General features: G+C 43.6%; 3 protein-coding genes and 1 pseudogene across 5 annotated transcripts; 2 read left to right on the top strand and 2 right to left on the bottom strand.

The window, feature by feature from the left end:
• Positions 1–19,408: 19,408 nt before the first annotated feature.
• On the top strand, positions 19,409–71,893 carry SMAD9 (SMAD family member 9). 3 transcript variants are annotated; one of them, XM_084843033.1, is made up of 8 exons: positions 19,409–19,727; positions 37,323–37,387; positions 40,878–41,476; positions 52,884–53,138; positions 56,294–56,431; positions 60,442–60,663; positions 62,454–62,710; positions 69,624–71,893. In XM_084843033.1, exons 3-8 carry the CDS (start codon positions 41,065–41,067, stop codon positions 69,765–69,767), a joined length of 1,428 nt encoding a protein of 475 aa, XP_084699159.1. In that variant the 5' UTR covers positions 19,409–19,727; positions 37,323–37,387; positions 40,878–41,064; the 3' UTR covers positions 69,768–71,893. The 3 variants fall into 3 exon arrangements, with proteins under 3 accessions (XP_084699159.1, XP_084699161.1, XP_084699160.1); XM_084843035.1 differs by having other exon boundaries at positions 19,483–19,727; positions 56,294–56,404; positions 69,624–70,808; XM_084843034.1 differs by lacking the exon at positions 37,323–37,387 and having other exon boundaries at positions 19,500–19,727.
• Positions 71,894–88,384: 16,491 nt separating this feature from the next.
• RFXAP (regulatory factor X associated protein) lies at positions 88,385–98,955 on the bottom strand. Its single transcript, XM_084843032.1, has 3 exons — positions 98,268–98,955; positions 91,165–91,272; positions 88,385–89,982 (listed from the first exon to the last, which is right to left on the bottom strand). The coding sequence occupies exons 1-3, from the start codon at positions 98,760–98,762 to the stop codon at positions 89,872–89,874; spliced, it is 714 nt and encodes a 237-aa protein (XP_084699158.1). The 5' UTR covers positions 98,763–98,955; the 3' UTR covers positions 88,385–89,871.
• An 8,133-nt stretch (positions 98,956–107,088) lies between these two features.
• On the top strand, positions 107,089–107,823 carry LOC146349599 (uncharacterized; annotated as a pseudogene).
• Positions 107,824–130,242: 22,419 nt separating this feature from the next.
• Positions 130,243–131,346, bottom strand: SERTM1 (serine rich and transmembrane domain containing 1). Its single transcript, XM_084841665.1, has one exon. The coding sequence runs from the start codon at positions 131,344–131,346 to the stop codon at positions 131,023–131,025; it is 324 nt and encodes a 107-aa protein (XP_084697791.1). The 3' UTR covers positions 130,243–131,022.
• Positions 131,347–140,880: the final 9,534 nt, after the last annotated feature.

Raw genomic sequence — 140,880 nt, 5'->3', positions numbered from 1 at the left:
TTGAAGCTCGATCTAGATAAAATAGAATTAATGATAATGGGAGTGGGACACTTGTGTATCATAAAAAAACAGGAAATGTACCACCAAAATAGGGCAAAAGAGGATATGGATTTGCATTAAAATGTACAGTTTCAAATTTAGCTATAATTCTAAATTCTAGAAAAAAAATTTAGACATGATCACCACAATTTAAAGAGAAACACAATACATCTCACCATAGGGGGGAACAGTGTGACCAGGTGACCTTCTGCTCAGTCTGCTGTCCAGGTGCTAACTGCTGATGTGCAGCATCAAACCCCCTGCTCTCACTTCTTATGGTTATCTTTAAACCAGACTTGGTCAAGATAGTATTTCAAATAGGGGACTGTCCTCTGTAAAGTAAGACACATGGCCACCCTAGTAGTGGGCCCATTTATTAGGGAAATGCATGTTTTAGGTAAGAGCTTTCCTAATGAGCAAATTTATAGTTCAGGGGGTAATCCTGGCTGTAACCTTTCTAGGGATTTTCCAGGTGGTAGATAGATAGCTGTGGCCCACGGTGCTCTATTTTCAGCTTTGCTCAACTGTGGACAATTCTGAAAGCTGCTAGAGACCAATTTGGCCACTGTCATTCAGGCCTTGCTGACCTCCACGAAGGGCTGATTTGATTTAAATCAAATTGATTTAAATCATGATTTAAATCACTTATCCGAATGACTCAATTTTAATTATTTAAATCACAGTTTAATCACCAGTGAGAAAAGTCTCTATTTAATCATCATTTTTAAGTACAAGTACATTATAGTTTAATATAACCTTAATGCATATTTGGAGATGTAGTTTTCATTAGAAGGTAGGTACACAGTGGAGGATACATGCAGCAGAAGTTTCTTCCAGAATCAGGACTGCATGAATATGTTCTGTTCACGTTTGGTTTCACTTTCTATTCCCTCTCCCATCCCTTGTATTTATATCCAGACTCCTCCTCCTCCTTGTTTAGATCGACTCCATCTCCCCAAATTCTCTAGTCATGGACCTTCTCTGTCTTTGCACTTAAAGAGAGGCAAGGCCGAGAGAGAGCGAGAGAGCGCGAGAGAGCGCGTGCACTTCTGTACACCACCTGCAGTGCGGAATAGGACTGATCAGGTTATCTCCCATCTCCATAAACTGCTGTTAACATATTAATAGAATATAATTAGAAGTTGTATAATTAGTATTAATGACGATATCTTTGACCTATGCACCTTTTTTTACTAATTTTTTAAAGAAAATTTCAAAATCTGATTAAAATTTTAAAATTCAATTAAAATTTTAAAATCTGATTTTTAAAATTAATTTTGTAAAAAAAATCATTTATTTTTTATCAATCCTGCCTCCACTTTCTATGGGGCTTCCTTTGAAAATGGTTTGTATGTCTGTAGTGTTTTTAACCCACCTTTTAGCTGAGAAGGCTCTCAGAGAAGCTTTCAGATCAATAAAAAAACAAGATAGTTGCTGCCCTGAGGCTTACAATGTAAAAGACCAAACACAAAAGGAAAGAGGGATGGGAAGGCAAGAGACAAACAAGAAAACTCAGGTACCAGTTCTTAAAAGAATGCTCTGGCCCATCCATTGGTCAAAGGAAAAGGAGCCACCAATTACTACTCAAGTAAGAACACCAGCAAGGGAAGATCAGCCTGACCTGAAGAGCATTTAAATACAGCTCAACCATCTTCTTCTCACTTTGAAAAATTAATCTTCTGCCTCTTCGTTTTCCTTCCCCTCCTTTCCTCGTGTGCCTTGTCATTTTAGTTTGTGAGCCTGATGGCAGGGCCTCTCTGTCTTGATGTGAGCTGCTTTGGGAGAGAATAATTGTCTGAAAAGTAGGATAAAAATGCAGTAAATAAATAAATACAATTTACAAAGTTCTTATAATAACAAGCTGGGGTGGAAACAGTTCAGGGACAGGAGGAACAAAAAGGAGCTGGTTTCTCAACAGGATCGATCCAGGGGTGGAGGGATGATTTTTAGTCAATTAAGATGAACTGATTAAACGCTGCAGCCCGTTTTACTGTTGTATTTTGAAAATGTTTTATTGCTTGTGAACCACCTTGACACATTTTTGTTGCTTTTAAAAGTGGCATAACATAAATAAAATCCAGTGGGGAATCATCCCTTTTCTGAAACAACAGAGTTCAGGCACTTTTACCATTTTGCACACTGCACCACTGACTCCTGCCAATAAACAATTCTTGTCTGTGAAAAGATCTCACTGATCTCAGTCTCCCCCAGGCTTTCAGCAAGGGTTATCTGTACAATTTGATTTTTTTTAACCTTTTGGAAGTTTTTCCCAGTTAGAGAGAATTGCTGCAACTGGTAGGGTGAAGAGTTCACAGCGTCCTTACAAACATATATGTAGGGGCTGATGGTTCATCTTGATTTTTTCTAACATCATGAATGTAATTCAGAAAGAAGTGCAGAATGTTTGAACCAATGCCAGATGACAGTGTGAAACACACAGACATATTAGGCTAGTTTTTGTTAGTTTTTAACAGACCTTTAAAATGCATTTGTTTCAAACTCCATTCTACTAAAAGTGTTGGGAGCTGGATTTTAAACTGCTGCTGTTTTTTTGTGGGGGGGGGGGGTTGGTAAATGGAGTATTTTATTTGTATTTTTAAAGAGTTTGATGGTTCTAATTATCTTTTCTAAGCTGCCTTGAGATACCTTTGTCCTGAAAGGTGGAATATAAGTATTTTAAGCAACCAAATCTTTATCCATAAATGAGCATACCCGTGTCTCAACTTCTACATATACCAAACCTGCAATTCGATGTAAAACCTGCATTGGCTACCACATGCATTCAAATGAAAAATGGTTCTCTTCTGATTTCTTTCCTGCATTAACAAGATTCACACAGGCACTCAAACAGGGTAAGTGAGGTTCAAATGGCTTCTGGTGTCATGTATGAAAATGCCCTAAGGGCACAATCCAGTGCATGTTTTGCCAGAAAAAAAGCTCCCAGCATTCCCCAGCAAACTATGCTGGCTGGGGAATGCTTGGAATTGTATGACTTCTTTCTTTCTAAACATGCATAGGAATGTGTGCTAAAAGTAATATATGAAGACACCTTAGGTTATAAGTATATAACATGTTGTTGTTGTTGTTCGGTCGTTAAGTCGTGTCCGACTCTTTGTGACCCCACGGACCATAGCACGCCAGGCCTTCCTGTCCTCCGCTCTTTCCCGGAGTGTGCTCAAATTCATATTCATTGCATCGGTGATGCTATCTAGCCATCTCATCCTCTGCCGTCCCCTTCTCCTTTTGCCTTCAGTCTTTCCCAGCATCAGGGTCTTTTCCAGGGAGTTTTCTCTTCGCATTAGGTGACCAAAATATTTGAGCTTCAGTCTCTGTCCTTCCAATGAGCACTCAGGGTTGATTTCCTTTAGGATTGACTGATTTGACGTCCTTGCAGTCCAGGGCACTCGTAAGAGTCTTCTCCAGCACCACAGTTAGAAGGCATCAATTCTTCAGCGCTCGGCCTTCCTTATAGTCCAGTTCTCACAGCCATACGTCGCTACTGGGAAAACCCCAGCTTTCATGATACGAACCTTTGTCGGCACGGTGATGTCTCTGCTTCTTACTATGCTGTCTAGGTTTGCCATAGCTTTCCCCCCAAGGAGCAAGCGTCTTTTAATTTTATGGCTACAGTCACTGTCTGCAGTGATCTTGGAGCCCAAGAAAATAAAATCTGTCACTGCTTCCATTTCTTCCCCTTCTATATGCCAGGAAGTGATGGGGCCAGATGCCATGATCTTAGTTTTTTTAATGTTGAGTTTCAAACCAGCTTTTGCACTCTCCACTTTCATCCTAAACAAGAGGCTCTTTAGATCCTCTTCACTTTCTGCCATTAGGGTGGTATCGCCTGCGTATCTGAGGTTGTTGATAATTCTCCCGGCAATCTTAATTCCGACCTGTGATTCATCCAACCCGGCGTTTCTCATGATGTACTCTGCATATAAATTAAATAAGCAGGGTGACAATATACAGCCTTGTCGTACTCCTTTCCCAGTTTTGAACCAATCGGTTGTTCCATGTCCGGTTCTTACTGTTGCTTCTTGCCCCTCGTACAGGTTTCTCAGGAGACAGGTAAGGTGGTCTGGTACTCCCATCTCTTTCAGAATTTGCCACAGGTTGTTGTGATCCACACAATCAAAGGCTTTAGCGTAGTCAATGAAGTGGAAATAGACGTTTTTCTGGAATTCTCTTGCTTTTTCCATGATCCAGCGAATGTTGGCGATTTGATCTCTAGTTCCTCTGCCTCTTCGAAACTTTGCCTCTTCGAAATGAATAGATTTAAGGGATTAGACCTGATAGACAGAGTGCCTGAGGAACTATGGACGGAGGTCTGTAACATTGTTCAGGAGGCAGCAACTCAATCCATCCCAAAGAAAAAGAAATGCAAGAAAGCAAAGTGGCTGTCTGATGAGGCTTTAGAAGTAGCTGAGGAAAGAAGGGAAGCAAAAAGCAAGGGAGAAAGGGAAAGATATATCCAGCTGAATGCAGATTTCCAGAGAATAGCAAGGAGGGACAAGAAGGCCTTCTTAAATGGACAATGCAAAGAAATCGAGGAAAACAATAGAATGGGAAAGACTAGAGATCTCTTCAAGAAAATCGGAGATCTCAAGGGAACGTTTTGTGCAAAGACGGGCATGATAAAGGACAAAGAAGGCAGGGACCTAACAGAAGCAGATGACATTAAGAAGAGGTGGAAAGAATACATAGAAGAACTATACAGGAAACATCTTAATGTCCTTGATAGCCATGATAGTGTGGTCACTGAACTTGAGCCGGACATCCTAGAGAGTGAAGTCAAGTGGGCCTTAGGAAGCATTAGTAACAACAAAGCTGGCGGAGATGACAGTATTCCAGCTGAGCTATTTAAAATCCTAAAAGATGATGCTGTGAAAGTGCTGCACTCAATATGCCAACAAATTTGGAACACTCAACAGTGGCCACAAGACTGGAAAAAGTCAGTTTACATTCCAATTCCAAAGAAGGGCAATGCCAAAGAGTGTTCAAACTACCGTACAATTGCACTCATTTCACATACCAGCAAGGTTATGCTCCAAATCCTACATGCTAGGCTTCAGCAGCATGTGAACCAAGAACTACTGGAAGTACACGCTGGGTTTTGAAGAGGCAGAGGAACTAGAGATCAAATCACCAACATTCGTTGGATCATGGAGAAAGCAAGAGAATTCCAGAAAAACGTCTATTTCTGCTTCATTGACTACACTAAAGCCTTTGACTGTGTGGATCACAACAAACTCAGGCAAATTCTTAAAGAGATGGGAGTACCAGACCACCTTACCTGTCTCCTGAGAAACCTCTATTTCTAATAGACTTGAATTACTGTGATGTTGAATGGTTTGCCTTGGATTTGTACTGAGATCATTCCGTCGTTTTTGAGATTGTATCCCATTACTGCTTTTCCCACCCTTTTGTTGACTGTGAGTGCTACTCTATTTTTTCTAAGGGATTCTTGCCCACAGTAGTAGATATGATGGTCACCTGAAGTAAATTTGCCCATGCTTGTCCATTTTAGTTCGCTGATTCCCAAGATGTCGATGTTCAGTCTTGCCATCTCATGTTTGACCACCTCCAGCTTACCTTGATTCATTGATCTGACATTCCAGGTTCCTAAACAATATTGTTCTTTACAGCATCAGACTTTCTTTTCACCACCAGACACATCCACAGCTGAGTGTCCTTTCGGCTTTGGCCCAGCTGCTTCACTCTTTCTGGCGCTACTTGGAAATTCTCTCTGCTCTTCCCCAGTAGTATATTGGACACCTTCCGACCTGAGGGGCTCATCTTCTGGCGACATATCTTTTAGCCTTGTGATACGTTCCGTGGGGTTTTCTTGGCAAGAATACTGGAGTGGGTTGCCATTTCTTCTCCAGTGGACCACATTTCGTCAGAACTCTCCGCCATGACCTGTCCATCTTGGGTGGCCCTGCATGGCATAGCTTATGGCTTCACTGAGTTATGCAAGCCCCTTCGCCACAACAAGGCAGTGATCCATGAAGGGGATATAACATATATAACTCTGCAAATTAAAAAAAAAACCCTACTGTAACTAGAAATAGTAAAGGTGTCATTTTTCAAACTGCACATTAAGAAAGAAAAGAAAACCACACTGAATCAAAATAAAGAAAGGAATTGTTCAGAATGAACGAGGAACTGCAAACAATAACAAACCACACATGGATTGGTTTGAATCAAAAGGGATGAAAGAAATTCTAGTGTCATTAGACTCTGTTCTATAATTCAGATTAAAATATGCCAAAATCATAAACATGAGCACCCACAGGAAAAGCAAAGAGTTTAATTTTTTAAAGGATGAAATAAACCCAAAGATCAGATACTCTAAGTCCATAATCTAGATCATTTCACCCTCTGGTCAAGATAACATGCAACACCACTGCCACTACTGTGATGCAATTTCCCCCTATATAGAAAAAAAGTACTAGATTGTGCAATGTTTCTCTTCCAGTGACTTGAATCTGGTACTAAAAGGGGTCAGGTCAGGGACGGGAAAAAGGAAGTATGGGGTGACTAGAGGTGCAACTTTATACTCTTGTCACCCTCCTGGCACCTCATGAGGACAGAGGATACGATCCTAATAATGGACCAGGCAATGAGATTCATCCTATCTCAACAACACCACACCATGCAGCAAGTCAATACTAGCTGAAATAGAGGTGAGTTCACTTGCTTTACAGAATGGCCTGTAATACCCCAGTACCACATGGGCTCTGAGGTTGCTGGCAATTGTAGCTGCACTGTGGACTTTTCAGCCTTACCTGTATAGGCCTCCATGAGTATAAAGAGCTTTTCCCCAACTTTTAATCACCAACAGATCCTGAAATAGCTTCTCCCATTTTGCATGAAATAACTGAAGTATGGATGAAGTTGGCAAGAGGCTAGAAATTCATTTTTTTGTTTTTGTTGTTTATTCGTTCAGTCGCTTCCAACTCTTCGTGACTTCATGGACCAGCCCACGCCAGAGCTTCCTGTCAGCTGTCGCCACCCCCAGCTCCCCCAAGGTCGAGTCTGTCACCTCCAGAATATCATCCATCCATCTTGCCTTTGGTCGGCCCCTCTTCCTTTTGCCTTCCACTTTCCCTAGTATCAGCATCTTCTCCAGGGTGTCCTGTCTTCCCATTATGTGGCCAAAGTACTTCAGTTTTGCCTTTAAGATCATTCCCTCAAGTGAACAGTCTGGCGTTATTTCCTGGAGTATGGACTGGTTTGATCTTCTTGCAGTCCAAGACACTCTCAGAATTTTCCTCCAATACCACAGTTCAAAAGCATCTATCTTCCTTCGCTCAGCCTTCCTTATGGTCCAGCTCTCGCAGCCATAGGTTACTACGGGGAATACCATTGCTTAACTATGCAGACCTTTGTTGTCAGTGTGATGTCTCTGCTCTTAACTATTTTATCAAGATTTGTCATTGCTGTCCTCCCAAGAAGTAAATGTCTTCTGATTTCCTGGCTGCAGTCAGCGTCTGCAGTAATCTTTGCGCCTAGAAATACAAAGTGTGTCACTGCCTCCACGTTTTCTCCTTCTATTTGCCAGTTATCAATCAAGCTGGTTGCTATAATCTTGGTTTTTTTGAGGTTTAACTGCAACCCAGCTTTTGCACTTTCTTCTTTCACCTTCGTCAGAAGGTTCCTCAGCTTCTCCTCACTTTCAGCCATCAAAGTGGTATCATCTGCATATCTGAGATTGTTGTTTCTTCCAGCGATTTTAACTCCAGCCTTGGATTCATCAAGCCCAGCATGTTGCATGATGTGTTCTGCATACAGGTTGAATAGGTAGGGTGAAAGTATACAACCCTGCTGTACTCCTTTCCCAATCTTAAACCAGTCCGTTGTTCCATGGTCTGTTCTTACCGTTGCTACTTGGTCGTTATACAGATTCCTCAGGAGGCAGAAAAGATGACTTGGTATCCCCATACCACCAAGAACTTGACGCAATTTGTTATGATCCACACAGTCAAAGGCTTTAGAATAGTCAATAAAACAGAAATAGATGTTTTTCTGAAACTCCCTGGCTTTCTCCATTATGCAGCGGATATTGGCAATTTGGTCTCTAGTTCCTCTGCCTTTTCTAAACCCAGCTTGTACATCTGGCAATTCTCGTTCCATGAATTGCTGGAGTCTACCTTACAAGATCTTGAGCATTACCTTACTGGCATGTGAAATAAGTGTCACTGTTCGATAGTCTGAACATTCTTTAGTGCTTCCCTTTTTTGGTATGGGGATATAAGTTGATTTTTTCCAGTCTGGTGGCCATTCTTGTGTTTTCCAAATTTGCTGGCATATGGCATGCATCACCTTGACAGCATCATCTTGCCAGATTTTAAACAATTCAACTGGGATACCGTCATCTCCTGCTGCCTTGAAATTAGCAATGCTTAAGGCCCATTCAACCTCACTCTTCAGGATGTCTGGCTCTAACTCACTGACCACACCGTCAAATCTATCCCTGATATTATTATCCTTCCTATACAGATCTGTATATTCTTGCCACCTTTTCTTGATCTCTTCTGCTTCTGTTAGGTCCTTGCCATCTTTGTTTTTGATCATACCCATTTTTGCCTGGAATTTAATTTACCTCCGATGTTTCTAATTTTCTGGAAGAGGTCTCTTGCCTTCCTATTCTATTATCTTCTTCCACTTCCGCACATTGCTTGTTTAAAAATAATTCCTTATTTCTTCTGGCTAACCTCTGGAATTTTGCTTTTAATTGGGCATATCTCCCCCTATCACTGTTGCCTTTTGCTTTCCTTCTTTCTTGGGCTATTTCCAGTGTCTCAGCAGAAAGCCATCTTGCCTTCTTGGTTTTCTTTTTCTTTGGGATGTTTTTTGTTGCCGCCTCCTGAACAATGTTGCGAACTTCTGTCCATAGTTCTTCCGGGACCCTATCTACTAAATCTAGTCCCTTAAATCTAAATCTTCACCTCCACTGCATATTCATGAGGAATATTCGTGAGCTCATATCTAACTGATCTGTGGGTCTTCCCTATTCTCTTTAGTCTGATTCTAAATTGTGCAATAAGGAGTTCGTGATCTGAACTACAGTCAGCTCCAGGTCTTGTTTTTACTGCCACCTTTGGCTACAAAGGATGCAGTCAATCTGATTTCGGTGTCGACCGTCTGGTGAAGTCCATGTATAAAGTCATCTCTTAGGTTGTTGGAAGAGAGTGTTTGTTATGCACAGTGAGTTGTCTTGGCAAAATTCTATCAGCTTATGTCCCGCTTCATTTTGTTCTCCCAGACCATGCTTGCCTGTAATTCCAGGTGTCATTTGACTACCCACTTTAGCATTCCAGTCTTCTGTAATGAAAATAACATCTCTTTTTGGCATATTGTCCAGTACGTGCCACAGATCCTCATAGAACTGATCTACTGCCTCTTCAGCATCTGTGGTTGGGGTGTATATTTGGATCACTATGATGTTAAATGGCTTACCCTGAATTCAAATTGAGATCATTCTATCGTTTTTTGGATTGTATTCAAGCACTGCTTTAGCCACCTTATTATTAATTATGAAGGCTACTCCATTTCTTCTGTGGTCCTCTTGTTCACAGTAGTAGATCTGGTGGTCGTCTGATGTGAAGTGGCCCATTCCAAATTCATTACAAAGCCATTTTTATATAAAAAGCCTTTTTATGCTTTACTTCAGACATTACAAAATCTGCTTAAATTAGATCAATTTGGCTAAACACAGAGCTGCCCGAGGCTAATTTTGATCAATATGAACTGGTTACTCAAATGCCAATCCAGATTATGCTTATTAAAGGCTAAATTATTTCAAACAACACAACGTGACTATAGACATGCGTTGTGTTTAGCAAGTGGGATATGCAAATTTCTATCTAAATGTTCTAAGTCAATGATGTACTCTGGATCAGCAGCAATCTGCCTGCCACCCAGTCAACACACACTGCCATGGGTTTGCTGTGTAATTACTGACTGAATGGAATCACTCTTTGCCAGCCTTTCGTTGAGCTGATATCAGGCCAAATTTGACTGTTGGGGCTTTTTTGGAGTTATCTGAAAGTGGCTTTGTAGATTCTTCTTTGTTTCATAAACTACCACAGTTAGAGACGATATCCCTTTTGCTTTTTAATCTTATCTAACAATTGGTAGTTTGCTTTGGTTTTGTTCAGCTTCACATCAAGGAACAAGAATAGGAAAAAGCTAAGCAATGTTATTGGCAAATAAGATAAGGGAAGCCTACAAGAGCTGAGTTGCTGGATAAAACCAACTAAGGTGACATTTACCAGATCTGTGCAAGAACTTTCTGTTAGGATACACAAGATGCGTTTTCAAGACCTCAACAGCAAGTCACATTAGAATTTACCAACACACCAGAGCACAATTGACTTAAATCTACTACTGTTCATTCTCAGAAGACAGTGCCCTGTTTTGGGGTGCTTCCAGACAGAGGGCTTCTAGTGCTAACAATCAAGAAGGCATTGTGCAGCAATTGGTGTTTTTTTTCTTTCTTAACATACTTTTTTAGGTAAGGAAAGAGATAGAAGATGTGGTAGGAAAACACAGGACGGTTATGACTGGAAGGGCATCTCTACACCAGCCTAAAATCCTGCATTTAAAACGGGGCTTTCTGCTTCCGTTTTAAATGCAGGATCACAACTGACTGCCTTTACATGCGCTTCCTTTCCCCCCTCCCCTTCCCCCCTCCTTCTCCCCTTATCTGAGTTGTCCATTATCTTTCATTGATCTCGCTCCTCTTCTTGCAGCTTTAACTCTTTTCAGGGAGGAAACTGACGGGGTAATTTGATAGCTCATATATGCGATCTATTTAAAAATGGAACAAAGGGTTCCTTAGTTTAGTGCAGGAGCACTTATTTAGTCCAGGAGGCTCACGGCAGGCTCACGGCGTCATGTAAAGAGCCCACAAACTTCTGTGACGGAGCAATCTCAATCGCAGGATAAAAGCTCCATGTGAAGGAGCCTGAGGACAGTATCATCTTTGTTGTTGTTCAGTCGTTCAGTCGTGTCCGACTCTTCGTGACCCCATGGACCATAGCACGCCAGGCCTTCCTGTCCTGCGCTCTCTCCCGGAGCGTGCTCACGTTCATATTCATTGCATCCGTGATGCTATCTAGCCATCTCATCCTCTGCCGTCCCCTTCTCCTTTTGCCCCTGTAAAATTCCATGAATTAGGCACGATGATGGTGTGATAAAAGCCTTGTCTGGAAGCAGCCTTACTATTTTGGCTAGCATTTATTCAGCAATGTAGTATGAAGGAAACCAGTGTTTGAATATCTTACGCAGTTTCATTGGACACAACCCCACCAAAAAGTTATCCTGTGCAAGACCCATTAAAATGAATGGGAGCTGCACAAAGGCACTGCTGTGGTCTTGTACAGTTTCCATTTATTTTGATGGTGCTTGAACCAATGGATTGTGCCCATTTGTTTAATATTCCTAAATCAGGGATAATTTTTGAGTCACAAAGTGTTGGGTGTGATAGAAGATTTCTAAGTCTGGAGAGGGGTCTAAATTGATCTCTTATGACTCCTGACAAAAATAAACAAATGCACCAATAGTCATGCATAATTTTGCCTTCAATACCCTGCTATACCTTCACAGCCACTGCTGCTAAGGGTTGTCAGTGAGATGGTTTAGGATATGGATTAGTCTTCTAGGGAAAATTGCACTGCTTGCAACATACAAAAGCAGAGATCATGAATACATCTGATGAACACTATGGTATTTGTCAGGACCTAGACCTGGTGATCTAGTTAGAATCTATTGTATCTTGTTTCCTACAAAGATATGCCCAAAATCCAGACTGTGATTTGAATCATACTACAAAAGAGACATTTTTTAGCAAACTGTCCAGCCACCCACATCTACTTCCTTGTGGCATTAATACCAGAAAAAGGACCTGCATGATTAGTTGACCATAGTGCAAAAACTAAATAACTTGGATACTGTTACAGAGGAGCTGCAGACGTGCTGGCTCTCTGTTCATGTGTATTTTGTGCCCTTGGATTTATTGGACATTGCTCTGACACCTTGGCTCTGGAATCCATTTCGTTTCGGAAGACAAGGTTAGGGTCAAACTACACATTACATTAATTGTGTAGGGTGTAGCTGAGAATAAGCTTTCATTTTACTCTGTGCACAGTCCTGATTTGAATTGGGACCACCATGTGCAAGGAGGGTAAGACTAAACCTCCCCCTCCCCCGCAACACGAGCTTGAAAAGAGGGGAGGAAAGTATCTATTAGCATCAACAGAGGCATTTTCTTCTTTTTAACACCCACCCCCCACGGGGGTTGGATAAGATTTGAGGGAAAAGGGGGGGGGTAATCCTCCCCTCCAGGTGCACAGTGGTTCCAGTCCAAAACAGGGCCATGCACACTTACTCTAAAAAAGCTTTTTAAAATCTGCAGCTACATGCTATGCATTTAATGTAACATGTAGTTTGGCCCTTAGTATAGCACGATTGATAAATGACCTCTGGAATGCTGGCACAGTGAAACGCCACCTTGAATACATGTCTGTGCTTTGATTAAATTAAAGGAACAGTCTCTGACTGGGGAACTCCTGTGAATGCCTGCCCAGTTATCTTGCCATCACCCACCTTATGATTACCCATGAGGGTACCTTTGAATTGGCCAATTAAATGCCTTGGTGGGAAAAATAACCCAATCCTGAAGCACAGGTGTCTCTCTACCATGTCAGCGAGGTCAAAACTCAGGCAACCCTACTTTAACTGTCTTTAACTACTCCTTTTGTTCTAAGTACTGGGGTAGGCAACCTTGAATAACTAGTCAGAAGTAAATCACAAGGCAGGGACCATCCCTGTACCTTCCATTCAGGGGTCCGAACCAAGCCTTTGTCCCCTTTATTTAGACCAGCCCCTGAGCAATCAAGCCTTTGTATTTTTTGTGCAAAACACTGTAATTGCACTGAAAGTTGTGCAGCCTTTTTTCACTCCCACCCTCTGCCTGCCTTGCTTGGACATTTACCAACGTCTCAGCTCTGAGGGTGAATGCGGGGTCCAATTAGGCTTACCATATCATTTCTCATTACTCCATTTTTCAAGCGTGCTTTCCTACCCAGGGACCAAGGCCACATTTACCAGGGGAGGAGTCCTTTACTCTTTCATTCCAAACCATCTCATTGTCCAAGAGAGATCCATTTGCCCTGCACTCCCAGAAAAAGAAGGCTTACCCTCCTGGTAAAGTGCCCATTGAACTGAAGGTCAGCTTCCTTACATGGCACAAAGCTGCCCGCTCCTTGAGGCTTCACTCAGTGCCTGGTGGAGGCTTATGTCCCACTGTATGAGATGCTTTTCTTGAGCTCCACGGTATCATTGTGGTGGTTAAGAAATTAGCTCAAAGTTTTGGGCAAGGGTGGGCAATTTTGGGAGTTCTGGAGGCCATTTTCACTCGCCAGACCCCTCTTCCCTACAGCCCCCACCCCCCAAAATGGAAAAACACACACAAACAAAATGGCATCCAGAGCTGCTAGAGAGCACCAAAAGGAGCAAAATTAGCTTGTTTGCCGGCTAATTTTGACCCATTTGGTGCTCTGTAGCCGTTCCAGATACCATTTTGGTTGCAAAAAAATTATTTTGGGGTTCCCCTGAATTTCAAGGTGGTGGCAGGGGCCACATCGGGGGCTCTGTGGGCTGCATGTGGGCTGTGGACCTCTTGTTGTTCGCCTCTGGTTTAGGGAAATGGTTACCCAACAGTCTCAAGAAACACTAAAATCTTTAGTCTATTTGGGAACATGCAGAAGCACCACTGGCAAGCCTCTCCATCTATATCTATGTTTAACCAAATTGCTGTGGCTTCAGGTTCCCTAATAATGGTTTAGGGCATAATTCTATGCATGTTTAGACAGAAAAAGGTCCTACAACTCCCAGCATTCCTCAGCCAGCATGGGAGTTGTAGGACCTTTTTCTGTCTAAGTATGCATAGGATTGCACTCTTATTCTCTGTTTGATCTCCCCATCCTCATCCTGATAGCTAATTATCCTTGGACTGCCATCAGGTGCTACCTTCTGACTTGGATAACATAGTTCTCAAGGGTGATCAGGTGGCCAGGGGCAAATGTCCCATATTTTTTGTACTCTGGAACTAAGACACAGACAACTAAGGGTGCTCTGTGTCCACAGCATTTTTACAACTTTTGGCAACCCAGTCCGGAAATGAGGTTTCTAGGTAATAATAGCTATTTCATGCTTTATTCCTTTTTCCTTCTCTTCCAAATCTATCAATTTTCCCCCATTGCTCCCTCATTTCACCAGCATCTTCGCTTCCTCTTGGCATACAGGCCTCCAATCCTTTCTGCCATTTCCCTACTGCCACCTCCTCTCCATTTTCGGCAAACGTTAATTTTCCCAATGTGTGTCTTTTCTACGTATTAGTGTTATGCCAAACCTTTTTTCAGCAAACTAATTTTTTTGTTTGTTGGGAGAGGGGACGTTTTACTGTTGCCATTGGTAGACAATTGGGGGTCAGAAACACTTGCTGATCTACAGCGAATCAACCAGAGATAGCCCACCCCTCCTCTATGCAGATCATGTGGAGAAAATAAGAAGCCATCTTGCCTGTATGGACCAGCAGTCACAGCGAAATAAGCACAGTTATGTCAAGTGCTTTAGCCCTACTCCTGTCAATGGGACAGCACTTTTTCTAGGTTCCCATTATCTAAGCTTCAAGAAATTAGAAGTAAGGAATGTGGGAACGGACAAGTACTTCATATGGAGTTCTACAGCACTTTTTAAAAACTTCTTTCTTTAAAACAACTAAAACGTAACTAAACAAGACTGTTTGGGCAACCACTTTCAACTGTGAAAAAGTAAATAATTAAAGAATCAGGAATAAATTAAGAAAAGGGCCAAAAAGGAAAGAGTTAGCAAAAAAGTTTGGACTGCTAGATTAAAAATGGACATGCACAAGTCTCCACTTGTATTGTTTGTTACAGACAGCTGTTTAAGCATTTACAGAAATAGTGTGTGACTTGATACTCAAAGATGCTTTTAGCATCATGTGTGAAATCACCTTTATTAAATCTTCTTGCAGAATGTAAATCACAGTGTACCACTTTTATCTGCCAAATATTGAAAGGAATGCAGATATTTAAAAGGAACAACGAAAAGAAAATCTCGCAAAAGGCTTTAGGCTTGTTCCATCTGTAACTGTGAAATCCTATACACGTTTAACTCTGAAGCAAGCTCCACTGAGTTCAATGGGAATTATTCCCAAGTAAATGTGTATAGCAGGGGTAGACAACATGCAGCCAATGGGCTGCATGTGCCCCTCTGCCCATTGTTGCTAAATTTGCCATAGCAGCAGTACCAATTTTGCAACAAGGCCCTTGGAAGAGAGGGAAACTCCATACAGCATGTCAAGGAGAACAGTTCAGCCTTGCCTTTTCATGGCATACTGTTTTTCTATGTGCAAGGCATTTCTCCCCCATGGACAAGCATTAAAATTGGTGTCTAAGTTTCTTTTTCTTCTTCTACCCCCCTCATCCCTTTTTCCTTTTGTATCACATCTTTTAGATCTGGTTTGCACATAATGCTAAGATATGGTTTATTGAATTCTGGGTTGTTGTGATGTGTGAATCCAGCTGCACTAACAAACCATGGGTTGTGAACCATGAACAATCAAAAAGGAGAACCAATGGATTGTTGTTGAGTTGTGAACTCTTGGTTGTTTAAACCATGGTCGTCATTACATGCAAACTCAGGCTGTGAGTTGTTCATGGGTTGTTTTGCCAGGCTATAGAGGCGGCAGGCAACAGCGGTTAAAAAAACCCCAGTCTGTCTACATGCCAGTACTACAGCACCCCAAAGGCATTTGGGATACAGGGAGGGAGCAGGTGAAAGTGGAGGGAAACAACCTTGGGACTTAGAAAACAAACCACAGTTTCTTCAGTAATTTGCTAGGAAAAACCCTAGTTAACCATGGGTTAAATAAACCATGGGTTAGCATTATATGTGAACAAGATCATAGACTATATGCCTGTGGGCAGGGACTGTCTTGTTTGTACTGAACTTACGTAAGCCTCTCTGGGAGACCTTGGCTGAAGAGCAGGGTAAAAATCCTTTAAAAAAATTATCTGTTTGTGGGCTTCCTGGAAGTATCCAGTTGGTCACTGCAGGAAATAAGATGCTGGATTAGATGTATCTTTGGTGTTTTTCAGTGGAGGCTGGTGGGTCCTATTTCGGCGGGGCTGTGCATCCATTACAGGTTTTAGTCAGAACCAGGCAGAATTCTAAAGGAGCTATCCAAGGAACTGAACCTATTTTGGGGATAGGGTTCAACACCTTGAATAGCTCCTTTAGAGTTCTGTCAGGTTCTGACTAAAACCAAGAAAGGATTCACAGCCCCAGTGAAATCAGAGCAATCAGCTTCCACTGATGTTTTTATTAATTTATTCACATTGCTTAGGTAAAAGAAGAAAAACTATAGCATCATAAAGACTAACGAATTGTAGCATAAACGTTGACAAGCCAGAGCCCAAGTTGGCAAATTATCTTATTATTTATTTATTTGTTCATCTAAATAGTGCCATCAATGTCTATGGTGCTTTGCAGAGTACAAGAGGACTGGTTTGTGCCCCAAAGGCCTTACAATCTATAATTCGAGACAGGAGAGATAACAGAGGAAGGGGGGGGGGTGCAACAGGGGGAAGGAGGCCAAGAAAGAATGTTTTATTTCAGTAACACATACTTAGGTTTATACCTTATCAAGATGTTTAATTCTATCACCTGTGGCCTGAATCTAGATAAGAGTCTTTAGTCCACTTAGGGCACAATCCTATGGGTTGCGTTCTTGATGCACAACAGAGGCGATCTTAGCCTCCCCGTCCTCCCACCTTGTGTTTTCACTAGATGGGCTTTTTTACCTGTCTAGCTAAAGCATTTTGGAGGGGGTGGGGCAGAGGCTGGAGAAGCCACAGGATAACTCATATCCTGACCTCTTCAGTCTCCTCCCCACCCGCCCAACAAAACACCCTCTTTTCCCTCTCTCCAGCCCAGTTCTTCCACGCTGGCTATGCAGGGGGGAAGGGGGTGGTCAGAGCTCCGATTCCCAGCTTCGAGGTCAGGGCACCGTCTCCGACCTCAGAGCTGGGAATCTGAAATATCCTATGTCTACAGGCCATAGGATTCCTCCCTAAATGTGTTATCATTAGATTATCAGGATGTGTGTGTTGTCATCAACACAGCTTTATGAATGGCCACTGCAACAGTTTTTTGAAAACATAATTTAGACTTTAACTTGATGGTCACAGTCGGTCTTTTTTGCATGTCATTTCCCTCTAACTCATTGTTTACAATTCCCACTCCCCACAACCATGTCTAAATAGCCAGTCAACACTTCATGCATCTGATGAAGTGGATACTAGTCCATGAAGGTTTATTATAAATGTATTAGTCTTTTAAAGTACCACAAGACTATTGTTTTTGCTTAAAGAGATTAACAATGCTATCCCTCTGGAAATACTTAGGTTTAGTTCCAATAGGAGGTGGGCAGAACGTAGGTTGGGATCTACTCAATGATTTGACTTAGATCAGAAGTGGTTTCTAAGCCTCAGTTGTCTAAGAATGGGAATAAGTAAAAAGCTTCCCCCTCTTAAATAAACAAGGTTGCTAAAAAGAACGCTGGGGGTGTGGGGGGATACCAGGAATGGATATTTGTGTGAAAGGACTTGCGAGCTTGGCTTTAGTACTGATCACAAATTCCTAGGCTGAGCATATGCTCAAAGTCACCCTGTATCTGTAGCAGGTACTGCTCCAAACCTTTTGCTCCCTGAGGCCGAACAGCAAATGCTACCCACCCATCTCCCAATGTCAAAGTGCATAGTACCAAAAGCTGCCCAAGTTATTCTGGCACCTGAGAGAAAAAAATCCCACAAATCTCTCTCTGGAAGTAAAGATAAAATAAAAATAAATTAAATAATGAAATCTGCTGCCCTTTCATGACACCAAAAATCAGCTCCTTGAAATGGTGGCCTTACTCTGCTTAATGGTAGGTCCGGCCCTAACCATTAGGGTATGTCTCCTTGCCTGAACTACTATTTGCTCCTGGCCCCCGTTGGTAGAACTCCGGGTTCTAGTAAAAAACAAAATGGATCCTACAAGCCTGATACGTCCCCAGATGTAAAGACTAAGATGGTCTGCTGCTTATCTACCTTTTTATTTTCCCAGGCCTTTTAGTCCTTTAGTTTTGTTTTTTAAGGGCGCAATCCTGTGGGGATAGGCAGCCGCCTCCGAACTCCGAACACCTATCCAATGCAGGGCAGAAGCACCAAGGGTATCGTTCCCTCCGCACTTCTCCTGCCCTGCATTTGTGGCTAGACAGCTAATTTCAGCTGTCTAGCCGCAGGAAGGCGGAGCGGGGGAGGAGGCTGCTGGACGACACCATGCCAGCATTCCTGCCTTCCCCACCCGTAACGCCCTATTTTGGCTGCTCCGTGCTCCTCTTCCAAGCGCAGAGGACGGGGCTGTTCCGCACTGCCTGCAAGGCAGCGCAGAAGCGAGGGAAGGTCAGTTCTCTGGGAACCTATCTCAGCGCACAGGCCCCGAGGTCGGTTCCCAGAAAACCAGGTATCGTACGGCTGTCTAGCGGCTGACTAGCGGCCATGGCATTCCTCTCCCTGTGTGTTAACTGTATTTTTAGATCTTGACATGGCTGCTGGCTTTATTTCTGGCTTTTACTTTGGTTTTATTCTGTTTGTCATGTTATATACGAAGGTTTTCATTTTTGCAAACAAAAAAACCCAGAAGGGGAAGCACCAAAATAGGGCAGAACTTGAAAAGCGAACATATTCGCAACGGTGCCAATGAAAAGCTTTTATTGAACCATGGATGGTGGAGTAAGAAAGACAGCCACCATTTTTAAAAAGCTGTTTCCAGAATCTGGGTTTTGTAAGATTGCCCCTGGCGAAGGGACTCCTATTTCTGAAATGCGTTGGATTCAATAAAAGTCTTTCATTGGCACCTTCACGGATATGTTCTCTTGGCACTCCGTTTTAATTTTGGAGACCTGCTATTAGGGCAGTATAGAAATAATAGTAAGGGTAGCATCCTACGTATGCATAGACGGGAAGAAAAGTCCTACAACATGGTGGCTGGGGAACGCTGGGAGTTGCAGGCCTTTGTTGCAGGACTGTCTAAACACGCACAGGATTGCGTCCTAAAGAAATGAAATAAAATCTATCCATCTACGTGGTATGGACGATCTAAACAAATTAAAAATAAAACAGCTCTCTTCCTTCCTCAGGGTCGGGCAGGAGCGACCTCCTCACCTCCGCCTCGCCTCTCAGGCGCGAAGGGGTTCGAGGCACGCGCGGGGAGGCGCGCGCTCCCGGGCAAGCGAGACTCGGTCCGCCCGCCAGCCAGCCGAAAGGGATTCCTGGCCACGTTCCAGGTCGGCGCACTAATACAAGCTCTGAGGCTCCCGCCTGACTGACGCCGGCTGGGGCTGCTTGCTCGCTTGCTGCTGCTCCAGCTCTGGCCCCTGCCGCCGCCGGGTTATTGCAGCCGCGTCCTTTTGCATGATAAAAAAAAAAAGAAAAAAAAGTGTGCAACTCGCTCCAGAGAAGTTGGCGCAGTAGCGGCGGCGGCAGGAGCAGCGGGGAGACGGCGGGGCACCCGGCGGGCAGGGCGGGAAGGAGAGACATTCACCCCACGGGCAGGTAAGAGGTTTTTATTGTATTGTGCCTGTTGTTGGCTTTTGCTCTCCCACGTCAGAAATTTGGTTTGGCTTTTGGAGTTCGCCCTTCCAGCCTGAAACGTTCGGGTTGGGTCTGAGCTCCGCGCTTTCTGCAGCAGCCCTCAGTAGACCTGCTTGCAAACTTTTTGTTGTTGTTTGCATCGCAGGCGTCAGTTTTCTCAGCCGGCAGCTGCATCATGCCAAACCTTCCGCGGAAGGTGCTAAGCCTTGAACCAGCCTCTCGGGGGGACTTTGGCAGCCGTCAGTTTCCTTTTGGCAATTAGCATGGCCGGGCTTTTACATTCCCCCAAACTACATACTCTGCAATATATATATAGACACACATTTATCACACACACACACACACACACACACAGTTTATACTGGGCGATGCTTAGCCTGCTGTTCTTCTGCATCTATCTTGTGACAATGAAGCTGCCATTCTCCTGGCACTTACTTGAGAGTAAACTCCATTGAACTGAATGGGGCTTACTTCGGAGCAAACCTGCATCGGATCTGGCTGTCAGGCAATCCCCGAGGTGTAATCAAAAACAACAACAAGCAAAAGGGTGCCCAAAGCTATCCCCGTGGCTTACTAACCCATGATTTTGAATCATTGACAAATAATATAGTAACATTGACCGTGTGATGACATCGCCCTTGTCTGTTATTCACTTCCTTACTACTGTTGGCTATTGGCATTTGCTTTAAAAGTTTGAAATATTTATACCAACAAACGGGAAATTGCTGAGGACAATTCTCCTGACGCTGAAACAGTTCTGCCCCCCTCTTCTCCCTTCGATGTTCTTAGCTTACAACGCCAGATCCTTGCAGAAGGGAGGGAAGGAGGGTGGTGGTGGGGAGAATAGATACAGGAGACAAACTGACGCCAGTATTGTGATCGGAAGGAGGGGCGCAAGGCAAAACGTTTTTATGGCTAGTTAAACGCTGTGAAGCGCTCCTCAGCCTCTATTTTGATTTCTTTTCTTGCTTTCTAACTTAGAGAGACAGACTGAAGGGAAGAGTCTAGCTCATTCTGAAAAAGCTTTCATTTCTTAGATTGCCTTATTGAACGTCTGGACCTGTCTATGAAATAAGGTCATTTTGCTTAGGGGGAAAAAAAAAACTACACAGGCATAATATTTGTGACTGTATAATCACAACAATCTATATTACCTAAAGAAACAAGAGTGTTGTGATGCTTTAAAGACAAACAGACTTATTGTGACATAAGCTAATAATCATTAGGGTCCCACCAGACTCTCTTGAGTTTGTTTTAATGGACTGGTGGTATAATCCTGTACGTGTCTACTCAAAACGTACACCCGGCTAAATTCATTGGGATTTACTCACAGGTAAGTGTGTGTATAGGATTGCAGCCTCTGGAATTTATCACCATCTAAACAGAACCATTTTGGACATCAAAACAACAGTTATTGTCATTAAACAATGATTTCCATCATAGAATAAGCCACTGGCAGTCACAGATAGCTGAAATTCACAATTTGTTTAATTCCAGAAGTAAGTTGTAGTTGGGTAGTAAGAGAATTTTAGGTAGTTATCCAACTTTATGTCTGAAACATTCAGTTTCACAGTAAATTAGTTTTCCTTATAGGTGTCAAAGAACCTCTGTGGATAGAGAAACGACACATATGTAATTAAAGTCAAACATTTACATTCTAAGGGATAATTATACTCTGAGATGGGGGGACGAATTACAAGCCAGTAAAGATCTCTCAATGAATGAATTTTCCCAATAGCGCAGAGACATAGGAAATGATACACAGGTTCTTGGAATGTAGTCAAGTTCGTGGCTGACCAGGAAGGACATTGCTGATAAGAGAAAGATGTAATATTTTGTAACTGAGAAGCACGTAAATACATGCTTTAAAAAGGTGGTCTTTAGGGATAATACCTTATTGTCTTCCACAATGCGATCTAAAGGTAGCGTAGTAAAATTCTTTTAAAGAGCAATAAATCCCAGAATAATGAACAACAGTCATCATTCAAATAAACTTCATCATTCTAATTCACCCATGCAGTACTTAGAAAGATTTAATAATTAGCCATTGCCAGTCGGTGCCATTGTTGGATTGGGTTGCATTTGTCTTTTTTTAAATGACGATGCTTCCATCCAAATTTCTCTGCACTTTGTGTATTGTATCAACTAAAAGAGGTAGCTGTGAGAAAATGTTCCTTTCATCAGCTGTTGAAAAATGTACATAAAGGCAATTTCAAATACTAAAGATAAGTTTTAGAGTTTCATTTTGGGCTTGTCATTGTTGGGTGCTGATCTGTGTACCTGCAAAGCTGACATTGGGTTGGATCCAGACTTAATCATACTTACTGTAGACCCACTGAAATCAATGGGGCTTTAGTTAGTTTTGACTAACTTAAACCCCATTATTTCAGTGGGTCTATTCCAAGTATGACTAAATCTGGATCCAACCCATTAACTTAAAATGGTCTTGTGCAGGAAACTTTCCAATGGATTCCCAAGAAGAGCCCTGCTGGATCAGACCAAGAACCTATCTAGTCCAGCATTCTGTTAGCTCAGTGTCCAACCAGATGCCCATGGGAAGCCCACAGACAGGATGTGTGTGCAATGCACTCTCCCATCCATGTTCCTGAACAACTGTTATACAGAGGCATACTGCCCCTGATAGTGGAGAGTCATCATAATTAATAGTCATTGATAGCCTTATCCTCTTTCCTTGTACCATCACTACATTCGTTTCAAAGCAGCCAGCAAATGGGTTTTTCAGAATTATTGAATAACAGTGGAATCTAATTATAATTCATCCGTTCTATGAGGGCCAGCCAGATTGTATGTTGCTAAAACAAGAAATGGGTTTTTAATTTTCTTTTGCCAAAGTGGGAAAGAGAGGTTAAACTATACAATATTATAGATTTTAGCCACAAATAGGGACAGCTTGTTCAGTACTAAGAAATGCTATGGAAACATATTGCAAACTTGAGGTTCATGACTACATTGTGTGGTGAGCACCACACTGTGGTTAGTTGGATTATTATGTGATGTTTCAGCTGCAGGCCAGACAAGAAAATGGGTCTGCTGAGCATTTATCCTGCTGATGACTTAACTGGATGGAACTTTTCCAAGCCCTGCGTTACTGGCATGATGACTTCTTTTATGGTACTGGTTTGGTTCTAGTCACTGCTCCTTGACGAAACTGGGATGAAGGAACTTGCTCTTGATCTCACCTGGCTGTTAGGTGTCAGCCAATCCTGAATTGTAAGCAAGCTTCTTTCAGAACTGTTTGAGACATGATGATAAATGAAGGGAGCAAAGGGAGTGGGAGGTACAATTGACTTGTACTCCCTGTTCTTGCTCAGGGCAACATGTATCCCACATCATTTTGTCCTCACAACAACCCTGTGAAGTAAGTTAGGCTGAGAGGGAGAGTGACTGACCCAAGGTCACCCAGTGAGCTTTATGGCTGAGTGGGGATTTGAACCTGGGGCTCCACAGTCTTAGTCCAGCACACTAATTGCTACACTACACTGGCTCTCAGACTTGGCTCTGCTCCCTGCAGAAGTCTAACACTTTCCGTCAGGAAGCCAGAGTCCATCAAAACATGTAAGAACAATGATAAAAATGTCACGGCTCCCCAAAACTCAGTGCCTCACCTACAAACCACACAACATTTAATCCCACTTCAGGCATTCCAGTTTTGTAAGTGTGGAGGGTGAAGTGTATGCTTCCTCTACCTGCAACTTCCCCGAGTCAGCGGGAAAGGTCTGTAATGGCACCGTAATTGTGTTCAATTTACAGAGCTTAAGCTAATCATGTGGCTGAAACTGATCGGAATCCAACAACATCTGGAGGTTCTCCACCCCTACGGGTTCTTCACCCCTACTGTAGACCTATACTATGGTTCAAAGAAAGGAATTAGCGTCTTAGGGAGCAATCCTGTGGCTGTTAGACAGCAGCTAGATGGCCATAGGATATGCTGCTTTCCGGGAACTGACCTCGGAGCCCATGCTCCAGGGTCGGTTCCCAGAAAACCGACCCGCCCACACACATCAGCACTGCCTCGGAGGCAGCGCGGAGAAGCCCCATCCTCCGCGCTCACAAGAGGAGCACGGAGCGGCTTAAATGGGATGGGGCTAGTAGTGTTTTGGGGCGGGGAGAGTGGATCTGCCCATATGACACATAGGATGCAGCCTCCTCTCCTGCTGCCCCCTGCCCCTGCGGCTAGGCAGCCGAAGACAGCTGTCTAGCAGAAAAAGCAGGGCAGGAGAGGCGCAGAGGGAACGATCCCCCCGGTGCTTCTCCTGCCTTGCTTTGGATAGGTGGTCACCTCCGAGTTCGGAGGTGGCTGCCTATCCAGATAGGATTGTGCCCTTAGAAGCCTTTTTGGCTGCCTTTACACTAAAGAAAAACCACACAGTCTTCCCATTGTGGAGCCTTTCTGCATTTACAGGGGGCTCCCAGATGGCGACCACATGACTGCTGAGAGGGGAGGTTTTTAATTTTCAAGGTTCCATAGAAATCTATATAACAGTGCCTAGTGGAAACTAGTGGCTGTTTTTAATAGTGTAACAATCCGACTTAAATAGATAGTTCATTATTTACGGATCTTTTTGAGATGGAATAACCAGGAAATAACTTCTGGATGTGCCCTGGAGGTTGGCGATGTCATGAAAAGGACCCGCAAACTTCCATGAATGAGCAATCCCAATAGCAGGATAAAAGCTCTGTGTGAAGAAGCCCTTTCTATCTCTGTTCTATCCAGTCTTTGTCTTGCTGTACCTTGTTGATTATGGGTGGGATATACATGGTTTTCTCACTCCAAAAACCAGTTGTCCTCCCCGTTTTATATTAAAGCCATTGTTAATATTCATATTTCGATGCTCCAGAAAATGCAGGTAACGATTAGATTTGGTATCATATTTCATGTCCAGCTACCAGGACTATTACTTGCATTCTTGTTATCTTTAGGTCTCACTCTGTTAACATGCCTTTCTCTCCAGCTTAGTCCATGTGTGTATTCACCTACTGTCTTCTCAATCCTTTTTGTTTTTTGATGAACAAGGCCCACACAAGGTATTATGAAAGTCCGGACTTCGTTAGGTGATGGTAACAGCAAGCTTCCCAGGGGATCTCAATTCACTTACAGAACGATTCAGGGAGAGGTGCTTACGCCATTCTAGTAAATTAGTCTTTAAAGTGCCACATGAGCCTCTGGGCCCAGTCCACACACACGTTCTCTTGCATAAGCCCCCATAGTAATGAACAGGAGTTGCATAAGATCACATTTACTTGTGTTTTTGCTATTAGTTTCAATTGAGAGAACTCCCCTATGGATTGTGTCTGATGTCTTTGTGCTGTAAGTCTTGAAAAAGAAACCTTATTATCAATCCTTCTCTCATAATAGCCTCTCATGTCGTTTTTTTTTTAATGGCGCTTCCCATATTTATGCCTTTCTTTTAATTACTTGGTTGTCAAGACACCACCATTATTCTATTTTGTGCTACTTTGTACAGAAACATAATTTTTCTCCACTCAGCAATCAAAAGTCTGCTTCCGAAGTTTGCCGCTGCTTCAGTCATCAGCAATTACTGCAAAGTACATTAGCAACTAATGTCCCAGAACTGAACATCTGAGCAGGCATAACTGCTTGCATTGTTATGGTTTGTGACATTGTGGTATCAGAGCATTATATACTTCCTAAGCACATTTTCCAGTGAGCAGTTACTGGGCTGTAGTACCATATTTGCAGTTTCAATAAATAGCCAGATTTCAACACAAATGATCCCCTGTATTTTCGGTTGAAGACAGAGGGCCTCTGGCTTATTATGTCCATTTCTTCATTTTTTCCTGTTAGGGAAACAGCCCAAAGACACAATCGGACACCATTTGCTAAAATACAAAATATGTTGTGGTACCTAGGAGAAGGTTGCATACAGACAATTGTTCAAACTTGAAGATGATATTGTAGAGCTGTTGTTGCATGGGTTGGGTCCAAATCTAGGTGTGTACAACTGGGCTGGGGAAAGTGGACTTCCCTGCTCCTTCCTCCCCACAGCAGCCCTTCCAAACCCCTGAAAACGCTACACAGAGGGTCAGGGGACCCTGCTGAATGGGGTGAGCTGTACTGCAGGGGTGAAGGGGATCTCCAAAGATCTGGTGGAGGCACCTTCCATGATCAGAGCCTTCCACCAAATGGAAAGCAGATTCTGGATCCAACCACACATGTTTAGGATTCCAATTCAAATAGGGTTTGCAGGGTTTTTTGCACTTCAAGCATGACCTGGGAAATGACAAAACTGGCTTCCAGCAGGACAATATTAGAGCAGCACAGCATCACTGAAAGAATTGTGTACATATTTGAGGGTAACTATCATGAGAAATGAGAACTGATCTTTTAGAACAGGGTTAGTATTTAAAAATTACATTAAGTGCATGAAAGGATCAATTCTTACTTGCATTACACACGTGTCTCTGAAAAGCAGCCTTCCTCAACTTGGTGCCCTCCAGATGTTTTGGATTGCAACTCCCATCATTCCCAGGCAGCACTGCAGTCCAGCTGGAGAGCACCAGGTTGGGGAAGGCTGCTGTAAGGGTTACTCTCCAGCAATGTCCTGTCACAATTATTTCTTTTTCTTGAGTATGAAATTGTTTTTATAATCTGTTCTAATCAATTTCATAATATCATGCAGTTGTATGAAACTAGGGGATGTTGCTGCAATTGGGAATTAGGGTAGAAATGTGAATGGGCTTTTTTCTTCATAGCAAGCCCCCTTTCTCAATACGATTTTATAGTTATCAAGCTACCACTGTTGAGCTGGTGCTTATGCCACTGCAGTGTTAAAGAGTAAGTGGCTCTTGCCATCCATATTGAGCCTGATTTATTTTGGTATGAAATTCATTAGGCAGCAGTTTACTTTCTCAGATGCTGTTTCATGAGGTAACCGTGTTGTTAGGGATGCACAAGCTGAACATTCAACCACCCCTCCCATTTTTGTGCATTTGCTATGAATGTCCAAATTCCAAATTGATTTTCTGTTGATATTCCCCTTCTCTGTCAGTTTTCTTCCTTCCCTGAGACCCAGACAATTTATCTTGGGAAGTGGGAAGGGAATTCAACTTCCTTTCAGACAGGAGAAGACCTGTAAGGCCTCTCTTTATCTATAAATTATGTGTGGACACGTTTCTTGCTGGGGTTCAAAGGACTTTTTGTTTCGTAACTACAAATTCCATGATCCCTGTCAGGAATTGACATGCCACATGTCATTTCCTAGCTAAGGAGTGGTCTTGCGGGGCGTAACTGCATTTATGTGAGCCTTCTGTTTCCTGTTACCTCTTCCAAACAATGAAGGGATCTGGAAATCAAGTTCTAGGATGAACACATTTAGCACAGAGAAGAGAAGATTAAGGGAAGACAATGAGGGTTGTCTGGCAGTGGAATAAACTGCCTTGGATATTTAAGCAGAGGCTGGGTGGCCAACCTTGCAGAGCCTTCAGTATATTGAGTAGGGGGTTAGACTAGATGATCTCCAAGGCACCTGCTAACTCTGTGATTCCCCCAAATAAAGCTTTTTTTGGCATGGGGGAAGTGGGATGACTAACAGAGAGAGGGAGTTAGTGTGATAGTGGGGGCATGAACACCATCAAGTAAGATCCAGCTGGAAGGGTACTGGAATGGACTCGGAACGAAGCCAGACATCTCAAGTGGAGGGAGTTCTCATTCTGAGACACACACCTTGTTGAAGACTCATACCATCTCTTGTTATTGTTTTCCTTATGACAAAAATTGAGAACACTTTAAATATGGAACCAACATAGCTTTTAAGAACACTTTCAGACTGTCTTGTTTTATCTGACATTTTCTCCATTGACTCTCATTCTAATGGTAATGTTAGAATTTACAACCAATGCAATTTTTTGTCTAGCTGAAGGTTAAAGTGCTGTAATGCAGAAGAACACTTTGTGTTCCTAGCAAGCTTCAATCATTGCTACTCCTGTTCTGTCATCACTTTTAGGCCTTGCCTGAAACATGCATGGCCTCTGTCCCAAAAGTGCTGCCATTTCAAAGGCACAGTGACCCCATTGCTGCCCAACTGCTTACAGAGATGGGTGGAACTATGCGTTTTTTGCTGTGATATCGCCCATCTGGCATGATGTTAAGATGCCACATGACACCATGGGTGGGCGTTACAGCTGGTCTGATACAATGCAGTACTGGCTGGGGGAGGGGAAATCTTATTTCCTAATGGCTTCTGCTATATATTGCAGGCCGAAGGCAGCATTTTTTAATAGTTCCATTTGTGCTGGAATATTTGGCTTTAGTTCTCCAGCATGTGGTGTGGAAGCCCTACTAGCTGCCAAGATCCAGAAAAGCACGAAACAGTTACATTCCACTGTGGATTCACATGGCATATATATGCCATTATTACTGAATTATTGAACTCTTTTTTCATAGAAAAATCACCCTACAGTCTTATCCACACTTACTCCTAACCTCCATTGTAGTCAGTGATACTAATTCATATAAAAGACTGCAGGATTGCAGCCAAAGCTTTGATCAAGGGAACCAATGGACCAATTCCCATGTATTCAGCAGGGGAAGTTTTGAGTTTTCCCCTCAAATGGCTCAACAACCACATCCCCCCCCCCTTTCCCCAAACCTGCATTACAGACCTAATGAAACTCAGGGGAGTTTTGAAAGCAGTTTGTAATACAATATGGGAGACTGCTGTTCAGATTTTTAAAAAGTCCACTGGGGAAGCACAGTCCCTTGGGTTTCCCTTTAAAATAGCTTTTTAGGTATGTTGCCTAAAATGTGATGTACTTTGTTCCCCAGGGATGGCAATAAGGCAAATAGAGGTTATGCTGTGGAGTTCTACTGAACCTTTAGAATCTGTAGAGGTGTGATGTTCTGCAGCATTTAGGAATATGCTTTTTAACTTGTGGAGAGTTAGGAATTGTCCAGTTGTGATTTTCACCATGCTTCCATCTACTCTTGACAGCAGGCTGAGTGCGTGTTATACAAAACACCAGCACCATATGGCTTTGTGGATGGGGATTTAGCCCCCAGTACACATGGTGTGTCCTGTCCTCAGATATAGAGTCACTGTGATACAGCATAGTATTTTACAGCAGCATGTAGAAGGGCATCCATCTTTGTCTTTATGGGGAAAATGCAGTAAAATAGCAACTCAGGATGGGAGACACTTAAGGTGGAAATTCACAAGCCTAACAAGAGTGCATATGGTTGTGATCAAATAATAAAAAATACTGTCATTAGCATGGGATCATGTGCTTTTACAGGCAGACAGAAATTCAACAAGTACAGCTTTTCTTGGTATACATACTTACTGTAAAAGCTGTACCTGTTTCATTCTTGCTATTAATACAGCTATTTAAAAGCAGAGAGGCACCTTCTAGTAAAACAGTGGCAATCTTAGTAGTGCTCATGGATTTTTCTAGTGTAAATTGTTGTTGCCACCCTGTAGAACAGAATGGTTTATTCCCCAAATGAAAACTACAGTAATACTAGATAGCGTTCTGCAAAGTACTTCGTTACAGTTGTTTGCAAATGTAACTTCTAGCCACTTCGTTGTCTAAATTATTTAGGGCAAAGTCCAAGAAACACAAGTGATTTCATGGAAGGAGTAAAGGAGCAGATTAGTGTGCAAATTGAGTCTAATATTTCAGAATTAAAATTTGTTTGTAGTCCTCATTTTCCTTTTAGTAATATGCCTGGAGGAATGTAGATGTATACTTTGCTAGAGAATAGCTGGTGTTTGTTTTTGTTTCTTGAAAATAATGGGTTTGTTTTTGTCAAGCTTTTCATAGCTCAGTTATTAGGATCTAGATTCAAAGAATTCTTGTGCAAACAACAATAGAGGTTGAAGGGGCAGACACTGGAAAAAGGGTCTTGCTTCAGAGTAAGGGGGAATGGTAAGGTTGAGAACAGAAGAGGAAGGGGCATCTGGAGCTTGTCGTATAAGATTCAGTTCCTTCATTCAGGCTAGCACCTTCTGTGAACTCGTCAGATGGTAGATTATTTATGGTATTTCTATGCTGCCCTATAACCAAAGCTGTCTGGGTGGTGTACATAAAAAGTGATTAAAATACAATAGTAACAATAAAAATACAATTGAAGTATAAAACACATAGCTAAAATTAAGCAGAGAGGGCCTTCTCAGTGGTAGCCCCGCACCTCTGGAATCGACTTCCATTAGGGGTTCATCAGGCCCCTTCTTTGCAGATCTTCAGGAAGCCTCTGAAGGCCTTCCCGTAAGTCTGGGCTCTTGATTTTTATTGGTACATTTTGTTTTTATGGCTTTTAATTGGCAATCTCTGTTTTTATAGATTGTATTGAATATGTTTTTTATGGATTTTTATTGTAACCTCTTTGTGTGGTTTTTATCTTGAATGCAGCCTTAAGAGGCTTCCACTCTAAAAGGCGGCCTAGAAATAATTTTAAATAGATAAGCAATAAAATTAAATATGGACAGGTCTTAAAACATTAAAAAGTTAAAACTTCAGAATCAATTAAAACTCCCCTAAAAAGCCTGGGAGAATAAGGGTGCAATCCTAGGCTTGTTTAGACAGAAAATAAGTCCTAGCATGCCCCAGCCAGCATGATTGGCTGGGGCATGTTGGGAATTGTAGGACTTTTTCTGTCTAAATATGCATAGGATTGTGCCTTAAAAGACTTTACCTAGTGCCAAAAAGAATACAAAGTAGGCACCATGTGAACCTTGTTGGGGAGGGAATTCCACAACGGGGATGCTATCACAGAGAAGACTCTCTCTCATAGCTTCCTACTGGATTTCACTTGGTGGTGGCGCTCGGGGATTTCGTGCTAGAAACCTTTTGTGTGGATCTCCTCTGGGGATCTTTCCACCCCTCTATCACATGGCTCAGTCTAGAAATCAGGAACTTCCTTCAGGACTCTTCTAGAAGCTGGCTCCAGCCCCTTCTCTCTGCCCATACCTTCCTCTGTCAGTCAGCACCCAATCTTCTTGTCCCTTCACCTGCATTAAAGCTTAGAGGGAAGCAAAGGAAGGAACAGTTTAAGAAACATTACTGCAGCCTTCCCCAACCTGACGCCCTCCAGATGTTTTGGACTTCAACTCCCATCGGCCCCAGCCGGCATTCTGGGACTGTAGTTCAAAACACCTGGAGAGCTCCAGGTTGGGGAAGGTTGCATTAAGGGTGATAATTTTATTTTTTTTGCTGAATTAGTGAAGCCTCTTCAGGTACAGTGAGACAAAGATGGGCTAAAACAGAGGTAGAAAAAGACTTCTAAGATGCTTATTCCTCTCCTTGAATAGTACTGTAAGCCTACAACAGGGGTGGGGTTGTAGCCATGTGGGTGGGGGAGAGGAGGGCTGCATCCTGCTGGTCCTGTTTCCTGCTATCCATCTGTTGGGGCGGGAGCACCTGGACAGGGGAGCCTGGTGTATGCAATAGGCTCCCCGCATTATTTAGAACCATAGAATCATAGAATAGTAAGGTTGGAAGGGGCCTATTAGACCATCGAGCCCAACCCCCTGCTCAATGCAGGAATCCAAGTCAGAGCATCCCTGACAGATGGCTGTCCAGCCTCATCTTGAATTCCTCCAGTGTGGGAGGGCCCACCACCTCCCTAGGTAATTGGTTCCATTGTCCTATTGCTCTAACAGTCAGGAAGTTTTTCCTGATCTTCAGCCGGAATCTGGCTTCCTGTCACTTGAGCCCATTATTCCGTGTCCTGCATTTTGGGATGATCGAGAAGAGATCCTGGCCTTCCTCTCTGTGACAAGGACTTGAAGAGCGCTATCATATCTCCCCTCAGTCTTCTCTTCTTAAGGCTAAACATGCCCAGTTCTTTCAGCCTCTCCTCATAGGGCTTTGTTTCCAGTCCCCTGATCATCTTTGTTGCCCTCCTCTGAACCTCTCCAGCTTGTCTGCATCCTTCTTAAAGTGCGGTGCCCAGAACTGGACACAGTACTCCAGATGAGGCCTAACCAGTGCTGAGTAGAGGGGAACTAGTACTTCCCGGGATTTGGAAGCTATACTTCTATTAATGCAGCCCAAAATAGCATTTGCCTTTTTTTGCAGCCACATCATATTGTTGGTTCATATTCAGCTTGTGATCTACAACAATTCCAAGATCCTTTTCACTTGTACTGTTGTTGAGCCAAGTATCGCCCATCTTGTAACTGTGCATTTGGTTTATTTTTCCAGGTGTAGAGCATGACATTTATCCCTATTAAATGTCATTCTGTTATTTTCTGCCCAGCGCTCCAGTCTATCAAGATCACTTTGAATTTTGTTTCTGTCTTCCAAGGTATTAGCTATCCTGCCCAATTTTGTGTCATCTGCAAATTTGATCAGCATTCCCTGCACCTCCTCCTCCAAGTCATTAATACAAATGTTGAAGAGCACTGGGCCCAGGACTGAGCCCTGAGGTACCCCGCTCGTTACCTCTCCCCAATTTGAGAAGATCCCATTGATAAGCACTCTTTGAATCCGATTCTGTAGCTAACTGTGGATCCACTGGATCGTTGTTTCATCTAGCCCACTTTGAGCTAGTTTGCTCATCAGGATATCATGGGACACTTTGTCGAAAGCTTTTCTGAAGTCGAGGTATATGATCTTGTAGTTTTCAATATCATGGAGAGAGTCGGTGCATAGAGCAGATTTCCCACTACAGATGTCCCTCCACAACACTTGGATGGCAGGGCCCAACTCTCCCTCTCCACACAGTTACAGTCATTTAGAGAATAACAGTTGAAGGGTCCTGGACCACCTATGTAAGTCTATTCAACGCTATACTGCCTACTCCAAATAAGTATCATTCAGTTCAGTGGGACTTATTCTGTGCTAAGAATGCCAGTGTGGTGTAGCAGTTCGACTGGGACTTGGGAGATCTGGGTTCTAGTCCCCACTCAGCCATGACGCTCACTAGGTGACTTTGGACCAGTCACTGACTCTCAACCTAACCTACCTCACAGGGTTGTTGTGAGGATAAAATGGAGAGGAGGAGGACCATATAAGCTGCCTCGAGTTCCTCGCAAGAGGGAAAAGTGCAGGATATAAATGTAATAATAAAAAGTGGATAGAATTACTAGTCAACATTATCACCAGTACGGGCTAGTGGATAGAATGTGGACTAGGAGTAGGAAGACACAGGTTCAAATCTCTTCTCGGCTATGAAACTGCCTGGGTGCCCTTTGGCCAGCCGCCATCTCTTAGCCTAACCTAACAATACCATAAGCATGGAAGAAGTTGAGAAGAGATGAAGCCATGCAGCGGTCAAATACTGTCAGAACTGCCAGCCCCTCCCACTGTGCAATCACCAGGCAGAGACCCAATTATCAAGTCAATAGTCCTTCAATATGTTAACAGCTAGTCTTTCAGACAATACAGACTCAGTACTTGCCCAGAACTGGGGTGGGTGGGGAGTGAACTAATCCTGAGATCTCTAACAGAGAAACTTCAGTGAAGTAAGAGAGAGTTGCTGCTAAACTAACATTAAGTGACCTACACAGAACTTGGAGGGCGTCCTCCATCCCCTCCCTCAGGGAGGGTCCTCCAGCTGCTGACTCCAGTGAGTGGCTAATCTGGCAGAGCATCTCAATTCCCTCATATGTTCTGACCCTCTTGAGCAACAGCGGGGGCTCTTGTGTCTGCCAAGTCTTGCCCCTCCCTTTCTGTGGGTACTTGCTTTCCCATAGAAGGGAGAAGTGGTATCTGTGCATGGCCCAAATGATTATCGTGACCTTGGGAAGATTCTTCCCTGACTCCTGGAATCTCTTGTGGAGTTTCCTCCCCAGCTGTCTGACTCAGCTCCTCTCCTCCTAACTCTGCCTCTGATTCTGATTCAGAATCTTCACAGGGAGCCTGGGCCCAATCCTGACAAATATGTAGATAGCTTTAAGATATTTTTTCTATGGTCACCTGGGATAGGACAATCTGGGGATTACCACCCCCAGTACATTACTAGTGTGCCTGGGTGATGGTGTAAAGTGTGAAGCATTTCTGGAAATTGCCTCTTCTTGTCTTGCTTGTAAGTTGCCTGTAAGGCAACTTTCTGCAGTCTTAGTGCAGAATTGGAAGTGTGGGCAACATCTCTAGGAAAGGCCAGTACTGGCTGTATTGGGACAACCTTGTACTACTATTAGAAAGCAGGCCATACAGATTGAAAAGGCTGTGTTGGATTCCAGTGTGGTGCATGCATACATCTCTTAATTCATGTAAGTACTGTACAAACAAGGCTTGTAATAAAAGTATAGAATAGGTGCCACTAATAGGCTGGGACTAGTATCTTCACAGGCATTAGTTCTTGTGGTGGTCTAAATTGCCATACTTTAGATTCTAGTAATAGGACTGTCACCATGTTTTCCCCCTTGCTTAACAGTATATAAGGGGTTAGTGTGACATCTGTCTAGACAGCTGTCTCTTGAGCCTCTGGATTGATTTGGCACTTTCGGTGATACTGAGACCAATGACATCATCCAGCAGCCTTTTTCTATCCTGATACTGAGGTCACTTGTTGCACAGCCATACAGACTGAATAAAAAAACCTTACTAGTCCTGTAAAATACCCATTAGCTCACATTTAATTAAAGAAAAGAACACCCTGTGCCTTAAAAACTAAAGCTTCCCATTACCTTTTATACAACACACCAACTACTTATCCTCATACACAAATAAATTCACCACTTGCACACTCATTGGCAGTGCAGTCATCATCCTTGCACATTTTTTGTTGTAAATCAGCCTTGTATTCGTAAGAACATAAGAGCCATGCTGGATCAGACCAAGGGTCCATCTAGTCCAGCATTCTGTTCACACAGTGGCCAACCAGCTGGGGGAACCCAGAAGCAGGACACCGGCATCAGCACTCTCCCACCCATGTTCCCCAGCAACTGGTGTGCAGAGGCGTACCGATTCTAGTACTGGAGGTAGCACATAAGCATCAGGACTAGAAGCCATTGGTAGCTTTCTCCTCCAAGAATTTGTCTAATCCCACTTTAAAGCCATCCAAATTGGTGGCCATTACTACTTCCTGTGGTAGCTAATTCCATAGTTTAACTATGTGCTGTATGAAGAAGGACTTCCTTTTATCTGTCCTGAATCTCCCATCAGTCAGCTTCATGGGATGATCCTGGGTTCTAGTATTATGAGAGAGGGAGAAAAATGTCTCTGTATCCACATTCTTCCCTGCAAATGTCCACCCAACTGCCTCAAATAATACATCTCCCAGCTGTTATTCAAAACCAGAAATAAACCTGGCTGAATGAAAAACAGGTGGGGTTGGGTGATGAGAAGGGGAGGCAAATTTGCAGAGGAGAATCAGCAGGCATGGGAATATTTAAGCCCCTTTTCCTCCTGCCCTGCCTGCCAGTGCTTCCCTACAGATGCTTCCTCCACCCCTGAATTTGTGCTACTTTGCCAAAGGTAGGTTTGGGAGTCTGCGTTTGCAGGGGTACCATACCTTGTTGTTCTCAGGAGGCTCAAAGACAGTTTTACAGGTCAGTTTCCTCTAAAGGAAAGAGCACACAAGATTTGTGCTTTTGTTTCTTGAAAGGTTTTATTTTTGTGGAATGTGTGTGTTGTTATAAATCTGAGCAGGCAAACTGGCAAGCAGTGCCTGTATCCCTAAGCAGCTTCTGGTCCCAAACAGCAAAGCACCCTTGAAACCCCGACTGCTTCTACCAGATAGCACCAAAAACATGTAACTGCTTTTTTCTCTCTCTTTCTAAATGCTAACTGCTTTTTTAGACCTCTTGGTACACAAACATTCATAGGCAGGGGACTGGTCTCACACCTCCACCTTGGCATGTTGGTGTACCTTGCATTTCTCCTACTTGGGGAAGCTGATAATAAGTGAACTTACCAATGGCCAATGTGAAAGATCCAGTCATAACAAGGTGCCTCTCACAAAACAGCATGCCTATAACACTTGGATTTATTTTTAATTTACAGGGACATTTTCAACGTAAAATATTGGTGCCTACAAATATTTTTGTAATAGTTTAAATATTTTCTTGTTAGTATCCCTCTCACAGTCTGTGATTGTAGTGCAACATATTTCCTGAATATTTCTGTCTGGCTGCAGAAGTAAACAAGTTGACTTGACACAGTCCAGAGGATGTTGAGACTCTCATTTGGGCCAAGCAGAGCTGGCAGGGTGTGTGTGTGTGTGTGTGTGTGTGAGAGAGAGAGAGAGAGAGAGAGAGAGACTTCTGCCTTAACTACCTTTCTCCTTCAAGCTACTTGTCCCTTCCTTGTATTATGCAATCTGAAAGAACTGTAGTGTACCCTAACCTTAGTCCTTTTGCAAGTATAATCAAAGCCTTTGGGACCTTCAAGATTAACAGATTTATTGTATCAATAGATTTCATGGATGGGAGCACACTTTATCTAATGCAGAAGTTTCATCAGTTGGGAGATTATATGTACACGCAGAGAAAATTATAAGCAGTGGGGTCAGAAGGCCATGAAAAGATAATGGACTGTGACATTTCTGTGTTTGCTATAACAAACTGTGGAGCACCTGGCTTGGGATGTTTGTGAAAATAGGGTGAATGAGGGTGAAAACAGTTCTGATCATCCACATGGAGATGGGATAGGACTAAGCAATGAGTGTACTTAGGACATGACAGCCAGAATTGAATCTGGGACATTTACATTGCCTGTGCTGTACCACTGACCAGTGGCCCTTCCTCAAATATAATGCCATGCCTGTGCAGTCTCTTCTCCTAGCTCCCATATGAGGCAATAACAGATACTGCGATGATTACACAAAATCTGTCAGCCAGGAATTGATCCATACAGTAGGCCATCTGGTAGAAACGCAGATACAGTGAGGTTCCGACCATAACATGGTCCTCAGCGGTCCTTCTCCATGAGCTCCTGCCAAAGGAAGTGAGGCGGGTGGCTGCTAGGAAGAGGACCTCTTCTGCTGTGGCACCCCAGCTGTGGAATGAGCTCCCTAGTGAGGTTCGCCTGGCACCTACATTGTGTTCCTTCCAGCGCCAGATCTTTTTATTTTCCCAGGCATTTTAGCTTTCTAGTCTTGTAGCTTTGCTGTTTTAAATCTGTATTTTAAATTTCTGCATTGCTACTAGGTTTTATTGTGGTTTTATTACGGTTGTATTGTTATATTCTGGTTTTAATGCTTTTATATTTTTATATTGTTTTACTGTATGCTTTTTGGTTTTAATTTTTGTGGACTGACCAGAGAGCTTCGGTTATTGGGTGGTATAGAAATAAATACATACATACATACATGACACAGTGTGCGTATAGGTAGTAGTTGTGAATGTAGATATCCATGCATGTCCAGTACAGATGTACATCATGCATTTGATCCTGTCCCCACCACTTAATACGCTAAAATGGCTGACTGTATCCTCATATTCATTCTCCGTAAACACAGAATAATTTCTATTTTCCTGAATGGATATGACTTGGACTATGGAGCTCAAGATTTGTTTTGCAGTTTACAGCTCATATATGCAAAGGCTGAACTCTGTGCATGCAAACTATAGTATCGTGTCATTCATTAAGTTCAAATGAGTAATGAAGCAAAACCATTTGTTCTTCTAGGGTCTTGCATCATCTGCATGAAAAAATAATCTCTGGAAGCACGTCCGTAACTCGTGTTGCTTAAGGTATCTAATATAGTTCAATTTCTTACTGCTGTCATTTCTTTCCCACAGGGACTATTATGCACATAGTGTACTTTGCTCAATTCTTGCTGACTCATTTTGGTAGCACAGTGTATCCTGAATGATAAGGGCCTTTTTACTAAAGGTGTTGATAGTGTAGAATTCTGTCACCCTGCCAGTGGCTGCCCTCGATGGCCTTCAGGATCTTTCTGGTCCTGCACTTTTACATTATGCTTGATGGATATTCCTGTCTTTACATCACCCAAGCAGAAATGAGGGCTAGGCACGTCAAAACAGAACAGCCGCTCCTTAGGGATACCTAGGCTAGACTGCTGAGTAACGTGTTGCATTATGCAATTTAGAAGCTACAATATGAGAATCTTCCAGTTATTGTGGCTTCAGCACAAAGTGTTTTCACTTTTATTTATTATTTATCACAGTTGCATCCCACCCTTCACCCAAAGAGCTCAGGGTGATCTTATATGAGCAATCCTATTTTATCCTTGTAGCAACCTGGTAAGGCAGGGGTAGGCAATGTAATGTCAGTGGACACCAGTGCACTGCTGGACACCATTCTTGGTGGCTGCTAAGGTGGCTGTGTGTGTGTGTGTGTGTGTGTGAGTGTGTGTGTGAGAGAGAGAGAGAATGTCTATGAGTGATGAGCTAGGGTGAGAAAGAGAGTGTATGGGTGGTGTTACCGAGTGAGAAAGAGAAAGAGATGGGGAAAATGTGATTGCTGCCGGACAGGTGGGGGAAGAGAAAAAGAGTTTGCCTTCTTTGAAATAGGGTTTTATCGGCACTGAAAACTGTGGGTTCAAAGGAGTTGTTTTGGGTGTTGGGGCTCAAACCCTTTTTGGGCAGGTTACTTGTCCTTTGTGACTAGCCATTTTGTGGTGGTGCCCAGGACAGTTTCTCAAATCACCAAATGTGCCCATGGGCTCAAAAGGTTGCCCACCCCTGCTGAAGGTAACGATAGCTGGGGATGGGAAGGAGAGACTGTCAATGACATTCAAATTGAGAAGGGATTTGTATCTGGGATCCTCACATCAAAACCAACAACAGCATCACACTGGCCAGTGGCAGGACTTTTGAAAAATGCAACCTGATATTACTTCTGACCTTTCTGAGAGGCTCCTAAATCTATTTATGCTTTAGATGTTACTGGGTAACCATTGTGGATTTTTGTTTTAAAACTAGAAAATATACTTCCCTTTGACTTCCATCAAACAGCATAGAATCATAGAATAGTAGGGTTGGAAGGGGTCTATAAGACCATCAAGTCCAACCCCTGCTCAATGCAGGAATCCAAGTCAAAGCATCCCTGACAGATGGCTGTCCAGCTTAACCTTGAAAGTGGAGGCCCACCCACCTCCCTAGGTAATTGGTTCCATTGTTGTATTGCTCTAACAGTCAGGAAGTTTTTCCTGATGTTCAGCTGGAATCTGGCTTCCTGTAACATGAGCCCATTATTCTGTGTCCTGCATTCTGGGATGATCGAGATCTTGGCCTTCCTCTCTGGGACAACTTTCAAGTACTTGAAAAGTGCTTCAAGAAAGCACCTGCCACCAGGGAAACAATTCTACTGAGTAGGACTGGAAACCAGCCAAGTAGCCATACCATTAATTTATTGTCAAATAAAACACAGAAATATTATGACTCAGTAGCTATGTTTATTAGCACTGAAAGGCTGCAAACTTTAATACATTTAGGGAGCAATCCTATCAACATAGGTGGCTGCCTCTGAACTCAGAGGTGACTGCCTATTCAAAGCAGGGCAGGGGACGCACGGAGGGGATTGTTCCCTCTGTGCTCCTCCTGCCCTGCTTTTTCGGCTAAACAGCTGATTGCAGCTGTCTAGCCACGGGAGCATGGAGCGGGGAAGGAGGCTGCTGTATGACACATTGAATGTGTCATACGGGCAGCTACGATCTCCCCCGCCCTGGAATGCCACCAGTGAAGCCCCTTTCCGGCTGCTCCATGCTCCTCTTGCAATTGTGGAGGACGGGGCTGTTCTGCGCTGCCTCAGAGGCAGCATGGAATTGGTGGGAGGTCAGTTCTCCGGGAACCGACCTCAGAACACAGGCTCCGAGGTCGGTTCCCGGAAAACACCGTATCCTATGGCCATCTAGCCGCTGTTCCAGCGGCCATAGGATTGCTCACTCCGGCTATAATCCTACACTCAATGGCACTTTCTTCTGAGTAAACATAGGATTGTGTTGTTCAGCTGCAATCATAAACACATAAATCTGCATGCATGCCTAGTTTTATTTATTATTGTTGCATAAATGCCTACGTCCTTGGCTTTTTGTCTCTCATTAGAAATAGCAATATAACTTTGTAAAAAGCAGAGTTATATTGTTTCCAAGGTGGTAGCCATGTTAGTCTGTGGCAACAAAAACAACGAAGAGTCTTGTAGCTCCTTGAAGGGTTAACACATTTATTCCGCCATAAACTTTTGTGGACATTGGCCACTTCATCAGATGCATGAAGTGTTAACCCCCAATTGGCAGATTTATATGCAGATCCTGGGGTGTGTGTTTATGCAGAGGTAAACTGTGTTGTCAGAGAGAATTAAAGTGCAAAGGTACAGACAGTGATGATTACCTTAACAGTTACCATTGTCTGTGTTATCACCCAACAACATCATTGCAACTGTGAGCCAATGAACATATGTAGTGTGATTAAAACACACACAACATTCTTCTTATTCAGACCACAGGAAATAAGAGCTGAATCTCTTGGTGAGCTGTAGTTCCACAATTTTGTGTTGATAACAGCTTTGGATATTCTAGAATTCATGTCATGCTGATGTCACCGCTGACATTTAATCTGGCTGAAAGAGATAAATATGTTTGTTTAAAACCTTACTGAAAATAGGAAGGGAGAGAAGCCTCAGGACTCTTAAATGTAAATGTTAATTTTAAGATCTGCTGATTGCCTGGCTATGAAGTTAGGTTATCTTATCAGGAAACCTAGTATAAGTATATTTAACCATTGTGTAGGTCCCTACAGGTCTTCCTCTTCTGCCACCTGGTCCCTTGCTCCAGGTAGCACCATACTTCCCCCGTTTTTTCCAGTTTGCTTGCAAAACAACATTTGCAAAGTGACCTCTTTTTCTAGGGTTGAGGGAAAAAAAGAAAAATCTCAGATATTTTCTCAGAAAAATACCTGCTGAATAATTTTCGTCAGTTTTACGCAGACATCCTCCCCAGGTTCTTTATTTAGATTTTGTGAGATGAGGCGTAACTATAACTAGCTTATAGTGGTTTACATAACGAGGAAAATTTGTTTTGCAGCAGCTGCTATCCTTTTCCTGTTGAATGTTGCTTGAAAGTCTGGTTGTGATATTAATTAGTCACTGATTTGAAAGATAAGGGTAAAAAATGGTGGTGGTTTTTTTTACTTAAAAGAACAAAAGGTCTCTGTTTCAAGGAGAGTTTAAGAAAAAGAGCATCTGTATTAAGTCTGATCAAATACTGTTATTTTATTGCAGAATTGCTATATATTTGGAGACACTTGAGAGGAAATATTTCCAGCAACGGCCAGGATATGTGTGGAAGAAGCTGAATCTGAAGGCAGCTGCCCTCCCGATACTGAGATTCAGGCTTAGTTTAAAAAAGGAGTGAGAGAGAGAGATCTGGTATCTCACTTTGCAGTAATACATATAATCTCCAATTCATATGCACTCCAGCACCCCTATCAGTTCTTTGTTCTCCTTCACCAGCCCAGCTGTCAAGAGACTGCTGGGCTGGAAGCAAGGAGATGAAGAGGAAAAGTGGGCAGAAAAGGCCGTTGACTCTTTGGTAAAGAAGCTGAAGAAAAAGAAAGGTGCCATGGAGGAACTGGAGAGGGCACTCAGCTGTCCTGGGCAGCCCAGTAAGTGTGTTACGATCCCACGCTCTTTGGATGGAAGATTGCAGGTGTCTCATCGCAAAGGTCTACCACATGTCATTTACTGCAGAGTCTGGCGCTGGCCTGATCTACAGTCTCACCATGAATTGAAACCACTGGAATGTTGTGAATTTCCATTTGGCTCCAAGCAAAAAGAAGTGTGCATTAATCCTTACCATTATCGGCGCGTGGAAACCCCAGGTAAGCAAATCATCTAAGTTATCTAAAGATAATTTCACACTGCATTGGGTTCATATCTTGTAATTATTCCCTTTGTAAAACCATGTGAGAGAGAGAGAGAGAGAGAGAGAGAGATCTAGGTGAAGAAATGAAACGGATTCAGCTCTGATTCTTATATTAGATTGTAACAATAGGGTTTTTTCAGCAGTCCAGTGGTCCAACTAGCTCGATCTGATTATTCCAGCAGTGGCCAGGAAATGTACAATAGTACAGAGCATTAATGAATAAATCCTGTGTTTGCTAACTCCTGGCAGCTTCAAGCTTAGGGATCCCAAAATAGACACAGCAGTACAGGCTTGATGGATGAAGAGGATAGGTTCGCCTAGTTTATCATGGCTCCATCTCCTTTGCCAGGCTTTATCTCCAGAGTGCTTTTTAACAGCCTAGGGTTGCAGCTGGCAATCCAGCCTATCTCAGGAGGACGGACCTTGCTTCAGTTACCAATGCTCTAGTGACATCCAGGCTGGATTACTGTAATGTGGTCTACATGGGGCTGCCTTTAAAGACTGTTCGGAAACTTAAACTCTCACAAAATGCAGCCACGTGAGTACTGGTAAGTGCTAGCAGTCAGACTGTTTGACACTAATAACGCATCAGCTGCGCTGGTTGGCAGTGTGGTTCTGGACCAAATTTACAGTGTTGGTATTGGCCTTTAAAGCCATGAAAGGTTTGAGCCCAGGTTACTTGAAGAACCATGTTCACACATACCAACCTATCCGCACTCTTGAGATCAACATCAGAAGCTCTGATTTTGTGCCTAAGGAATTGGGAAGGCAGGCATGATGGATAGTGCCGTTGCAGTGGAACTTAGAATTATGGAACTCGGAATTGATATCTGCTGGGCCTATCATTTAAGGGTTTCAAGAGGGCCCTAAAACAGGGATGGGAAACCTCTGGCCATGGGCCTAATCCAGCCCATACAGTCTCCTTGGATTCCAAGCAGACATGTCGGGACGAGAGCAAGCAAATCAGGGTCCAAGGAGCCGCAAGCAGGGGGGTAGTCCAGACCAGGTTGAGAATCGAGATCTAGAGAAGACAGCACAGAGATAGCAGCAACTATTGGTGCTACTCAGTATCAAGTTGCTCAGACTGATAGGACAGCCCTGATGCAGGGTTTCATAGGCCTTGGTGAGTAGGGATTGGCCTTTGGGGTCAGCTGACAATTACTGCAGCCTAGGTGACGCCCTTGCATTGCAATGTTTAGTCAGGTTTGAGGAGGAGGACAGTGATGCAGGATAAGGTGCCAGGTTCTGACTGCTGGGTGCTCTTGTTCATGAACCCTCACATTGCCTTAGAGTGGCCCTGAAACTCTTCATGGCTGGGGAACCTATTATGATGACTTGCTCTTAAAAGCTGATGGATCCAATTGGTTTATTGAAGGGTATAGGAGATTTTCCTGGTTCTGCTCACGATCTGGTTGGTCTCTGGAATCGGGAGATGAGCAGGGTGGTTTGTTTTATTTATATCCTTCCTTTCTGCCAAAGAATGGTGCTCAAGGTGGCTAACAGTAAAAGCCAGATTAAAAATACAATTTTAATGGTTGACACAATTGATCATAGATACCCTTGCTTCCTTGATAGGAGGGGGAGCTGGAGCAATGAAACAGCTGGGGTGATGACCGAAGTAAGAGTGGAGGAAAACTTGTGATGTCGAATCCAACTAAACATGGCTTAGAACTCATTTTAGAGACTACTCCAAACCCTCTCTTTTTAATAAAGCCTTCAGGTTAAATTAGCTGTGTTGCTGTAGTGTAAAGTTTGGCTGTTGAGATTTGTCCTTCCATTGGCTATTTTTATATTGCTTTTTACATTATTTTTATATTGGCTTTTCTATTTTGTTAATGTGAGCCACCTTAGCACCATTGATGGAAAGGCAGAAATTATTTATTTATTTCAGGGAATTTCTATAATGCTTTTCATTAAAAAAAAATAATCCCAAAGTGATTTACAATATACAATTATGATGAAATACAATAAAACCAATCATTAAAACAGTGAAAAAAATAAAATCTCATTAACCCCCCCCCCCAACAATAATAGTTAATAACAGAAGAACTTACCAAAATTAGGGACAACCCAGACAAGATGTTGGAGATCCATAAACAGGTCTTCCATCCATTCAAATATTTTTTAAAAGCAAAAGCTGGGGGGGAGATTGGATTGGAACTAGCACTGTGGGAGAAAGGGTTTAACTATTCTCCTCTGCTCTCTTATCCTAGTCTAAATCACACACCCCGCAGCTGATATTTCCCCCGTAAGAGTAGCTGTGATTGCTATGAGCACAACTTGCAACTCATCTCATACTCACTATGCAATTGCAAAACTACTGTAAATAGGTTCAGATGTGCCATGGCAAATTTGGATTGAGCTCTGAGTTCTGCTGTTCTTAGTGAAGCAAACAAATAATCTATTTGCTGCAAGTACAACTCAGCCCAGAGGAACGTAGCCCACATTCTTACCTTGTCATTTGGTCATGTAAAATGGTCTGTTGTCATTTCCTTTGGCTACCACCATAAGTCAGGGCTTAACAAATCAGTTGTGCACTGTGTGTGTGTATGGCGGGGAAACACTTGCTGTTGTTTGTTTGAAAGCTATTGTGATATTGGATATCTGGACTGTAGGTGTAAATAGTTGTTCTTCATTTGCTTTTTCAAAACGTGTGTTATTGTGTATGCCTGTCTTACAGCTTTCCTCATATTTGTAGTTGTCCAAGGTGCTGAAATGTTAGTGGGGTGGGTTTTTTTAGCTCTTTACTTGGGGCCAAACAAGATGTTATGCTGGAAATACATGATCAGATCTCCCGATGTATATATTTTCAATGAAAAACACCCATGGGGAACTCCAAGTCGGAGAAAGCAGCAGTTTTGAGGGAATGGGGTATTTAACCCTTTACCCTGACAACATTTGCCCAATTTATATCCTTCTTCCCCAACTTCAGTTGCTGTTCACCTTCCTGGTTGCAAGTGGGTGCCCAGGAAAGTGGGAGAAGCTCCGGAAAGCTTCTTCATTGTATTACAGTCTTGTTGCACCCCTCTCTGAAAGGATTAGAGAACCCTAGTCATGATTTAGAGAAGAGAAAGTCCCAGATGGTCCAATTTGAGCATTGCCCCTCACTCACCTTCTGTAAATGCTAGGATAACTGGGTATTTACATTGTTAGCTAGCCTCACCCTATGAAGCCTGGATACAAGATTGGTTCAGAGATGTGGCTATCCCAGAATTGCATACCTGAACAGTTCTGCCATTAGAATGGTCTGGCATTAGGACGCATCTGCCAATCAGCTCTTGCTCCTTCTTTTGTTGGTGCATCTTATTCTTTCTTCTTAGAGAGCACTGGAAGAGCATAAGAGATCAAGCATCGAGTATACCTGGTATCTGGGACTATGCACTGAGGTTATGGCCCAATCTAGAAAAGATGTGTTATGAATCAACAAATTGTGTGTATTTTAAAATGGATCTTGAGCTCCCCTCTTGAGAATTCAGCCTACTGCAGGGGCCTCTGCAATGCTAAACCTGTTTTCCTGTTTACTTGCAGCTCCTGATTAATCTCTTCCAAAGTTATTTGTCTGTCAGGTATCAGCTTGTTGAAATCTAATCTAAGTTCCTTTCTGGAAATATTTTATAATTAATATATACACAGACATTTCCCTCAGCTAATCACCGTTGATTAAGATGATAAAAGTACACCCTAAAATTGTGAAATCTCAGATGTCCTTTAGGTCAAATGCATAACATATGATGGTGGGGAGAGAAAGGGAGGTGTGTTCATAACATCACTCTGATCCTCCTAGGGGCTATACATGAGCAGGCTTCTGTGCATCCATTCCTAGCTGAATAGGGAACTTCATAGGCATGTCTTAAGCTTTTGAATAACGCAGCTCTCTAAAGGGTGCAATCCTATGGCCGCTAGACAGCAGCTAGATGGCCACAGGATAGGTCTGTTCTCTCACAACCGACCTCCACCTCCTCGTAGGCAATGCGGATCGGCTCCACGCTCATAAGAGCAGTGTGGAGCAGTGAAAACAGGGAGGACGGAAATGCCTTTCCGACGCTTCCTATGCATCGTCCAGTGTCTGCTGCTCCCCACTCCGATTTCCTGCAGCTAGACAGCTGAAATCGGCCGTCTAGCCGTAAATACAGGGTGGCTGAAGCGCAGAGGCGAAGATCCCCTCCGTGCTGCTCCTGCCCTGCATTGCATAGGTGGTCGCCTTCGAGTTTGGTGGTGGCCGCCTATCCCGATAGGATTGCGCCCAAAGTGAGCATCCCTATTCAAAGTCTGGCAAGCAGGGCCCTGCTTGTCTTGATCCTGGAAGTGCTGCTGCTTCCTCCAGCAACTTACCTGGCCTGGTAACCGGGTGGCTGAGGGTTTGAGACTGCCACTGTTTCCCCTTCCACCTTCTCCACTGCCATAAGTTGTTGGGCCCTTGGGGAGTAAGGGGAGGGGGCAGCATTCAGCAAAGGTGGACACTTTATGACCACCTGCAAACGTTTTGCAAGCATTCAAACTGAGTGCTTACAAAACCTCAGCACCCTTTGGGGCCAGCACTGGGAAGCTTTCCTGTCAGAGGAACATAGGAATCTGCCTTATACTGAGTCAGTCCATTGGTCCATCTACCCAAGTATTTTTGACACAGACTGGCAGCAGCTCTCTGGGGTTTCAAGGAAGAGTTTTTCCAACCCTATCTGGAGATATGGAGATTGAACCTGGGACGTTCTGCATGCAAAGCGTATGTTCTACCACTGAGCTACGGTATCCCTAGAACCAGATGCAGAAATGTTTGCTCAGTGTGCAGATCCTCAGTCCAATCCAGCAACCACTACTGTGCGTGACTAGCCCTTTGTTGAAAGCTAAAATCCTGCCAGTAGGTTGTTTGGAAGGGACAGTGTTCCCTGCTTACCGAACAGGTGATCCATGCATTTATTCTTAGATCCAAACCTCTTTTGTCCAAGCTTATGAAAGTATGTAATTGATACTAGGGGCAGGGGGGATCTTATTTCTCCTTCAAAGCTAAATGTAATGAGTTCAGGGATGGTTTTGCATGGCTGAATACTCTTTATGATACAGCAGGTAGTTCTATCCATTGTTCTTCTTTGAGTTGGTCCCAGGGCACATGAAATGGCTGAGCAGGATTGAGTCTGGTTGGTGCCTGCATACCTTACACATGCTTCCCTTACATGTGCCTTACATGTGAAACTCTGTGAGTTTCCTCACAGAGGAAAGGCAGTACATAAATGAATAGATGGAAACCGGATTTTTCTGTTGTTTGTATACCTGGGTGGTTGGAAGTATGTGTAGGAAATATGTATAGCCATTTCTGAGTGTTTCTTTCTTTTAGGAATGCTGATGAGTGGTAATCAGATTAGTTCAGGGCTGGGTTTGATCAAAGAGCAGCTTGTTGCCTACCACTGTGCTCTCTTGCAGCTCTAGATAAACAGAAAGACATAAAAGAGCATCATAAACTTGTACACACACACAGATTCAACTATTTAGAATCTCTTTAGTACATCACAATATTGCATCATCAACTTTTCACATCAAGTCATAATCAACTGTTATGTTCTGCTCTTTTACTTCCTCAGTTTAAACAATCCAAAATGGGGGCTGTTAATCATATATACCCCTCAGGCACTTATTTTTTATTTGGACTTGATATGGAATTAATGTTGCCATTAATTGTTTCTTTCTCTAACCATTTGTTTTTATGGTGGTATTGTGCTTGTTTTCCAGTACTTTGCACATATTTATATATTTATTACATTTTTGTAATACCTACTTAGCTATCACAAAAAGATCTCTTTTCTCACTACAACAGTCCCTCATATAATTTAACAAACAGATTCTAGATCATTTGATATAGAATATCTTAGTATGTTTCAGTGATCAATCCTGAAAACCTTTTGACTTCATTATATTCCAGCACAGATATATGAAAACTTTTTTAATTGCTTTACATTACCAATATCTTATTTCAGTTATACCATAAATCTTGTGTAATGTCTAGAGTGTAAGGTGGCATTATAAAGCAATTATCTCTCATTGTGAGACATACAGAGTATTTGGAACCTTTACCGAACAAATAGACCCAGGTATTGTCTGATAATTGCACTTGCAGATCTTCCTTCCATACATACAAAACTGAATTATACTGCAATCATCCTTAAATAGTATCTGATATAATATAGAGAAAATTCTGTTTCTTTTCAACTGTATGAGGTGCTCAAATACAGTAAGCTCTCTGAAGATGTTTGAACTCCTCGCTCACAGTGTGACCCTTCTAATTCGAAGATGTTGATAAAACATAATTGATCTACTGCTGATGTTTGCATGTTTCTCTCTGTAAGATTTTATGACTCCATTGTAATGTATATCTGTTATGTATCCTAAAGTGCTCCCATCTTGAAAAGTCACACAATTAGTTGGATGTCTTCCTCTTCCCTCCCCTTTCCTTTTTCCTTGTGTTTCTTCTTAGTCCCTGCACACAGGCTTACAATCTATCTTGTTTTTAAGATTATAAGTAAACCTCTCCAGGAGCCTTTTTGGCCAAGGAATAGATAAATAAATAAATATTGCTGAAGCTAAAGATGAAATCTCAGATCACAACTTTTCATTGTACCTACCCCACATTTATAATAGCGATTGAACAACGAAATTGTCCAGTCAAATGTACCTTTGTAAGACTTCTTCCAACATTTTGTTAACGTTGTTAACAGATGTAATGCAAATACATTTGAGAAAGTAAGATTTATTGATTAATGGGCCAAATAAACATTACACCAGGAGATCCATGATTAAGCCCCCAGTTTGTTTGTTTTTTACGAGATGCAGCTGTGGAGGAAGGATGTTAACTTGATCAGGGAAATGGTGTGAGACCTGGAGTGGTGAATTTGGAGGAGGGGGCATTCCATCTCAACCCTATTGTCATAATTATTTTAAACCTGCTTGCTAATACTTTTGCCATCACCTCATAATGTAGGAATGTCCATCATGGGCATCCGGCCCTTTGGGGGCTTGTCAGATTTCCCCCTTGTCCCTGACTCGGCTTGCATTAGTGAGCTGAACTGTGGGCTTTTCCCCAAAATCTGGAAAGTTTTCTCCCCCCACCCCAAGAGATGGCATCCGACTTAAAAATAAAATAAAAATCCAACTTCTGCAAATTGCGGCTGCAGTATGTGTAATTAGTGCAAATTTCACCTATAATTTTCTCAAATTGCACCTGTAATTTGCTCAACTCACATAAATTATGATTGCAGTTTGTGCAAATTGCAGCCACAATTTATGTAAGTTGCTATTTATGGGGGGGGGGGAAATCCATGAGCTGTCCTGACTCAATGCGATAGAGTTGGGCCAGCTTGCGGGGATGTGAGCTGAAGTCTGGGGGGCCAAGTTGCTGAAAGCTTGACGAACTCCACCCCACCCCCCTGACAGAGTCCTCCGACATCCCTATCATATTTATAATGGAAAAAAGCAGCTTGGGGGGGGGAGGTGTGATTTAGATTGGGAAATAATTCAGGGAAGGGTTGAACACTCCAGTTCCCACCCACTTCCCTGATCAAGGTAATGCCCTTTCCCCATGGCTGTATTTAGTTATTAAAAAGAATGGGGGCTTAATTATGGATCTCCCAGTATAATGTTTACTTCAGCCCACTAGTCAATAAATCTTTCCTTCTCAAATGTATTTTTATTACATCTGTTAACAGAGTTAACACAATGTTGGAAAATGCTTAATCATATTCTGTGGGTAGCTCCAGCTGGCCCTAGAGATTTATTGCCCTTTTAAGATTTAATAGTTTCTCTGACATCTGTGATAGCTGATCTATCAAATTTCTATCATATTCTGATAAATGTGATATAGATAGGTTTCTTTTGGAATCCTCCCCCCCCCCACCCCCGCTTTCTGTCTGGCTCTGTAATGTATGTAATTGTAAAATTCTGCAAATACACGCAGAGTTTCCGGACTTACTTTTTTTTAAAACCATAGTATGGTCTCTCTCTCTCTTTTTCTGACTGCATAGATGTATTAGACTTTACTCGCAATTTTTTACTAGTGCAAAAGCTAATAGTTTCCCAGCCTCATTTGCCAATTCGACATACTCCTGCTTCATACAACATATTTTTGTGCATTCTGTGTATTTGTGATTTGAAACTTGACATATTAGCAGTAATGTATTTATAATTTTACCTTAATCAATTTGTTGAAAATGGTAACAATTACAAGGAACACATTTTCTGAATGCTTTTAATAATTGGACATCTGGAATTGGTAGGTCTTTGTTGTTGGAGATTTTGTACCTAAATCTATAAGGGAGCAATCCTATGGCCCCTAGTCAGTGGCTAGACAGCCATAGGATACATTGGTTTCCGGGAACTGACCTTCCCCTCCTCCCGTGCTGCCTTGCAGGCAGCTTGGAACGGCTCCGTGCTTGGAAGAGGAATGCGAAGTGTGGCGAAAACGGGGCGTTCCTGGGGGCGTTCCGGGCTGGGGAAGGCGGAAATGCCAGTATGACACATCCAGCATGTTGTCCGGCAGCCACTTCCCCCACTTTGCCTTCCTCCGGCTAGACAGCTGAAATCCCCTCTGCTCTTCTCCTGCCCTGCATTGGATAGGTAGTAAGATTGCTCCCTAATACAGTTTTTTTTTAATTATGCAAAGGTAATGAAGATTCCATGCCAATAAAAGATGAATTCTGCAACTTGCATAAATTATGCAAATAAAATAAATTTGCAGATATCAACTTATTTTGCTTCTTTGCAGTCATAGGGCGAGGTAAATATCTGTGTAGAACATCAAAGCCTTTCCATCTGCACTACTGAAAATTCTTCTCATCTGTCTCTGGTTTCTGCGAGATCCACCACATATTTTCAGGCCATTGTGGCCTTAAGGCAGATGTGGGGAACCTTTTCCAGTTCAGGGGCTGAATTTCAGTCTGGTCCATTTGTGGGAGGGGCCAATGGCAAAGTAGGAGGGGCTAAAATATGGTTCTTATTGATTTTAAGTCTACTCAGAAGTAAGCAGGATAAGCTTTTGTCTGTTCATAAGGTTATCTGAGAGACCTCCTTCTTCCATATAGAACGCCTCAATCACTATGTTCTAAGAGGAGGCCTTGCTTATTTTACTCTGGCCTGCTGAGGCTTGTTTAGCCATGGTAGGCTTTCTCAGTTGTAGTGCCTACCACGGGGAATTCTCTTTCTGTTGAGATCAGGCGGGCTTCTAGCAAGTAGTGCTTCTGCCAACAATTTAAGACACAAAGGTTCCCCCGACCGCTGGCATTGTCAGCTATCCCTGGTTATTTTCATGTGTTTTTTTATTGTTTTATTACTATTTTATTTTAATTATTGCTTTCATTGTATTTTATCATGGTTTTACCTTGTAAACAACTTTGTGGGGTTTTTTAAATGAAAAGCAGTATAGAAATCCTCTTAAATAAATAAGCAAGATGGCATCACTCAGCAGCACTTTAAACAGCGTCCCCCATTTTAAACAGCATCCCCAAGTTCTGCATGTCTACTCAGAAGTAATGATGCACATGAGCACCATATCTACTCACAAGTAAGCAGGGCAAGCCTCTTTATGTCTACTCACTAGTAAGCAGGACTGACTCACTTAGAAACTTCCTCCCCCAGCTCCACCCCCTCTCCCCTACACGGTAAAGCTCTTATTTCTGATCAGCTGCTGATCAGATATAAGAACGTTTTGTCACTGGGTGCTGAGAAACGGAGCCTTTTCCAATGTTTAGCAGGGAAATGTTCTCTCTGATCACCTGTTTACTGGAGGTAAGAGTTTTTCTTTGCTGGGAGAAGAGGCACGACCTGGGGAAGAAGGTGGTGGGCCAGATGGGGAAGTTTCTCAGGCCAGATCCTGCCATAAAGGCTAGAAACCTATTTTTACAAAATTCGGCCGACAATAGCAACTTTTACTGCTTCTGGCTACCTCCACTGAACTAGGGGTTAGAATGTCCTGGTTGTTGTGGTGAGGTCACCATACCCCAGAGTCATCTAGGATTGAGTGGCTATGAGGCAGTGGCTGCTAGTGCAACATATCATGAGGAAGCCATCTACTCTGCTATGAAGAATGACAGACTGAATCGCTTCCTGACAAGTAGATGCATGTGTTTGCCTGCCTGCCTATCAGAGAGGGCATGGACTGGTTATGCGGAGGGGAGGTAAGGGACCTAGAACCATGAAGATGGCAAGGGATAGAGGAAGTTATAATCAGTCAAGAGAAGATATAACTGAGGGAGTGTATAGAATCTATGAGTTTTCACAGGTCTCCATTTGTGTAATTCCTAATATGTACTTGGAGGATCTTTAATTTGAGTTAACTTGTTTGTGTCCAGCATTCCAGCAATAGTGTAAGATGGAATGATATCTGGATAATGTGGCTGATGTGCTGGATCTCAGAAGAAGCACAGCATGTAATTTTGGAGAAGTCATAGCTCTAGGGATGTACGAAAGTCACTTACCTTTCCGCAGATTATGTTGATGGGGGGGAGGCGTTCCGTCCCTCCCCCCGGAATCCTCGACGGGGGGGAGGCGATCCGTTCCTCCCCCCGGAATCCTCCATGGCCGGCTTTGCTCCGCGGCAGCTCTGCGGAGCAGCCGGCCAGGCCCAGCCAGGCCAGAGCTGTCCACAGCTGGATTTCCGACAGCGGAGGGCTCTGGGGGAAAAACAACAACCGCGTACGCAAATGCTATGGCCGCCGCCATTTGCGTTCCTTACTTTTGGCCGTCTTAATCTACGTAAATATTTCCGTAGACTATGACGGTGAAAATAAAGGGGAACGCAAATAGCGTAGCGGGTGCTATTTGCGTCCCTTTTTGATTCGCCGTTTTAGCCTACGTAAATATTTACATTTGCGTACGTGGTTTTTTTGTGTTTTTTTTTAAACCCAGCCATGATAGGCTACGTAAATCTTTACGTAGCCTATCACGTCGTTTTTTGTTTTTGTTTTTTACAAGACTGCAAATGGCGGCAGCCGGTCGGAAGACCAGCTGCCGCCGCCCGGAACATCCGCCCCAGGTAAGTCTCATCCCGGGGGGGATCCGCGGGGGGGTGGTAGGCCGTTCCGCCATGGAGTTCGGGGGGCCGAATGCACTGGCATTAGGCCTCACCGAGATCCGTGGCAGAATTCTCTGACATCCCTACATAGTTCAGTGGCGGAACGCTGCTTTGCATCCAGGAGATCCCAGGTTCAATCCCTGGTATCTCTAATGAAAATGCTCAAGGTAGCAGGTGATGGGAAAGACTGCTGCCAAAGTCTCTGGAGAGTAGCCAATGTTGGTCAAGATGGACAAATAGTATGACTAGGTAAAAGGCAGCTTTCTGTGTTCCTAATGACTTTTAAAACTGCACATTTTTGTTCTCATTCTAGTGTTGCCTCCCGTACTGGTTCCAAGACATAGTGAATTCAACCCACACCTCAGCCTCCTTGCCAAGTTTCGAAACACATCCCTCCACAGTGAGCCGCTGATGCCTCACAATGCAACCTACCCTGATTCTTTCCAGCAACCTCCCTGCACTCCTTTCCAAGTATCACCCAACATGTTCTCTCAGTCACCTAACAGTATGAGCTACCCCGACTCCCCAGGAAGCTCTTCTGCACCAGGAAGTCCTTATCCACTCACAGGTAAGAAATAACATGTCCCTGAACCACCTTTACAATGCCGATGAATTGGCTTCTACACCAACTACTCTCTATGGAATGTGTGATTCTGCATCAATAAATTGCAGAAACCAACTTTTTATGCTACTCAGATTTAGTGATGTGCATTTTCCGGAAAATTTCGAATTGGAAAATTTTCCTCTGTAAATTAGGGTAATTTGCATGGGATACTTTTCTGTTTGCATCACAAAATTTTCTGGCACCCTAGCATGTGATTGAATTTAGCATGTTTATTTTATTTGTATTTAGTAAACAAAACAAAAAGTACCCCGTGTTAAATTTTTTTGTACCAATATACTACAAGTATTTGATGTGAAATATTGGGTGGGGGGTTATTTATTTATTTATTAATAGCTGAAGCTTTCTAGGCAGTTCACTTAAATTAAATTAAAGCACACTTACTGTGTTTTGAATGTTACATTATGTAGACATTTTATTAGAATACTTGTAAAAAATTAAAAATAATAATATGTACTTGGCTTACATTGTTAAATTTAAGAAAATGCAAATACACTGAAAACCGTAATAAATTTGAGCTACCCAAACAAATGTTTATAATAAAATCTGCTGACAGCCACTCATCTATTTCTACAGGGTTCAGATCTCTTCCACTGTAGTTGTTGGGACACCTTCAGCTTCACTGTTGCTGCATATTGCATTTCACACTGAAACATATGTATTTTAATGACATATATGTATTCTCTCACATACTTGCTGAAAGTATACCTGCAAATATTAATTGCAACTTTCAAACTACCAATCTTGCCTAATACTGTATTTGCAACTGGGATCCATTTGTTGTTACTAATGAACTTAGGGCACAATCCTGTGGGGATAGTCGACTGCCTCCAAACCTGGCAACCAATTATCCAGTGCAGGGCGGGCGGAGCCCGGAGGTGATCTTCTCCTCCCCGCTCCAGCTGCTTTGTACTTGTGGCTAGACAGCCAATTTTGAGGTGGGGGGGAGGCCGGATGGCTCATAGGAAGCATCGTAAAAGTGCTTCTGATGTCTCCCCCCCCCGCCCCCAGGAATGCCCCCTTCTCCCCCACTCTGTGCTGCTCTTATGAGTGCAGAGCAGGGGGTGAACCACACCACCTATGAGGTGGCGGAGCAAGGGGCAAGGAGGCGGTTTTCAGGGAACCAACCTCTGAGCGCTGGCTTCGAGCTCTGTTCCCAGAAAACAAAAAACCCTATGGCCATCTAGCCACTGTCTAGCAGCCATAGGATTGCGCCCTTATGAAATGGATTTTTTTTCTGCAGAAAAATTAAGCATTGGAAAAATTCCCACCCCATATCACTGCTTGGATTATACAAAAGTACCCAGTGCATGCAGTTTTGGCAGTGACTATTATGTTACTGTGATAATTTTAGGTGAAGAGGGCTGTCGGGGATTATGGCGATCGTAGGCAGCCTGGGGAAACATTAGTAACAAGTGTTCTTGGAGGACAAAATGAAGATCCTGGGCTATTCTGTGTTTATGCCTGTAAAATGAAGAATTCTAAGCTTCCAGTCAATGTACTGCAAGTGGCTAAGTGAGAAGCTATGGCTTGCATCTCTCAGACCTTTCCTTAATCTAGTGAAGCTATTAGAACATAAGAATTGCTTTCTTAGATTAGACCAAAGGTCCATCTAGCCCAATATTCTGTCTCCAAAAGTTGCCAGACATTCTCCTGGGAAACACTCAAGAAAGGGCATGCCAGCAGTTGTCATCCCTGTTTGTGTGTTGCTAGCATTGGGTGAACAGAGGTTTTAAACATTGGAGTTAATCGTAGTATATATCTTTAAAGGTGTTAATTGCCTGGCACTACTGGCTCAGTAGTTAATGTAGCTGTTTCTGATAGGCAAGTGGGATTCATTGTTGGGAGGAAGCTGGGCCGTTGACATAGATGCATGTGCAGGGGAGGATTCCACTGCATACTTCCCTCCATTGTGCAAATTGTCAATTCATCTCTATCTGTTTCCTGTTCTTTTACAAGTCATTGAACTAGAAGAACATCCATTTATGCATTTGATAACTGTTAAAGTTTACTTAGGGCACAATCCTATGGCCACTAGTCAGCGGCTAGATGGCCATAGGATACGTCAGTTTCCAGGAACCGACCTCGGAGTCCTCGTAGGCAGCTCAGAACGGCCCCGTGCTCTGCGCTCGGAAGAGGAGTGCGGAGTGGCAAAAAAGGGGAATTCCTGGGGGCGGAGGAAGGTGGAAATGCCGGTACGACACATCCAACGAAATCGTCTGTCTAGCTGCAAATGCAGGGCGGCTGAAGCATGGAGGGGATGATTCCCTCCTCGTTTCTCCTGCCCTGCATTGGATAGATGGTTGCCTCTGAGTTCAGAGGCGGCCGCCTATCCCGGTAAGATTGCTCCCTTAGGAGTGTTTGGTGAGGGACTTTGTCAAACATTTTTTTGGAAGTCCAAGTCTACTAGTTTGCCCTACCTGTGTAATTTGTTACACTCAAATAATTTAAAAAAAGGTTGGTGTGGCAGGACTTAGCTTTGCAAAAGCCATCCTTAACAAGGCTTGTTCTTATATGAGTTTAACAGTTCTAATTTTCATAATGCTTTCTGACAGTAGATTTACCCGGGATAGAAATTAGGCTGACAGGTCTGTAATGTTCGAGATACCTCCTGGATTCCATTTTAAAAGTTGGTGTTATGCTGGCTATCCTCCAATCCTCCATTCAGGAAGATTATTTTAATGATGAATGTATTTTTGTTAACAGTTCAACATTTTCAGATTGAAGAACACACAAGTGAATGTCCTTTAGTCCCCAGTGCCGTTTTAATTGCCAGTGTGTTAGCTCTGAAACGTCATCCAGTGTTGCCTCTAGTTATCCATGGTATGTAACCTCTCATCCATTTTTCATTCTAGGAGGCACCTCCGTTAGCAATAATGCTTCTGCCACATTTTGCAGTATCGAAGGAACTTGGAGGTGGATAGATGTTTCATCGGCCCCTTCAGCTGAAACAAACTTTAAATCCATCCTAATCCAAACAATAAAGGGATTCAGGTCAATTCAGAACCAATGTTTGGGTTGGAGTTTTTCTCCAGTGAACTTATGCCAGTCAGTGAATGAAATGCCAAGCCCAGTCACTTTCTCCTTTTTTCCTTCCCTAGTTGAAACACCACCTCCACCTTACAATGCAAGAGAAACACTGGGAAACCACAATGGACGCCCTATACATGCAGTTGCAGACAGTCAGTTAGTGCTGTCTTTGCCTAATGGAGGTAAATCTGCCGCTGAAGAACTTAAAAGTATGTAAATACTTGCATTGTTTTCTAGTGGGAAAGACATGAGCAGTGCTTCTGACAAAGAAATATTTACTCTTTATTAAAGGTGGTCATGACCTGAAGTCAAATCACAGATTCCACAGTATTCTTGGATTAGTTCTATCAACATGACTGGACATTGTTGGTATTGCTGTCTCCAAACTTATTTGGAGACCTGAGGGCCAAAATTAGGGAAAGCGGAGAATTCCACTGTGGACTCAAATGAGGCTGGATTCTTTGGAATCTGGCAGATTCTACACGGATCAGCACACCAGCTCCAGAGCACAGGCGATATGGTAATGGCATCCGCCTTTACTGTATAGCTGTGAGGAATACAGCCGCAAATGGCATAGTGGATGCCACTTGCGGCCGTAAAGCGCTTAGTTTAACCTAAATGCAGCCGTAAACGGCTGCAGTTAGGTTAAACTAAGGGCTTTATGACCGCAAGGCTAACCTACCGCAGGAAAAAACACAGATGCAAATGGCGTTGTGGACGCCACTTGTGGCTGTAAAGCCCTCAGTTTAACCTAATTGCAGCTGTTTACAGCTCTATTTAGGTAAAAAACAGGGCTTTGCGGCCCAAGTGGCGTCCACTACGCCATTTGCGGCTGTATTCCTCCCGGGGATACGGTAATGGCAGCCGCCATTACCGTATCGCCTGGGGTATGGAGACGGAGTGCAGCTCCGCGGAATCCTCCTGAAGAGGAGGCACTCCGGAGGATTCGGGGGGGGGGGGGAGGAACGGATCACCTCCCCCCTTGGCGGATTCCCCCACAGACCGGAAGGTAGGGAATCCACCCATCCCTAGCCAAAATGGACATTACTTTAAATTTCATTTATTATATTTCTATACCAGCCAATAGCCAAAGCTCTCTGGGCAATTTACAAAGATTAAAGCCCTAAAACATAACATAATGTGAACTCATTTATGTAAGAAATACAAAACAATTTAAACAGTCATCAGTAAAAATCCAGCACCCATGTAAAACCTTATCATATGCTTTCAAATGCCTGGGAGTAGAGGAAGGTCTTAACTTGGCACTTAAAAAACAATAGTGTTGGCACTGGGTGGAGATCTCACTGGATCTCACTGGGGAGAGCATTCCATTGGGGGGGGGTCACCACCAAGAAGGCCTTCTCCCTTGTTGCTATCCTCCAAACCTTCCTTGGAGAAGGCACTCTATCGAGCAGCTATGACTTCCTCACTTTTTATTCTAGAGTAGGAGCAGGGCCAATCTGGATCAGGCCCCCTGCACCTATTCTAGAGTAAAAATGGGGCAGGGGAGCTGTAGCTGCCAGAAATGGATTTAAGGTAATGTCTGTTTCAGCCCTCAATTTGCTAATTCTGAGTTTAGAAAGCAGATTAAACCTACCAGCCATTCAGCTGATAAATGAAAACCCAAGGAACCAGAAAGACTCCAGTTCAGCTTTTGGTCATGCCCTATAGAGCTGTGAGGAAAAGGCTTTCTAGCAGATTGGGCTCATCTATGTGTGCCACAGCCGCTGATCCTATTACTTAGTTACATGACTGCATGAATAAGAAATGACATGGAAAAAAATATTCACAAAAATGAAGGCAGACCAGTGTTCCATCTCTGAGTATGGAGGCTCTGCTGCCATGACTAGTAACCTCTGATAGAGCTATTGGCCAGGATCCAAAGAGCTACTGTAGGCATGCATCCATTGGGATATTTCTTTTTAAAAGAAGAAAAAGAAATAGCAGGCCCCATACTGCTTTTGAAACTGCCAGCATTTTTAGAAGCAGTTTGCCATTTAGTATCATGGAGTTGCTTGGGAAAAACAAGCCCAGAGCCCACTTAAGCTTGTAGGAAAGCCATGTAACATCCTGTGCTGGTGAATTTCTCAAATTATTCTGTGAAGAACTACTTTCTTTTATTTGACGGAGAGAGCAATGGTATGGCCCGCTAGACACCGTCTAGCGGGCCGTTGGATATGCTCATTTCCAGGAACCGACCTCGGAGCCCGCACTCCGAGGTCAGTTCCCAGAAAACTGACTGCCCCTCTCGTCCGTGCTGCCTCTGAGGCAGCGTGGAGAAGCCCTATCCTCCGTGCTCGCAAGTGGAGTGCAGAGCGATTAAAAAGGGGCGGGCGGGGCTGGGGGGCATTCTCGGGCGGGGACAGCGGAGCTGCACATACGACACATCCAATGTGTCATATGGCAGCTTCCTCTCCTGGTCGCCCCCCCCCCCCCGCCTGTGAAAATGGCTGTCTAGCAAAAAATAGCAAGGCTGGAGAGGCGCGGAGGGAACGATCCCCCCATGCCTCTCCTGCCTTGCTTTGGATAGGTGGTCACCTCCGAGGTCGGAGGTGGCCGCCTATCTAGTTAGGATTGTGCCCTTAAACATCCTGGGATGGATCCAGATTTAGTCATAGTTAGAGTAGACCCATTGAAATCAGTGGGACTTAAGTCATGACTGGTTTAATGGGATCCAGCCCATTGCTTATCAGCTTTATTGCAGTCTCTTGCATGTTGAGAGAGTGAAGAATAATTGTTCTGCTTGCTCTTTCCGTATTAACTTGTTTTCCCCTTCCCCCCCCCCCCACAAGTTAAAATGCCTCTGATTTCAGCCTTTCTTTCCATGTTCCTGATTATGGAGGTGGTTTTGAAGGATATGTTAAGGCTTCAATAAGGTGGAGCTTAAATAAGTTATTTAATTGTCCTTTTCTTTACTTACCCTTGCCATCTCTAACATTATTTTTTGAGATATAATGATCAGAGCTGCCCACAATATTTGATATATGGATCCTCTGGACATAGCGGTTTATACTTAGGATGCCTTCACATTTCAATAACACAAAGGAGGAACCAGGTACAAAAGTGCACATGCTTTTCCGTTTATTGCCACAGTCATATCTGAAAAGGGAGTTGTTTTTCTTTTTTGGACATCGCATTGACAACATGCAGCAGAAATAAATGCAAGGATGCATGCATTCACTTGGTTTTCACCTTTTCTTATAGAGTATAAAGCTCCTATGATACTTTATGTTTCAGTGTCCATCGCTTTTCCAAGAATTTTAAAAGTTGTGTTTGCCCTTTTCCTGCTGCAGCTCAGCAAGTTGATATTTTCAGCATGCTTGGTACTGTGATCTCAATATCTTTTTCCTGAGTTATAACCAAAATCAGACCAGAATTATTCCAACTGCCCTAGGGCAGGAGTTGCTGCTGTTTTTGCCATTCGGTAGCAATTATATGAAATGGTGACTGATGAATTTGAGTCATAGTTAAACGCTCTTTAATAGTGTCAGTACTTAAATATAATTAATGCCAGAGTTGTTAACAATTAATAATAAAAGTAATATATTAGCTTAATATGTACAGGGGAATCAGATCCATTTTATGACAAATGAGTTTAACACGCATCATGCAAAGTTAGGGAGCCACATGGAAGCTGAATAAAATAGGAACATAGGAAGCTGCCTTATGCTGAGTCAGACCATTGGCCCATCTAGACTAGTATTGTTGACACTGACTGACAGCGGCTCTCCAGGGTTTCAGGCAGGATTCTTTCCTCGCCCTACCTGGAGAAGCCAGGGATCGAACCTGGGACCTTCTGCATGCAAAGTATGTGCTCTATCACACAGAGCTACAGCCCCTCCCCAACTTTACCGCATGGTTCCTGGAACCACATGAGGGAGGTGATTGGAGGCCTTCTCAGATGGTAACACCCAGCACTGCTACCTCTATATAACCACACAGAAATTCAGGGAAGTTGTGGGTGGTGATGCCTGGATTAACTGCTACAGAACTCTGCTTGCCTATACAGTAATCAGCATCACATGATACATTTTTAAGCAGCTACTTTGTGGCTCCCAATTGTCAGAACGCACACTTAACAGCAGCGTTTAAGAACATGCCATGGAGGCATATTCTGAGAGCTCATGGAACTGGTCGTATTGTTGTGATGAAAAGATATCACAGTTCTTTTTTCTCCATTACCCCTGTATTTTTCTTTACCCTTGGGCTCTCCTTCCAGACTTCCGACCTGTTTGCTATGAGGAACCACAGCACTGGTGTTCGGTAGCATACTATGAACTCAATAATCGAGTAGGAGAGACTTTTCAGGCCTCTTCTCGAAGTATACTTATAGATGGCTTTACAGATCCTTCGAACAATAAGAGCAGGTTCTGTCTTGGACTGCTGTCTAATGTAAACAGGAACTCTACTATAGAAAACACCAGGAGACACATAGGAAAGGGTAAGAGCAAACGCCTCATTGTAGTGATAAAAATTGTGCTTGGAAGCAATTATGTGATGTGGAAGAGTATACAGTTCAAACCTGCTCATCCATATGGCCTTGGGGTTGTTGTAAATGTTTACATCAGAATGCAAACCATCTAGCCTGCATGCTACATGAAACTCACCAGTGCACCTCTTGGGCTTAAAGCATGGGTGCAGAAGCTCAGACCCAGGGGCCAAAGCCAGTCGTCCTGGGCTCCCAAACTGGCCCTCTGGGATTCCCCTGGCCCCCACAACCCAGATTGTATGCAGTTTTTTCCCCATTGTAAAAGGTTGAAATGGCTCCCCTAAAGTTTAGTTACTGGCAGTAAGAACTTTAAACTAAAATATGCTGGTATTTTTGGTCTTGGCTCTATTGCCTTTACCTCCCCCCCGGAATGCAGCCCCCGAGAGCTTCTCTGAAATGGAATTTGGCCCTCGGGTTGAAAGAGGTTCAACACTCCTGGCTTAGAGAGAAAGGCCTGATTTATACAGGACACAAGTGACAAGGGGCAAGACCATAACTGACTATGCCTTCCAAATGTGCTTGGTGAGGTTTCATTGCACTTAACAGATGTGTTGGCCAATTTGCTCGTTAATGTTAGTACACCTTCAATCGATGGTCCAGCCATGTATGGCATAAGTGCATTTCAAGGTGACCAGGCTTGTGTGGAAAGCTTACACAAGTGAGGGTTTTCTGTGTGGCATGTGACCTAGATAAATCAGGCATCATTTGGAAGTACTTTCTCTTTGGCCTGCAGGCATATCAGTGAAAATTCCACTCACTTTCAGCCTCACCCCTTTGTGCACTGACATCACAACTTTAGTCAAAGTGGGAGGAACTTTCTAATAGAAATGAAGACATATGCAAGGAATTGAGAGAAAATATTATAGTTAAGAACTTAAGAAAAGCCGTGCTGAATCAGAGCAGGTGTCCATCTATTCCAGCATTCTGTTCACACAGTGGCTAACCAGCTGCCCAAGTTCCCCAGCATTGCCGTACCTAGGCATACTGCCTCTGATACTGGAGGTAGCATATAACCATCACGACCAGTAACCATGGATAGCCTTCTCCTCCAGGAATTTGTCTAACCCCCTTTTAAAGCCATCCAAATTGGTGGCCATAACTACTTCTTGTGGTAGCAAATTCCAGAGTTTAATTGTGCACTGTGTGAAGAAGTACTTCCTTTTGTCTGTCCTGAATCTCCCACCATTCAGCTTCATGGGTTGACTCTGGATTCTAGAGAGAGGGAGAAAATGTCTCCCTATCCGCTTTCACCACACCATGCATAATTGTATACACCTCTGTCATGTCTCCCCTTACTTGCCTTTTCTCTAGCTAAACAATCCTAGCCATTGTGAAGGCTAGATTACAGTGTTAGATTTTGGGAAGGGGACAGGGAGTGAAAGTAGCCTGGCTAGCAGGAGCCAATCACTGATTTAGAAAATCAGAACTTCAGAGATTCTGACAAAGGCTCGTTGGTTATGGCTTCTACATAAGGAGATATAACTGGGAGCACTTCCCTACCCAGAGAGTGAGGGACCTATAGCAAACCAGCTGTTTCAAGTCTTAGATGTGGAATGTCTATCACACACCTAAACCTCACTCCCAACCACAGAATTTTTTTTTTCTAAACTATAATCCGTCTTGCAGTGCCGGTTTTTGTGTATGTTCTCTATGTCACATAATGAAATTCATGGCAAATCTGGCTTTAATCTGTGTTGAAGACTGCAGAAAATTACCGTTGGGTTTCCCTCCGTCCTTTTAAGGTGTTCACTTGTATTACGTCGGGGGAGAAGTATATGCAGAGTGTGTGAGCGACAGCAGCATTTTTGTACAGAGCCGCAACTGTAACTATCAGCATGGCTTCCACCCAGCCACTGTCTGCAAGATCCCCAGCGGCTGCAGCTTGAAGATTTTCAACAACCAACTCTTTGCCCAGTTGCTTGCCCAGTCGGTTAACCATGGCTTTGAGGTGGTGTATGAGCTAACCAAGATGTGTACTATCCGGATGAGCTTTGTTAAAGTAAGCACTTCTTTTCTCTGCTTATGATTGTGATCTGCAGAATGGCATAATTAGTCTCTTGTTGGAGCATTTTCGAAATGCAACAAATAGACACAAAGCCCGGGTTATTGGTGTAAGCAATTTAGGTGGTCCCTGTACTTACTGGCCATCACTGCCAGGAGGCAATCAAGGAGGGATGGTTTTAGTTCACCCAGGTAAAGACTGCTAGGCCAGTACAAATCTGCCACCCTTTTATCAGCTGTCAGTCAGCCAAAGAGCTCTGGATCCATGTAGCAGGGACAGGAAGCTGCTCCAGCCATTGTGGATCAAGTGGTTGGTGCTGCTACACCTGAAGTAGTTTAATTGGACTGGTCTGCACAAGGTTGGCTCAGACCATAGAGCCATCAGCCTGTGGACGGTGTCAGAAGAACAGTGCAGAAGAAACCAAGATGCCTGTTGGCAGAATTATCCAACAGACAAGGAATATGTTGTCTAGTTAATAATCCCAGCAATCAAGATTTGTTGGGTAGTACAAAAATAAGAGTATTAAGAGCTTGTTCCACCCACTCTCACCATTTTCTATTTCAGAAAGATTTTGAGGCCTGGAAGTTAACCATGTGTTTGTGATGTCATAATTGTGTTTATTTATATATTTTATTTATACCCTGCCTTTCTACCGAAAATGGCATTTGCAATTTATAAACAAGAAAGATTTTGTTGTGCAAGCTGCTTCTTTTTATGTAAGGAGAAAAGGAAGCCTATGAATTTGCACTGACTGAAACTAAGGGTTGGTTCTCCATCTTGTTATTCCCCTTGATTCTCTCAACCTGTATGACACTGTACAAAGGGGCTCCAGGCACAAGCAAGTTTGAGGGATTGGATCCCTCAAGGGTTTCTGTACATGGCCTTGATAGATAACTTTAGGCAAGCTGCTTCACCTTAGCACCTCGTTTTCCCCTCTGTAAATTCTAGGTTTAATGGCATCTGTTGACCATTGGATTCAGTAGACTATGAATGTATTCCCCCCCCCCCCATGACTATCTATGCTAGCCTACTGACCATGAGGTTCCATGTAAGCTCTTGAGACTAATGTCTTGCTGTTGGTTGTTGCCATTAGGCAATGTTTGACTCACTGGTGTGAAGAAAAAATACTTTTTGTTTGAAAACGCATTAATAGGCGTGTTAGCGCTATATAAGTGTAGTTGGCTTCACCACACCTACCTTCTCTGTCTCAGCAACGCTCTCTGATAATAAATATTACTAGAGATGAAACCAGGAGTAGTGGTTCACCTGTTAATTCACTCTGCTGTTATCTGGTACTTCAGAAATAGTTACAAACTGTGTAACTCCATGATAGACACCTTTCTCCTTTTTTGTTGTTATTCTTAAATGTCACTCTGCTTGTTGTCTCATGGCCACTTGTCTATATTTATGACAAAATATTTCTCCATATACAGGGAGATAGCTATATATCTTTCATTCTAAATAAACTTGTTTTCCGTCTTACACTGCAAGAGAAGTGGTGAATGCTTCATTCTTTCCTTTGACTAGAGTAGAATGCAGGACAGGATTTCAGCCTACTGAATCTGAGAGAACTACAGTGCTCAACAAATGCCATTAAACCTAGAATTTACAGAGGGGAAAACGAGGTGTTAAGGTGAAGCAGCTTGCCTAAAGTCATCTATCAAGGCCATGTACAGAAACCCTAGAGGGATCCAATCTCCCAAACTTGCTTGTGCCTGGAGCCCCTTTGTACAGTGTCATATAGGTTGAGAGAATCAAGGGGAATAACAAGATGGAGAACCAACCCTTAGTTTCAGTCAGTGCAATTTCTGTTTGTGTGCCGCTATACAAAAGGAGGATCTAAGTGTGCACAGCCCCCAACATTAATTTTCCCGTTCTGTCACCCTCTGTTGTTTCAGCCCTTAAGGCCCAGACAGAGATGCAAGAAGGGTGTCCCTTGATGCTCCATAATTGGGGTGGGTGGGAAATATGATCTGTGACATTGACCCTCCTGTGGCACTGCCATTGAAGACAATATGATCCTGAAACCTGTGGGATGGTCCTAGCAGCAAGGACTGGGAATAGCGTTTATGCTTTGATCTAGCATACACGTAAGGAATCCGAGCTCCATAACATCTCCTGATATATAAGAACCTGGTTGCTACAATGCGGGCCTGGTCTGTCATACACATTCTGGGGCTCAGGCAACACCCGTAAGCCAGTTTCAAGAACAACCCTCTATTTTTGAGCACATCAGTATCTTTGGATGCCTACAGATGTACCTGGAAACAAGAGCAGGTGTGAGTTTGTGTGCTGTGACGTGAGCTCTGCTTCCTCCTGCCTTCATGTCTAAACTGACACACACACACAGGGGCTGTTCACACAACACTTTAACCCACACTCAGTGGTTGAGTGTGGATTGTTTTGAGGCATGGGTTGTTCGTTGAACCGTGAGTTATCAGGTTGTCTGAACGCAACCAGGGTGGCTTGTTAACGGTGTAGTGTGGCTTATCTGTCTCAAAGAAGCCATGTTGAGAACCCATGGTTTGTTGTTGGGTTGTTCAGGGTGGTTAACAAGTCACACTGCATGGTTAACAAGCCACCTTGGCTGTGTTCAGACAACACGACAACCCATCCTGCGGAAAACGTGCTGTGTTCAGACAACACAGTAACCCATGGTTCAACAAACAACCCACAGTTCAAAACAACCCACATTCAACCACTAAGGCCGTTTCTACACAAAGCATTTATTGTGCGCTCATGATTAGCCACTCATGGAAGTTTGTGGGTCCATTACATGACATTGTCAGCATCCAGGGGCCTCCCGCACTATCCTCGGCTCAATTTAAACCTCTTTTAATTGGGTTGGAATAAGCCACGCGACGTACTACTATTTTTCATCTTGTTGGCACTGTTTTTCATTCAGTGATATGGGGGCTGCTGAGAAAGGACATTTGGTCGTGTTCACCATCTGAAGAACTAATTGTCAATGCACTGTGGAAAGGGAAGTAAAATGCTCCGCAGGGCTCCTGATTTTTTCTTTAATGTAAAGGAGCCCTAAGTGTGGGTTAGCGTGTTGTGTGAAAAGCCCCACAGCCTTTCAAGTGAATGCTGGCCTACTGTTCCTCTTTGCTCTTCCTCCCATGCTTCAGGTGGGCTGTCTGCTATTCCTTCCCATTCCCCAAGTGCCTTGCATGTCTCATTCCTCAAATATTTGTTCAACAGTGCTGTTAAAATAATTTTTGTACACTTTTCTTGTATCCTGTTCTTCCTCCAAGAAGCTCAGCGTGTTGTTCCTGGCCCTGTTTCCCTCCCTCTGCCAATTTGATCCTCGCAACAAACTTATGAGGTAGTTTAGAATGAGAGATTGTGACTGGCCCAAGGCCATCCAGTGAGCCTCATGGCTGTGTAGAAATTTGAACCTGGTCTTACCTGATCCTAGACCAAACCACTACAACAGCTTGTTGTCTCTTTGGGGCGGGGGGGGAACATTCCAAGAAGAGGGATGTTGGTGTTGTGGTTGACAAAAGAACCAGCCAAAAAGCGCTGTGCATGGCCTCTTCAGTTGCAACCTGGATGAACAAGTTTCCTCTGAGCTTGATCCAGCATGTGTGCTTTCACAGTGGGCTCACTGTTCAAATTATGTAGTATGCACTCTTTAGTCTTCAAGACACACCTTGAAAACACGAATCAGGGATTCCATTTGACCCTCTAGGAGTCTGCATGGTAAGGATTGTCACCCACAAGAGTAGCAGTTAGGTTCTCAAAAAGAGACATAAAGTCCCAGTGACTTGTGCAGAGAACAAGATTAATACAAAGTTAACCTGAAACTGTTTCCAAAATACCACCAGAGGGGGATGGAGAACCATTGAATGAACCAAGAATTTGACAGATGAGATGCTGTGCTACCCATGGTTTCATTTATACAAAGTCAGATGTACGCTATGTGCAGCACAAAGCAACTCGTGATTGACATATTACACTGTTTGTAACAAATGGAAGAATCTTAGAATGTAAATTGTGAGTGATTTGTAGAGGAGTGGTTACATGGCATCAATTGAAAATGTAAAAATTCAAAATATAAGTACGTTCGAGATTTACACTTTACAAAAACAAAACAAAACCCAGCAGTGTCTGTGAAGATATTTACTTGATTAGGACACAGCTCTTACCTTACTTCCTTTTGCAATCTACATGTTATTTAAAAAAAACCCTTTAGCATTAGATTTGTTAGCTGGACTGAAATGTTTCTAGAGTGCTTCTGGTCTTCGTGTATGTATCTTCTAAATACTGAATGCTGTCTGTCCTAAGAGTACCAGTTACCTGTTGCGTGATGCGAATAGAGAACTGGGGTGTGTGTGTGTGGGGGGGGGGAGCTTCACCAAAACAAGTAATTGATGCTGAGTGGTAACTGTTTGTTAGGATGGGTAGGCAACTGTCAAGAACAGGAGGCAGGTTACAAGTTTCCCCTCTGGTTGCCTCAGCCACTGGGCCAGGCCGAGTTGCCACGTAATGATGTAACCACCTGTGAATGTGCTGTTTCCAGGCAGCTCCCATGCTCAAGGCCACAGCTAGGCTCTGCTAACTGGGATGAATTATTGCAGCTGGGCTTTGCCAAGAAAGTGCATCTCCCTACAGGGTCAGGGGACCACGTTGGCACTGGCCCGGGATTGGCTGCCTGAGATCTGCCCTGAGTTGCCAGGGTCTGAGAGATAAAAGGCGTGATGGAGGATGGCTAAGTTGTCTCCCATCCTTGTGTGTCAAGTTGTTTTGAGCTGCTGCGTTCTTGAACCCTGGCTGGGACAGTGTCCTGGGATATCCTTACTCTGGTAATGTATAGGATAGGTCAGTTAGTGTTTTATTATTTTGCTTGGGATAGTGTAGCAAAGGTTCTGTGTAACTTTTTGTATAACTTTGATTTCCTTTCCCTTTCTCCCCTTTCCCCATCCTAATAAACTACTGACCTGCCTCTAGAGCTCAGTGTGCTTCCTTCAGGGTAAACCTCAGTGCTAGTTTAAGTGCCTCTTGGCTGAGTGACTGGCTATGTTTGGGCTTGGGGGCTAAAATAGATGGTGTCAGCATGAGCCTTCAGTGGTCCCCAAGCATATCCAAAGGTCTGAGAGTCCCCTAACTTGGGACTGGACTGGAGGAATCGGGGGTAGTGGCAACCTATTGACTTTTGAAGATTCCTGCCTACCTTGCAGGGAGTCTGGGATAAAACTCATTTTCCCTTCCCAACAACCTTTTTTGCCCAAAGGGCTGCATACAATGCTGGGTGGTGGAACAGGGCTGCACAGACACACACACATGCACACGCACGCACAGAGACATCTCGGCATGCAGGGATGAGGAGATTCTGTGATCAGGAAATGGCAATTCGCCCCAGGAACGCTGGGAAGCTGGTGAGGTTAAAGCTTCTCCCCAGCCCCCTACTCCACCCCAGTAGTCCTGATACAGATGTCTGTTTCCTTGCTGCTAATAGTAGTCAGCACCAGGATCTCTGGGAGGGGAGTGTTACCTCACTTTTATACAAAAAATATCAAAGCAGCTTACAAATAGATAAAAATACATTACAAAATAATGTCTGACTCAATATAAGGCAGTTTCCTATGTAGGGATGGATGAATTGACCCCTGTCTGGGACTGCCCCCAACTCAAGCCCCCCTGGACCTGCACTCAAGCCCCCATTTATGCCTCTAATATTGCGTAGATCAGCCTTTCCCAGGCTGAATTTCCATATATTTAAATATGCACATTTTTAATGACCTTTTTTTCAGTAAAGATAAGCTCGGCAAAATGGCAGGTGCTCACGGAAGGGTCCCAGTGAGGGCGAGGAACATCCAGGAGGGCATGAGTGGGGGCGAGTGAGGCCAGAGGCTCAGTGGGTGGGGCAAGGAGAAGGATTCCCAGACCCAGTTGGGCGTCGGAGCCATCCCTCTTCCTATGTTTCCTCTGTTTCCTAAGCTTGCCGCATACATCAGCCAGAGAAGGAACCACTGCAAGGAGCTTGTTTCACACTTCCCTGCCAGAAAGAACACCTATAAGAACTTTGAAACTAAGAACTAGTGCCTGTTTTTCCTCCTCCCTCCCAATTCCTTTTCCTTTTGTGTCATGTCTTTTAGATTTTAAGCCTGAGGGCAGGGACTGTCCTATTGTTAATCTTTGTAAGCAGCTCTGGGAGCTTTTTTGGGCTGAAGAGCAGGGTAAAAATGCTGTAAATAAATTATATATAGAGAGAAGGACACATAGACAAGTGAAGACTTGTCTTTGTGAAGCAGCCATCCACAACCAAATACCACAGAGAGAGGTGTGTTTTTTTGTATTACTTGCTATCACCTCAAAACACAACGCTTCTTGGTGAAGGCAGTTCATGGATGTACTTGCAATGTTTTTTAAGTGATGTACCTGCACGGATGAATCGCCCCTCAGTAAGTTCAAAAATCATTCTCAAACCTATAGCACAGAGGTAGGCAACTTTTGGCCCTCCAGATGTTTTGGCCTACAAATCCCATCAGGCCTAGCCAGCATAGTCAATGCTGAGGGGTCATGGGAGTTGTAGGCCAAACGTCTGCAAGGCCAGAAATTGCTCACCCCTGCATATACCACACGAACTACAAAACTATGGCATTATAGACAATGACTGATGCAAGTGTAAGTTCTGTAGAATACAGAGCCAGTGCAGTGGGCCTTAGGGCCTTTTCCTTTATTGCAAAATTGTCTCTGTCTCTAGTAAACTTCCTTGAATGAACAGTTCTGATTCATTTTATGCTTTGCTGTAGCCAATGGCCAAGCAATAAACTTTTATTACTACTGTTTTCCTGGATGCAGCAGAAGTTTTCCCAAAGGATGCTGCAGAATTAGACTTTCTTTGATAGGATGAAAAACAAGGCAATCTTTTTGACCCATTGGCATTTGTTCATTTCTTTTGTAGGGCTGGGGAGCGGAGTATCATCGTCAGGATGTTACAAGTACTCCATGCTGGATTGAGATCCATCTGCATGGACCGTTGCAATGGCTAGATAAGGTGCTGACACAAATGGGTTCCCCTCATAACCCAATTTCCTCCGTTTCTTAAGAATCATCTCCACAATCTACCTATGGGACGAACGCTCTTGCAGGCTGTGGCTTATAGAATTCTCACACGGCAGCCAACCAGAGATTCTGTATGTAGCTGTAAATATCTGAATGCATATGTACATAGTATATTATCGGGGGGGTGGGGGGGTGTCATGTTGTATTTTATGTTTTTTTGGTTAATTGTGTTCTGTCTGCTGACAAAGCTATAGAAGTTTGGGCTTTGCAAGCCTGTTTTGGGGTATGGAATAAAGCCAGTGTTGTTTGCAAATATATATATAACACACCAAGCAAAGCTAAATTCTACAACTTATATACATTTTGCAAATTGAGCAAGTTGACATGTTAAATCATAAGAATTGTCTTGCTACATCAGGCCAGGGTCCATCTAGTCCACATTCTGTTTCTCAACAGCAGCCAGAAATTGTGCTGATTCTACACACAAACACACATGCTATTTCTGAGATTTCACCATGTCTCCACAATTTGAAGCCTTAAGGTTTAGAATTGTGCTTTAGTGGAAGCTGAGGCTGGAACTATGCATTATATTAAATAATTCTCACTTACTGCTCTGTAATGTCTAGGACAACTTATCCATTTCCTGATATTACAGCATTGTTCATTTTCACAGCTCCACCCCACATCATTCAGTGTTGATGAGAGAGGGAGTGGAGGTAAGGCACGTGCAACTACTGCTAAAAATGGCAAGTGTGTTTGTATTTTCTCCCTCTGTCTTAATACCAAGGCATCGTACATCTCCTCTACATGCACTTCATTTGCTTGTGGAAGCAGGGAAACATGCAACATCTTGACAATAGGGCATGTTAACATCTTGGATGTTAAAAATTTACAGTTGATGGTTTTGGCAGCATGGTTTAATATAATATGTAGTTCCTTCTTCATATTCTCAAGATGGTTAACTTTTCACCCAAAATATCCAATCCTGCACTTGCACTGTGTAATCATGGAATACACACAGTACTGAACATGATTTCATGAAATAAACTTGTCACATCCATAAAAACTACTGAACATTTCTAGTAAAAAAAAAAAATCCTTCCAGCCAAACCCAGTGACCTACATGCATCTTAGATTAGGAAAGGGGGGGCTTGTCATCTGCAATGACCCTGATTTAACTGTTGTGTAGAAGTTAATGGATTACACTGGGTAGATGTGCTAATTCTAGCATCAACATGTAGCCTGTTGCTTGCATGAGAAGTCACTTTGTACGTGGATGTAAAATCATAGAAACTATAGTAAACATCCGAGTTACATGAGCCATTGCACACAGGCTGACCCTACCATGAGGCAGAGTGATGCAGCTGCCTCAGGCATTAGATTTGGGCTGTCATGAAAGGGCAGCAAATTATTATTTAATTTATTCTTCTACTGGGGAGGGGGAGAGGCGATTATGGAATTTCCTGCCCCAGGTGCCAAAATAACGCAGGTGCCTTAGGTACTATGACTTGGTGGGAGACGGGGTGTGTATCATTTCCTGCTTTGCTTCAGGCAGAAAAGATGACACCTTAGAAGACTTTAGGCAGAAAGCAAGAGTTTTGGAAGTGGGCTTCCACCGCAGGGCAGGCAGAGCCAGATGACTGTACTGCAACAGTAGAACACAGTGTCTGTGCCACTGTATTTCTGTACAATTGGGCTGTTGGTGAGTCACATTAGTCATCCATTTAAGCTCACCGTCCTGTCTCTGAGGATGTTCACTCCCAAGTTGAACAATAATCACCAGTTTATTCTAGCTTAGGGATCGGCGGCTGGATGCCCCTGATCAAATCCAGCCCTTTGAAGGATGCTGATGTCTCCCCATCCCAGTTGCTAGCCTACAGACAAAAGATGTGTGGGGAAAATGTGAACCAGTTGCTCAACTAAGTCCTAGTTCAACTACTTGCTGCAAGTGAAAAATGTGAGACATCAAGAGGATACACGTCCCGCATCTTGCTTGGATTTCTGCTACAGTTGCTGAACGTTGGCCTCTATTTGAGTGTTAAAGATGCAGCAGAAGTGAGCCATAGCAGACCATTTTGGGGCATCCCAGTTACTCATTCTAAACCCCTGATTTGGTACTGTAAGCCTATAGTACTGTTATCAACAATTTCATTAAAATATTTATATTTCATGTTTTAATACTGCTTTTTAGAAGGAACCAAAAATAGTTAAAAGACTACTTCCAGAGAGGTAGCCATGTTAGTCTTCTTCATAGCAAAACCAACAAGGGTTCTTGTAGCACCTTAAAGGCTAACACATGTATTACGGTATAACCTTTTGGGGACTATAGCCCACTTCATCCGATGCTTGAAGTGTTGCCCTCAGTTTGCAGATATATATACATATGGATGTGGAGTGGGGGTGGGGGAATATAAACAGAGCTGAAATGGTAATGAAATACAAAAGTACAGTTTTAAGCTCCGATGGAATTGTCACAAATTGTACTTTTGCATTTCATTGCCACTTAACTCCACCTTTTAATAAATGTATGTGCAAAAATTGATGGTACGTTTTAAAAGAGATAAACTGATTCAGAAAAGGGAAGGTGTATGTATGTATGCATTTGTCATAATGTGAAGCAGCACAGTATTTATCAAGGGATATTCCCTATAGTAAGTTCCTGGCAGAATTGGGAACAGCAAAGGGTGGTAGGAATAATGTTCCAGTTAGATGTCTCTGATACAGTGTGATGTCTTTAAGCAGTATATGAGTTAGAAATATGCACAATTTTCAAATCCTTATAGATTCTGGAACAAATAGATGATTATTATTATAGCCACATGCATGGCTCTCCACTCTCTGCTTGTTGGGGTTTTGAGTGAACAAGAGAAAATAACAAGGGTATTGAAAAAAAATTGCCATGGACAATTGTATGCATGATAGCACATAATTCACACTACATCTCCGTAAGTTATGACTAAAGTTGCCAGTCCCTGACCTCAAGTTTCATGCCTAAATGTTTGTAAAATATCAGGAGGGCTTTGGCTATTGGGCAGTATAGAAATGTAATAAATAAAGGAGCCAGTTTGCTTTAAAGAATACAAATGTAAGAGATAACTTCATAGGTTCCTGCATTTGATCCAAACACAGGGCTCCTTCACAGTGAGCTTTTATCCTGCGATTGAAATTGCTCCTTCGTGGAAGTTTGTGGGCCCTTTACATGATGCCGTGATCATTCAAGGCCTCTCCTGTACTAAATGCCCCTTGTTCTGTTTTTAAATAATGAGCTATCAAATTACCTCATTGTGTTCCACTTCAGTTTCCTCTATGAAAAGAGTTAAAAGCAGCAAGAAGAGGAGCAAGATCAATGAAAGATAATGGAAGACTCAGATACGGGGAGAAGAAAGGGAGAAGGGGAGGGGAGAAAGGAAGCGTTTGTAAAGGGAGTCAGTTGTGATCCTGCATTTAAAACGGAAGCAGAAAGCCCTGTTTCAAATGCAGGATTTTAGGCTGATGTAGAGATGCCCACAGGTGGTTCTTTCAATCCCTTTCAATCATCGCACAGTGTCTAGGTTACCTATTTCAGTTTAATTAGTAAAGGAAATATTTTCTGAAATCTTCACATACCCACTGCGTTATGCTCTTTTTGTACCTTCCAAAAGCCATGTTGACAGTGACAATAATGAGCACAGTCTCTGAAATTTCAGTGAACTGCCAACTTCCTTAGTTTCTGATGTTTCTAATACTGGATTAAAAATCCAATTTAAAATCTATTAAAAATCTGTAGCTTGTAAGTCAAGAGTTCTATTCAGCCACCAGGAGAAGAAATAACTAGACGCAGCACACAGAGATAAACAATGCTGTCAAAGTGCAGTTGAAAAATTCATGAAACAGACAATTGCCTTCAATATTCAATTCAGGGTCCTCATAAAAATGGCCCACTTCAATTGAACATTTTTGTGGCCAGACGTTTTGGTGTAGCTATCAACTGGTATTAAATTTAAAGCTTTTAAATGTGCTCGTAAATATGCCATCCTTTGAGATAGCCTGCCTGAAAGATTTAAAAGCTGTTTACTAGAAAAGCTATTTATTGATGGCCAGTTTAAGGAAAAGAAGACACAATTTCTATGTGTGTCTACAACTCAAAGCAGATTCAAGCCTTTGTGGACCATCTTTCTGTATCATTTGGGAGTTATGAGTCTGCCTGTGTCATTAAAAATTAAATAAATCATGTACCATAGTGTTTGGGACTGCTATTTTCCTATTAAGGAATATGCTTGTAGACTAATACCCACAGGAAGAAGGTGGATCAGTTGCTACCAGTATTTTATTGATGTTAATTGAATCTTCCTGGTGATTCTAAAGGATCCTTATAGGTCATTTATTCTCAGGTATATTTCCATTAGTTGCCTGTCATGACTCCGTAAACTAGCTTTGCTGAGGCAGGGAGAGAATTAAACCTGTCATTCATGAATGATCCAGATGGATGTTGTTATTGATATTTCAGAGAGCTGTCAGACAGCATGAAGTAGCTTGTTTGTGGGATCGTGCGATGGTAGAACTTAAACATTGTATTATTAGTCTTGAGAAAAATAGAGGCTTGAAAAAAGAGACAGCTGTGGCTAAGGCAGTGTTGACAGCACAGTTTGAACCCGTGCTAACACTTAGCCTTGGGACAAAAGGATTAGTGATAAAGGAGAGTGCCTTTGGGTATGTAAAAAGAGTCTTTTTCCTTCGCCTGTCAGTAACCACAACTAGCCACATACATTTGGGATTAGGGGCAAAAGGGTCGACTGGTCAGAAGGTGCGACCTTCATACAGGTTTGAGGCCACACACTTCACACATGTTGGAGACCACACATTTTAGCCTTGACTGACATTGGGCTTCGGAGAACACTGTGTTTGGCCACAACATGAAGAACTTCATCAGGAGGGCTTTAAACTGAATCCTACACGGGAGGGAGATGTAAAGCTGGGGGTAACAATGGACAAAGGCTCATGAACCACAACAGAGAGAACAGCTCTAAGAGCGCCCAGTCATAGTCTTCAGACACATGTAGGAAGAAAGCCAGACTATAAAGTACATGGTCTTCAGTGTCTATATACTAATGCCCAGACTATGGGAAACAAGCAGAACAAACTTGAACCCTTAATACAGGAGGGAAATTATGACTTGATAGGTGTAACTCAGACTTGGTGGGACAGCAATTGAATGATATAACTTGTTCAAAAAGAACAGGAGGAACAGAAAGGGAGGTGGAGTTGTACTATATGTTAAAAATGGTGGTCGGAGTCTACCACCAGCCACCCAATCAAGGAGAAGACGAGGATGAAACTTTTGAAAACCAAGTTGCCAGTGTTTCAAGGAAACATGATGTAGTAGTAATGGGGGACTTCAGTTTCCCCGATATTTTGTTGGGAGACAAATTCTGCAAAACATGGCCCCTCCAAGAAATTCCTGACTTGTGTTGCTGATAACTTCCTCCTACAGAAAGTAGAGGATGGAGCTAGAGGATCAGCTATCCTTGACTTGATCCTAACCAACAGAGATGATTCAGTGGATAAAGTAGCAGTTACAGGAACTCTGGGGGAAAGTGACCATGTTATACTTGAGTTCTTGGCTCTAAAGGAAGCAAAAGCCGAGTGTAGCCAAACGCATACCCTGGATTTTAGGAAAGCCAGTATTAATAAACTCAGAACAATGATAAGTAAGGTCCCATGGTAAGCAACTCTAATGAGGAAAGGAGTCCAAGATGGGTAGGAGTTTTTAAAAAAGGAAATTCTAAAGGCACAATTACAAACAATCCCCCAAAGAAAAACAGGCAGATGACAACAGAAAAAGCCAATGTGGCTGAAGGGGCAGGATTGCAGCTTGAGATCGATAGGCATATGGTCAAGGAACATCCAATTACTTTGAATGAGTTCAAATCTCCAGGGCCAGAGGAACTGCATCCTAGAGTAATAAAGGAACTGGCAGAAGAGCTCTCAGAACCACTGTCTATTATCTTTGAGCAATCATGGAGGATGGGGTGAAGTGCCAGACGATTGGAGGAGGGCTGATGTTGTTCCTATCTTCAAAAAGGAGGAACCTGGGAACTACAGACCAGTCAGTCTGACATCAGTCCCTGGGAGAATTCTGGAGCAAATTATAAAGCAATCCATCTGTAAGCACCTTGAAAACCATGCAGTGATTACTCGAAGCCAACATGGATTTGTCAAGAACAAATCCTGCCAGATGAATCTGATTTCATTTTTTGATGAGATCAGTCTTTGTGGACTGTGGGAATGCTGTGGACATCATATACCTCAACTTCAGCACAGCTTTTGACAAAGTGCCCCATGATATCCTGATGACCAAACTAGTTCAAAATGGGCTAGATGAACCAACGGATCAGGTGGAACCACAGCTGGCTACAGAATCGGACTCAAAGAGTGCTTATCAATGGGATCTTCTCAAACTGGGGAGAGGTAACAAGTGGGGTACTGCAGGGCTCAGTCTTGGGGCCCAGTGCTCTTCAACATTTTTATTAATGACTTGGATGAGGAGGTGCGGGGATTGCTTATCACATTTGCAGATGACACAAAATTGGGTGGGATAGCTAATACCCTGTAAGACAGACACACAATTCAAAGTGATCTTGATAGGCTGGAGCGCTGTGCGGAAAACAACAATGAAATTTGATCGGGATAAATGCCAAGTTCTGCACCTAGGAAAAAGAAACCAAATGCACAGTTACAAGATGGGCGATACTTGGCTCAACAATACTACAAGCGAGAAGGATCTTGGAATTGTAGATCACAAGCTGAATATGAGCCAGCAATGTGATGTCGCTGCAAAAAAGGCAAATGCTATTTTGGGCCACATTAATAGAAGTATAGCTTCCAAATCATGTGAAGTACTAGTTCCTCTCTACTCGGCACTGGATAGGCCTCATCTGGAGTACTGTGTCCAGTTCTGGCCGCCACACTTTAAGAAGGATGCAGACAAACTGGAGAGGGTTCACGGGGGCAGCGAAGATGATCAGGGAACTGGGAACAAAGCATTATGAGGAGAGAGTGAAAGAACTGGGCATGTTTAGTCCTGAGGAGAGAAGGCTGAGGGGAGATATGATAGCGCTCTTCAAGTACTTGAAAGGTTGTCACAGAGAGGACGGCCAGGATCTCTTCTCGATCATCCCAGAGTACAGGACACGGAATAATGGGCTCAAGTTACAGGAAGCCAGATTCCAGCTGACCATCAGGAGAAACTTTCTGACTGTTAGAGCAATAGGACAATGGAACCAATGACCTAGGGAGGTAGTGGGCTCTCCCCCACTGGAGGCATTCAAGAGGAGGCTGGACAGCCATCTGTTAGGGATGCTTTGACTTGCATTGAGCAGGGGGTTGGACTCTATGGTCTTATAGGCCCCTTCCAACCCTACTATTCTATGATTCTATGAACTGTTGTGTCTTTGGTCACCACCAGAAAGAAAGGCGTCTAAAAGAGTAGTAGACCTAGGGCAATATCCAACTATGTAATTCATCTAGCACAAATGGCGTTGTGCTAGTGAAAGCTAAGTTCCAAACTATGTGCGAGAGGAGAATCCATCTAAAATTGTGTTCACGCAAGCACGGTTGTGCAGCTGTTTGGGCAAGCGTAATGCGCAACCACTTGCGCAATGGAAAGATTTGGTGGACCTCTGCTAGTGCTACGTGGCTTTGTAGAATGATGCCATTCAATACTACCCCTGCTACATGCAACCACTGGGTTCGTTCCAGTAGTCACATGCAACTGGGTTGGTGGAAGCAGAATTCCCTACCCTCTCCAAGTGTGACTCCAGTACCTTCCATGAGCTAGTAAAAATCCACTGTTGATTTTTAATCAAGTGGTAATTAGACCTGATTAATTGTCCGGAACAGGTAACACATGCCAGCTTTCATGAACAGAACTTTAATGTGCCATCATCAAAGACACATTTTTCAACAACTTGTGTAAGAACATAAGAGCCCTGCTGGATCAGGCCAAAGATCTGTGTAGTCGAACATCCTTTTTCCACCAGCGGCCAGAAGAAGTCCATGAAGGCATCGTTTTGCCCTGTTTGATCGCTCCCCACTATCTGGTATTTGGAGACATGCTGCTTTTGAACATGGACATTCCATTTCATGGCTAAATAGTTCTTGGTAGTCCTATCTTTCATGAATTTGTCCAACCCTTTAAAAATATCCATCTGTGCTCATGGCCATACCCACATATTGTGGTAGTAAATTCCCTAAGTTCACTGAGTATGGAATAGTACTTCCTTTTATCCCATCGAGCCCATAGGTCAGGAGTGGCGCATGTGCAGCCCTCCAGATGTTGCTGGACTGCAACTCCCATCAGCTCTAGCCAGCGTAGCCAGTTGTGAGGGATGATGGGGGTTCCAGTCCAACATTTGGAGAGCCACGTTCTCCATCCTTGCCATAGGGACAGTCTATTTCAGAGTGTCTTTGAGTTTTTAAAAAAGTCACAAATAGAGACATTAACAAAGCAGTCCTATGGGGAGCAGGGGTAGGGGAGGATTGGAGACCTGAAGACAGTAAAACCGCCTTATTCAAAGCCCTGCTGGGCTCACGCCAAGAGGGAGGGAGGAGCAGTCTGCGACCCTCCCGGTTCAGTGTTTTTCTTTATTGTTACGCTTTCCTTCCCATTGGTTGCAATGAAAGGTAAATTGTGTACACCAGCCCTGGAGACATGTCTCTAGAATTTCCCTCCAATTCCAGAGACATGTCAGGGAGAATGGGAAGGCTGTGGATCCAAGTCTTCCCTCAAGTCACCTACGGAGCAGCCCCTTTTTGCCAGTCCTGACATAGGAGCTCTAATGTCAGAGACACAAGGGCCACGGATGTTTCTGCAGCAGCTGGAAGGGGGTTTGCGAGGTTGGAGCTCCCTCCTGAGCTTAGACTCCCTCTCTGCCTTGGAGAGGGAGTTCTGAAACATCTTAAGACCTCTGGAGAGCCCTACCAGGGTCATAGGATTGCAGCCTTAAAAAAAACTATATTGGACTGCCACCCACAAATTATATAGGAGATTTCCTTTGGTTTAAGTGGGTCTTACAGCCCAATCCTGTGCCTGGATGCTGAAAAGTAAGTCCCTCTGAATTCAGTGGAGTTTACTGTCAGGTAAGTATGCATCAGATTACAGTCTTAACAATGGGGTGAATCTAGACTTCAGGCACAACCATATGTTGTCGCTTGTTAGACGGAAACCTCAGATCTCAGAATGGACACTTCTCCATCCTTCATCTCAGTTTTTCCACTAGATGGGCCTTTGAGCAGAGTCATGGTGGCAGGGCTGGCTGAGGGCTGAGGTGGGGAATCCAAGAGATTACAGGCTGGTTAATCTGTTCCGGGCAAATTGGTAGAAAGCATTATTAAAGATAAATGAGTAAGTATGTAGAAGAACAAGCCGTGCTGAAAAAGAATCAACATGCCTTCTGGAAAGGTAAGTCCTTTCTCACTAATCTTTTAGAGTTCTTTGAGAATGTCAATAAACATGTAGATGGGTGATCCTGTAGACATTATTTACTTGGACTTCCAAAATGCTTTTGACAAATCCCTTAACAAAACCCCCTCAGCAAACTTAGCTGTCATGGAATAAGAAGAAAGGTCCTCATATGGATCAGTAACTAGTTAAAGAACAGAAAGCAGGGAGTAGGAATAAAATGTAAATGGTGGAGGGATGTAGACAGTGTGCTCCCACAAGGATTTGTATTGGGACCAGTGCTTTTCAACTTGTTCATAAATTATCTGGAATTAGGAGTGAGCAGTAAGGTAGCCAAGTTTGCTGATGACACCAAATTATTTAGGGTGATTAAAACAAAAAGGGATTGCTTCAAAAGCATCTCTCCAAACTGGGAGAATGGGCAACAAAATAGCAAATGTGGTTCAATGTAAGCAAGTGTATGTTTGCATGCGATGCATATTGTGGTGAAAAATCCCGATTTCATAGATATGTTGATGGGATCTGAGCTAGCGCTGACAGACAAGAGACTCTGGGGTTGTGAATAGCTCAATGAAAACATCCACCCAGTGTGCAGCAGCTGTGAAAAGAGCAAGTCCATGTTAGACAGAATTAGGAAAGGAATTGAAAATAAAACTGCCAATATCATATTAGAACCTGGGGTCATCCCATGAAGCTGATTGGTGAGCAATTCAGGACAGATAAAAGGAAGTACTTCACACTGCACATAGTTAAGCTCTGGAATTTGCTACCATAAAATGTAGTGATGCTGGCCACCAATTTGGATGGCTTTAAGGGGGATCAGACAAATTCCTGGAGGATAAGGCTATCAATGGCTACTAGTCCTCATGGCGGTATGCTACCTCCAGCAGTATGACTATACAACAGTTGCTGGAGAACATGATTGGGAGGGTGCTGTTGCCCTCATGTCCTGCTTGTGGGTTTCCCATGGACGGGGAATGTTTGTTTTAACATTTGATAAAACGTTTGGCCATTGTGTGCACAGAATGCTGGATGGGGTGGAACCTTGGTCTGATCCAGCATGGCTTTTACAGTCTTCTGGTACTATGGTTGAGCAAGGCTGGAATTAGCCTCTATTTTTCAAGCACTTTCCCTCAGTCACATTACAGTAGCCTTGACTGGAATTTTGTTAACGGAAGAGTAAAAGGAAGAGTATTTCTATGACAGAGCCCTACTCTAACAATGATGGTGCAATTGTATACATATCTACTCAAAAGTGTTGTTGTTCAGTCGTTCAGTTGTGTCCGACTCTTTGTGACCCCATGGACCATAGCACGCCAGGCCTTCCTGTCCTCCACTCTCTCCTGGAGTGTGCTCAAGTCCATATTCATTGCATCAGTGATGCTATCTAGCCACCTCATCCTCTGCTGTCCCCTTCTCCTTTTGCCTTCAATCTTTCCCAGCATCAGGGTCTTTTCCAGGGAGTTTTCTCTTCACATTAGGGGGTCAAAATATTTGAGCTTCAGTATCTGTCCTTCCAATGAGCAGTCAGGGTTGATTTTCCTTTAGGATTGACTGATTTGACCTCCTTGCAGTCCAGGGGACTCGTAAGAGTCTTCTCCAGCACCACAGTTCCAAAGCATCAATTCTTTGGTGCTCAGCCTGCCTTATAGTCCAGCTCTCACAGCCATACGTTGCTACTGGGAAAACCATAGCTTTGATTAGATGGACCTTTGTCGGCAAGGTGATGTCTCTGCTTCTTACTATGCTGTCTAGGTTGGCCATAGCTTTCCTCCCAAGGAGCAAGCATCTTTTAATTTCATGGCTACAGTCACCGTCTGCGGTGATCTTGGAGCCCAAGAAAATAAAATCTGTCACTGCTTCCATTTCTTCCCCTTCCATATGCCAGGACGTGATGGGGCCAGATGCCATGATCTTCGTTTTTTTAATGTTGAGTTTCAAACCAGCTTTTGCACTCTCCCCTTTCACCCTCAACAAGAGGCTGTTTAGATCCTCTTCGCTTTCTGCCATTAGGGTGGTATCGTCTGCGTATCTGAGGTTGTTGATAATTCTCCTGGCAATCTTAATTCCGACCTGTGATTCATCCAACCCGGCGTTTCTCATGATGTACTCTGCATATAAATTAAATAAGCAGGATGACAATATACAGCCTTGTCATACTCCTTTCCCAATTTTGAATCAATGAGTTGTTCCATGTCCGGTTCTTACTGTTGCTTGTCCCTCATACAGGTTTCTCAGGAGACAGGTAAGGTGGTCTGGTACTCCCATCTCTTTAAGAATTTGCCACAGTTTGTTGTGATCCACACAATCAAAGGCTTTAGCGTAGTCAATGAAGCAGAAATAGACATTTTTCTGGAATTCTCTTGCTTTCTCCATGATCCAGCGAATGTTGGCGATTTGATCTCTAGTCCCTTTGCCTCTTTGAAATCCAGCTTGTACTTCCGGTAGTTCTCGGTTCACATACTGCTGAAGCCTATCTTGTAGGATTTTGAGCATCACCTTGCTGGCATGTGAAATGAGTGCAATTGTATGGTAGTTTGAACACACTTTGGCATTGCCCTTCTTTGGAATTGGAATGTAAACTGACCTTTTCCAGTCTTGTGGCCACTGTTGAGTGTTCCAAATTTGTTGGCATATTGAGTGCAGCACTTTAACAGCATCATCTTTTAGGATTTTAAATAGCTCAGCTGGAAGACTGTCATTTCCGCTAGCTTTGTTGTTAATAATTCTTCCTAAGTCCCACTTGATTTCACTCTCTAGGATGTCCGGCTCAAGTTCAGTGACCGCATTGTCAAGGCTATCAGGGACATTCAGATCTTTCCTGTATAGTTCTTCTGTGTATTCTTGCCACCTCTTCTTAATCTCATCTGCTTCTGTTAGGTCCCTGCCTTCTTTGTCCTTTATCATGCCCGTCTTTGCACAAAACGTTCCCTTGAGATCTCCGATTTTCTTAAAAAGATCTCTAGTCTTTCCCATTCTATTGTTTTCCTCGATTTCTTTGCATTGTTCATTTAAGAAGGCCTTCTTGTCTCTCCTTGCTATTCTCTGGAACTCTGCATTCAGTTGGATATATCTTCCCCTTTCTCCCTTGCTTTTCACTTCCCTTCTTTCTTCAGCTACTTGTAAAGCCTCATCAGACAGCCACTTTGCTTTCTTGCATTTCTTTTTCTTTGGGATGGATTGAGTTGCTGCCTCCTGAACAATGTTACGGACCTCCGTCCATAGTTCCTCAGGCACTCTGTCTATCAGGTCTAATCCCTTAAATCTATTCCGCACCTCCACTGTATATTCATAAGGGATATGATTTAGGTCATACCTGAATGGTTTAGTGGTTTTCCCTATGTTATTCAATTTAAGCCGAAATTTTGCAATAAGAAGCTCATGATCTGAGCCACAGTCAGCTCCAGGTCTTGTTTTTACTGACTGTATGGAGCTTCTCCATCTTTGGCTGCAAAGGACATAATCAATCTGATTTCAGTATTGACCACCTGGTGATGTCCATGTGTAGAGTCGCCTCTTGTGCTGTTGGAAAAGTTTGCTATGATCAGCGTGTTCTCTTGGCAAAACTCTATTAGCCTTTGTCCTGCTTCATTTTGTACACCAAGGCCATGCCTGCCTGTTATCCCGGTGATTTCTTGAGTTCCTCCTTTAGCATTCCAATTCCCTATGATGAAGAGGACATCTTTTTTTGGTGTTACTTCTAGAAGGTGTTGTAGGTCTTCATAGAACCGATCAACCTCAGCTTCTTCGGCCTCAGTGGTTGGGGCATAGACTTGAATTACTGTGATGTTGAATGGTTTGCCTTGGATTCGTACTGAGATCATTCCGTCGTTTTTGAGATTGTACCCCACAACTGCTTTTCCCACCCTTTTGTTGACTATGAGTGCTACTCCATTTCTTCTAAGGGATTCTTGCCCACAGTAGTAGATATGATGGTCACCTGAATTAAATTCGCCCATGCTTGTCCATTTTAGTTCGCTGATTCCCAAGATGTCGATGTTCAGTCTTGCCATCTCATGTTTGACCACCCCCAGCTTACCTTGATTCACTGATCTGACATTCCAGGTTCCTAAACAATATTGTTCTTTACAGCATCGGACTTTCTTTTCACCACCAGACACATCCACAGCTGAATATCCTTTCTGCTTTGGCCCAGCAGCTTAACTCTTTCTGACACTACTTGGAAATACCCTCTGCTCTTCCCCAGTAGTATATTGGACACCTTCCGACCTGAGGGGCTCATCTTCCGGCGTCATATCTTTTAGCCTTGTGATACGTTCCATGGGGTTTTCTTAGCAAGAATCCTGGAGTGGGTTGCCATTTCCTCCTCCAGTGAACCACATTTTGTCAGAACTCTCCTCCATGACCTGTCTTTCTTGGGTGGTCCAGCACGGCATAGCTTATGGCTTCACTGAGTTATGCAAGCCCCTTTGCCTCAACAAGGCAGTGATCCATGAAGGGGCTGATCAGAAGTAAGTCCCATTAAATTAAATGGTGCTTTTTCCCAGGTAAGTGGACATAAGATTGCAGCCTGAAACAGGTTTTACACGTGATACTTTAAAGGGAAAATATATTGAAAGCCTTGACTAAATGGTCTAAAATAAGAAAAAGAACATTGTTCTTCCAAACAATGGGTTGTGCCAAAAGCATGTTGCAGGTCCTCTTTCTTCAATCATTGACCCAGTTTGCAGAATCAAACAACTCATGGTTTATTAACCATGGGTTGTTTTGGATCACATACAATGAGGCATGCTGGCTCCTGACCACTCACGCACTTCTGCTTCACTAAATAACCGAGGAACACCCCAGTCCTGGGTTCTGCTCTGTGATGTCCGAACCCGGACCTGCGTTGTCGAGGGAGAAACAACTGTAGTTGTTAACAGCCCACAGTTCCGGATTCAGACGTCACAGAGCACAACCCAGGAACGATTCTGGGTTGTTTAGCAAAGCAGAAGTGGGTGAGCAGTTGGGAGAGAGTACACTTGTTTGCTCCTAAGCAACCCGCCGCTAACAAACCATGGGTTGTTTAATTGTACGAACTGGGTCATTCTCTTGTTCCTACAGAAAAATAGACACTGCTGTAGTTCTTGTCCCTAAGCATGGGAGTCAAGGGAAAGGTCATTCTTGCATAGCCATTCCTGCAGTAGGTAGGCCTCTGGCCAGTCATGCGTGCTCTTTCCTGTAGTAACTCTGAAATAGAGGCTGGCATCACTGACAATAGTAGCCAATATTTAATGGCCCTAATGATGCAAGAACTGCAACTGTGGTTTGTACTTAAACCAAGCCAAATGTAAATAGACCATTACTCCTTCAAACATTACTGTGTGAATCATTGTTAATCTGTCTTGTGGTTCTGGTGGTGCTTCTATTAATACCAGTATGAATCTAGACCATTATTTATGAATATTTTTAATGTGCATAATTTTTCTTGTCCACCTTGCTGATTCTGTTCCTTGAATGAGATTAAAGATGTAAATAATCTAAATTCCATAGATGTTAAAACATCTTCCCTTTGCATCATCAAATAAGTTTATAGTGGCTGGCTATCAGTAGCAAATATTTCCATTGTAGCAGAACTTCATTCACACAGCCTCAATATACTTTGCTGATAAGTAAACAATTTAAGGTAACATATCACCAGAAAGATTATCTTCATTCTGGCTATGAATAATGAATTGTAATAAATACTTTGTAAGGGATGTGTAGATGTTCTCTAGTATACTTGGTAGCGTTGAGTCTGAGTGCATATGACTTATGTAATATTGAGATTAAATCTCTTTTGGGGTGAACGCTAAAGCATACTAACACCCCATATGAAAACTTATCTACATCTATGCATGTGGCTTTGTATGGTTCTTGTCATAGCCAAGTTGAACAGGAAATAGACAGCAATTAAAAAACAATGGTATATAAAATTTGCTTTCTTAATACGCTTCTTACTACATCTTTTTTCCTCGCTATAACAGTGAGCAAAGCTGCTACAGGAAATGTTTTGTTCAGGTGTTGACAACATGTTGCAGATGACTGTATATAGTGTCACTAGTATCTTTGCCTCAGGAGATTGTCAAACGTTATTTTTTAATCCAAGAATTTGAAGCCACTCTTAAAATCTGCAGCAGGCACTGAAAGTCTGCAGTATGCCACCAACTCTTGCTGTTACCATAAAGCAACTAGACTGAGTAACAAAGATGTTTGTGTTAGCTGTAGCTTGGTGTCTAATGTCTAACTAGTTAATAAATTTGACATGCTGCCATAAGCAAACAAATGTATTTGGCTAGAATTACCCATACCCTGTTGTAACAGTGATAATGTGTTTCCTGCTAATAAAGTTATTCCATAAATAAGTATATTAGTTTTGCTTTAGTTTTCATTTCTAGACTTGGCAGATATCCAGACAGGTATTTATTCTATTGGAGAAGCAGTAACATAGCACATATATGGGTGAACTACAGCATTAGAGCAGGAGCGAGCAGCTCCAAACAACTAAACTCAAATGCTGCTATAGAAAAATGTGTTTAAAGAGAAGACCAAGAACTATAGTGACAAGCTGCTTATGCCTTGTCACTGTTGATCAGAGGACTGTTACTTAGTAGGACCAAGCTTATTTCAGCTTCTTTCATACCTGAAGCCACTAACAGTGATGTCTGCAAATGTTGCTTGACTGCTGTATGTGAAAAAATTGCTCTAGGACAATACAGCAGACAGTTTATGACATTTATGTAAGGAAAGTAATAGGTTAGTTATTTGTGACAACTTTTGCTGTCATCATAAGGCAACTGGATTAGTTTGAGTAAAAAAAAGATTGTGTTATCTGACTGACACACATACAGAGAATGTGAAATATTTAGTGCTTCTTCCCTCAGAAATCTTACATAAAAAATCATTTTTGGTTTAATATTCCTTTTTTGTTTGCAGTAGTATAAAATTTCAATTTTAGTTGTAGGAAGCATTTATAATGGCTTTGCCACATTGTAATGGAAGCCTGTCCTGCAAGGACCTCTTCACAAAATTGTATAAAAATGTAAAACTAATTTTCAAATGCACACAACTGGAATAAACAGGTTTCTTGCTCGATCAAACACAATCCATTTTAAATCTGATCAACACTTGACTTTTTCTAATGAATTGGAAATAAGTTGTTATTCAGCTGGATAATAAATTTCAATACCATTATCTAAACCAGGATTACAGAACCTCTTTGAGACCGAGGGCTGAATTCCATGTAGGAGAAGTTCCCAGGGACCACATTCCAGTGGTGGGCAGGGGCAAAAGGCATGAAGCCAAGATACCAGCACATTTTAGCTTAAAGATTTTACTGACAATAATGAAGCCTTATGGTACAATCCTATCTAGATAGGCGACCGCCTATCCAAAGCAGGGCAGGAGAAGCACGGAGGAGATTGTTCCCTCTGCACTTCTCCTGCCCTGCTTTTTCTGCTAGACAGCTGATTGCAGAGGGGCACAGAGCGGGGAAGGAGGCTGCTGTATGACGCATTGGATGTGTTGTACAGGTAGCTACAATTTCCCCACCCCAGAACACCCCCAGCCACGCCCCTTTCTGCGCTCTTGCAGGTGTGGAGGACAGGGCTGTTCTGTGCTGCCTCCAAGGCAAGCACAGAAGTGGGGGGAGGTCAGTTTTCCGGGAACTGACCTTGGAGCACAGGCTTCAAGGTCAGTTCCGGAAAACAACATATTCTGCTGCTGTCTAGCAGCCATAGGATTGCTCCCCCAGAGAGGCTTTCCAACCTTATAGAATGGGGGAAAACTCTACAAAAGTGAGGAAACCACCAAACAATTGGTGGTCAGGGAAGGAACATGTAGCCTTCTAGGAAACCCCAGGAGGCCAGATTGGGACACCATGAGGGCTGGACTAGGCCTGAGGTTCTGCACGCCTGATCTAAACAGCTTTTACAAGTAGAAACAGAGTAAGGATCTAGTTACAAATTTGCTTTATAGGGACCATTTCTTATAATGGGGTTGCTGTATGGATGCTAGTTAAAATGGACAACCATCCTTATGGTAGCATACTGGTAAACGGGTGAGAACTAATCTGAACAACTTTTCTCTATACAGTAAACAGTACCTCCTTGGAGAATTTTCCAGATCAGGGCCTAATGCAGCTGCTTAAAAAATAAATCATTAGCTTAAGTGTGCTTTTCAAAAACTATTTTAATGCAACATGTAGTTTGGCCTTAAGTCGGTCCATAATGCCTTCATTACGTTATTCTTTTGACCTTCATGAATTGTTTATCTGTTTCTACTTTAACAAGTAGTTTAAGCAGTGATGGTAGCCATTGCCCTCTTCCAGCATCCTTACAGGCAGACACTCTAATGTCCGCATAGAGGTTCCCTGCACACAATGAATTGACCATTAATTCCTTTGTACAAATGACCTTTGAAATGAATGGAGAACCATCCACACAAATGAGCCATGCAGGCTTGTAGCACATATACATCTCTGGAGCAAAGCACATCACTATAGGTAGGTGGGTGTTCAATACATTTTTAAGTGATGCATTTTTATCCTGCCCCCATCTGAATAGTGGACCGCAGTGGCTTAGTGGTTAAGATGCTGAACTGCAGACTGGAAGGTCGGTAGGTCAGCAGTTCGAGACCCGAGTGCTGCATGACGGAGTGAGCTCCTGTCTTCAGTCCCAGCTTCTGCCAACCTAGCAGTTCGAAAGCAAGAAATTGCAAGTAGATAAATAGGTACCGCCTCGGCATTCCGTGCACCTCGGTGTTCAGTCATGCCGGCCACATGACCACAGAAGCGTCTTCGGACAGCGCTGGCTCTTCGGCTTAGAAACGGGGATGAGCACCGCACCCTAGAGTCGGACACGACTGGTTGGGGACACCTTTACCTTTTACATCTGAATAGTGACCCTCACTAAACTCCGAAATCTATCTAATGATTACCTCTCACATTTCCAGATCAAACGGGCCTCTTAATTTTCACCTGCACATCTGCTCCCAGATAGCTTCTTGACAAAAGTTGCCTTTCTTGGAAGCCTCCTTGAGTAGCCTGTTAGTTCCAAAGTAACTTCCATTACAAGTCTGACACCTCTCACTAACTGTAGGAGTCTGCAAGAGGTGTATGCTCAGCAAATCCCACTCAGTAGAGGAAATTAATTATTAGTGAGGGAGCAGCTAATCTTGCATGACATGACTGCAGGGTACAAACTGCCAGTTCTGACCAGTTAAGACACACACGCAGGGACATTTATGGGAATTAGACCCAGTTTTTAGCAGGAATAGATACAACTTAGCAAAATGTTGGAAAGCTTCACTTACTCTTTATCACACAGCAGGATAGACTCTTGTTATGTGCCCCACTATATAGTGAATGTGACAAGGCAGGGAAGCAGAAGGTTGCTGTAAACAACAGTTGTATTTAACTATTCTCTTCATGAAGAATTGGAAAATGTTACCCAAATTGTAAACATTTAATTTACATATGAAAGAACAGACGAGCACCATGTATATTTTAAATCTGCATCTCTTAGCACAGCTTAGAATTGTTTCCCTATAAAGGGCAGTAGAGTAATACAACAAGGGTTATTTCTGCTTATCCACAGCTAGTCATGATAATAGTAAGAAAGAACAAGACAGCAATTATATACAATAGGTTGGATCCAGACTAAGTCATACTTAGTCATACTTGGAGTATAAGTCTGGGTCCAAACCCAATATGCACAACTCAGAAAAGTTTAAAGAATCTGATGTACAATAGTTAACTGAAATGATATTTTCCAAGGTTAAAAAATCCCAAACGTTTCAGAAATAGCTTGAAAATTACAAAGCTACAAAAATGATGCTTTATATCCTTGTATGAACTATTAGTACAAATAAGTCATTAAAAATATAAAAATAATATAAATATGTTCGAACAGATGCCTCTTAATGAACCATGCCAGTAATATACTGAAACACCCACACAAAATATTTAACCATGTTTACAAAATTAATACCAACCTGGGACACATTATTTTATAATGCAGTATAGAAACCGCTCAACTAGATTGGCCAGAGGGACAAATCTACAGTGTTTGAACAGTAGGCCAAACCTTGCTGAGCTTCCCCCAGAAAACTAAGCCGAGTACTCTCCCTTCCTACATCCCTGAGCAATATAGGCTACTGGAGTGGCTCAAAGTTTACTATTTAAAACTTCCATAGAAAGTAAGTATTGCTTTCTTCAATGATTGTCATCAAATAATAACTTTATGCAAGATATTAAAACTTCACACAGCAAAAGATTTAAGCAATTAATCCAATTACTATTTGATCTATTAATTCAGTCTTCCCCAACCTGGTACCCTCCAAATGTTTTTGACTACAAATTCCCAGGATTACTGACCATTGGCCATGTTGGCTGGGGCTGATAGGAGTTGAAATCAAAACATCTGGAGGGCATCAGGTTGGGGAAGGCTGTGTTAATTTATCTCTGTCCCCCCAAAAGCTCAATGCACCTTCCAAAACTTTAACAGAAGACTTCAATGGAGGGAGGATTCATAAAGCTAATAAAAACAATTTCAAATAAATACAAGCCAAATGCCATTTCTGCCAAAAAACAAACAACCAAATAGATCTCTCCAGATTTCACAGTCTACAACTGCTATAACAGTTCAATGGTTTTTGTTATCCAAGTCTTTCTTTCATCCATCATTTCTGACATGAAACAAAGCTGAGGGTCTTTCAAAATATGCCACCATCACACAGGTGCTCCTGAAAACTGCTGCTGTTTTTGCTCCAAAGCTTGTTGACTTAGCAGTTGCTGTCGTTTTTGAAGGAAGTGTACAACTTCAGGACTTCTCAGAAGTGACTAGAAAGACAAAAGACATCAAAGTAGGCACTGGCTGCAACCTTGCCAATCCACTGAGTACAGGGCATGCAAACAAGGGCTTTTCATAACCACAACGTACAACTCCACTTCCCAACATGTTACAGATGAGCTGAACGTGCAACACACCTAGCCAGGCACCCAAAGGTCAGGCTCTCTGCTCTTCTTTGGATGCATTCAGCATTCCCAGGAGCTAGACTCAAGTTCCACGTGTGGGTACTGAAAAGTAGGGTAAGCTAGATATGCTAAAAGAAAATATGCTCACCATATGCATAGTTGGATGTACCGCTGTACAGCTGCTATATGACAGGGAGAGGCAGGATTGTGCATTATGGCTACAAAAGGTCCCTCTGCATTATGGTGTAATGAAGCATAACACGGCTTCCGTTAGTCTTAAGGCAGAGACTTAAGGCAAAATTTGAGAATTTTGCATGGAAACATCCCTATCCTTTATTTTGTGAGAAACAAAGACCCAAGTACCTCAAAGATCTTAGTCAGTTCAGTGTGATAAATCCAGTGAAGTAGTTAAGGCCATTAGTTTTGTTTTCCTGTTTTACTTATTTCCTACTTTCCCATTTTTAAAATTTTGCTTATATATTTTGAAATCTCACGATGGTTAGATGCTTTAAAAATGTTAAGAACTACTGGTACTCTGAACATTTTACAAACTCCCCAACAAGTACTTCAGGCTGTATGCCGCCCACCCGTATCTTAACGTTTGAAATTTGAATCTTTGAATCTCTTCTACAGCATTACAAGATGCATTGTGTTTATTGACTGAAGGCATATAACCAAACCCCTTTCCTCCTACATGTACTGCAACAGTACATATTATGTTACTATTTAATACATTTATGGACCACTTACCATATTTTGAAAAACAAACATCTCTAAGTGGTACATAAAGTAACTTCAGAAGGTGTGTGCGTACACGCACTTTTTTTTTTTTAAAGCACTAAGTACGGTAAAATAAAAACATGCACCACACAGCAATCTTGTACAGACATTACTGAGGTCAACACTAATTCCAGATGTTTAAAGTATACAAATGAAAAATCTTACTTAGTTTTGTTTTACAAAGCAGGAAATTATTTCTATAATAAATCATCACGTAGCAAAGGATCCTCGTTGAGTCTCTCTCCTTCAAAGGCCTGAAGTACTTACCAGTCTTTTCTGGTTTAACACTTGTTCCAAAAGTGTAGGCTTTGCTGGCCGATCTCCAGTGTTCCCTGTTCGTTGTTTTGATACAGAAACGGAACTTTCAGTGCAATCCTGAGCACAAAGAGGAAAAAAATACATTGTTCTTGTTTAATAGAAAGTGGGGGAAAGCCTCCTTACAACGTAACTCCACTGGGCAGTATCTAACATTCTGGTCCTAGTAAAAATGATATTGCGCTAGCAGAAACAAAGTTCCAAACTATGGGTAATATCCAATGTCAACCAGGTGCTAGCACTATTACAAGTCCAATGGGAAAAAGTGGCAATCTGCTGCTAAAATTTGGCAACAAAAAGGGAGCAATTTTTCTTCAAAACAAGGTGCACGCTCCCTGAATTTCAGCAGCAAGTCACCTTCTGTGCAGGGGGAGAATCCAACTAAAATTCCACTTGCAGAATTTAAGTTTACAAAGTGGTCTGCTGTGCTTGTGCAATGGGGAAAGGCAGCTAAGCTCCACTACCACAGCAATTTCTTCCAATAATGGTATGTTGTGTTTAAGCCACTGTCTCTTACTGAAAGGTTTAGCACAATGAAATTCCTTTGTGATTCATTATTACAGATCTCTCTTATCCCTAGAATATCCTACTGAAGTTCTAAACATAAAGTAAATAAAGCCTTAATCCAGCTAATTTAATATTAAATTTTAGATTTCAGCTACTAATATGATACTGCCTATCTCTATCAAGCCACTATTAAAGGACAAAACAGAATCGTAATTGTTTTACTGCAAGTACGTTCATAATACTGCCTTGCAACAATAACTTAGGGCAAGACTACGCTACATTCTTAAACCAATTAAAAATCAATTCAACCAGCATAGCTCCTGAATAATAAACTCTGGGAATTGTGACAAAGTCAGAATCACTAATAGGGATCTCTCAAAGAATTCTGAGCAGCTTCACAAAATACCCAACTTTCTTTCAGGAGAGCCATGACAAACTGGTTTTATACCCATTCCAAGCTAGTTGTAATCTGTAAGGCTGAAGTGCTTTGGGGAAACTAAAAACAACATATCTTATTAAAAACAACCACAACCACATGTCTATTGTAGCAAAGAAGCTGCAGTTATACTTGTCCATCCCCAATAACATTTCAGCAACTTAATACTATTTCATTTACACAACTTCCTCCAAACTGCTGTCCTTAGCCTATAGTTTCACATTCTGATCAGAGTCAATGTTTTCTTTATGCAAAACACTCAAATAAAGAGCTACTGTCACTGCAGCGGAAATCAGAGTTCAAACGGTCCTGTGTCAGGAGGACAATTTTTGGCCTAATCCTAGAAGCCATTGGAGAAAGCAAAGAAGGATCCAGAGCATGAGCGGCATCCTTGTGAATCTGTAGGATAGCTCCCTGTATGTAGTCCCAAGTATTTGGAGCTGTATGTCTCCCCTTCACAACTTGTGTGTTTACCACAGCAAATAACCAATGTCAAGAGAATTATAACTGTTGCAAATATGATTGCCACAAAAATGTAAAATGAATTTAAGATATAAAAACTGATATGGTTGTTGCAAGCTAACAGGGTGCTACACCGGTGGATTGGCACTATTCTATTACCAGCTAGCAGCACACCAATCTATCATCTAGAACAGGGGTGGGCAACTTGTAGGCCAAAACCTCTGAAGCGCCACAACTCCCATCAGCTCTAGCTAGCAAAGCCAACCGTGAGGAATCATGGAAGTTGTAGGCCAAAACAAACAAAAGTAGCATTCTAAAGGTATTTCCACAACCACAAAACGTACTACTGTATTTCCCCCTGCCAACTTTCAGGGGTGGGCGTGCTATCCTACAGATATATACGTAAGCTCTGGACAGTATACCTTATAAGATAAAGCAGCAAGCCGTAAATAGTATGAGGAATCTCTTCCAGTGCCCCAACCCAGCATAAATAAAATCTCACAGAAAGCTTCATATGCAGCTCAAGTTACACTTTTCCATTTTTAAAAAACTATGAAAATTTATGTTCCTGCCATATTCGTCACTTGAGGCTCAGGTGGCCTCAGTGGCACAGAGTACCTTGAACTTGTTTGTTTGTTTGTTTATTGCATTTATACCCCACCTTTTTTCCTCTTGCAAGGAACCCAAGGCGGCTTACATTCTCCTCCTCCTCTCCATTTTATCCTCACAACAACCACCCTGTGAGGTGGGTTGGGCTGAGAGTGTGTGACTACATCCCTATTTGGACAGAGATAACCTGAGTTCAGTAGTCTATGCTCTGGTAACCTCCATGTTAGATTACTGAAATGCGCTTTATGTGGGGCTGCCTTTGAATACATTTTGGAAGCTGCAGCTTGTGCAAAATTCAGCAGCCAGATTGACAGCTGGGACCAGGAGGTCTGAGCATATTACACCAATTCTGGCCTGCTTGTGCTGGCTGCCTGTACATTTCTAAGCCCAGTTCAAGGCACTGTTTTGACTTACAAAGCCTTACACAGCTCTGGACCATAATTCCTGACCAAGCATCTCCCCCAATATGTACCTACTAGTTCACTACAATCATCAACCTACCTATACACTACAAGCACCTCCTCTGAGGGAGGTTTGGAGGATGGAAACAAGGGAGAGGGCCTTCTCGCTGGTTGTCCCCTCCCTTGTAGAACATCCTTCCCAGTGAAACCTACCTGACACCAACATTGTATTCCGTTTACCATCAGATTAAAACTTTCCTCTACTCCCAGGTAAGGATGGGGGAGAATTCCGCCATGGACTCCAATGAGGCTGGATTTCAAGATTCCAGCCCCAGTGGGGCCCGTGGCGGAACGGAGCACTCACCTCTGCCTCCCCCCGGAATCTGTGCAGGTCGGCTCCCTTGTAGTGCTAATCCTGCGGAGCTGGCCGCCAGCTCCGCTTCGCTGGTGACACTACGCCATTTGCGTCCCTCTTCACGCAATAGGCTTCACAAATATTTGCGTAGCCTATCATGGGGAAAAATAGGGACGCAAATGGCATAGTGGACGCCATTTGCAGCTGTAAAGCTGGAAGATTAGCCTAAATGCAGCCGTAAATTTAGGCTAATCTACCAGCTTTATGGCCGCAAATGGTGCCTGCTATGCCATTTGCGTCCCTGTTTTTCCCCACGATAGGCTACGCAAATATTTGTGAAGCCTACTGCGTGAAGAGGGACGCAAATGGCATACTGTCACCAGCGAAGCGGAGCTGGCGGCTAGCTCCACAGGACCAACACTACAACGGAGCCGACCTGCACAGATTCCGGGGGGAGGCAGAGGTGAGTGCTCCGTTCTGGCGGGGGGGGGAGGCGATCTGTCCGTCCCCCCACAGAACCCATCCGGGCTGGCTCTGCGGCAATTCTGTGGAGCCGGCCGCTGGCTCCGCTTCACTGGCGATACGGCCAGCCAGCATTACCGTGCCGTATCGCTGAGGTAGGGTGAGTCTCTGGCCGCAGACCCCCTGCTGGACCTGGAGGTAAGTACATCCCTACTCCCAGGTATTTGACAGCATAAGGGTTTAGACTGGGTCTTGCGATTGTTATTGTTGATAGCTTAAAAACTGGTTTTATATTTTTGTATGACTTTATATTATGCTACCATTTATGTATAAAGGTTTTTACATTAGGTCATATTAAAATTTGGTGGGTTTTAAGGTGAAATCCTCCCCTTCATGGATCACTGCCTTGTTGTGGCAAAGGGGCTTGCGTAACTCAGTGAAGCCATAAGCTATGCTGTGCAGGGCCACCCAAGACGGACAGGTCATGGTGGAGAGTTCTGACAAAATGTGGTCAACTGGAGAAGGAAATGGCAACCCACTCCAGTATTCTTGTCAAGAAAACCCCATGGAACGTATCACAAGGCTAAAAGATATGATGCTGGAAGATGAGCCCCTCAGGTCGGAAGGTGTCCAATATACTACTGGGGAAGAGCACAGGGTATTTCCAAGTAGCGCCAGAAAGAGTGAAGCGGCTGGGCCAAAGCCGAAAGGACACTCAGCTGTGGATGCATCTGGTGTTGAAAAGAAAATCCGATGCTGTAAAGAACAATACTGTTTAGGAACCTGGAATATACGATCAATGAATCAAGGTAAGCTGGAGGTGGTCAAACATGAGATGGCAAGACTGAACATCGACATCGTGGGAATCAGCGAACTAAAATGGACAGGCATGAGCACATTTAATTCAGGTGACCATCATATCTACTACTGTGGGCAAGAATCCCTTAGAAGAAATGGAGTAGCACTCATAGTCACTAAAAGGGTGGGAAAAGCAGTAGTGGGGTACAATCTCAAAAACGACAGAATGATCTTAGTACGAATCCAAGGCAAACCATTCAACATCACAGTAATTCAAGTCTATGCCCCAACCACTGAGGCCGAAGAAGCTGAGGTTGATCGGTTCTATGAAGACCTACAACACCTTCTAGAACTAACACCAAAAAAAGATGTCCTCTTCATCATAGGGGATTGGAATGCTCAAGTAGGAAGTCAGGAAATCACTGGGATAACAGGCAAGCATGGCCTTGGTGTACAAAATGAAGCAGGACAAAGGCTAATAGAGTTTTGCCAAGAGAACACGCTGATCATAGCAGACACTCTTTTCCAACAGCACAAGAGGCGACTCTACACATGGACATCACCAGATGGTCAATACTGAAATCAGATTGATTATGTCCTTTGCAGCCAAAGATGGAGAAGCTCCATACAGTCAGTAAAAACAAGATCTGGAGCTGACTGTGGCTCAGATCATGAGCTTCTTATTGCAAAATTTCGGCTTAAATTCAAGAACGTAGGGAAAACTACTAAACCATTCAGGTATGACCTAAATCATATCCCTTATGAATATACAGTGGAGGTGACAAATAGATTTCAGGGATTAGACCTGATAGACAGAGTGCCTGAGGAACTATGGACGGAGGTCCGTAACACTGTTCAGGAGGCAGCAACGAAATCTATCCCAAAGAAAAAGAAATGCAAGAAAGCCACGTGGCTGTCTGATGAGGCTTTACACGTAGCTGAGGAAAGAAGGGAAGCGAAAAGCAAGGGAGAAAGGGGAAGATATATCCAACTGAAGGCAGAGTTCCAGAGAATAGCAAGGAGAGACAAGAAGGCCTTCTTAAATGAACAATGCAAAGAAATCGAGGAAAACAATAGAATGGGAAAGACTACAGATCTTTTCAAGAAAATCGGAGATCTCAAGGGAACGATTTATGCAAAGACGGGCATGATAAAGGACAAAGAAGGCAGGGACCTAACAGAAGCAGATGAGATTAAGAAGATCTGGAGAGAATACACAGAAGAACTATACAGGAAAGATCTGAATGTCGCTGATAGCCATGATAGTGCAGTCACTGAACTTGAGCCGGACATCCTCGAGAGTGAAGTCAAGTGGGCCTTAGGAAGAATTACTAACAACAAAGCTAGCGCAGATGACAGTCTTCCAGCTGAGCTATTTAAAATCCTAAAAGATGATGCTGTTAAAGTGCTGCACTCAATATGCTAACAAATTTGGAACACTCAGCAGTGGCCACAAGACTGGAAAAGGTCAGTTTACATTCCAATGCCAAAGAGTGTTCAAACTACCGCACAATTGTGCTCATTTCACATGCCAGCAAGGTGATGCTCAAAATCCTACAAGATAGGCTTCAGCAGTATGTGAACCGAGAACGACCGGAAGTACAAGCTGGGTTTCGAAGAGGCAGAGGAACTAGAGATCAAATCGCCAACATTCGCTGCATCATGGAGAAAGCAAGAGAATTCCAGAAAAACGTCTATTTCTGCTTCACTGACTACGCTAAAGCCTTTGACTGTGCGGATCACAACAAAGTGTGGCAAATTCTTAAAGTGATGGGAGTACCAGACCACCTTACCTGTCTCCTGAGAAATCTGTACAAGGGTCAAGAAGCAACAGTAAGAACCGGACATGGAACAACCGATTGGTTCAAAATTGGGAAAGGAGTACGACAAGGCTGCATATTGTCGCCCTGCTTATTTAACTTATATGCAGAGTACATCATGAGAAACGCCGGGTTGGATGAATCACAGGTTGGAATTAAGAATGCCGGGAGAATTATCAACAACCTCAGATACGCAGACGATACCACCCTAATGGCAGAAAGCGAAGAGGATCTAAAGAGCCTCTTGTTGAGGGTGAAAGGGGAGAATGCAAAAGCTGGTTTTAAACTCAACATTTAAAAAAATACGATCATGGCATCTGGCCCCATCACTTCCTGGCATGTAGAAGGGGAAGAAATGGAAGCAGTGACAGATTTTATTTTCTTGGGCTCCAAGATCACCGCAGACGGTGACTGTAGCCATGAAATTAAAAGACGCTTGCTCCTTGGGAGGAAAGCTATGGCAAACCTAGACAGCATAGTAAGAAGCAGAGACATCACCTTGCCGACAAAGGTCCGTCTAATCAAAGCTATGGTTTTCCCAGTAGTAATGTATGGCTGTGAGAGCTGGACTATAAGGAAGGCTGAGCGCCGCAGAATTGATGCGTTCGAACTGTGGTGCTGGAGAAGACTCTTACGAGTCCCCTGGACTGCAAGGAGGACAAATCAGTCAATCCTAAAGGAAATCAACCCTGATTGCTCATTGGAAGGACAGATATTGAAGCTGAAGCTCAAATATTTTGGCCACCTAATGCGAAGAGGAAACTCTCTGGAAAAGACCCTGATGCTGGGAAAGACTGAAGGCAAAAGGAGAAGGGGACTGCAGAGGATGAGATGGCTAGATAGCACCACCGATGCAATGAATATGGACTTGAGTACACTCCGGGAGAGAGCGCAGGATAGGAAGGCCTGGCGTGCTGTGGTCCATGGGGTCACGAAGAGTCGGACACGACTTAACGACTGAACAACAACAAGGCGAAATCCTATCAATGTTTAAACAGGGAAAGAGAAGTCCTACAACTCCCAGCATTCCCCAGCTAGCACTGCTACTTGTACTTTTTTTCTGTCTAAACTTGCATAGATTTGCGCCCTTAATCTTTGTAAATCTCCCCGGGAACTTTGGATATTGGCCGGTACAGAAATGCAACACGTGAAATGAAACGGCCTGAGAACGGCGAGCTGGGCCCCGGTGCTCTTCCGCCTCTCACCTCAACGCGCCCGCTGCCTCCCGGGACGCCGCCAGCCCCAGACTGCGAGGCGGCAGAGGCAGAGCCGGGCCCGCCTCCGCCAGCTCCTCCGGCGCCGGCGCCGCCTCCCAGGGCCTGGTCGCTCTTCTTGCGCTTGTACTTATCCTTGTACATCTTGTTCCGGTGCCTCTTGCACATCCAAGGCTTGCGCTGCTTCGCCACTTGCGTGGTGGTCTCGCTGCAGCCCTGATACGTGCAGCTCTTGCACCCGCCGCCGCCGCCGGACTGGGCGCTGCTCTCGTCGTCGTCGTCCAGGTCCTCCAGGCCGCCGCCGGGGCTGCCCGCGCTCTCCCCGACGTCGCCGTCGCCCTCCGCCTCGCCCGCGGGGCCCAGCTCGTAGAAGAGCATGAGGCCGCCCTGAGCGGAGGGCGCCTCCGAGGCCGACTGCGTGGGCTGCACCACCTGAGGCTGCAGCATGGCGCCCACCGCCTCCCCGTCCCCGCCGCAGGGCTGCATCACCAGCAGCGTGAGCGACTGCGGCGGGGATGGGGAAGGGGAGGAGGATAAAGCGGCGGAGCTGCCGCTGGTATTCCCCGGAGCCTCCGTCCCGACAACCGAAAGCCTCGCAGCCAGGCCTCTCGAGGCGCCGGCTGCCACAGCAACGGCAAACGAGCGGCGGCGCGAGCGGTGACAGCTTGGCAGCGACTACGCAGGCGCAACGGCGCGCGCACGCGTCCCCTCTTTCACCGGAAACTCAGCGATTGCCCAAGCGCAAAGGCGGCGTCGCGCATGTTCAAAAACGAGGAACCAATAGAAAGAAAGCGCGCGCGCACAAAATAGCGAGCGCTACCGTATTGAGTCGAGTATAAGGGCGCTAGCTGGAATCCTTGTCCGCGTTTGTTTCTCAGCATGGAAAAGCGCACGCGCTGGTGCGAAGGTCAGGTTGCCAGCTGGCTGGGAGGTTTCGGGGTACCTGGGAACGTTGATGAGAGGCACCAGCCTCTGTGCATGTTTACTCGGGAGTAAGTCCCATTGAGTTCCATGAGACTTCCAAATAAGTGCGCAAGACTCAAGCTTATGCTTTGTTAACACAAAATGTGATGCGTGCCCGTGAAACGGTGGAAGTAAATGCAGTTAAATTGGGCGAGTTGGCTGGTGCGTATCCCATTAATTTATTTTTATTTATTTATTATTAAATTAATTTTTAAACCACCCACAATGGATCACAGGGCAGTGTACATACATTATAAAAACATACAATGTAATAATAAAATGACAAAGTAAGAGGCATAAACACTATTCAAGCAGCAAACAAAGAAAACAATTCAAATAAACATTGAAAAGTTTAAAACGCCTGGACAAACTGAAACATATTAACTGGGTGCTGAAAAGAAAACAAAGTCTCCACATCCTTGGGTGGGTATTCTAAAGCCGGGCACCACCACAGAGAAGGCTGTCCCTTTTGTACATGCATAATGTATTCCTTCTGCTAATAATTCCTGGAGGCTGTCTCTGAAGTTCTTAGTGCACAGACAGGATTATATGGGAGGAAGCACTCCTTCAGATTTTGGGTCAGAAGCCATTTAAGAGTTTGAAAGGTAATAGCCACTGGGCCTGGTAGCAGGTAGGGAGCCACTGTAATTGTTTAAGAATTGATGTAATGTGCCTCCATCTAGGTAAACCAGTCAGAATACCAGCAGCCTAATTGTGTACCAGTTAGAGCTTCCAAACCATTTTCAAGAGCAGCCTTTTGTATAACACATTACAGGATCCAAGCTGGAGGTTACCAGATTATGGATCACCGCAGAAATGGTAGTAGCTGGAGAACTGCCGAAGCTGATAAAAGCTGTTCCGAGCCACTAAGGCCATTTGGGTCTTGACTGACAATGTTGGGTCAAGGAGCCCCTCCAAAAGGCACACCTGATCCTTCAGGGGGCATGCAACCTCATCCAGAACCTGAGATGAGGAATAGTAATTGTCAGTCAACTGAGCAATAGGGGCCAAAGGTCTGGCCCTGTATAAACAGATTCATAAGTGAAATATTGGGAGGGGCCATTGCTCAGTGTGATAGAGTACATGCTTGGCATGCAGAAGGTCCCAGATTCGATCCCCGGCTTCTCCAGGTAGGGTGAGGAAAGAATCCTGCCTGAAACCCTGGAGAGCTTTTGCTGGTCAGTGTTGACAATACTGGGCTAGATGGGCCAATGGTCTGACTCAGTATAAGGCCGCTTCCTATGTTCCTAACATTTCTTTTTGTAAAATAAAATGTTCTTTTAAATTTATCTATAAAAGGACTATTACATTTTTTCTCTTATTATTGTAGTTTTTATTTCACACAAAGGTATTTTTTGCTGTTTTTGTCCATCAAATTTAGCACTAAAAATTCACTGAAAAGCAAGGCTAAGAAATATCTATATACAATGACATGTTACTTACAGAGAAAACAATCTAAATGCCATTTACCATATAACCTTATTGAACTAGTATAAACCACAAACAAAACGCATTAAGAGTATTGGGGATTTTAAAACACTGCTTTGAAAGATATGTGAAGAAGTGATGAAATACAGTGTTTGTAGCATTGAGAACATTTCTACAGGGCAATCCATTGCAGAGTCAAGGCACACCTAAATGCATACCTAGTTAAAATTACATTTCACAAAGGTTTTCAAAATACTCAGTCTTCTTATGTTTTTTTTAAATTCTGAATCTATTATTAAGAATCACTGTACTAACATGACCTTGGATTCGCTTACAGTGTAGTTGCAAAACCTTAGTAATTCTTTCATTTTATTATGTGAAATTCACTCATCACATTAAGGTGGTGGTTATACAGTGTGTCTGATTCTGTGAAAAGTTAGGTGTGCCTAAGCACACCCCATGAACCTCAAAAGGTATAGGTACTCTTAACTACATAGGATTGCAACCAGCTTTAATTCATTTTGCAGAGATATAATATGCTATACAGAAATCACATTTCCACATAAGGGTTAAAAAAAAAAACTAAAAAAAGATAGGGCTGCAAGCTGAAGCCTATGTTATTAGAAGTCCCACTGGAAACAATGTGGTTTACTTGAATGTAAATATGGCTAGGATAAGGCAGTCAAGGAGGTCATAGATTTCAGTTCTTCCTGAATGGACTAATTTTCTTTGCTCAGTTTGGGAAGACTGGTAAAATGGCTTAATTACTATTATGCTTTGCTCTTCATAGGCCTTGTTCTTAGAAATGTTGTTTTTATATGTGCATGTATCGACCATGTATTTTAGTTTTTATTCTGTAATAGAGATCTACTTGAAATAAGTAAAAGACAGAAAGACAAAAGTTTGGTCTCAGAGAACTGGTTTAGAAGTCATGGCCAATTCCTGGGTTGTTTAACCCAGGAATTGGCGGAGGTGCACAGGAGCGAGTGTGTGGCCTCCCTCCCGCTCACCACTTCTGTTTTTAAAAGTGACCCAGGAAAGGGCATTCCTGGGTTTTTCGGAAAGCAGAAGTGGGCAAGTGACAAGGAACCAGTTCGCTCAGGTGTGCTCACAAACAACCCAGAGTTTGCTAACCATGATTGTCCAAACCGGGGCAGAGAGTTGTTTCTGAAACATAATATCTGTGTGCCTATAATCAGGATTCATTTAAACCTACCAATCCAGGAGGACATTTTGTGCTCGGAAAAACTGAGTGGGAGTGGTTACTTGGAGGTCTAGAGCCAGCTAAATACTGAAATTCTGGCTGGGTTCAGATGTAATGCTAAGCCATGGTGGGTAAGTGGCCTGAGCTGCCCATGATGAGCTAGCATGTCGTGGAGAAGATGTTTTTCCTGCCCATGATGGGTTAATTCCGCTGGTTGAGCCACCTTCAGAACCCATGCTTTGCAGTAAGGGTTATTTTACCTATGGTGGGTTAAGTGTGTTGTCTGTCACACCAGCGTAGGTTACGGAGATCACCTACAGAGCTGCTCAGCAAGAGCGGCCAAAAACGCTGCTGCCGCTCTGCTCCTCTCAAGCAATCTCTATTCCTGCTGCAAAGGAAGCTGGATACCTGCCTGGTTGGGCAGGAGGACTACAGGAGGAGGAGGGGTGAGGGGGGGTGAAATAAACTACTCAGTGTAGCTTATTTGCCCGATTGACTGGGAGCACAGTAGGCTGTTTGTATAACCACCTACCCAGCGTAGCTTGCCATCCAACATGGATTAGTGTGATGTGTGAACACATCTCTGTCTCTTAGAATCCCTGGCCAAAGACAGATTTGTCTCACCCTGACAATCTCTCTTCCCCTGAAACTCCACCTCACTTAGCTGCTTCTTGCACCAGTGTGCTTGCAAACCTGGGTCTGGAACAAGGTGGAGGGAGGGGAAAACAACTGGCAGGGGAAGGATTAAGCAGCTGAGGATGCCTTGTAATGGAGAAGGGACTGATGCCCTAATGTTACATGTGACTGGAGTATAAAAATCTAGTTCTTCTTCGTGGTCTCTGTGCATCACACCTATGGGCTCTGCACCTGCGCAGAGCCTCGAATCGGGAAACTTCTAAAGCTGAGGAGTTTTTGTGGGAACCCCTCCCCCACCATCCAGCATATGTATCCTTAGTGGGTTCCCGCCTCTTCCCTCAGTTCTCTTTCAACCACCCTTGCATGCGCCTTCTGGGGAACTTCTCTTCGTTCTCTGGATAGTAGTTGGAGAAAGCTGAGGTTTTATTCAATCTTTTCTCTTTCTCTCATTGTTCTGTCTTTCCTTATTTTTACTTTTATTTGGTTTATTTTCATGGCCTTTGCGATAGCCGTGAGAGTGTATGGCCCTCCAGGCACCTTTCAAAAAGTGCACCAGTTGTGGGGCTAAGTTATCTCACAAAGATGGGCATAGTTTATGTCTGTTCTGCCTGGGGAAGGGCATGTTGTGGGAACTTGTCTACACTGCAATGTCGTCTCAAAGCAGGCGAGGAAAAAGAGATCTGATCCGCTTAAAGCTGCTTTGTGGATGAGGGCTTTGGAGTCCATCAAAAGCCCTAAGAAAATGGCAGAGCCTGTATCAACCCCAGCCAGGGGCAATAGAACCTGTATCCTCGGGGTCCAAATCCCCACAACGTCATGCTCCAGGCATCCAAGACCCTCCAACACTGGGTTGGTCTTTGACGTTGACACTTGCAAAATGAATCTCAAAGAAGGCGAAGCCTTCTGAAAAATCTACCCTTTCATCTTCTGATCATAAGGAGCAAAAGAAGACTGCCAAAAAGGCTCAGGAAGTCACTTGGGACCGAGTGAAAGATCAGAAGGCTCTTGCTCCTCCTCAAGTTCAACCAGTGCTGGAACAGTCACCAATTCGAGATGAGCCTCCTGCCTCTATCCCGACAACAACTTGGCATCGGCGATTGGTGATAGAGCTGCTGTCAGTACCAAAGTCCATACTGAAACTACCACTCCTATCCTCGCCTATTCTGAGAGTGCCTATTTACCAACGGGAACTTCCCCCATTAACATCTGCATCAGAGAGTGAGATCGGGTTGCTCTCACCTCGACAACCACCTCATCCTCTGCGGTCCAGAGATACTTATCATGATCCTGGCTGGGATAGGCGTCAATGATCGCCTGAATCGGTGTACTCTTTGCATTCATCTTGCAGAGCTTATACACCTGTTCATGGAGACAGAGGTTGTTACTGGGAATGGTCTAGATCCCCACAGTTGGACTGGGGAAGGCATCAGTCTTACCATAGGCATCCCAGGCCAATGCAGTGCCCTACGTATTATGACGAGCCAGAATGGCAATATCGCTGCTTGCCAGATCGCCCGAATTTGGAAGAAAGTCAATTAGGGATGTCAGAGAATTCTGCCACGGATTTCAGTGAGGCCAGAATCCGTGGCGGAATGGCCTCCTGCCCCCCCCCCCGCGAAATCCCCCCGTGACGGAACTTACCTGGGGAGGATGCGGCGGTGGCTCCGGCAGTGGCTCTGGCAGCAGCGGCGGCTGGTCTCCCGGCCGGCCGCGGCCAGGCTGCTGAGGCTGCCATTTGCATCCTTGCAGCCGTGATAGGCTATGTAAGTTTTTACGTAGCTTATCACGGCAAAGAGCAGGGACGCGAATGGCGGCCGCTACACCATTTGCGTGGCTGCCTTTACTGTGATAGGCTACGTAAATACTTATGTAGCCTATCACGGCAAAGAGCAGGGGTGCAAATGGCGTAGACAACAACTTGGCATCAGCAATCACAATTTCTTGTGTAGCCTCAATACTTACGTAGCCTATCACGGCTGCTTGCAAGGACACAAATGGTGGCCGCTATGACGCGGAGCGGAGCAGGCCAGGGAGGATTCCGGGGGGAGGGATGGAGCGCCTCCCCCCTGCCACGGATGCCCCTGCGCGGAGCCAGGTAAGGGATTTGTACATCCCTAAAGTCAATCCCAAACAAGGCCATCATCTATGGTGTTGAAACCACCAGATCAATCACTGCTACCGGGACCAGTGTCATTACAGCCCCTTCCACAGGTGGCCTTGCTTCCTCCTGTGTATAGGTCGACAGAGTCTAGTACAAACTATGTTTCAGACTCAGCCATCTCTCCCTGAAGTGGTGTCCAGGCCACAGCCTACCCCACAACAGACAGTACAACCACAATTGTCTGAGACGGAGGGCTGTGAATCTGACTGTACTTCCTAGTCTTCAGGTCCACTTTCACTTTCTTCACCTGATGCTATGATAGGCGTGAGTGAGGCCATCTCTCCTTCTGAAGATTTGGGTCAATTTGCTGACCAAGTCCTCAGAATGGCACAGGTGCTGGGGCTTGTAATGCAGCAAGCTGCCCCATCCATTCAAGACCCGGTCTTTGATGCTGTAAATGCAGACTCATATAAGCCAATGGCTATACCTTTGTTGCTGACTCTTAATGTGACCATCAAACAGTCATGGGGTGCCCCCTCTATGGTACTGTCGATATCAAAGCACCTAGAGGTATGTACCATCTGCAGAATACTGATGTGGAATATTTGTTTAAGCACCCGGCATTCAATTCTATGGTAGTCTAAGCAGCGCAAGGCAAGTCGAGGAGAGTACATTCCTCATCTGCAGACAAAGAAGGGAGAAGGTTGGACTTACTTGGCAGGAGACTTTACTCTTCTGCTTCAATGGGTTTGAAGATTGCTAACTATCAAGCTACAATGATAGGTTATCAATTGCTGTTGTGGGCAAGCTGCTAGATCGTTTGCCTGAAGATAAGAAGGAAGTGGCTGGCTCGTCTTTTCAGAGTGGAGGCTGTGAAACTGTCAAGGCAACAGATTAACACATCTCTCCATCAAACAGATTGCAACTCTAAAGTCCTATTGGGTTCAATTTCCCTTCGACACCATGCTTAGTTTTGGTCTTTAGGTCTTCCTAAAGACCAAAAGAAACATGAGCTAGGATAGAAGACTTACCATTTGATAGACACAGCTTGTTCAATGCCAAGATGGACGAGGTATTAGATACAGTACAGAAGGCGCGCACCATGGCCCATCAGATGGGTTTTCTCTCACACCACAACAGCAGCAGTCTAGATGTCATCGCTGGTTCTAGTCTTCGGTCCCTAGGTACCAGTCTTATAACTCTGGGCTTGATCAGCAGCAGCAACGGCCACACACAAGCTGGCAGGAGAGTCTTTCCAGTGTTGTAAGTTCCAGGATTACCACAAGAAGCAGGAGGTAGAGGCTAGCAGCAACTTTGACTTGCTACCCATTTCTCCATCAGCCTACCACCAGCCTCCTCTTTTTGGGACACGTTTGTCGAAATACCATCTAGCATGGAGACACATCACAACAGATTCATGGATCCTAGCCATAGTCCAGAAAGGATATTTGATTGAATTCAACGCCATCCCTCCCCTCAGTATTGTGAAGATTACAGCTCAATCTCCAGTCCTCCTTACCGAGGTTCAGACTCTCCTTGACAAAGGGGCAATCCAGCAGGTCCCACACAACCAACCAAAGGACGGTTTTTATTCTTTGTACTTCATGATACTGAAGAGGGATGGAGGTCTTCAGCCAATAATAGACCTCAGGCAGCTCAAATACATTTTGCCCAGAAAATTCTGCATGGTTACTCTGGTGTCTATTTTTCCCCTCCTCTTCCAAGGGGTTTGGTTCGCCTCCGTTGACCTCAAGGACGCTTACCTCCATGCAGCCACAGAGCAGTCTCACCAGCATTTCCTGCACTTCGCCATTGATACCGACATCTATCAATTCAGAGTTCTACCCTTCAGTCTTGTCATCACACTGAGGGTATTTACAAAGTGCATGGCAGTCATGTGAGCCCATCTTCAGTTGCAGGGGATAAAAGTTTATCCTTACATCGACGACTGGCTTCTGGTAGCATCAACAAAGTCACAGCTCCTGAGGTCGATAGAGGTGACCTGCAATCTCCTCCATGCTCTTGGGCTGTATATCAACCTCGAAAAGTCTCACCTGCTGCCTACTCAGAGCATAACATTCATAGGGGCGTTATTGGAGTCCAAAGTGGACAGAGCTTTCCTACCCAATACCAGACAGAAGACACTAGTCACCTTCGCATCAAATGTGCTGGCAAGCAAATCCACCACTGCATACAAGACACAACACTTACTGGGGTTTATGGCAGTTACTACAGTTGTCATCCACTATGCACAGTTGCAGATGAGACCCTTACAGAATTGGTTCTTCCAAAATTTCAACCACAAGCTCAATGCTTACCGGACCAGGCTGACACTCCCATCCAACATCAGGGATTCTCTATGGTGGTGGTCGGTACCTACCAACTTGAATCGGCGGCTCCCATTTATCCAGCCATCCCCATTGGTGGTGTTAACAACAGACACGTCCCTCTCGGGATGGGGAGCCCATTGCTGGACTCTGATGGTGCATGGCAGATGGTCCACCAGCGAAGCCACTCAACACATAAACGTTCTAGAACTGAGGGCAGTAGACAAGGCACTTCAGGCCTTCGAACTGGACCTGACAATCAGGCAGGTCCAGGTGACATCTGACAGTATGATGGTGATTGTGTATTTGAACAAGCAAGGAGGTACCAGGTCCCTTCCATGGTTAGCCCTTATGCTCAGGATTTTCAAATGGTGCATACCTTGACAGATATATTTAATGGCAACTCATGTCGCAGGCGTGGACAGTGTTCTGGCAGATCAGCTTAGTTGGACAATGCAGACATCCCATGAATGGGAGATGGACAGGTCAGTTCTAACCAACCTCTTCAGGCATTGGGGAATGACAGAGATCAGCTTATTTGCCACTGCGAGCAATGCTGTCTGCTACTGTTTTTACACAAGAGAGGGACAGGGTCCGGGCTCATTGGGAGATTCCTTTGTTTTTCGATGGGACAGGACTCTGTTGTACATTTTCCCGCCATTTCCATTAATAACCAAGGTCTTGGCGAAGATCGCAATGAACAGTACCGACTGCATCCTGGTAACACCTTGGTGGCTGCGCCAGCCCTGGTTTGCTCTGCTAATGTGGATGGCGCAGGGCCAGTATCAACAGCTCCCAATGACTCCGTCTCTCCTATCTAGGGAGGGAAGTTGGATTCGACGCCCAGACTTATTGATTCTCCACATGACAGCATGGAGAATCCAATGATGGACTATCCTGTAGCCCCGGATGCGGTACAAATAATACTAGACACTGTGCGTAGACCCTCCACGCAACAGTACTATTCAAGGAAGTGGGATAAATTTGTGACATTTGCTCATCAGCAATCTTTCCACCCCAGGGGATGCTCAATTCATAATCTCGAATTTTTCCTTTCACTTTTTGAGAGGGGACTTAAACTGTCCTCCCTCAAGGTTTACCTGTCAGCTGTTTTGGTTTTTCCCCCTCCTGGTGAGGGTTTTTCAGTTTTTTTGCATCCAATTTCCAAAAGGTTTTAAAAGGGGATAAGCAATTTAGCACCCCGTATCAATCATTGGTACCTACCTGGAGCCTTTCTGTTGTACTAAAAGCACTTTCATCGAAACCATTTGAGCCTCTCACTACTGTGGAGTTACACCTCCTTTCCTGGAAGGTGGCATTTCTACTAGCCATAACATCTGCACGTCGGGCTAGTGAGCTTTGTGCGCTTAGAATTGATCAGCCATATCACAGAATCATAGGGTTGGAAGGGGCCTACAAGACCATCGAGTCCAACCCTCTGCTAAGTGCAGGAAGCCTGATTCCCAAGCAGTCTCCCATCCAAGTACTAACCAGGGCTGACCCTGCTTAGCTTCCAAGATCAGACAAGATCAGGCGCATTATCTTGATTTCATCATGATAAAGTGGTGCTGTGTCCTGATCCTGTTTTTCTGCCTAAGGTTGTTTCCGAGTTTCATTGGATTCCGGACCTGCTTTCTTTGGAATACACCTTCAGAGTCAACATTACACACACTCAATGTGCGTTGTGCTCTTGCATTTTACAAAGCAAGGAGTGAACAAGTTCGTTTATCACCTCGCCTTTTCATTTGTTATGGCAGCAGGAGGAAGGGCCAGCCTCTGTCCACTCAGCGCCTGGTGTCCTGGATTGTTAAGACCATTGAGTTCTCATATGAGACTCAAGCTGTCTACCCCAGTTAGCGCTCACTCTACTCATAGCGATGTCCGTCACATTCAACAAAGGGGTTCTTATTCCTGAACTGTGTTGTGCAGCCACATGGTTGACGCCATCCACCTTTGTCAAGCATTACAAGTTGGACTCTCGGGCGAGAACAGACTGTGTTTTGGTCATGCTCTCCTGTCATCTCTACTGTAATGGGACACCAACCCACCTCCTGTGTAAGTTAGCTTGCTACTCGCCCATATGTGTGATGCACAGAGACCACGAAGAAGAAATGCAGGTTGCTTACCTGTAACTGTAGTTCTTTGAGTGGTCACCTGTGCATTCACACAACCCACCCACTGTCCCCACTTTGGTGTCATACTCGAGTTCAATATTTGGTACTGAAGTGTTCATTTTCTTGTTTACGAGGCCACGGTGTCGGTCTCAAGGAACTGAGGGAAGAGGTGGGAACCCACTAAGGATACGTACGCTGGACAGTGGGGAGGGGTTCCTGCCAAAATTCCTTAGCTTTAGAAGTTTCCCAATTCGAGGCTGTGTGCAAGTGCAGAGCCCATATGTGTGAATGCAGAGAAGACCCCTTGAAGAACTACAGTTACAGGTAAGCAACCTGCATTTTCTCCCTGAGTATGTGAAGTTGCCCTGTGTTAGTTGCTTTAGGGTGCAATCCTACATACCCTTGCATGTGGAAGTAGGTTCCATTCAGACCAACAGGTTCTTACTTCCAAATGCTTAGTTGTCTCAAGACATTTTGGAACCTAATGAAGAGAATCCAAATATTGATTTGACTATGATAATTTGTGCCTGAAATCTGCCTAATGAGGCAGTTGCTAGTACACTCTGCCTCATGGTGAGGCTCCCTGTTAGAACTGGGGTACTGAACACCCCAAGACACAGGATAGATCTGCCTTTAGATAGTATAGACCTTTTGTCTGAAGCAAGGTCGGTGTGAATGCAGGGCATAATTGCCATGTATTCCCGTGGTCTCCCACTTTTTCCATTGTTTTAATGATAAATGCTTCCTCCAGTGACCATTTTCCATAGCCCCACCTCTCAATCCCCCACCCCACACCCCAGTTTATCTTCCTGCACAACTTGCTTAGCTGGTCTTTGTGATAACACAGTAATCTAGTTTACATGTAACAACAACCCAGAGTATGGGTTGTTGCCTTCCCCAGACTTTACCCATGATTTATCTGCCAGACGATTGCACAAAGTGCAGGTTGTTTTTTTTAATTCCTGGGTTGTTTGTTTCCAACACCTTTGTTTGCCCCTTTCTGTATCTCAAATCTTTTGAGGCACTGTAGCACTGGCATGTAGAGTGGCTGTTTTTGTTTTTGCTTTTTACTACAGAGGCAGCACTCTATAGCCTGGTGAAACAACCCATAGTTAAAACAACCTAGAATTCACAGTCCAGCAACAAACCATGGGTTCTCTTCCTGGGTTGTTCGTGGTGGTTAACAACCCATAGTTAACCCATAATTCCAGGTTAGGGATGTACGAAACTCACTTACCTTTTCGCGGAATTTTTCGCGGTGTGGGGGGAGGCGATCCGGTCCTCCCCCCTGGAATCCTGCCCGGCTGGCTCCGCTCTGCAGCGGCTCCGTGGAGCAGCCGGCCAGGGCCGTCCACAGCCAGATTTCCGGCCGCAGACGGGCTGCTGCGGACACAAATGGCAGCCACTGTAGCGGCCACCATTTGCGTCCAGCCAGGCTGCCGTGATAGGCTACGTAAGTATTTACATAACCTATCACGGCAACCCCCCCCCAAAAAAATGGCATACGCAAATGGCGGCGGCTACGGCGGCTGCCATTTGCGTTCCCTATTTTTCGCCATTCTAGCCTACGTAAATATTTACGTAGGCTATTACAGCGGGGAAAAAAGGAACGCAAATAGCACCCACTATGCTATTTGCATTCCCCTTTTTTTCGCCATAAGAACAGCAAAAAATAGGGAACGCAAATGGCGGCCGCTGGTTTTTTTGGAGGGGGGTTTAGCCGTGATAGGCTATGTAAATACTTACGTAGCCTATCACAGCTGCAAGGACGCCAATGGCGGCCGCAGCAGCCCAGCCACGGCCGGCCAGGAGACCAGCTGCCAGAGCTGCCACCGCCGGAACCACCGCTGCTGCCACCGAATCCACCACATCCACCCCAGGTAAGTTCCATCCCGGGAGGATTCCGCGGGGGGGCGGGGGGCAGGAGGCCTTTCCGCCACAGATTCCAGGGGAATCCTCACTGGAATCTGTGGCAGAATTCCCTGCCATCCCTATTCCAGGTTCACACGTAACAACAAAGATTCAGCAAACCATACTCAACCCATACTACATGTTGTTGTTACTTATGAGCCAGGTCTTGATCAGTTGTTTTCATGTGTGCACATCATATCAAAATCTTAACGTTTTGTAGTAGGATTCTCATTTCTGCTACTTTACCCCAGGCACCTGGATTTTATTTGCTCTGTCTGCTTAAAAATTCACAATAACATGCATAAAACATAAATATGCAGGCTGATTACACATCAAAACAGTGTAAATCTGCCTACTGCTCTAAAAAAAAAAATCCATCAGCGATTATGATCCATCCTAGTAGTGCCATGTTTTATGCACTCCCAATCTGTATGGAAAACAACAAACTACCAGAATAATTTCAGTATTTGAAAGCGCTTCATGAATGTCAGTGAGATTATACTTGATCTTTCTAATTAAACTACCACTTGGCAGAGTCATGAAAGAATTTTCTCCCAAACAAGAAATTGTGATTGCTGAAGGCAAATTCTTCTAAACCCAGAATCTAACAATAGCAGCCAGTAAGTGGTCCCAGCACGTATCTTGGCTTTTGTGCCAGGTAATTAAAGCTCCTTAGGAAGCTGTTTCCAGCTGAGAACCATAAAGATTGGCACTAGATATCCTTCTGATTCAGTAAATTAAGAATAAGCCTTCAAATCACAGCCTTTGAAATGTCAGAAGGCACCTTAATGTAACATTCCACAGTTCTACCTCATTCATTGAAGTGTTTGTTTGGATTAGATAGATGACATTATTTGTTTCCTTCAGTAAGAGCAATGCAAATTACCTACAGCAACTGTGGACAGAAAGTAATCTCCAGATGTTTTCAACTTCAACTCCCAGCATTCCTGACCTTTGGCCATGCTGGCAGGGGCCTCTGGGAGCTGAAGTCCAAAACATCTGGAGATTTACCTTCTGCCCATCCCTGATCCACAGAATGTGTACTGTGTGTTTGTGTGTGTATCTCTATGGATGAGAGAGGGTTTTGCCACTGGGTTGAATCTAATGTTAGTTCTACTTAGAGAAGACCCATTGAAATGAATGGAACTTCAGTTAGACTAACATTGGATACAACCCCTTATGATATACTTTCTACTTCATATTTAAGTGGTATAGTGTAACAGTGTGAGGAGGAAAGACCTGGTCCAAATTTCACCTCTGTAATGAATTCAAGAGGTGCCCTTAGGGTAAACCACAATTCCCTGAGTATCAATCATCAGTCTGAAATATAGGAAGGGAGGCATGCAGCAGTAGAGTACATACCCTGCACATAAAAATCACAGGTTCAGTCCTAAACATTGCCCCTCACAATTTAATGCCACCAGCTCACTTTCCTTATATAGATGGGTGTGGTATATAAGCTGCATCACAGAAATGTGAAGTAATGATTAGCTGTGAAATAAGGAATGCCCCCATCATCCTTAAACTGGGGTTACAGTCTTATTGCTGTTCAGGCTTTCCTCTGATTTGCCTGGCTGAATCTCCATCAGGGCACCTATCCTTTGGAATATTATAAATACTCTACACAATTAGATGGGGGCGGTAAAAGCAGCAAGAAACTAATTTGTAGCATTTGTGGGGGGGGGGGCGTTGTGGAAGCACACATCAAAGATGTGCAATTGTTACTAAAATTGCTTCCATCTGCTCATTTTGGCTCTAAATGTAAGACTGGTGTTTCAACACAATAGCACTATTTTATTTCTTCTTTTTTGGCTGAACAACTGCAGTAAAACAGTTACTGTTATGCATGCTGTCCCATCTCTCTCAGTGCTTAAGAAACAAGCCAGTCATATCAATGGAGTTTTCTCTATCATATCAATGGAACTTTCTCCATCATAGCATCTATGGAAGGAATTTCGGGCAGGGTGGACATAACATGAAATAATTTTTAAAGAACAACAACACTACATCATGATCTTATTTATGCTGTGCTGCAGTTTGTTTTGTTTAATATAGGAGATATCACCTCTTTTCATCAGAATTTTGTTTTTATTGATTCTTTGCTTTAAAACAAGTCCGAGGAGCATCACTTCACAGCAGCAGAACCTAGCTTGGGGCATTGGAGCCTTGTTTTTAAAAAGCCCATTTTAGAAAGGAGAAGAAGACACTGCTGTTATGACACTTAGGTTTCCTAACTGTATAACAGACGAGTTATCTGCACATTGTCACAGGCTTTAAAATTCAGCCACTTCTGAAAATGAGATCGTGACAAGGTAATTTGTCCTCCATCTGTTTTATTGTAAAATATCTAATAAGCTGTTGAGCAAAGATGTTGAATTTGGCATGGAGAAATTTGGAACCAGCTGGGCACTTTGATCTTAGTACTGCAAATGGTAAAGGAACATCCCTTACCAATTTCCAGAGGGGTAGTCATCTTAGTCTGTGCAGCAAAAACAGCAGACTCTTTGTTATTTTCCCTTGCCAATGTGACCCTTTGCCCTGAGTTCTTACAACAAGGAAAATGACATCCATGCTTATGTGAGCTTTCTTTTTCTAAATATGTTTTTATATGGATAGAGTCCTATGCTAGCAAGGGAGAGAGCAGCTTTTAACATTTCATTATTATTCATTTATACAGCATCATCCTTGTGCATGGTATTTTACAAAGTACAAGAGGATAAGTCCCTGCCCCAAGGGGCTTACATCTGACATTTGACACAGGAAGCGGCTACAGAGAAAGGGCAGAAAAATTGAGGCAGAGGTAGATGGGAAGAAGATGCATGTATCTAAGTTATGCATACTGAGCCTTAGGTAAAGTATAGTATGGGGATTGTTGTTGTTGTTGTTGTTCAGTCGTGTCCGACTCTTCGTGACCCCATGGACCATAGCACGCCAGGCCTTCCTGTCCTGCGCTGTCTCCCGGAGCGTGCTCAAGTTCATATTCATTGCATCCGTGATGCTATCTAGCCATCTCATCCTCTGCTGTCCCCTTCTCCTTTTGCCTTCAGTCTTTCCCAGCATCAGGGTCTTTTCCAGGGAGTTTTCTCTTCGCATTAGGTGGCCAAAATATTGGAGCTTCAGCTTCATTATCTGTCCTTCCAATGAGCACTCAGGGTTGATTTCCTTTAGGATGGACTGATTTGACCTCCTTGCAGTCCAGGGGACTCGTAAGAGTCTTCTCCAGCACCACAGTTCGAAAGCATCAATTCTTCGGCACTCAGCCTTCCTTATAGTCCAGCTCTCACAGCCATACATTACTACTGGGAAAACCATAGCTTTGATTAGACGGACCTTTGTCGGCAAGGTGATGTCTCTGCTTCTTACTATGCTGTCTAGGTTGGCCATAGCTTTCCTCCCAAGGAGCAAGCGTCTTTTAATTTCATGGCTACAGTCACCATCTGCGGTGATCTTGGAGCCCAAGAAAGTAAAATCTGTCACTGCTTCCATTTCTTCCCCTTCTATATGCCAGGAAGTGATAGGGCCAGATGACATGATCTTCGTTTTTTTAATGTTGAGTTTCAAACCAGCTTTTGCACTCTCCTCTTTCACCCTCAACAAGAGGCTCTTGAGATCCTCTTCGCTTTCTGCCATTAGGGTGGTATCGTCTGCATATCGGAGGTTGTTGATAATTCTCCCGGCAATCTTAATTCCGACCTGTGATTCATCCAACCCGGCGTTTCTCATGATGTACTCTGCATATAAGTTAAATAAGCAGGGTGACAATATGCAGCCTTGTCGTACTCCTTTCCCAATTTTGAACCAATCGGTTGTTCCATGTCTGGTTCTTACTGTTGCTTCTTGACCCTCGTACAGGTTTCTCAGGGGACGGGTAAGGTGGTCTGGTATTCCCATCACTTTCAGAATTTGCCACAGTTTGTTGTGATCCACACAATCAAAGGCTTTAGCGTAGTCAATGAAGCAGAAATAGACGTTTTTCTGGAATTCTCTTGCTTTCTCCATGATGCAGCGAATGTTGGCGATTTGATCTCTAGTTCCTCTGCCTCTTCGAAACCCAGCTTGTACTTCCGGTAGTTCTCGGTTCGCATACTGCTGAAGCCTAGCTTGTAGGATTTTGAGCATCACCTTGCTGGCATGTGAAATGAGCGCAATTGTGCGGTAGTTTGAACAATCTTTGGCATTGCCCTTCTTTGGAATTGGAATGTAAACTGACCTTTTCCAGTCTTGTGGCCACTGTTGAGTGTTCCAGATTTGTTGGCATATTGAATGCAGCACTTTAACAGCATCATCTTTTAGGATTTTAAATAGCTCGGCTGGAATACTGTCATCTCCGCTAGCTTTGTTGTTACTAATGCTTCCTAAGGCCCACTTGACTTCACTCTCGAGGATGTCCGGCTCAAGTTCAGTGACCGCACTATCATGGCTATCAGGGACATTCAGATCTTTCCTGTATAGTTCTTCTGTGTATTCTTGCCACCTCTTCTTAATCTCATCTGCTTCTGTGAGGTCCCTGCCTTCTTTGTCCTTTATCATGCCCGACTTTGCACAAAACGTTCCCTTGAGATCTCCGATTTTCTTGAAGAGATCTCTAGTCTTCCCCATTCTGTTGTTTTCCTCGATTTCTTTGCATTGTTCATTTAAGAAGGCCTTCTTGTCTCTCCTTGCTATTCTCTGGAACTCTGCCTTCAGTTGGGTATATCTTCCCTTTTCTCCCTTGCTTTTCGCTTCCCTTCTTTTGTGAGCTACTTGTAAAGCCTCATCAGACAGCCACTTGGCTTTCTTGCATTTCTTTTTCTTTGGGACGGATTTCGTTGCTGCCTCCTGAACAATGTTACGGACCTCCGTCCATAGTTCCTCAGGCACTCTGTCTATCAGGTCTAATCCCTGAAATCTATTCCTCACCTCCACTGTATATTCAGAAGGGATATGACTGAGGTCATACCTGAATGGTTTAGTGGTTTTCCCGACGTTCTTCAATTTAAGCCGAAATTTTGCAAGAAGCAGCTCATGATCTGAGCCACAGTCAGCTCCAGGTCTTGTTTTTACTGACTGTATGGAGCTTCTCCATCTTTGGCTGCAAAGGACATAATCAATCTGATTTCGATATTGACCATCTGGTGACGTCCATGTGTAGAGTCGCCTCTTGTGCTGTTGGAAAAGAGTGTTTGCTATGATCAGCATGTTCTCTTGGTAAAACTCTATTAGCTTTTGTCCTGCTTCATTTTGTACACCAAGGCCATGCCTGCCTGTTATCCCAGTGATTTCTTGACTTCCTACTTTAGCATTCCAATCCCCTATGATGAAGAGGACATCTTTATTTGGTGTTAGTTCTAGAAGGTGTTGTAGGTCTTCATAGAACCGATCAACCTCAGCTTCTTCGGCCTCAGTGGTTGGGGCATAGACTTGAATTACTGTGATGTTGAATGGTTTGCCTTGGATTCGTACTGAGATCATTCTATCATTTTTCAGATTGTACCCCAGTACTGCTTTTCCCACCCTTTTGTTGACTATGAGTGCTACTCCATTTCTTCTAAGGGATTCTTGCCCACAATAGTAGATATGATGGTCACCTGAATTAAATTCGCCCATGCCTGTCCATTTTAGTTCACTGATTCCCAAGATGTCGATGTTCAATCTTGCCATCTCATGTTTGATCACCTCCAGCTTACCTTGATTCATTGATCTGACATTCCAGGTTCCTAAACAATATTGTTCTTTACAGCATCGGATTTTCTTTTCACCGCCAGACACATCCACAGCTGAGTGTCCTTTCGGGTTTGGCCCAGCCGCTTCACTCTTTCTGGCGCTACTTGGAAATACCCTGTGCTCTTCCCCAGTAGCATATTGGACACCTTCCGACCTGAGGGGCTCATCTTCCAGCGTCATATCTTTTAGCCTTGTGATACGTTCCATGGGGTTTTCTTGGCAAGAATACTGGAGTGGGTTGCCATTTCCTTCTCCAGTGGACCACATTTTGTCAGAACCCTCTGCCATGACCTGTCCGTCTTGGGTGGCCCTGCACGGCATAGCTTATGGCTTCACTGAGTTACGCAAGCCCCTTCACCACAACAAGGCAGTGATCCATGAAGGGGAGTATGGGGATATTCATCATTATTTAGGATTTCTTTAGAAAGTCATCATCCCCCCACACACACACACACCGCCTCCTACACACATATGCATACACCCATGCAATAGTGAATGCAATAGTGCTGTGGTACAAAATTCTCTAGGCAGACTCATAATGGGCTGAATCCAGGATCTGTCTTCTGTGAATGGAAGAGCTCCACTCATGAAAGGTGCCTGTACCTGCTTCGGGGGGATCCCCCCCCCCGCACAGTTCACCCCATCCAGCAGGGTCCTGCAACATTCTGTGTAGCATTTTCATGGGGACCGAAGTGCTGCCATGGGGAGGAGGGGGCAGGGAGGGCTGCTTCTGCCAGCCTAGTTGCATACAAGGAAATCTGGGTCCAATCCAATGTGTGCATATCCATCTTCACCCCTAGGCCATGCCAGCTTTCCTTTGATTCTAGTGAAAGAAAGTTCACTAGGAGATTCGATATGCAGGTGGATCACCATTGACCCATCTCTTCTTTGGCCCAGTGTAGGATGGCCACTTAGGAACTGCCAAAAAAGAGGACAACAGAAGATTTTATTTTTTATTTTTATTTGATTTCATTTCATTTCTATACCGCCCAATAGCTGAAGCTGTCTGCATAAAAGTTGCACAAAATCAGTATAAGCTAATTTATGTGTATAGATGCAAATTTAGAAAGTATTATAATTAAACAGAAATACAGTGCATCTAACCATAGTGGGGACAGTCTTGTATGCCTTGCTCAGTCTGCTGTCCAAGGTACTGTTGATAGGTAATTTCAAAGCCCAGCTCTTCTTTCTGATGGTTCTTTATCTTTACACTGGACAGGCCTTCAGATAAAGGACACCTTCAAAATAGAGGGCAGTCCTCTAGAAGCCCTTCAAATAGTAGACTGTCCCCTATAAAAGAGGACACATGAGCACCTTAGAATACACAAGCACCATCAGGATCCCACAAGCCATGTTGTGTTTCCGTTGTTATCCCAGGTTCTCTTCACTTTAATTTTTCTGTTCTTTTAAAAAGTTGCTATTCTATGCAGTTGGGAGTAAGTCCTATTTAATTCAGTTGGACCTACTACCAAGTAAACATGAAGAGAACTGAGCAGCACACCTATGGTTAGAAGGGGGGCAAACTGCAAATGTGTCCTATATATTTCTAAACACACAGCCAAAGATTACACAAATGTTGCTTTGTGATGACAAGTTATTGCATGCAAGAAATTGTAAAATGCAGCTGCTGTCAAAGGATCCTGCTCTTATGAATCCTGCAGTGAGCCCTGAAGTCTGGCGGTAGATTATAATTGCTGATCATTTTTCCTTTGGGTACCTCAGCGCTTTGAATTTGAACCTGCAGAGATTTTGTCTAATGCCATGGCAAATTAAAATCACCCACTTTCACATTCAGCTCGCTCTCAGATGATGGCCTCTCACGCTTTCACAGGCAGAGAAGTACTTCTGAGCCAATGAAATACCCATCCCTGGAGGACTTCTTTTTTTTCTTCCAAGACACCATCGCTGAGTAAAGCACTTCATTAGCAAATGCGGTCTGTTTTGTTGCCATCATCCATCCCAGGATTCTGAGCAAATGTCACAGTTGGAAGATGGAATCAACACGGATGAAAAGCTTGCAGACTGGGCAGGAAAACTCCAAAGGGCTGGGTCAATGTTTTTATTGCCCTAGGCAAAGATGAGTGGGGAGGGAAGCTGTTGGCAATGGCATGTCAAGGGAAGCATTTGGGTGGGAGGAGAAGAAAGTAGTAGCTATTTTTCCAGCCAAACAAAAGCATCCTTAGTCCCTGTTGGGTTCCCCAACACAGCTGCTTTCCCCCCTGCAGGGGAATAGATATGAACACACAAATCCTTTCCCACTCAAAGAAAAGCTAGTGTGAGGATTTTGAGTCGGAAAACAGCCTGACAAGAATGGGTTAAGTACCTCATTCTGTCTGGCAGTTTTCCACCTAAGAAGAATACAGCTTCCTGTGGCTGCTTTTCTTTTTTTAAAGTCAGAACAATGTTATATGCAACTGCACATCAGGTATAGTTTCACCTCTGTTTGAAGGGCAGCCCTGTCCTGGTTTAAAGATAAAGAACCATCAGAAGAAAAAACTGGACCTTGAAGTTGCCCATCTGCAACACCTGGACAGCAGACTGAATTGGCAGGCACACAAGTTATCTAGTTATAGGGCTTTTCTACATGAGGCATTTATTGTGCACCCATCATTCCCTCCCCTTCATGGATCACTGCCTTGTTGTGGCGAAGGGGCTTGCATAACTCAGTGAAGCCATAAGCTATGCCATGCAGGGACACCCAAGATTGACAGGTCATGGTGTCCAAAATGTTCTGTTCAGTTCCGACAAAATGTGGTCCACTGGAGAAGGAAATGGCAACCCACTCCAGGATTCTTGCCAAGAAAACCCCATGGAACGTATCACAAGGCTAAAAGATATGATGCCGGAAGATGAGCCCCTCAGGTCGGAAGGTGTCCAATATGCTACTGGGGAAGAGCACAGGGTATTTCCAAGTAGCGCCAGAAAGAGTGAAGTGGCTGGGCCAAAGCTGAAAGGACACTCAGCTGTGGATGCATCTGGTGTTGAAAAGAAAATCCGATGCTGTAAAGAACAATACTGTTTAGGAACCTGGAATGTCAGATCAATGAATCAAGGTAAGCTGGAGGTGGTCAAACATGAGATGGCAAGATTGAACATCGACATCATGGGAATCAGCGAACTAAAATGGACAGGCATGAGCACATTTAATTCAGGTGACCATCATATCTACTACTGTGGGCAAGAATCCCTTAGAAGAAATGGAGTAGCACTCATAGTCACTAAAAGGGTGGGAAAAGCAGTAGTGGGGTACAATCTCAAAAACGACGGAATGATCTCAGTACGAATCCAAGGCAAACCATTCAACATCACAGTAATTCAAATCTATGCCCCAACCACTGAGGCCGAAGAAGCTGAGGTTGATCGGTTCTATGAAGACCTACAACACCTTCTAGAACTAACACCAAAAAAAGATGTCCTCTTCATCATAGGGGATTGGAATGCTCAAGTAGGAAGTCAGGAAATCACTGGGATAACAGGCAAGCATGGCCTTGGTGTACAAAATGAAGCAGGACAAAGGCTAATAGAGTTTTGCCAAGAGAACACGCTGATCATAGCAGACACTCTTTTCCAACAGCACAAGAGGCGACTCTACACATGGACATCACCAGATGGTCAATACTGAAATCAGATTGATTATGTACTTTGCAGCCAAAGATGGAGAAGCTCCATACAGTCAGTAAAAACAAGATCTGGAGCTGACTGTGGCTCAGATCATGAGCTTCTTATTGCAAAATTTCAGCTTAAATTCAAGAACGTAGGGAAAACTACTAAACCATTCAGGTATGACCTAAATCATATCCCTTATGAATATACAGTGGAGGTGAGGAATAGATTTCAGGGATTAGACCTGATAGACAGAGTGCCTGAGGAACTATGGACGGAGGTCCGTAATACTGTTCAGGAGGCAGCAACTCAATCCATCCCAAAGAAAAAGAAATGCAAGAAAGCCACGTGGCTGTCTGATGAGGCTTTACACGTAGCTGAGGAAAGAAGGGAAGCGAAAAGCAAGGGAGAAAGGGGAAGATATATCCAACTGAAGGCAGAGTTCCAGAGAATAGCAAGGAGAGACAAGAAGGCCTTCTTAAATGAACAATGCAAAGAAATCGAGGAAAACAATAGAATGGGAAAGACTACAGATCTTTTCAAGAAAATCGGAGATCTCAAGGGAACAATTTATGCAAAGACGGGCATGATAAAGGACAAAGAAGGCAGGGACCTAACAGAAGCAGATGAGATTAAGAAGATCTGGAGAGAATACACAGAAGAACTATACAGGAAAGATTTGAATGTCCCTGATAGCCATGATAGTGCAGTCACTGAACTTGAGCCGGACATCCTGGAGAGTGAAGTCAAGTGGGCCTTAGGAAGAATTACTAACAACAAAGCTAGCGCAGATGACAGTCTTCCAGCTGAGCTATTTAAAATCCTAAAAGATGATGCTGTTAAAGTGCTGCACTCAATATGCTAACAAATTTGGAACACTCAGCAGTGGCCACAAGACTGGAAAAGGTCAGTTTACATTCCAGTGCCAAAGAGTGTTCAAACTACCACACAATTGCGCTCATTTCACATGCCAGCAAGGTGATGCTCAAAATCTTACAAGACAGGCTTCAGCAGTATGTGAACCGAGAACTACCGGAAGTACAAGCTGGGTTTCGAAGAGGCAGAGGAACTAGAGATCAAATCGCCAACATTTGCTGGATCATGAAGAAAGCAAGAGAATTCCAGAAAAACATATATTTCTGCTTCATTGACTATGCTAAAGACTTTGATTGTGTGGATCAGAAACTGTGGCAAATTCTTAAAGTGATGGGAGTACCAGACCACCTTACCTGTCTCCTGAGAAACCTGTACAAGGGTCAAGAAGCAACAGTAAGAACCGGACATGGAACAACTGATTGGTTCAAAATTGGGAAAGGAGTACGACAAGGCTGTATATTGTCACCCTGCTTATTTAATTTATATGCAGAGTACATCATGAGAAACGCCGGGTTGGATGAATCACAGGTCAGAATTAAGATTGCCAGGAGAATGATCAACAACCTCCGATACGCAGATGATACCACCCTAATGGCAGAAAGCGAAGAGGATCTAAAGAGCCTCTTGTTGAGGGTGAAAGGGGAGAGTGCAAAAGCTGGTTTGAAACTCAACATTTAAAAAACTACAATCATGGCATCTGGCCCCATCACTTCCTGGCATGTAGAAGGGGAAGAAATGGAAGCAGCGACAGATTTTATTTTCTTGGGCTCCAAGATCACCGCAGACGGTGACTGTAGCCATGAAATTAAAAGACGCTTGCTCCTTGGGAGGAAAGCTATGGCAAACCTAGACAGCATAGTAAGAAGCAGAGACATCACCTTGCCAACAAAGGTTTGTATCATCAAAGCTATGGTTTTCCCAGTAGCAACGTTTGGCTGTGAGAGCCGGACTCTAAAGAAGGCTGTGCGCCGAAGAATCGATGCTTTTGAACTGTGGTGCTGGAGAAGACTCTTACGAGTCCCCTGTACTGCAAGGAGGTCAAATCAGTCCATCCTAAAGGAAATCAACCCTGAGTGCTCATTGGAAGGAGAGATCCTGAAGCTGAAGCTCAAATATTTTGGCCACCTAATGCGAAGAGAAAACTCCCTGGAAAAGACCCTGATGCTGGGAAAGATTGAAGGCAAAAGGAGAAGGGGACGGCAGAGGAAGAGATGGCTAGATAGTATCACTGATGCAATGAATATGGACTTGAGCACACTCTGGGAGAGAGCACAGGACAGGAAGGCCTGGCGTGCTATGGTCCATGGGGTCACGAAGAGTCGGACACGACTGAACGACTGAACAACAACAAGAACATCATTCCCTACTCACAGTTGTTTATAGGTTCGTTAGATGATGTCATGACCTCCAGTTTCACTTCTGTGTCTAAAGAGCAGTTTTGGCAAGTGTCTTTAGAGCGGGGAAAGTGCGGTATTTCATTGTAATAGTAACTGGAAGAAAACTTTTTTTAAAAAACTTGTATATTTTCACTATTCCACTATACCACAGTGCCCCCTAGAGGTTATTTAACAGAAAAGCAGGAAAGGAAGCACTCCTAGTGTTGTGCTTGGATCTCAATTCTGCAATGAAATCAAAAGTGGATCCAGCCAATTAACAGCCTCGTGTAGAAAAGTTTAGTATCTTACACGTTATGGTGAGATAAGCTGTGGTTTTATTTACATTATAGTAATATTCATATGAAATAATTCATATTTCAAAATTCATATGAATTAGCATATGCAACTGTTATGCAAAGCAGTTCCTCCTTTGTCCTCTTTTTTAGTGACACATTTCCGCTTTTTTGGCAGTTCACATGTGGCCATCCTACCCAAGGCCCATGTGGTCATCAAACAAGATGAATGTGAACAAAAGATATGCATACTGTCAGGGTGGACACTGAGCCCATAGAATCCCAGAGTAGTTCTGATTCTGAGGAAGACCAGTCACTCCTGGGAGAGGAGCGCGCTCCTCTTTCCCAGGGCCCACAGCTGACAGAGATTCCTCCCACCAGCATTCCTAGATTAGATAGCAGTCCAGGGAGTGACCGAGCGCGGGAAGTAGACTTGGTGGACGTGCGATGCCGATGCAGAGAGCGGCGCCAAATGGAGGGTGCAGAAAGGAGGCATAGTGCCCGGTTGGCGCGCAAACAACGGCTGCGCCCAGAGGATCCAAGGGAAAAGGGGAGGGACTCTCCCTAGTCCTTAAGTTCAGAGGTCTGCCAGTAATTCCCTTTCAAACGGGGACCAACTGTTCCAACTTAGGGCATAGGTACTCTGCTGCTCATATCTAGTTGCTAACAACTTAGAGTTGTTAAGTTGTAAAAGAGGAATAAAGCTTTGAAAAGAATCCCTTTGTCTGTGTCTGGACTTGGCTACTGGATTAGACTGAAAGAGGCCTCCAAGGAGCCCTTGACACATGCATGTGTGACAGAGTGAATGAATACTTCAGATCTGCAAAGAGGGGCATTGTCTCCTGGAACAAGGCCCTTGCAGTTGTGCTCAAGAAGAATTCAAGATGCACTGTGTACTGAAATCAACTCATTGTGCAATTCATTAGCTAAACACCATGAATTTAATTTTCAGCTATAAACGCTCATTTTCCACAAACATTGTTTTGAAACATGTCCAGCTGTCTCTAGTGTAACAAAATATGAATTTTACCACAACTTAAAAAAAGACGCATATCTCCTGCCCCAACATCATTACCATATCAAAAGTCTAGACAGAATGTGGAACAGTGGAACGCCTAATGGGAAGATGACTCAAAGCTTTGAAGCAATTTCGTTTAGTGAAGTAGGCATTACTGGGAGGGTGGAGGGACTGAAGAGGTTTATAGCAATGCAGGCTCATTGGCTAAATTACTCGGCAGAAAGTCCATCAGCTCCATAGAAGGAAAACAATGAAAGATATATCACTTTAATAAAAGGTTCAGTTGTGTACGTGTTTGGGAAAGGAAATAAACCCAGTAGAATTGTCTATTTTGGGATGCTGGCCTGTGCAGTTGTCTTTTAAAATCACTTCAAGTATATTCAACAAGGACACAATTACTATTAGAGTCTGGGGTGCCTGACAAGCCTTCTGGTGGCTCCCTCCCTCAGAAAGCACTTCCTTCCAGAACTCCATTAATTTCATTTTTTTCTCCCTCTCTTATAATACTAGAACCCGGCTTAACCACGAACAACCCACAGTTCACAACAATAAACCATAGGTTCTCTTCATGAGTTGTTGATGGTTAACAAATTATTGTTTGTTAGTGCAACTGAGTTCAGACAACAGGATAACCCACCTTTCAGCAACAATCCACAGTTCAACAACAACCCACACTCAACCCTTGAGTGTGGGTTATCATGTCACGTTAACCCAGTGTCTCTTCACCAATGGAAGTGTGGTTGGCGTGATTCCTAAACTGTGGAATAGCTTCCCAAAAGAATTTCATCAGTCCTCCTCTTTCTCTGATTTTAAACAGGTCTTTAAGGCCAGTCCTAGCATGTTTAGACAAAAAAAAGTCCTGCAACTCCCAGCATTCCCCAGCCAGCATGTAATGGCTGGCTAGAGAATGCTAGGAGTTGTAGAACTTTTTTCTATCTAACATGCATAGGATTGCACCCTAAGCCTATTCTATTCAGGAGGACATATTTTAGTCATGCCTATGGTACTTTTGTGTGTTGTGACAGGTATTTTTAAAAATTATGTTGCTTTTTTATTGCTATTTGCTTGTTTTTTTAATTGTTAGGTTTGATTAAAATTTTTATTTCACTTTTGTATTTTTATTTGAAGCTGCCTTGAACTGGATTTTATCATTAAAAGATGGAATAAAAGGTAAAGGTAAAGGTAAAGGTGTCCCCAACCAGTCGTGTCCGACTCTAGGGTGCGGTGCTCATCCCCGTTTCTAAGCCGAAGAGCCAGCGCTGTCCGAAGACGCTTCCGTGGTCATGTGGCCGGCATGACTGAACACCGAGGTGCACGGAACGCTGTTACCTTTCCCGCCGAGGCGGTACCTATTTATCTACTTGCAATTTCTTGCTTTCGAACTGCTAGGTTGGCAGGAGCTGGGACTGAAGACGGGAGCTCACTCCGTCACGCAGCACTCAGGTCTCGAACTGCTGACCTGCCGACCTTCCAGTCTGCAGTTCAGCGTCTTAACCGCTAAGCCACCGCGGCCCCCAAAAAGATGGAATACAGCAGCCCAAATAAAGAAATACATAAATGAAATATTAACCATGAACTTATTGTACACCTATGCTATGACAATGAGGCATTTTAAACAATAGGTCTTGTGACATTTTGCATACTAACAGGTTATACAATCAGCAGAATGAAGTGGCAAAACTTCCCTGGGACTGTATGATTTAAGGCTGCTGGCCGCGGGGGTGGGAGCGGGGGTGGGATTCATATTTGAATGCTCTCCCATTGGGTGGGATCTCTCTCTAGGCAAAAAACTAACCTTTCCCCAGACATACTGTATTTTATATGTACAGGCAGTTTGCCCTTGCCCCAAACGTGCAACTTCAGAGCTGCAGGCTCCCTACCCAAAGATATACTGATTTTCCGTATCTTTGATGGTTGCAAATGACAGCACCAAAAGTCGAATCCTTTGGTGCCACCCTTTGGGAAAGCAGCATACTTGTCAGTATCACAGAACATCCGATTCTACTCCCTGCTTTCCCTGCATAGCCCCATGCTGCAGAGAGTACTGTCATGTTTCAGCAGCGGAACACTTGACTTCTTGAAGCATACTCATTTTGGCTTTACACAGCTGAGTGATATTTCAGTTTCACTGAATATAAATGAGAAGCAATGCATGGGGGAAATCATGGCATTTGTAACCAAGATGAAAACGTTTGTGTCCTATTTACCTTTTACTCTGGCTCCAGAGCTTCTGATAGAATTTCATTTCACTGTTTGGTCTCCTCTGATTAGGTTTGCTTTGGGTGCTTTTGTGTGACTAGTCTGATGGGATTTGAAAAACAATCAATAACATAATGGTGATAGATGTAGCCTGCCCCCCCCCCACAGGGCAGTAGCTTCTATTGGTTACAGAGTCCAGACTTTCCATAGCACTGCTAGTTGCCACCACCTACTGATTTATAGAGGGTAGTAGGACTCTCCTCTTTACATCCTTAGCTGTGTAATTCAAAGCTAGCACATGGGGTGAGATATACCAACCTTCAGCATAGGAAGCAGCCTTATACTGAGTCAGCCCAGCAGCCCATCTAGGCCAGTATTGTCAACACTGGCAGATAGCAGCTGTCCAGGGTTTCAGGCAGAAATTTTTCCAGCCCTACCTGGAGATGCTGGGAACTGAACCTGGGACCTTCTGTGTGCAAAATATGTGCTCTGCCACTGAGCCACAGACGCTCCCTAAATCTACCCCAGACCTGAACATCAGCATTTAAAAGAATAAACATATATTTCTTTATGGAACAGTGTGACATTCAGGACAAACAGTAACTGATAAAAAGTTGTAAATAATGGCTCTTAAAAACCTACCATCACACCTTTGCTTTCAATACCTTCTCTCCCTCTCTTCTCAATCACACCCTGTCTCTGATTCTGCTTTCCAACTTAACTAATGCTGGCCCCTAATTCCTGTCACTGTCTCTCCCCATCCTCTCATTCTCTGTCCTGTTTCTAGCTGACTATGTCCAACTAACTCCATCCATCATTCCATTCTGGCTTCTGTCAGTCATTCCTCCGCTCAGTCTTCTGTTACAATAGTGTTAAGAAAGACCACATTCTCCCATATGAGCCTGCTTAGGTTTTACTGTCTTCAGGGGAGGCTCTCAGTGCTGCCACCATTAGACCCATGTTTGGCGGGGATGCAAGAGAGGGCCTTCTCAGTGGCCGCTCCCAGGCTCTGGAACTCCCTGCTGAGGGAAACTAGGTTGGCCCCCACTCTGTTTGCCTTCTGCCAGCAGGCATAGATGCTTCTATTCAGGCATGCCTTTGGCATTTAAGCTGGTTTGTTGCTGAAGGGGTTTTTAATTGGTTGAGTGCTGTTTAATTCTTTTATTGTGTTTTTAATTTATTTGCTTTTTATGTTTTAAGGTTTTGTTTGTAATCTGTATTTTTATGTAAGCTGCCTTGAGTACCATTTTTGGGTGGAAAAGCGGGATATAAACAAATAAGAAATAAAGATAGCAGCAGTGGAGCAGAACCATAAAGCAGCAGCAGCAGGATGCAAATGAAAAATGACTGTTAGGCCACCCCAAACACCTGCCAGAAGAGCACCACCTTTACCAAATGCCTAGCAATGAACAGGGATGGACCAACAGGTTACAACATCTGGGATTTTTTAGCTTAGAGAAAAGGCGAGTGAGGGCAGACATTATAAAGGTGTACAAATTATGCTTGGTGTGGAGCAAGTGGCTAGGGAGACATTTTTCTCCCTCTCTCACAATACTAGAACCCGGGGTCATCCCATGAAGCTGGTTGATGGGAGATTAATAATAGGACAGATAGAAGAAAGTACTTCTTCACACACTGCATAGTTAGTGGAATTCCCTTCCACAAGATGTAGTGATGGCCACCATTTTGGATGCCTTTAAAAAGGGATTGGACAAATTCATGGAGGAGAAGGCCATCAATGGCTACTAGTCCTGATGGTTCTATGCTAACTCTGGCATCAGAGGCAGTATGCCTATGTACACCAGCTGCTGAGGAATACGAACACGAGGCTGCTATTGAACTCATGTACTACTTGTGGGTAGCTGGTTGGCCACTGTGTGAAGAAAATCTTTGGTCTGATCCAGTATGGCTCTTATGTTCTTAGCAGCTAGAGGCCTATTTATACAACCTTTGGGTGCATGGGGGCCAGTGCTGGCCCTACCATTAGGTACAGTAAGGCAGCTGCCTCAAGTAACAGATACATTTCCTTTTCTGTCTAGTACTCCCTCCCCCTGCCCCAAACACAGAATTTGTTATGCATTTTTTTTCCTGGACAAGCATTTTCAGTTCATCACAATTCAACAGAAGCAGTGAATTTCATTAACACATCGTTTATTCCTTAATACAGGGCATAACAAAGACATTAAGGAAGACAAAACTTAAATCTGGGATTTCCTCACAGGACTTCAAGTGCTCCAGAGAATATTTTTCTACTGAACATGTGTGAATACACTAAAAGTAGGGGGGTGCTACCCACCAATAACTGCTGGTTTGGATGCTGTCTGTCAGAACAATAGCCAAATTCACCGTAGCATCTTGTCTCCTGTACCACCATAGTTTTGAGGGAAAATTATGACAGCACGGTTCTGATGGGGTATTCCAATCTCACTTGAAGAGTTCAGTTTCTGGTAACATAATCTTCAGGATATCCTCAGCAGCAGAACATGACAAACCTGGTTAAAAGGAATCTTGTGGTTGTCCTGGGGTTTGTGGGAGAGGTGAAAGCTATTTGGGACATATTTGGGGCATATTTAGAGTACCTGTTTGTGGCATATTCAGAGTACCTCCCCTTCCAGGTGTGCAAGATATATATCAAGGGTGTTGAACCTCTTTTGGCGTGAGGGCTGAATTCCATTTTTAATTATTTATTACATTTCTATACCACCCAATAGGTGAAGCTCTCTTGAGTGGTTCACAACAATTAAAATCAAATACAACATGATAAAAACATAATTTAAAAGTGTAAAACTACAGTCTAAAACCAAAATGAAAAATAATGAGAAGTTCGGGGGGGGGGCATTCCAGTGGCAGGTGGGGCTGAAGGCAAAAGCAGAATATTTTAGCTTGAAGCTCTTTCAGCTAAGCCTTAGGAAGAGCATTTCAACCTTTTAGAATGGAGAAAAAAATTACACAAAAGCTGGGAAACCACCAAATGATTGGTGGTTGGGGGAAAGTAGGTGGGACCAGGGTAAAGGGGGTGTGGCCCTCTGGGGAGTGCCAGATTGGGAGCCCAGGTGGGCTGGATTTTGCCCCAGGGCCTGAAGTTCTGCACCCCTAAAACCCAGGCATGACCAGAACACATGATACAGCAACCTTGCCAAAGGTAAGCAGTTGACTTAGAGACCACTTGGGAACCTCATCCACAATGCCTAGTGCTTCCTTGAGGAAAGGTAGAAATAAAATATAACTTTTAAACCATTGTATTTGACATTTACAGAAGCACCCTTATGGAACCAACATTTATGAAGGCAAAGTGAACCCTGGGCCTTCACATAGTAGGTTGCCATTTCCCAACCCCAAAATGAATTCTTCTGCCTTTCCCTGCTGGATGAGAAGCATAAGATGGTCCTGTTTGATAAACGTAGTCTTGTGGCGAGACTACAGTGTTGTGAGAAGCTACTCATGGTGAATTTGACTCATCCACAGCGATTTGTTTTGCAGGCATGTCTGAGGTGCTTGTGGCAGACCAAATTGTATCAGGATGGTATTTCTTGAGCTGTAGGGATCTGATGTGAGGCGAGTCTGACAGGACAGCTGTTTTATCCAGTGGTGGCTGGTGACTCCAGTCCAAGAGGGGCTGTAATTCTATTCAGGGTTTTAGTTACCACCAGCCCAAACTCTAACAGTGCTATCCAAGGTGCTGAAAAGTGCTATCCAAGATGCTGAACCCATTTTGGGGATAGGCTTCAGCACCTTGGATAGCAGCATTAGAGTTTTGGCTGGTGGCAACTAAAACCCTGGATGGAATCACAGCTCCTCCAGAACTGGAGTCTCCATCTGCCACTTATTTTATTCCACTGTCCATTGGGGAAGGGAATACTTCAGCTGGAGAAATGGTGCAGTCAGAAAGAGTTAACCCTCAGTGTCCTGGACTCAATCCAAGTAACCCCCTTCATGCCAACTTTTAACTAAAGAAAAAGACATGAGACAGATCTCCCATGTCACTAATAATTTGGCACTGAGTGTTGAGGAGAATAGACTTCCCCCTACCTCTGATAAATAGTGCCTCAGCTCAAATCTTGTTGGGATTTGTATTATATATAAAATATTTTTGATATCTACTTATTTATTATTTTGTCATTTATTACAGCATGGGTTATTGTTTCAGCTCATTTTGCATATATCAAGAATAATGCTTGTATTCTTCAGTACCTCTTACAGTATTATCTAATGATTCATCTTTATTCACAGGAATATCACCTACATTTACATTTTATTTCCAGCCCCTCTTTCATAATCACTATCAAAGAACCTAGAAACATATTTCCAATTCAGAAGCAAATACCACCACCTAGAAAGTTATGTAATTCTACAAGTCTACAAAATGCAGTAAATTTGATATGAACTCGTACACATATTTATTATAATTGGTTAAAATAAAACAAGCATGTCAGACAATACATGCGAGCATATACAGGAAAACATACAAGTGAATCTCAGCAACACGGTTTTGAACTAAAATTTATATTAGCTTTTCCCCCCTTAAAATTGCTTTAAATTCTGGAACTATGACACAACAACTTCTTTTAATGGCCAGGCCAACAGCTTTCAGTGAACCAAGGAATCTATTCTGTATAATATAAATGGTGTTTCTGAGGAAGGCAATTAAAAGTCCCAAACCTTTGAGTTCAAAAAACCATAGGCAAGCAGATTATTCCCAAGTTCAGATATTCAGTTTAAATACCTGCCTGGTCTTTGGAACAGGGTATGGTGGGGACGACGACACTATAAACATAGCAACACTATTGCAGGCAGGTGTTCAGAGATGAAAAGTGCTATTAATAAAAAGGGAGGAAATGAAGACCAAAAAGAGAAAGAAAAATCAAAGCAAACATTTACACGTCACTTCTTTTATAACTAGTAGTCCTCCAAGGCAAATATTGCATGCATAACCTTCCCCCACAAGAGTTAGATAAAGTTGTTTTTCCATCCCCAAAGAAACCATCCATTTTTTTTCATGAGGAAAGGTTTGAAAAAGCAGACCTCTGGGAAGAAATACTACAGACTTCTAAGTTAGTGAAGGAACTCCCAGCATCGCTGGTGTATTCTGGGTAGGAAGAACTGGAAGAGATTATGTTCTTCAGCCTCTGGAGCGCAATGATCAATAGCAAAAGAAGAAATGCCAAAAGGCTGAGGAATATCGAGACATAGACATAGACATTAGACATGTGTCCAGAAGATGAATCCATGGATGTGGAGAGAGAGGTGGGATACAGCTCCAGAAAAGTTCCATTTTCCATATTTGCTATTAATCCAGATGTGGGGTTGAGTTCTGACATTATTTTTATTTGTGAGTTGTATAATAAAACTGAAGACACCTAGTAGTCAGCAACAGCTTTCCCTAAAATCATTGGCATATTGAGACATCCTGTGATGACAGTTATCCTTCACTTCTTAGGTCAGAATTAATCTGTGCTGTGTTACCTTTTGGTGCTGTAAGGAAATAAAAAGATGAAAAATCAATTAGACAGTTGTGTCTAACAGATAATTTCTAATAACAATTTACTCGATGCAATACTGGTTGTTTTTTTTTAAGCCAATGATTTCTGCTTCACATTTTGATCATTCTCATAGGTGGGTGATAAAAGAAAAATTGGCACATCTGATTTTAAATGGAATTTTAAAGTAGAAACTGCCAAGGACAGAAACGAAGAATAAAAATCTTTCTGTGAGCTTTCTGTACTGTCATATCTCTTGAAATCAACTCACAATAAGGCTGAGGTCTTATACACACTTACCTGGGACTAGGTCCCATTAAATTCAATAGTACTTCTGAGTAGACATATATAGGACTGCACTGTAAGTAGCCTTTTGCTGAACTCGGCTGTTTGTTGTGATTTTATAATTTGCTGTTAAGTTTGTAAATATAGAGCTGCTACTCAGTCAATAAGTTCCCTCTCATGTTTGGGGAAGGCCATGATGGCTGGGGGAGGATGGAAGTTGTAGTTAAACATATCTGGAGGGCTCAGCTTTGAGGGGGTACCATTCCTTCAAAATGTAGGATCGCCCCCCCCCAAAAAAAACCAAATCCCAGATCATTATCTTATTGATTCTGAGTGGGGGTGGGGGTAGGCAGAATAGTACCCAATAAATCCTGGGGGGGGGGAAGCTTAGAATGCTTTTTGATTCTGGACAAAATCTAAACAAGGAATGAAAAATTACCTTCCAAAAATTACCTTCCAAGTGTTAAGCCCTTAAGCCTCAGGCAAGATTCATTTGTATGGCAATGGATGTCAAATCTACCACCAGGATGTACAGTTTTTATAACATTTGCTCTTCTTTCTAAAGTAAACAGAACCAAGGTTTAGTTTGCATTTGTAAACAATGCATGTTTTATTCCTCTAACTGCTAGCGTCTAACAGCAAACCACAGTCAAAATGCAAACATGAATTACTCAGAATGAAATACCTTGAGTGAACTACATCCCTCATTCAAAATCTAAGAGGAAGTTTACACAGCCTTTTTTTTTTTAATGTGATTTGCGGTGAAAACTCACGTAATGACCTGGTTTGCACACAACGAGAAGCAACCATGGGTGAATTTCTCACAGGGCTTTTTGTTGCAGTGGAGGCCAACATTTTGAGCATTCAAGCTGCAGCGAGGTCGTGCTGTAGCTTGCTGTTACATATGAACCCAGTGAGTCTGTGTTGTTGGGGTGGTTGACAAGTCACCCAGAAGCCTTGGGCTGTTTTAGGGTTGTGGGTGAACCTCCTCAGGTTTGCACATAATGAGAAGCTATGGCATGCCCCTGCTGCACCCAGATATTCAAAATAGCAGCCACCATCACAACAAAGAGCCACACGGGGAAATTCACTCACAGCAGCTTCCCATCACATGTGATCTGGGCCAATCAGATCCCATCATATTTTGAAACAGCTTCCAATTAAGTTACACACTCAAATCCCCTAAATAGGTTTATTTTCTTTATTTTGGGGGCGCTTTGTGTTAAAATAGTAGCCCTTCAGGCATTCACCCTACACATTATTAGAATAGCATGAGGGGAACCCAACCCTCTTCCTCACATTTGTGTCCCTTAGGGCCATCATCCTCCATCATGCAGGGTTCCAGACTGTGCAAAGAGCTTACATGAATACAGTAGGCAGCATTTGCTCTCCAGTGCATGAACAAGGCAGCCACTTACACCCAAAAATAGAATGAAAGAATACACCATTTGCCTAACATTGGCATGGGCAAGTTTATACGTAGAGGTGCAAATGTAGACATAATTACTATAAAAAATACAATACATCTCACCATAGCGGAGAAGGCTGACTAGGTGATCCATATGGCTGTCCAGGTGCTAAGTGTTGATGGGATCTTCAAGCCCCCCCTCTGCCCCCCCTTATGGTCCTTTGACTTTAAACCAGGCTTAGATTGGACACCTCTTCAAGTAGAGGACACCTTCAAATACAGGACTGTCCTTTCCCAGTTCTACAAACTTCAGGATGCTCCTCTGTAAAGTAGGACACCTGGCTACCCTAGGAGGACAGTGGAACTAAACAATGGGAAAGCAATGAGAGGATGGGGTCCAGTGAGTCCTGCTTTCCTTCTCACATGATTCTAATCATGGGGGTAAACACCTGAACAGGGCTAGTGTTGTCCCAAATTTTCACGGTGTTTTTTTCCCCCCTCATGAAAATTACCATTGTAGAGGACATGAACATGTTCACTCTAAAACTCTAAGTTTCACTGTTTCATACTTTTTTTGCACTTGTTTGCAGTCATTGTCCCTCCAATCTGCTGCTCCTTTAGCACCTTAAAGATTTTTTTGACAGGACTGCATCTAGAGGAGAAGAGGGAACACAACCCCATTGCCTAGGCAACCAGGCTGATGCTCTCTGCCTTGCCATGCTGCACTTGCAATTTCATTGCCTGCCCATGCTGCACAGTGGAGCTTTTGTCCTAATCTAGCTCTGCTCACATCAACAGTCTAGTATCAATTTATTCCCAGGGTCTTTAAGTTCAGTCCTCTCATTTCAGCTGAAGTGTTCAAAGTAGAATGGAACAACAAGATAGAAAATGCAACATTGGAGTTCTTGGGCAAACATTCCCAAAGTCTATCTTGTCCCAATATGGCCAAACTTTGGAGCAAGTGTGACAATCACAGACCCAAATATTAGATAGCTTGCTGCATGTCAATGTGACATGCTCCAACTCTATTCTGCTGAAGAGCAGACCTTCCCAAGATGTATAGGACTACAACTCCCACTGTTCTCTGCCCACATGGCCACAGAGGATTGTGGGAGTTGTAGCCCCACACATCTGAAGGGTGCCACATTAGGGAAGGCTGCCAGAGGTCAGAGGTTATTGTGCTTCTATCCATATCACAATCCAAACTACCTGGGCCACTTGTTCACTTTGCCATTCAGTCACAAAGCTCACTGTGAAACTTTGGGCCAATCACACTCTCTCTCGGTAGGGATGGTACGGGCGCCCGATTCCATCCGGGAATCTGGCGGAACCCCCCTTGCCTACACTCCTGAGCCCCACTCACCAAACTCTTCCCCCCACTTCCCCCCTACCTTTGAGTGTCTTGCACTCACCCCAGCAGCCTTGTTGAGCTCCGTGGTCACCATTTTTTGAAAAATAAAATGGCGATTGAAAAAATGCACATATTTGTGTATGCGCAAAAATGCACATATTTGTGAATGCACATATTTGTGTATGGGAAAATGCACATTTTGTGTATGTACATATTTGTGTATGTGCAAAAATGCACATTTCCACAAAAATATGCTTTTTCACACATACACAAATATGCGCATTCACAAAAATGTGCGTTTTTGCGCATAGCAAATATGCACATTTCTGCGATAGCCATTTTATTTTTAAAAAAACTGGCGACTGCAGAGCTCAACGAGGCATAGGGGTGAGTGCAGGCTGCTTGCCAAGCGTGGGAGGGGCTCAAGCACAGTCCGGGGACTGGTGAGCAGGGGCTGGGTGGGCGCCTGGAGAACCCGGATGGGGGTGGGTTTGCATATCCCTATCTTTCGGCCTAACCTACCTCATCAGATTGTTGTGAGGAAAAATAGGATAAAAACCTTGTAAGTCATCCCGAGCTCTCGGGAAGAAAAATGGGCTAAACATCAACTAAATAAAGTCAAAACAATCCTTCTATGCCTCCACAAAGATGTGCCAACAGTGCAACCCATAATGCTCCACCTTTGTGTTAATTGTTTAACACTGTTATTTCCGGCTGGTTCTTTAAGGGTGAGGGAAGGGTGGCCTGCAACTCTCATCAGCCCTAAGCAGCATAGCCAATGGTGAGGGATGATGGGATTTGCAGTCCCACAACATCTGGAAGGAGACATGTTACCCACCCCTGTTCTAACACAAATTAAGGATTTCATTCTTCAAGATGCCAACACTTTCTGTGACTGTGAGAAAAGCAAGATTCTACAAATAACCAAGAAGCATGTTTCCTGCATGCTTTTGCTCATGCCGTCCCTCCTCTAGCAGACAAAAAGATGCCTCACCTGACACCTATTGAGAGTGCTAGAGAATTTACCCCACCATCTCCATGTTGTGTGCATAAAATAACCATCCTCTTGTAACGGTCATCTAATATCAGGTTCCCTGGCAACAATCTGTAAATAGCTTCAGACGCAGTGGTGTAGAAGTAAATTTTGAAGTTTAGGTAGCCATCATGAGAGTCTCCATAGGCACCCCCCCCCCCCGCAGGACAGTCCAGAATCACAGGCAGCCATGTTGATTCATGTCAGCAAACCAGTTCTAGTGGTTTGCATCTGCTAGGAGCAGGTCTTTTGTAAAGTGAATGGGTCTTAACTGCTCAAGACACCACAAAATACTCTACATTACAACAAAGAACAATATATTTCTCTCCAACTTCTAGATGATTGCAGCTAAGCTCAGAGGGACCAAGGAATTGGGGGGGAGGGATGGGGGAGTGGCAGATGACATCGGTGTCCCCGCTAATTAAATAAAGTGCTTGCACTGCATCCCTGTGAGTCCAGGCTCCACTACACCACCGGTCAGATGTCATTAAAACTGCAGCTAAATAATTTATAGCTAAGGTATATGTGAAAAATCATTATTTCATTTCTGTTCACCTCATACATGCCTGGACTAGTGGAAAAGGAAGTAACTGTGCAATGACGTGAAGCCTGCCTCATGATAAGTGCAGGTATTTTTTATTCTAAGGATAACAGCATAGTTTAAAATTTAAATGCATATGCCCCAATTCAGGTCTAATTGCACATTTTAAAAATACTTACAAGTGATTAGTTGCCTTAGACAAGCCTTCCACAACCTGGTGCCCTGGACTTCAACTCCCATCAGCCACAGCCAGCATGTCATTTATTTATTTATTTATTTATTATTTCATCTATACTGCCCAATAGCCAAAGCTCTCTGGGAGGTTTATAAAAATTAAAACCAAATCATACACAGTAAAACAATATAAAATATAAAAACATTAAAACCAGAATATAACAATACAACCAGAATAAAACCAGAATAAAACCTAGCAACAATGGAGAAATTTAAAATACAGATTTAAAACATCAAAGCTAAAAGTCTAGAAAGCTAGAAAGCTAAAATGTCTGGGAAAATAAAAAGGTCTTCACCTGGTGCTGGAAGGAATACAATGTAGGTGCCAGGTGAACCTCACTAGGGAGCTCATTCCACAGCCGGGGTGCCTCAGCAGAAAAGGCCCTCCGCCTAGTACCCACTCGCTTCACTTCCTTTGGCAGGGGCTCACGGAGGAGGGCCACTGAGGATGATTTTAACGTCCAGGCAGGCACATATGAGAGGAGGCGATCCTTCAGGTAACCTGGCCCCAAGCCGTTAAAGGCTTTGAATGTTAATACCAGCACTTTGAATTGGGCCCAGAAATGGACTGGCAGCCAGTGCAGCTGAAAAAGTATTGGCATAATATGAGCTCGTAGGCCAGTCCCTGTTAACAATCTTGCTGCCCTATTTTGGACCAGCTGAAGTTTCCGGACCGTTTTCAAAGGCAGCCCCACGTATAATGCATTGCAGTAATCCAGACGAGAAGTTATCAGAGCATGGATAACTGTAGCTAGGCTATCTCTGTCCAGATAAGGGTGTAGTTGGTATACCAGCCTAAGCTGATAAAAAGTGCTCCATGCCACTGAGTTCACCTGTGCCTCAAGTGACAGTTCTGGATCCAACAGCACCCCCAAACTATGAACGTGATCCTTTAGGGGGAGTGCAGCCCTCTCCAGAACAGGTTGAATATCACCTAGCCGGGCAGATGAACCACCCACTAACAGTATCTCCATCTTGTCTGGATTGAGTTTCAGTTTATTGGCCTTCATCCAGTCCATTACCATGCCCAGGCACTGATTCAGAACAGCCACTTCCTCACCTGGGTTTGATGAGAAAGAGAGGTAGAGCTGGGTGTCATCCACGTATTGATGGCACCTCAGCCCACACCTCCAGATAACCTCCCCCAGCAGCTTCATGTAGATGTTAAACAGCATGCGGGATAAAACAGAGCCCTGTGGAACCCCATGGCACAATTGCCATGGTGCAGAGCAATAATCCCCCAGCAATAATCCCCTTCTGGAATCGGCCATCCAAGTAGGAGCAGAACCACTGCAGTGCAGTGCCTCCAACTCCCAACCCAGACAACCTATCCAGAAGGATACCATGGTCGATGGTATCGAAAGCCAGGAGAATCAACAGGGTCGCATTCCCCTGTCTCTCTCCTGGCAGAGGTCATCCCACAGGGCGACCAAGAGAGTTTCCATTCCAAAACCAGACCTGAAGCCTGATTGAAATGGATCTAGATAATCTGTTACATTCAAGAGTGCCTGGAGCTGTCCTGCAACCACCCACTCAAGCACCTTGTCCAGGAAGGGGATGTTGGCCACTGGCCTATAATTGTTAATGTCCTTTGGGTGCAGGTTAGGCTTTTTCAGAAGTGGTCTGATTACTGCTTCCTTTAAAGAGGCCAGGACCACTCCCTCTCTCAAGGAGGAATTTGCAACCTCCTAGACCCAGCCGGACATCCCCTCCTTGTTTGATTTAATAAGCCATGAAGGGCAAGGGTCAAGCACACAAGTGGTCAATCAGACTTGGCCAAGCACCTTGTCCATATCCTCAGGCCTCAATGACTGAAACTCATCCAATAATATGTCCAATAATAATGTTATATTCAGGGATGTTGAGGATTGTAGTCCAAAAACATCTGGAGGGCACCGGGTTGGAGACATCTGCCTTACACTGTGTGTGGGGATGCACATTTGAATGTGCATTTCACTGAAAGCAATGTAGTGCCACGGACAGAAGGCATCCACACTTGGATGTGCATTCCAGTACACATTCCAATGCACATTTAACTTGCACCTACGGCTCCTGAACAAGCCAATGATATGTGTATGGAAGCTTGTTATAGGCATATATCTCCTTGGCTGCACTGGGATATTCTTTTAAAGTGTGAGTTTTGTTTCCCTAGAAAGAAAAAAATAAGTTGTTGTTCAGAACAATGAGCCAATGCAAAGGCCATTTAACACCATCTTGTATCCTTAACCTTTCTGACTTGCTACCCTTTTTGCTGCTCCACCACCCAGCCTTGTGTAAATCAGTTTCAGATCCTTTTGTTCCATGACTGTCTTTATACATCTTATACAAAAATAAGAATTCTCAGGTTGGATCAAACAGAGGTTCATCTCTGTTGTGCTTCCAAACATGGCAACAGGGATTGTTCTGGCCTCAGCATATGCTGGGATATGTATCTATCCAGGCAGATAAACTCACATCTAATCCATTTTTCTAACTCAAATCTTCACTTTTATTTAACTTAACATAAACAGTAAACAACTAATAAATACAGGAAGAATACTTCATAGTCGAAGGATGAGGTGGCTGGATGAGATGAAATAGATAGATGAGATTAAGTGGATTAAGTGAGGTGAAAAGACAATACAAGGCTGCAGTCCAAAGCAGCAGCAGAGAACTAGGCCTGAGGGAGGTTACTTCAAACTGAGGAAGAGCTGGTGCAAACCACATAGGAAGTTCTCCTAGGGACAACTAATCAGTGCATAGGATTAAGGCCTCATCAGTTGTTAACAGATACATAGGGGGTAAACCAAAGCAATGGCTAATGCAAAACCTAAGGCCAACATAACAAATAACCTAAGGCCCAATTGGGGCAGAACAGGGATGCCTCTAGGAGCTCAAAATCAAGGAATGGTGGTGGTAGCTTTCTCCTGTTGTTTATTATTTATTAGCTTTATTTATTTATTTATTTATTTGCTTATATAATTTATTTTATTTATATCCCACCTTTCTGTCCAAAAATGGTGCTCAAGGTGGCTAACGGCATCTATTATGCCAAGGTATACTGCCTCTATATGTGCATGCTTCATTTAGTTGCAAGCCATCGACAGACTTGATGTCGATGTCCATAATTTGATGCTAAATCCTTCTTTTAAAAAATCTACCTTAAGCTAGCGATCATCACCATATCATGTGGCAGTGCGTTCCTGCTGTCATTCCTAAACCTACCACTGATCATTGTATGATATGACAGGGACAAAAAGAACAAAAACAAAAAAAATCCCTGTCCCCTGTGACTTCAACTTGGCACCTTTCGTTTTTAGAAATTAAGATACTGGCAACATGGAAAAAACAGATTCGTATAATCAAAGCTATGGTTTTCCCAGTAGTAACATATGGCTGTGAGAGCTGGTCTATAAGGAAGGCTAAGCGCCGAAGAATTGATGCTTTCGAACTGTGGTGCTAGAGAAGACTCTTACGAGTCCCCTGGACTGCAAGGAGGTCAAATCAGTCAACCCTAAAGGAAATCAACCCGGACTGCTCATTGGAAGAACAGAAAGTGAAGATGAAGCTCCAATATTTTGGCCACCTAATGCGAAGAGAAAATTCTCTGAAAAAGACGCTGATGCTGGGAAAGATTGGAGGCAAAAGGAGAAGGGGACGGCAGAGGATAAGATGGCTAGATAGCATGACCGATGCAATGAATATGAACTTGAGCACACTCCGGGAGAGAGCGGAGGACAGGAAGGCCTGGTGTGCTATGGTCCATGGGGTCACGAAGAGTCGGACATGACTTAACGACTGAACAACAACAACAAACATGGAAAAAGATGGGGCCATTTTCAAATCTTCAGACCAGGGCTCAGCAGGGGGCACTGTGCTTGGCTGGGAGACTATGTTACCAGGCTCTCCAGAGGCCTCTCTTCATCATCTTACCTCCTGTGCCACCAATATTCTGGGCCTTCAACAAGCCAGTCAAGCCAGGCTCTGTAGGGCACAGCCTGAAGATGGTCAGCTGACTTTCCAACCCAATGAAGCACCACACCCTATAAAGCTCTTTTTTTAGGCAAGCCTGACAATATGAGAAACTCATTGCACTGAGTAACAACAAAGACTCTTGCTCAGTTTGCCTGCTACCTCCTTTGCCTTGCCCTAGTCCTGCCTCTATCCAATCTGGTATTTGATTTCCAGTCTATCAATGACTATGTCTCCAGCCTCCGATGCTCTGTAGACAAACCTGTACGAGACCTCACAACCATGCCTCGGACCCACCTAACCTTTGCGTTACCTGTCTAAGACCCTGACTCCCTTGCAGTCTGTCACAATAACAGGCCTGACAGCCTGATACAATCTACTCAATTATTCACTTAACTTCTGAAACAAAAATTAGTACAGATAATTCATCTTCACTTGTAAAACTGGCCATACGGAACTGTGTGGCCAGCATTGCATTAATGGTTTGTTTGTTTTGAATTCATGTGAAAGTGTACAACAACAGTGCCTATTCAATAAATGGTGTGTGTGTGTGTGTGTGTGTGTGAGAGAGA

Source organism: Heloderma suspectum, chromosome 3 (genome assembly GCF_057233095.1).
Source record: "Heloderma suspectum isolate Gila_16-S chromosome 3, 16-S_ref, whole genome shotgun sequence".
NCBI classification, from domain to species: Eukaryota; Metazoa; Chordata; class Lepidosauria; order Squamata; family Helodermatidae; genus Heloderma; species Heloderma suspectum.
This window is presented reverse-complemented; position numbering and strand designations above follow the sequence as displayed.

Excerpts from the sequence above, each read along its gene's own strand:
- SMAD9 (XM_084843033.1), top strand. The coding sequence starts at position 41,065 with ATGCACTCCAGCACCCCTATCAGTTCTTTGTTCTCCTTCACCAGCCCA. Across the intron at positions 41,477-52,883 it reads TCGGCGCGTGGAAACCCCAG|TGTTGCCTCCCGTACTGGTT; the intron begins GTAAGCAAATCA and ends TTCTCATTCTAG. Across the intron at positions 62,711-69,623 it reads TCCGGATGAGCTTTGTTAAA|GGCTGGGGAGCGGAGTATCA; the intron begins GTAAGCACTTCT and ends TTTCTTTTGTAG.
- RFXAP (XM_084843032.1), bottom strand. The coding sequence starts at position 98,762 with ATGCAGCCCTGCGGCGGGGACGGGGAGGCGGTGGGCGCCATGCTGCAG. Across the intron at positions 91,273-98,267 it reads GAGGCAGCGGGCGCGTTGAG|GATTGCACTGAAAGTTCCGT; the intron begins GTGAGAGGCGGA and ends CTTTGTGCTCAG. Across the intron at positions 89,983-91,164 it reads TGTTAAACCAGAAAAGACTG|TCACTTCTGAGAAGTCCTGA; the intron begins GTAAGTACTTCA and ends TTGTCTTTCTAG.
- SERTM1 (XM_084841665.1), bottom strand. The coding sequence starts at position 131,346 with ATGTCAGAACTCAACCCCACATCTGGATTAATAGCAAATATGGAAAAT.